The sequence below is a fragment of the Panthera pardus genome, unplaced genomic scaffold (assembly GCF_024362965.1).
Source record: "Panthera pardus isolate Hobbes unplaced genomic scaffold, ASM2436296v1 HiC_scaffold_24, whole genome shotgun sequence".
In the NCBI taxonomy this organism is placed as follows: Eukaryota; Metazoa; Chordata; class Mammalia; order Carnivora; family Felidae; genus Panthera; species Panthera pardus.
Genome location: NW_026526810.1, coordinates 128,850,127 through 128,994,305, shown reverse-complemented (window position 1 = coordinate 128,994,305; position 144,179 = coordinate 128,850,127). Strand labels below are relative to the sequence as shown.

The following is a 144,179-nucleotide window of genomic DNA, read 5'->3' as shown; positions in this document are numbered from 1 at the left end:
TTCCTTATCTTGAGAGACAGAGAGAGAGCATGCGCAGAGGAGGGGAAGTCACAGAATCGGAAGCAGGCTCCAGGCTCTGAGCTGTCGGCACAGAGCCCGACGTGGGGCTCGAACTCACAAGCTAGGAGATCATGACCTAAGCCAAAGTCGGACGCTTAACTGACCGAGCCGCCCAGGCGCCCCTATTACCCATTATCTTTTAAGAAAACATGGAGCGTTTATAAAAATAGAGCACCTACGATTGCAAAAAAAAATCCTAAGTTCCGCACGTTCAGTAACACGTGCAGGCACACCTCGTTTCCTGGGGCTTCACTTTACTGCGCTTCACAGATAATTGTGTTTCTTCAAATGCAAAGTTTCTGGCAACTGTGCATTAAGCAAGTCTGTTGGCACCATTTTTCCAACAGAATCTGCTCATTTCATGTCTCGCTGTCCCCTTTTGGTAATTCTCACAGTATTTCAAACTTTTTCATTACTATTATATTTGCTATGGTCATCTGTGGTCTGTGATTATGACCTGCAGAAAGCTTGGGTGACGGTTGGCATCTTTAGCAATAAAGTATTTTTTGATACTTTTCTTTTTTTCATCATTTTTTTAGTGTTTATTTATCCGGGGGGTGGGAGCATGAGCAGGGAAGGGGTAGAGACAGAGAGGGACAGAGGATCCAAAACGGGCTCCGTGCTGAGAGCAGAGAGCCTGATGCAGGGCTCAGACTCACGAACCTGAGCCAAAGCTGGACGCTTAACCAACTGAGCCACCCAGGCGCCCCCGCAATAAAGTATTTTTTAATTAAGGTATATACATTTTTTTAGACATACAGTGTAACATAAACATAACTTTTATACGCACTGGGAAGCCAAAAAATTCATTTGACTCGCTTTATCATGATATGTACTTTAATGTGGTGGTCTGCAACCAAACCCACAATATTTATTAGGCATGCCTACAGATAACAGTTTTTGACCATGGTGAAATAAAAGCAAATAACAAAGGAGTGGTCTGAGATTCTAAATACGCTAAATGGCATATTACTAAGTTACCCCGGGGCTAAAAATGAAACCATTAAGGGAATTAAGAAACACATCAAAAAATGACAATGATAATAGTAAATATCAAAGCTTTGTTGGACATCCCTAAGTCAGAATTTAGATGAAAACTTTTAACTTTAAATACATTTATATGGAGACTGGAAATGTTAAAAAGTAAGAAAGCTGGCTAGGCATTTCATTCAAGAAATCAGAAAAAGAACAACAGGGGGAAAAAACCAAGGAATTTGAAGAGATGGTAAAAAGTGAAACAAAAGGCAGAAATCAATAAAAAATAGATTTCAAAAAAAAAAAAATGAAGAATTAACAAAACTAAAAGCCGGTCCTTTGAAAGATTAATTAACGAGACAGAACTCCCTAAGAAGACTCATCAAGGGGAAAAAAAAAAAAAATAAGAAAGGAAATATGTAAATAAAATACAGAAACAAAAAAGCCACTTGTATGACAGGCATTTTAAAATAATAAATTCCTAGGTATAAATTCCAAAATTGACTTAATAAATTAAAAAAAGTTTAAAAGACCAAAAGTATTAATAAGATTGAAGCACCCCCAAAACTCTAGAACCCGGCCTGGGTGCAACTTTTCCTCTTTACTCATGGAAACGGCTCTCCTCATTCCCGAAGGGAAGTAATAATGTTATCAACCAGCAGAGGGCACAGGAACCTGCTGGGCTTTCGCAAGGCCCCGTTCTGTGCGCTGTGATAAGGCCAAGGATGAGCAATCAACTCTGGAGTCCTTTGGGGAACTGATATAAACAGTGAGAAAAAAAGTGTCTCTCTCCTTCTGATATCAAAGAACCCAGTGATAACCAAATAACCTGCAGCCGCAGTGGCTACCGGTGCCCCACACTGTACAGGCTAAAGCAGGAAAGCTGGAAAAAGAGCCAAGAAAGAATTTTTTTTAAAAAGAGAGACCAAGAAATGATACCCAACCTGGAAGCCCTGGATCCAGCCAAGCCTGAAGCCCTCCCCACCCCCTCAGAACGCTCATTCATGAGACCCAATATATATTGGTTTTGGGGGTCGTTTGTTTTTTTTTTGTTGTTTTTTTTTTTTTTTTGCTTTAAAATGTTTGTTGTCTGTCACTTCCAATCAAAAGAGAATAAAAATGTGGGAAAGAGGGAAGGTGCTAGACTTTCGAGTTGAGTGGTGTTGGATCAGAATCCCAAGGGAAGCTCTCTCAATCGCCTCATCTAAACAAAAGTGGTAAGAACTGTCCCCACTTCATAAAGTCATTGTGCAGAGCAAGTGAGATCATCTGCGGGAAGCACGCGGCTGCTTTCATTCCATGCCTCTCTCCCACCGGACGGAGGTCCCCTGGAAGCCAGAACCCTTGGAGGACTCATCCCCAGCCCAAGCTTGGCACCTGGTTCTCCACAGGTGTCCGGTGCCATTGTGCTAATTAAGGGCACCTGCGGCTTCCGCGCCAGCTGCCGCCAGGCAACCACAGGCACTGACGCAACCGCGGCCACATTTTGATATTAAAAATAAAATTCAGGGAATTGCCCGCAGAGGAAAGTTAACTTGCAGCGTTGCTGTGTTTGCTCAAATTTCCTGGAAAAGCCTCCCATTGGTTAATGTCGGGGGGGAGGGGACCACCAAATGGTGAAGGCCACTGGCCCCCCTCTAACCATTAACCAGCCGGGAAGCTGGCAAACAAGATTTAGCGGTGGCGCCCCGCCGGCTTACTGTACGCCTCCTGGGGCCCGAGACTAGGCCGGCGGTTGCAGCCTCAGCCCTTTGCAGACCGTGAGTAACACCGAACACCGTCCGTCCCTCCCGCTCCTGCCCCGCCGCCACCAGAACGAAGCCAGGACTGCATCTTCTGTGATTTTTTTTTAACGGGCACCGAGCATTAGGGCAGCCAGCAGTGATACGAGGCTATAGAAGCAGTGACGCTGGGAGGCTTTGGCGGAGTCTGTGGGTCACCCATGCGGCTGTGATTTCCCCCGGCCTCCAGGCTCGCAGGGCTTGACGCCGAGCTGAGAGTCATTCCCATCGGTCCCTTGGCCGAGGCTCCTAAGCCCGGCCGAATAGCACAAGGCTGTGACAGCGGGGCTGGACGGGTGCGAGGCAGCGCCCCCTGCCGGGGGATGCGGGCAGGGACACCGGGCGTGCCGCAGGGTCGCACACGCCTGCCACCCCTGGTTCACCCGGGGCAGGGACCCTGCAGATGGAACAGGACTGTGCGCGACACCACGTGTGCGGAGGGTTAAATGCAGAGGGCCCTGAGACGGCACCTGGCCCACAGGGGCGTTTGTGAAAATAAAGAATGCGGTGGGTGTGTGTTTGGAGCATCACTGCAAACATGAGCGACGAGGGGGACAGACATGAAATGAAAGTCACCACGATTGTGGACACTGCATTGTGACGCGGCCGGGCACTTTTTGGAGAGCTATTTTACCCTCATCACTTAGCTTCCTGTAGAGAAGGGCAGAAGGGCTCGGCCCAGGCTCTGAGGCCAGGCTGCAGGGCTCAGAATGTCAGCTCTGAACAGGTTACTCTACCTCCCTGGGCCTCAATTCTCTCATCTGTAAAGTGGGCCCAGGACGACCCATTGAGTGAGGCCACATACGAAGGCACTAATAACAGCTGTGACTGGTATTCACGACAATCTCACAATCGCACAAGGTGGGTAGAGTTTCAATCCTTACCTTGGAGGATTAACCCAGGAGGGGATGAGGCCTGAAGTCCCAGAAACAACAGGAAGAGGAGGGAAGCAAGAACTCGTAACTGGGGTAAGCCAGCCCCGCTCCCGGCTGCGCCCCGCACCAGGTCCTTGCCCCGGAGGGCTCCAAGCGGGTGTGGAGGGGACGGGGCTAAGGCAGAGACTTCGCTGCAGTGTGATGGGGCCACAACAGGGAGGCATAGAGAGCAGGTCTCCTGGAGGAGGGCTGGGCTCTATGTGCCCAGGGGCAAAAGGAGGTGAGCCAGGCAAGGCAGGGGAAGGATAGGTCTGCAGAGTGGAGCCACACGGGGCAGGACTGGGGCGGGTCCGTCTTTGTCCCTAGCTCCCAGGCCAGAGCCCTGCTCCACAAACAGTGGAACTGTCCCCTGGCAGAGGGCTGAAGGTCTGGTACGTGCTGGAAGGATGGCCGCCGAGATACCCAGCAGTGCTGTGGCTCAGACTTCAAGGGACCAGATCTGAGGCTGAGGCAGGGCTGTCACCAGGCACAGAGTCATGACCACCCCCTTGGGCCACGTTATGGAGGACCAACCCCTCCTGGAAACAGCCGGGAGCCACTCAGCAGGAGAATGGCCAATGGCTTGAATTTTGAAAAGATGCCTCTGGCTGCAGAGGGGAGGGAGGGCTGCGCGGAACAGGGGCAAGGACACCAGGGAGGGGAGGCTGCTAATCCTGGAAGAGGTGACAGGCCCCAGACTTGGACTGTGCTCTGAGACTAGAACAAGGAAGCAAATACCAGAAAATCAGAAGGTCAAAGGGGGAAAGGCCAGTGGTGGGTATTATTACCAACTCTATAATTATACTGAGGAAACTGAGGCAGAGTTTAAACAGTCCACGCATGTCCCCTGGTTCATAAACAGCAATGCTGGGCTCCTAATGCAGCGTGGCCTCCCACAAGACCAGGAAAATGAAAGCCAGGCAGCCGAGAAGGGAGGGGAGGGCAACAGGGCTGTTGTCAAAGCAGGAAAGGAAAGAAGCAGGGAGCACAGGGCAGGGAACTTCAGCAGGACTCGCCCCACCACACGGAGGGGGACACGCAGGAGTGTGGAGGGGCCTGGAAGAGGGGTGGGGGTGGGAGTTGCATCTGTCGCTCACGAGGTGCTGGTTTTGGAGCATGCCAGGGCCTCGGGGTGTTCCAGAACAGACCAGTGGTCCCCAAATCAGAGTGCACCACGTTCTCCTGGGGGTACTGTCTTCACTGTGGGCTCCCGGCCCCCTTCCAGAATGGTGGGTCCCCTAGGCGGGGCAGTGCAGGGGGTCCTGCTCCTTCTTCTTTACTGGGATACAGGTAGCTCCCTAAAGCACAGGGGAGCTGGGGACCAGCAGCCCTGCAGGTAGAACGTTCACTTACTGGTTTTGACCTTGGCTGCATTTTTTTTAATTGCTCTTACCAAACATCTTTGAAAAGGGTCTGTATGTCTTTTTCTCCTTAATTTTCTTTTTTTTTTTCTTTTAGCATTTATTTATTATTTTTTGAGAGACAGAGAAACAGAGTGTGAACGGGGGAGGGGGAGAGGGAGAGAGGGAGACGCAGAATCCCCAGCAGGCTCCAGGCTCTGAACTGTCAGCACGGAGCCCGACGTGGGGCTCGAACTCACGAGCCGTGAGATCATGACCGGAGCCGAAGTCGGACGCTTAACCGACTGAGCCACCCAGGAGCCCCTTCCTTAAGTTTCTTATAGTGATAAAATATACAAAAGATTGATCTTTTAAATTATTTTCAAATGTCCAGTTCAGTGGCATTATGTACCTCCATACTGCTGTGCAGCCGTTTCCAGCATCCATATAACACTGTGAAATAAAAGAAAGAATATATATCGGTCCCTGCCCCCTGGTTGCTGACACCGAGCTCCTAAAATCCTTGTAATTTCCTAAGTGATAAGAGCATCGGGAGCAACTCACGTTCTAATATTTGGTCTCTGCCCCTGGTTCCTGATGCAGAGTTCCTAAATCCCTTGGAACTTCCTGGGCGGTAGCAGTGTCTGTTATTCTAATGAGGTGACTTTTGATAGGGGCCTGGATAGCTTCAGGATGGGGCTGGTCCAGGAAAGAGCAAGCCATGATCAGAAGCTTGGAATTTTCAGTCTCACCGCCCCTCCCCCCCCCCCCCTTTCTCTGGGAGACAGGAGCTCCTGTGCTTGGGACCCTTCTGGACCTCGCCCTATAAATCTCTTTGTCTGGCTGTTGATTCATACTCCTTATTCTGTCCTTTATTATAAACTGTAAGTAAGTGTTTCCCTGAGTTCTGTGAGCCCGGTCTAGCAAATTATCAAACCCGGTGAGATGGTCATGGGAACCTTGATTTACAGCCAGTCAGAAGTACAGGGTGACAAGCTGGGACTTGTGATTGGCATCTGAAGTCAGGGGTGGGCAGTCTTGTGGGAGCTGAGAGCCCTTAACCTGCAGGGGTGGATAGTGTCAGAATTGAGTTACACTGTAGGGCATCCAGCTGGTGGTGGAGAATTGCCCGGGGTGTGGAAAACCCTCATACTTGGCGTCAGAGGGAAGCGTGGCAGTCGGGCGAGAGGAAAGGAGAAACACAGGAGTGTTTTCTTTATACAACCACCTTTTATTTATCTTTTCATCCATTGATGGACATTTGGATTGTATGCATTTTTTGTTGTTGTTGTTACTGTGAATAATGCCGTTGTGAACATCGGAGTGTACAAATATCTGCTCAAATCTCTGCTTCCAATTTTTTTGTGTATATGCTCAGAGGAATCGCTAGGTCATATGGTAACTCTGTGTTTAGTTTTTTGAGGCACTGCTGTTGTCTTTTCCACCCGGCTACACCATTTACCGTCCCCACCAGCAAGGTACAGGGTCTCCAAGTCCTCCATATCCAACACCTGTTTTCTGTTTGGCTGTTGCGGTTCGGTTTGATTTTTGAAATAGCCACGCTAATGGGTCTGAGTTGTATCTCATTGTGGTTTTGATTTGCATTTCCCCAATGACGTCAATGCGAGCATCTCTTCACGTGCCTGTTGGCCATCTGTATACCTTCTTTGAAGAGATGTGTGCTCAACATCTTGGCCCATTTTTTGAATTGGATTTATTTTTATTTTTTTGTACTTGAGTTTTTCTCTATTCTGGATGTTCGTCGTTTATCGGATATGGCATTTGCAAATATTCTCCCCCATTTTGTGGGTTGCCTTTCTACTCTATTGCGTGAACAAGAATTTTTAAAGAATCCAGTATGTCTAATGTTTCTTTTGTTGCTTGTACCTTTAGTGTCATGTCCAAGAAATCATCACAATTCTCAATGGATTTTCCTATTTCTGCACATTGCATCATTGGGATTTTGATAAGGATTGCGTCTAATCAGTAGATGTCTTAGGGTAATGTTGACAACTTTAAGAATATTAAGTCCTCCAATCCATGAACACAGCATGTCTGTTCATTTATTTATCTCTTCTGTAGTTTCTTTCAGCCACGTTTTGCAGTTTTCAGTGCACAAGTCTTACACCTCCTTAGTTAACTCCTAAGTATTTTATTCTTTTTGATACTATTGTAAATGGAATTGTTTTGTTAATTTCCTTTCCAGCTTGTTCGTTGTTAGTATATGGAAACAGAACTGATTAGTGTGTGTGTGTGTGTGTGTGTGTGTGTGTGTGTGTTGATTTTGTAGCCTGTCGCTTTGCTGAATTTATGTATTGGTTCTAGCAGAGCTTTTGTAGAATCTTTAGTGTTTTCCACATGTTTCTGTGATGTTGATCAGGTTGCCTATGAGCAGAGATAATTTCACTTCTTCCTTTCCAATTTGGATGCCTTTTATTTCTTTTTCTTGCCTAATTTCTCTGGCTAGAGCTTCCAGGACTGCGTTAAGTAGAAAAGGCAAAAGCAGGCATCACGCCTCGTTCCAAATCTTAGATGAAAAGTTTTCAATCTTTCACCATGACATTAGCTGTGGGCCTTTCATATATGTTTTTTTTTTTTTTAATTTTATTGAAGTGCTTCCTTTTAGTCCTAGTTTGCTAAATGCTTTTATCTTGAAAGGCTGTGTGGAATAATGCCAAAGTTGATGCTTTTTCTGCATCAACTGAGATGATCGTGGTCTTTTTTTTTCTTCGTCCTGTTAATGTGCTATAGCACACTGGTTGATTTTTACATGTGGAACCATCCTTGCATTCCAGAAATAAATCCCACTTGGTCATAGTGTGTAATCCTGTTAATGTACTGCTGAATTCTAGTTGCTAGGATTTTGCTGATGATTTTTACGTCAATGCTCATAAGCAATATTTATCTGTAGTTTTCTTTCTTTATAGGTTCTCTGTCTGGATTTGGTATGGTTACCATGGAAATTACGTTTAACCCCCTAAAGTTATAACACTCTCACTTGAATTTATGCCAGCTTAATTTCAACAGCATACAAAAACGTTGTTCCTATGCAGCTCCATACCGCCCATCCTTTCAGTTGCTTAAGTCACAAATCACATCTTCATTCGTTGTGTATCCAAAAACATAGACTAATAATTGCTTTTCGTGGATTTGTCTTTTAAATCATATCAAAAATTAAAAGTGGAGTTAGAAAGCAAAATTACAATAATACAAGTTTTTCTAATTGCTCATATATTTACCTTCACGAGAGATTTTATTTCTTCCTATAGATGGTATTTATTTACCCTTTCATTTCAACCAGAAGGGCTCCCTTCAGCATTTCTTACAGGTGAGGTCTAGTGGCAATGAACTCCCCCAGCTTTTGTTCATCTGGGACTGTCTAGATTTCTCCCTCATTGTTAAGGGATGGTTTTACCCAGGCACCTGGGTGGCTCAGTCGGTTAAGCATTCGACTTCGGCTCAGGTCATGATGTCACCGTTCCCAAGTTCGAGCCCCGCATCGGGCTCTGCGCTGATAGCTTAGAGCCTGGAGCCTGTTTCCGATTCTCTCTGTCTCTGCCCCTGCCCCACTCATGCTCTGTCTATCTCTCAAAAATAAATAAACATTAAAAAAATTTTTTTGAAAGGATTGTTTTGCCAGGTACAGGATTCTTAGTTGATAGTTTTCTTCTTTCAGTTCTTTGAACGTATCACTTGGTCAGATATTTAACCTTCCTGGGCCTCCCTTTCTGCCTATGTCAAATCATAATAATAATACCTACTTGATTTGTTTGTCAGTGAGGATTAAATGAGAAATATAGGCAAAACACATAGGTCAGCACTGGGCGCCTGGTAGGTACTTGATAAATCATAGCAGGTATAATCATACTTTCAGATGAGGAAGTTGAGGCCCAGAGTCCTGACTTGCCCCAGGTCACACAGCCAATGGGGAGGAAGGAACAGAGGCTTGAATGGGGCCTTCCATGGGGTCTTCTGCCCACCTTTTCGCCATGCCCCACCGCCTTAGAGGCCCCACATTGTCTAATGAGCGTTCCTGATTTGGCAGGGCTGGACCATCCTGGACAATGCTGCTTTCCCTGTGCACCTGTTTCCTCTGGCTATCCACCAGTGACCTCTGGACCGTCCAGGCTCAGGACCCCGACACCGATGTGAGCACAAGGAGCCCTCACCGGGACTTGGCTCCAAACAACGTTGACTTTGCCTTTACCCTATATAGGCATCTAGTGGCTTCAGCTCCTGGCGAGAATGTCTTCATCTCTCCCTTGAGCATCTCCATGGCCTTAGCTATGTTGTCCCTGGGCGCCCGTGGCTACACACGGGCCCAGCTTCTCCAGGGCCTGGGCTTCAACCTCACCAAGACATCCGAAGCTGAGATCCACCAGGGTTTTCGGCACCTTCACCATTTCCACAAGGAGTCAGACGCCACACTGGAGATGGCTATGGGTAACGCCTTGTTCCTTGACCGCAGCCTGGAGCCCCTGGAGTCGTTCTCAGCAGACAGCAAGCACTACTATGGGTTGGAGGTCTTGGCTACGGATTTCGAGGACTGGGCTGGAGCCAGCAGACAAATCAATGAGTATATCGAAAATAAGACCCATGGGAAAATTGTGAACTTGTTATCGAAGCTGGATAGTTCAGCCACGCTCGTCCTGGTCAACTACATCTTCTTCAAAGGTACCCCCCCCCCCACCGCCCGCCCCACCCATCCCATTGCCAAGAACAGTAAGAGCCATCAAAACCCAGGGTGCATTCTTGGGCAAAATCTTGGATTTTACAAAGCACATTTTCATCTGGGAATCTCTGTCTTCACCACAGTCCTCTTAGGAAAGTAGAATGATACCATCTTACAAATGTTCAAAATGACACCTAGAAGAATTGAGCCACTCACCCAAGCTCCGGTAGGTTCATTCAAGGCCCAAACATGTAATGGTGAACAGTCCGACCGCCCCGTGGTCTACGTATGTTGTCTGAGTGCTGGCCGGGAGTCGGGCACTGGGCCAGGGGCTGGAAGCCCAGCCAGACACAGCCCGTGCCCCCCAGAAACTCCCCCCAGATGGCCCCCAGGCTACACACACCCCCAGAATTCACAGCCAGCTCTGACCAAGTGCCATCTCAGCCAAACTCCAGCCCTTCCTCCCCAGTTTGGAGCAGGGTGTTCCAAAGTTCTTGTTCACAGAAGTCACCATGGGGACTTGTTAAAATTATAGATTCCAGAGCCCATGCTAGACGTACTGAAGCAAAACTGCTGGAAGAAAGTCCCAGAAGTTTGCATTTTTAACAAGGCCCCCTCCCCCAATCGTATTTATGATCAGATAATTTGGGGATACATTATTCTTTTTTTTAATTTTTTTTAATGTTTATTTATTTTTGAGAGAGAGAGAGAGGGAGAGAGACAGAGAGAGTGTGTGTGAGTGGGGGAAGGGCAGAGAGAGAGGGAGACACAGAACCTGAAGCAGGCTCCAGGCTCTGAGCCGTCAGCACAGAGCCCGACGCGGGGCTCGAACTCGTGAACTGCGAGATCATGACCTGAGCCGAAGTCGGACCCTTAACCGACTGAGCCGCCCAGGCGCCCCAAGGGATACCTTATCCTTGAGAATAAAATCTATAATCCTTAGTCTACGGCAGTGGTTCTTAACCCAGGGTAATCTCCACCTCCTCCTTCCACCCTCAGGGACGCTTGGCAGTGTCTGGAGACATTTTGGGTTGTCACAACTGCGGGTACAGTGGGGTGTGCTCCTGGCATCTAGTAAGTAGAGGCCAGAGAGGCCGCTAAGCCTCCTACAATGCACAGGACAGCCCCCACAATGATATCTGCCCCAGAGTGGCTATCATCCCAAAGCTGAGGACCCTGGCCTAGAGACATCTGCTTCTCTGTCCTCTCTAGCCTCGCATCTCAACGTTTTCCCTTTTCCAACTTCCCAACACACAGCACGCTCACACACACACACACACACACACACACACACAGCGTGCACGTGAGCGCACGCGCACACACCTGTACACACACACGTGTGCACACAGAGCAATTACACGCGCAGGCACACCTTAACACACACAGCACGCCCACGCCCACACACACATACACACGTGCACAGTGTCCGACCACACCGAGTTCCTTCCGGTCCGGGAGCACGCCTGTCCTCATGGAAGCCTGAATTAGTTCCCTATGGCTGCTGTAACAAACCACCACAAACACGGTGGCGTAAAACAACGTGGATTTATTATCTTAACAATGCTGGAGGTCAGAAGTCCAAAATGGGTCACGCGGCGGTTAAAGTAAAAGTGTTGGCAGGGCTACGTGCCTTCCGGAGGCTCCAAGGAAGAATCGGTTCCTTGCCCTTCCCAGCTTCTAGAAGCCACCTGCGTTCCTTGGCTGCTGGGCCCTTCGTTTGCTCTTAAAGCCTGTTAGTTAGCACATGACCATGACCTCTCCTCTGCCCCTGCCCCTCCCACCATCCTCTTCCACTCTTAAGCAAACCCTTGTGACGATACTGGGCCCACCTGGATAATCCAGAATGATCTCCTCCTCTCTAGATCGCCGGATTGGCAACCTTAATGTCCTCTTGCCATGTAACAGAACAGAGTCACGGGTTCCATGAATTAGGATGTGGGCATATTTGGGCGGCCATTCTGCCTGCCGCAAAACCCATACTCTTTCTGTCCCCTGAGCCGCCCCCCAACCTGCCTGCGCCAAAAACTTCTTCCCACTCATCAAATCTTGGCTCAAAAGTTACCTCCTCCATGAAGCCTCCCCTGATTCCCTCAGGCAAATCCTTGCTTCTCGCGAGCACCCCCTACAGTCTTCCCACACCTCATTTTTAACAAACATCTTGTTAGACCTTATAAGCCTGCGCTCAGGTGGTTCGGTCTCAGTTAACCAGTCATATTTGAAGAAATGCAAGTGAAACGGGGGGACAAGGTAAAAACCACATTTAATATGTATCTCTCAACAACCTCAAAGCTCATCCAGATCATAGTCTCCAGAAAGAATCCTCACTTGCCCTTTTCTCTTCTCTCCAACTCCTACTCAGTGCCCCCCGTTAGCCAACCGCACCCCCCCCCCCAGCTCTATGCTACCTGGACAGACTTACCGTCATGTTAAGCCCCCCTCCTTCTGTCCTCCATCCTCCACACCAGCCTGGAGGCCCACCTGGCAGCGATGTCCCTCCCGGGAGGGTGTGAGGCTGACCCGGCCAAGGCAGCAATTTTTTCCCTCCACTTTTACTGAGACATAATTAGTTTATAACATTGCCTGCGTTCAAGACCTACAGCATGATGACTTGATATACGCACAAACTGCAAAATGACCCCCAAGATGAGGCAAGCTGACACCCACATCCCCTCACGTGGTAGGAGTTCTAGGTTTTTAGATTCTACATACCTGTGAGATCATACAGTATTTGTCTTCCTGTGTCCGACTCATTTCAGTTAGGATAATGCCTTCAAGATTCATCCATATGGTCACAAATGGCAGGTTTTCCTTCTTTTTTCTGTAGCTGTATAATATCCCTGTGTGTGTGTGTGTGTGTGTGTGTGTGTGTGTGCGCACAGCGTTTTCTTTACCCATCCATCCATCCATCAGTGGACACCTAAGTTGCTTCCGCATCTCGGTTATTGTCAATAACGCTGTGACGGACATAGGAGTAGAGATAATGTCTTTATCTCTTTGAGATGGTGAGTGAATTTCCTTCTGATGTATTCCCAGGAGTGGGATTGTTGGATCATATGGAATTTCCGTTTTTAACTTTTTGAGGAACCTCCCTACCGTTTTCCACGTAAAATCGGCTGCACCGATCTGCGTTCCCGCGCGCAGGGCACGAGGGCTCCTTCTTCTCCACATCCTCACCAACCCTTGTTCTCTCTCGTCTTTTTGCCACTAGCCACACGCACAGGTGGGAGGTGATAGCTCATGTGGCTTTGATTGGATTTCCCTGGCGATGAGGGATGTCGGGCCCCTTTCCACGTACCTGTTGGCCATTCGTACGTCTTCTGTGGGAAAATACCTATTCAAGGCCTCCGTGCATTTTTTAGTTGAATTATTTGCTTTCTGCTATCAAAGTATATGAGCTCCTTATATATGGGGGATAGTAGCCCCTTATCCAATATGCAGTCTGCAAATGTTTTCTTCCATTCTGTAGGCCGCCTCTCGTTGTGTTGATTGTATCTTTGGCTGTGCAGAAGCTTTTTAGTTTGAGGTGTCCCTCTGGTTTATTTCTCCTTTTGTTGTTTGCGATTCTGGAGTCATGTCCAAAAAGTCAGCACCAAAATCAATGTCAGGGAGCTTCTTTTTCCCTATGTTTTCTAGCCTTATGGTTTCAGATTTTTTTTACGTTTATTTATGTATTTTGAGACGGAGGAGGCAGAGAGAGGAGAGAGAGAGAATCCCAAGCAGGCTCTGCACTGTCAGCACGGAGCCTGATGCGGGGCTCAGACTCACGAACTGCGCGATCATGAGCTGAGCCGAAGTCAAGAGTCGGATGCTTAACTGACTGAGCCACCCAGGTGCCCTATGGTTTCCGATCTTTAATTCACCTTGAGTTAACTTTTGCATGTGGTGTAGGATGTGGGTCCAGCTTCATTCTTTTGCATGAATACCCAGTTTTCCTAGCACCAGGTATTGAAGAGACTATCTTTTTCCATTGAGTTATCTCGGCTCCCTTGTCAAATATTAGTTGGCCCTTCAGGGTCTTTGGTGTTTCCATTCGTGTTCTTTACACTCAATCGCGGGAGGGTCAAGGACTCTGGGAATGTTTGCCCAGAAAGGTTTCCGAGTGCTCCCCCAAACTCCACAGGCCATCTCTCCCACAGACTGTGTGCTCCTGCCTGGTATCCTTGTCTCTTTGGAGGCCGCAGTGCCTTTGCACAGTGCTTGGCACATGGCAGGAGCTCAACAGTGGTTGCATAGAGTTTCTGGCAGCACTTCCTTGGAAGCAGAGGGTAGTAAACCCAGGTACGGGGAAAGGGGTGCTCCGGGGCCCACGAGGGGGCTTGTGGGACAGCCGTCATTTGGTGACGTCATTTGGTGACGTCATCTGGCAGTTTCTCAATGTTCTCACGACCACAGTGGGACTGAGCTGATGGAAAAGAGTAGTTCCTGGTGATAAAATCCGAACGGCTTTGGAAATAGAAATCTGAATGCGAGAGCCGACAGGGGCGTGTGCTGCTTTGTTGTATACAGATTTTCCGGAACACAGCCAAACTAAGTGGCAAGCCCCTGTTTAAGCTGGGGCTACCCTAATATGTTTCCAGAAGGCCGGCATAATAAGTAGCAATGAGCAGTGGCATAGCTATCCGTCACTAAACTTAGGGCAGGCAAAGTGTCCCTGGCATGTCCCTTACTTAGTGGACTCTCTCGACAGCTTTTTTTCTTTTTTTTGAGAACACTAAAAATATCGTTAGAAGGTTTTCTGCAGGAATCATCCTTGCTCTCCCCAGTTCGCCCCCATAAATTCTTAAGTTTCCCGACCCCGAGTTCTCATGGCCCAAGAACTTTCAAGGAAAAAAAAATCCCCTAAAATAGAGGTCGGGCCCCATTCTGTATTTTGTTTTGTGCCCAAGGAAAAACCTAACCCTGAAAAAATTCACTTTTTTTTTTTTTTTTTTTTGCTGGAAGTCGGACAGGTAAGTGAACTAAGTGACCACTTAGTAAGTGAACCACTGCCTTCAGTCCAGGGGGTCCCAGGCCTCCTCTGGAGGATGGTTTGAAAGCCCTCAAATGATCCCGCTTGCTGTGAGACAGCCAGGCTGCGACGTCACATTCAGGCACCAGGGAGGGGGCGGGGCATAGGCTCCAGGCCCCACCTCCACCCACCTCTCCCTACTGCCTCCCTTAGGAGCCCTTCACGGAGACTGAGGCTGAACAGAACAAGAGTTCTGGCCTTGTGGTCCGCAGATCCTGCAGGCGGCGGGATGGAGAGAGGCCTGCCTGGACCTCTGCTCTGGCCGCCACCTCCAGGCAGCCTCAGTTGGGACACAGAGACCTCACAAGGGCACCGGGGCTTTCAGGCCGAAGGCATCCAAGACACCGGGGACCCCCAGGAGGCAGGGTCCCCAGTCATCTCCAGGCCTGGAGAGCACCGGAGGCCCTGGCGAGATCTGCCCACGTCTTTAAATATCCAGAGTTCTGTCACCTGGGAGAGGACTCACGGTCGCCTGGAATGAGCCCAGAAGGGTCGAAGGGGCTCAGCAGACAGGCCTCACGATCAGGCGGGCTTTGGCTCTCGAAGCAATTTTCTTCCCTTTAAGAGCTGAGCAGTGGTGGAGAGTCTGGTCCGTGAAGGTAGTGAGCTCCCCATCATGAGGCAGGCAGAGAGGCTACGGGATGCCATCGCGGAACACGGTGGAGGGCTTCGAGTCCGGCCGCTGGTGTGAGCCTGTGACCTCAAGGGCATCTTATCCTGACTTTGCCCGCAGGAAATGGGGTGTGGCCCTCGGGGGAGTGGGCACAGTCCACGGGGGACCAGGGGGCCTGCTGGGCTTCTGTGGCTGACGTCAAGGCGTGGGGACGGGACGGGCGGTCCCTTGCTCCAAACCTCCCCCACTCCTGACCTCGAATTCACAGCCCGAGTTCCATTCGACACGATTTCAGAGCCCTCCAATCTGGGATCCACTCCGGGCTCGGGTGGGAGGCAAAATCTGGTTTCCCGAATCCGACCCCCAAATCCAAGGCCCAGCATTCTCCTCTGTCTCCCTCCTCCTGTTTTTAGCAGCTCAGGAACAGAGTGAACCCTCAGTCCGTGCCAAGAGGTGGAGAATACAACAGGCCCAAAAGTGCCGGGGATTTCATACCTTACCGGGAACCTCCCGCCTCCCTGGTGGGGGCCGCGACCCGGCCTAGAGCTCTCGTGTCACCCACTCTCACGGGCCTGTCTCCTGCCCTCCCCCTCCCTCCTCTCCCAGGCATGTGGGCACACCCCTTCGACCCGGAAAGCACCAGGGAGGAGAACTTCTATGTGAACGAGAGCACCGTGGTGACCGTGCCCATGATGTTCCAGTCAAGCCCCACCAAGTACCTGAAAGACCGGGTGCTCCCCTGCCAGCTGGTACAGCTGGAATACACGGGCAACGGGACCGTCTTCTTCATCCTCCCAGACGAGGGGAAGATGGACACGGTCATCGCCGCGCTGAGCAGGGACACCATTCAGAGGTGGTCTGAGTCGCTGACCATCAGGTAAGCCCTTGCCCTCCCCCTGGACCCGCCCTCCGGGGCTCATCGCTTTCCCGTCCGCTGGGTCCCCAGCGGCCTGAGGTTCTCTGACCGAGAGGTCACACCTGTTCATCCACCTGTCGGTTGACACTGAGATACGCTGGGACAGTCCACAGAGTGAGGTGCCCCGTCCCTGGGAGGCTAACAGCTACCTTCTGCGTGATCACGTTTCTGATTTGTTGGCTTAAACTGTGTTCACCAACTGCCCCCGGCCCCTCGCTTACCCGTTGTTATTATCTTGCTTCCCCTGAAATCAAGCACGGTTACCACTCCTGAGAGACCCCATAAAAAATACACCAAAATGACCGTTTCCTTCATCCCGGAGCCAACACATGGCTCAGTCGGTGAAGTGTCCGACTTCAGCTCAGGTCATGATCTCAGTTCGTGAGTTCGAGCCCCACATCGGGCTCTGTGCTGACAGCTTGGGGCCTGGAACCTGCTTCGGATTCCGTGTCTCCCTCTCTCTCTCTGCCCCTCCCCAGCTCTCTGGCTCTCTCTCTCTCTCTCTCAGTCTCTCTCAAAAATCAATAAATATTTAAAAAATTAAAAAAAAAAAAAAAAGAAGGTAAGGACCTAGGTAGGTAATAAAGGAGTAAGGGAAAAGGGGTGAGGGGTGTATATGCCCACGGGCCAGTGGGGAGGGGGGGGGGGGACAACCAGCCAACGCGTGCCCAACCCGAGGCCCACGCAAGGGGTGCACACTCAGGGAGGGTTGACTGAGCATGGGAGCTGGGAATGAATGATGCATGATGAATGAATGAATGAATGAATGGACGAATGAACTCATTTCCCCCCCCCAGGCACCTCTGAGTTAGACGGCAATCAAAATCACGGTCACCTTGGAGGAGGGGATAGATGTTCTTGAACGTGATCCTCACTCTCGTGAGATTGCAGTTGTGTCTGTGTGCAAGCAATCCGAGCAGCACCATCAGCGTGGGCCCTGGCGGGGCGTGGGGCGGTGCAGACCGTAAGGGCAAAGGGGACGCAGGGGAGGAAGGGGACACTGGGGTCTGGAGTAGTCAGGAATGCTTCCAGAACAGATGCCATTTCTTTCCTTTCCTTTCCTTTCCTTTTTCTTTCTTTCTTTCTTTCTGTCTTTCTTTCTTTCTTTCTTTCTTTCTCTTCCTTCCTTTCTCCTTTCTTTCTTCCTTTATTTCTTTCTTTCCTTCTTCTTTCTTTCTCTTTCTTCCTTCCTTTCTCCTTTCTTTCTCCTTTCTTTCTCTTTCTTCCTTCCTTTCTCCTTTCTTTCTTTCTCTTTCTTCCTTCCTTTCTCCTTTCTTTCTTTCTCCTTTCTTTCTTTCTCTTCCTTCCTTTCTCCTTTCTTTCTTCCTTTATTGCTTTCTTTCTTTCCTTCTCCTTTCTTTCTCTTTCTTCCTTCCTCCTTTCTTTCTTTCTTTCTCCTTTCTTTCTCTTTCTTCCTTCCTTTCTCCTTTCTTTCTCCTTTCTTTCTTTCTCTTTCTTCCTTCCTTTCTCCCTTCTTTCTTTCTCTTTTCTTTCTTTCTCTTCCTTCCTTTCTCCTTTCTTTCTTCTTTCTTTCTTTCAATCTTTCTTTCCTTCTTTCTTTCTTCCTTCCTTCCTTCCTCCTTTCTTTCTGTTTTTTCTTTCTTTCTCTTTCTTCCTTCTTGCCATTTCTTTCTTTTCTTCCTTCCCTTCTCCTTCCTTCCTTTCTTTTCTTTCTCTCTTTCAATACACGTAACTTTTTAAAAAATTTTTTTAATGTTTATTTTTTTTGAGAGAGAGAGAGAGAGACAGACAGAATGTGAGCAGGGGAGGGGCAGAGAGCGGAACACAGAATTTGAAGCAGGCTCCAGGCTCTGAGCTGTCAGCACAGAGCCCGATGCCGGGCTCGAACTCACGAACCGAACCGTGAGATCATGACCTGAGCCGAAGTCACTCGCTTAACCAACTGAGCCACCCAGGCGCCCCTCTTTCAATACACACAAATGGAAGCAGCAGCTTAGACCATGTACTAGGCTAAGCAGAAAGGATAGAAGGTGGATAGGACAAAAGATGGACTTCAAAGACATGCATTCGAGAGTAGAAACACAGATTCTGCTGGAATTAATACTGTACAATGACGTCAGTTCTGTCCTCGCGGGACCAGAAAGGAGCTAAGTAAATGTTCGATGCTGAGGGAAGGGAGGATTGCTTGGCTGCCCCAGGGGACCACAGAAAGGGCTGCGGAGGGAATTGCTTTCCACTTGAACTGTGTGTTAAGCCCGAGGGCAAGTTCAGCCAGCGGAAGGGCCACCCAGAGCGTGCATGGGACAGGAAATGGCACAAACCCCGGCCAGGAGGCCGTGTCCCGGGGCACCCACAGGGCCAGGCAGCAACAGCAGCAAAAACCGAGACAAATTCTAGTTGAATGAAATTTGTAATCCAAGAGCTTCGCTGGCAGAAAATCCAGAAAGAAGTTCTGCTATGTTAATACATGTGCGGGGTTTGGGTTTTATGGTTTCAAGTTATTTTTATTTCGAGTCGTAGCCTCAGAGAGCTGCTCAGGGCCGGGGCTTCTGGAGAGTTTAGTCCTATTCTGCGAGTGGAGACGTGGACGCCTGGGGTCTGACCTCACTCCAGCCGGGAAGAGCCGTGTGGTCAGCTCCGTGGTTCCCGGAGATGCCCTAGCGCTATGTGGGGCCCCAGAGTTGTCCTTAGTCCTGGACCCCTCGCACTTGACCTTTCCCATGGCCACGGGGGGGAGTGGGGTGGGTATGTGCGACCGTGAGCCTGTGTTTGGGCAACGTGAGGGATCCCTCGCTGCCTCCTCGCCCTTTCACTTGCCCCACCCCCACCCTTCCAAGGGAGCCCGGAATTCAGGAACGGCATCCCCGGTGGTGGTTGTGCACCGCGGATCAAGCAAATTCTGGCTCCCTTTCTGTTGAAAATGAGAAGGATAATCTTTCTCTTTACACCAAAAATAAGCTCTTCACTAAAACACTTCAGCTTAAAAAACATTAATCAAAAACACATACTATTTTCTTCTAGATTTTTTTTTTTAAACAAACATCCAAGGCAGAATTTTGATTGGGCAGGAATTCTCTACTCCATCCACATGACACTCTGCTAGTCCTAGAAGTCAGACCCTACGGGTCCTCACCTCCAGGCTTGTGTCACCCACTCTCCCACCTCACCCCTCCAATGATCACCTCCCCCCTCCCTGGAGCAGCACCCCTCAGGGTCCAGCTGTCTCCTACCTCCTAGGGAAGACTCATTGCCCCCACACACAGCTCGTGAGAGCCCTCTCTCCATCTCCCTTCCTTGTCCCTCCTTCCCTCTCCCTCCTCCCTCCCCTTCCTCCCTCCCCCTCCCTCTTTCCTCTGCCCTCCTCCCTCCCTTTCTCTCCCTCCCTCCCCCTTCTTCCTCTGCCCTCCTCCCTCCCTGTCTCTTTCTCTCCCTCCCTCCCTCCCCCTCCTCCCTCCCCCCTTCTCCCTCTGCCCTCCTCCCTCCCTGGCTCTTTCTCTCCCTCCCTCCCTGCCCCTCCTTCCTCCCTCCCCCCTTCCCCCTTCCTCTGCCCTCCTCCTCTCTCTCTCTCTCTCTCTCTCTCTCCCCCTCCTTCCCTCTCTCTCTTCCCATGAGGCAATGGGGCTTTGAGGCAACTAGTCCTGACCTCTTCACAATTCTGCTGCTTCCCAGTGGTGTGACTTTGGGGAAATTCTTCAGCTTCTCTTGAGTTCAGTTCTCTCCATCTGGAAACTGAAGATGTTGGCTCCAACTCCTTGAGGTTGCATGAGTGAGTGTGTGTGTGTGTGTGTGTGTGTGCGCGCACACACACACACACACACACACACACAGGCATTGGATGCGAATACAGAAGCTAGGAGACATCCACCAGGTTGATTCCCCTCTAGGAGAGAAGTGCCCTCATGGCCCTGCCCCTGCGCTGTCTTGCTCTTTAAATGAGGACAAGCAAGGACTTGGCTAAAGCTACACAGCATTAGTGGCAATGCTGGGGCCAGGACCGTGCTCCCAGGTGCTCCCCCCACCCCTCCCTTTCTGCAGGGGTGCCTGGGGGACCACAAGGACTCCTTCAGGGACCCTCTTCTTCAATGTCCAGCTGTACCACAAGTGGAATCCACTCAGAGAAAGAGCCTAGAAGAAAAGATCGAGCAATTCAGAGGCCCAGAGAGGAAGCTCATGCATGTGATGGCGAAAGAGACAAAGCCTGCCTCTTGTTCTGTCCCTTCTCTTTTTCCCCAAAAGTGTGTCCGGCTGGGAGGCAGGGTCCGGAGGGGTCACAGAGGAAACGGAAGTCGCCTGGGAGGGGAAGTCTAACCCCATCTGCTTACCCCCTGCCCCCCGAGCAGCCAGGTGGACCTACACATCCCAAAGGTGTCCATCTCTGGAGACTACGACCTCAGGGCCATCCTGAGGGACATGGGCATTGCAGACTGGGTCAACGGGACGGATTTCTCCGGCATCACCCGAGAGGCCCAGCTGAAGGCGTCGAAGGTAAATGTCCCTAGAGCCGGTCTCCCTAGAGCCCCCCAAATTCACGGTACAAATATAATAAGCAACACGGAGCCCATTCACGAACGGGTCTCTGAGCCCCAGGTTGAGAGCCCCGGGTCTTGTCCACGCCCCTACTTTTATTTACAACAGGGCAAACGGAGGCTCCGCAGGGAAATGCGATGTCTCTAAGGTTACACGGAAGCTAGTGACAAGGGAGGGTCGCAGCCCAGGCGCGTGCCCCTTCCGCCGGGCCACACAGAGGGGGACAGGGTGGGAAACCAAGCCATCATGGCAGGACTGGGGGCGGCCGGTACCAAGAAGGGACCAGGGAAATGGGAAAATTCTGAGTGAAATCACATCGGCCCGTCTACCCGTTACACTCATGACCCTTCATCCGTCAGCTCTGTGTTCTGCTGGTCACTCCAGAACATAAGTATTGAACACCCACTCTGTGCCCCAAACTTCTAGACACTGGGTATGCCTGCGCTATTCTGACGGGGCCCTTCCCCCACGGGACCTCGCAGTCCTGTGGGTGACAAAACCAGACGGGGGACAGGACAGAGTTCCAGAGGCAGCAGCCCCTCCGTCCAGCACGCAGTATGTGCTGGATAAAACGCATACCTTGAAGGATTGAGTCAGCCAGCCCTGAGCCAATCTCTCGGGGGAGGAGCCTCTCTGTCTTGAGAAAGGTAGATGACCCCGCCCCCCCACCCCACCCCCATGGCCACAGAGCTCGTGGATAACGGCGTGACATTTGGCCCTGGGTCTCTTCCACTCGAAGCCTCATCTCCCAGGACAAACCCCAGGGCTTCCCTGGCCCCGCTCGGCTTCCTCCTAGCTACGTGTGCCCATTTACGGAGCTTCTCGGAGCCTCCGGTTCCTCGCTGTCCAGCCGCTGAGAGGCACCGTCCCCTCGGATGTTGTTTATTAGTCAGTTCTGACCCACCCAAGGCTCCTGACGCGAGCCACTCCGGCATTTTGCTGATTTCAGAAATTCTCCCTAATTCTGATCACAACGAGAGACCGTTCAACGGTCCCTTTTCCACCCTGGGCAGGCCCAAGCACTTTGCATAAACTGGACCCTAGTATGTGACTAGTGGGGTGGAGGAGGGAGGTCTCCCTTTGCCCAGGACCCCGGAAGGAGTGCCTGATGTGGACACCGAAGTCCAGTTAGTACCATGAGCCCCCTAAACTCCCCGCGGCCGGCTCCACCTGCCCACTCTCTAGGGAAGAAGCCTAGGTGCCACCTGGGTTCCGGAGGTGGACAGACGTTGGCCCTAATCCTGGGGCTGCCACCTAGGGAGCCAGCAAGCGACCCTCTCTGAGCCTCAGCTTTGCCACCACAAACCGAGGGTGGGAGGGCTCAAAGCGAGGTGTGGAAAGCCCCCAACACACAGCAGGTGCGCAACCCCCACCTTCCGCCCCCCCCTCCCCGACAGGTGGTCCATAAGGCTATGCTGCAGCTGAGTGAGAGCGGCCTGGAGGCGGCTGCCCCCTTCGGGCTCACGCCGAAGGCGGCGTACAAGCGCCTTGCCGTCCACATCAACCGGCCCTTCATTGTCATGATCTTCGACCACTTCACGTGGAGCAGCCTTTTCCTGGGCAAGGTTATGAATCCGACCTAACGGGGAGTCCCCCGGGGAGTCCCAGCACCGGCTGACTCTGCGCATCAGGGACCCCACAGACACGCTCTGGGCAGGGGGAGGGTCCCCCAGTCTTCTCCAGGCTCTTCTGTAGTGGGGCAGGTGACAAACTGGGATTGACCGTAATGAAACAGTGTGCCGCTGTACTTCCCTGGCTTTGATCATTGTGCTCTGGTTATGCGACACATGGAAGCTGGGTGAAGGGCATCTGAAAACACTATTGTTTTTGTAAATTTGTGTAAGTTTGACATTATTTCTAAAAAAGAAGAAATCATGCAGGCCAAAACACAACAGAAAGACATCTTTAAAATACTAATATATATATATATATATACACACACACACACACACACACACACACACACACACACATATCATAACACCTCTAAAAAAGAAAGAGAGGGGTGCCTGGGTGGTTCAATCAGTTAAAGGTCCGACTCTCAATACCAGCTCAGGTCGGGGCGCCTGGGTGGCTCAGTCGGTTGGGCGTCCGACTTCAGCTCAGGTCACGATCTCGCGGTCCGTGAGTTCGAGCCCCGCGTCGGGCTCTGGGCTGATGGCTCGGAGCCTGGAGCCTGCTTCCGATTCTGTGTCTCCCTCTCTCTCTGCCCCTCCCCCGTTCATGCTCTGTCTCTCTCTGTCTCAAAAATAAATAAAACGTTAAAAAAAAAATTTAAAAAAAAAAAAAAAAATACCAGCTCAGGTCATGATCTCACGGTCGTGGGATCAAGCCCTGAATGCCCTGCTTGGGATTCTCTCTCTCCCTCTCCCTCTCTCTCTGCCGCTCCCCGGCTCACGATCTCTCGTCCTCTCTCAAAATAAATAAATAAACTTTAAAAAAGAAGCAAAGCAAAACAGTCTTTCAAAAACGAAGTCAAAAATCAAGATTTTTTTTTTTTATTGTTTAGAGAAACAAAAGCTGAGAAAGTTTGCCACCTTCGCTAAGAAAATTTTTAAGCAGTTCTTTAGGCTGAAACAAGATTCTAAATGGAAATTTGGACCCATACAAAAGGGTAAATATGCAAATATATATAAAATATTGTTTAAACATCTTTAAAATACAATTAACTGTCAAAAGCAAAAATAGTTACCAATTTAATGCTGCAAACTCCAAATGCTCGCTTTGTCGCGGCTCTGCAAAAATGGATCTGGACAGGATATTAAGCTTTGTCAGTAGAGGGCGCTAGAGAAACGTTGCCAGAGGAAGAGGTTTACCCACCTGGTTTGGGGCAAACAACATTAAATGAGATAAAAGATAGATGATAGATGATAGATGATAGATGATAGATAGATACATAAATAGAAGACAGCTGGACAGATGATTGATGATAGATAATGGATGGATAGATAAGTATATATCTTGAGAAATAGGAATATCTTGAAATAGGAATATCTTGAGAAATAGGAATACTTCCTTAAATATGCATATTTATACCTTTCATATGTATATGGAAGGTATATCTAGACCTGAATCCTCAAGCCATCATCTTAATAAGAAACACTAAAGGAGCACCTGGGTGGCTCAGTCGGTTGAGCATCCTACTTTGGCTCAGGTCATGATCTCACAGCTCGTGAGTTCGAGCCCCGTGTCAGGCTCTGTGCTGACAGCTCGGAGCCTGGAGCCTGCCTCTGCTTCTATGTCTCCCTCTCTCTCTGCCCCTAACCCACTCACATTCTGTCTCTGGCTCTCTCAAAAATAAATAAACATTAAAAAAACTATTTTTAAGTAAATAAACATTTTTTTAAAAATTTAAAAAAAGAAAAAACATGCCTACTTGCAGAAGGCATGTAATGTACCTGCATTACCCTAGTAAATCAGGGATAAAAGAAACTCACGTAACAAAAGAATTCAGCAAGCTGTCAGGATATAGAATCAACACGCAAAAACAAGCACCTTCATATACACAAATAACCAGTTAAGCAAATAACAGAGGAGGAAATCCAGTAGCAACCAAAAAAATACAAGACTTAGAAATAAACAAGGGGCGCCTGGGTGGCTCAGTTAAGCGTCCAACTTCGGCACGGGTCATGATCTCAGCGTCCATGAGTTCAAGGCCCGCGTCGGGCTCTGTGCTGACAGCTCAGCCTGCTTTGGATTCCGCGTCTCCCTCCCTCTCTGTGCCTCCCCCGCTCGCCCTCTGTCTGTCTGTCTGTCTCTCTCTCTCTCTCAAAAATAAAAACAAACACAAAAATTTTTTTAAAAAAGAAAGAAAGAAACAAGAAATGTGAAGAATCTACACTGAGAAAATGATAACATTGCTCCTAAAAGATGCAAAATTAGACGTGAACAAATGGAAATAAGATGCCTCGAGATCACCCAGCTACAGTCTTCCCTAAGTTAATGCAACAATTCAATGGTATTCCAAAAAAATAACAGCAAATCTTTTTTTTCCTGGAGATAGACAAGACGACCTTGAAGCCCATAGAGAAAGATAAAATGCGATAGCCAGGAAAACACTAAAAAGGAAAATATATGGGGGAGCAGGGGATGGGGAGGATAGGGGACCAGCTCGAGCAGAGATTACACCAAACCACACGGATTCTCTAATTAAGTCTGTGGCACTGGTACATAAATACGTGGGCAGCCCAATGACGTAGATTGGGAAGGCAGGAAATAGACTCCAGGCCCCGGGAAGGCCTTTTTCTCGTAAGGATGGCTGTCATTGGAGTTAGGGCCTAAATCTGGGATGATCTGATCTGAAGATCTTTGCCTTAATTACAGCTGCAAAGACCCTTTTTCTAAATAAGGTCACCCTCACAGGTACCCGGAGTTAGGACTTGGACGTAGCTTTTTGGGAACCACTATTCAGCCCAGGACATGTAACAAATATACAGATTTGCTTTTGATCCAGAAATTCTAGGGATTTAACCATAAGGCAAACGTCTCACAATTTTTAAAAATAATCTGCACAAGGTTATTGATGGGAGCATTATTTGTAATTGCAAGATACTGGAAACTACTCAAATGCCCAAACATAGGCAGTTGGTTGAATAAACAATAGAGTAAGCGATAAACAATAAACTATGAAGTTGTAAAAACTAAGAATAATGAGGACTTCTAGGAATTGAGTTGGTGAGGAAGAAAAAGAAATAAGGAAACACGTCCCCGTGTCTGCAAGGGATGGGGGCGGGGCACAGAGAGGAAGGAGTCCGAGAGGATGACCCTTCTCTCCGGGGACCTTCTTACATGATTTAGACTACTGGAATAATGTTAATGTTCCATATATTCAAAAACAAAATTAAGTGAGCAACACGAGGAAAGCCCTAAAAGCCAATGAAAAGAAAAACAAATGAATTGAGACGTATCGCAAACAGAGAACATCATCACACTGAAGGTGAGAAAAAAGGATTCGCCCAAGGAACTTCCAAACACAGTACTTGGACAATTTACCCCCGGTTTGAAGAATAAAAGGAACACATCTTGAAGCCTTCTTTCCACGCTTGGTTTTCAAAGTGGAGCGGGGTATAGCAAATATAACATTACGTATATGTTTTGTAGGGTTAAGCAAGAAGAAAGGTGCACATATGGAATGGGGGAAGCAGAAAGAATGCTGTGGGCTAGGGTGTGAATTGGAGGTATAAACTCACGATTTCCAGCACATTTCTAACATCTATGTATACCTGGGACAATTTGAACATCTAACTAAATACACACATGAATACATCTCCATATATAATAAGACCAGTAATGCATTAAAATGCATGGAATAAAATTGAGCTCATGAGTCTATCCTCAGAATGTTAATAAATACGAAAGGAATAGTGGATTTAGACTACCATCCTAAAAAAACCGATTCGGGCAAGAACGTTCAATGGATACACATCTGGGGGCAGGAGGAGTTTGGCGAAAAGCAGGATATTTAAGTGTGTTTCAAAGTATCTCCTCACAAATCACTTATTGCAGAAGGAGACACGGTAGGTAGAGATAGGGAGAAGTGGACATCACCTCAACCAAGTTATAAAAATAAACATGGCCTGGGCGCCTGGGTGGCTCAGTCGCTGAAGCGTCGGGCTTCGGTTCAGGTCAGGATCTCGCGGTTCGTGGGTTTGAGCCCCGCATCGGGCTCTGTGCTGACAACTCAGAGCCTGGAGCCTGCTTCGGATTCTGTGTCTCCCTCTCTGCCCCTCCCCCACTCATGCTCTGTCTCTCTCTCTCTCTGTCAAAAATAAATAAACGTTAAAAAAATTTAATAAAAATAAAAAAATAAACATGGCCAATTAGGGACACACAGACAGCAGGTGCCTCTGGATGTGATATTCTGAGAAGGACCCAACATTTTTTTTATATTCCTGCCCCCAAAAATGTATCATCAGAGGCCGATCGAGGGGCTCCATGAGACCCACCCAAATTGGGAACCGGGAAAACAGCCGAACTGAGCCTTTCAAAATGTCAACATAATGAAAGGCACAGGGAGAGCTGAGGAACACTGTCCCAGATTCAAGGAGACCGAGACCACATGGCACATAAAGCAGACAGCCCTTGATGGGCTCCCGTACTGCAAATAAAAATGTCACAAAGGATGTTGGGGGTCACCCGATGAAACTGGAGTATGGTGGCAGCTTCAGGTACTGTAACAATATTAAATGTTTTGGAGTTGATCATTTTGCTGCCATTTACATTAGACAATATTCTCACTCTCCGGGATAACTAACCATTTCAAATGGTTCAGTATAAGACAGTGGGGGTGGGTCGCATGCAGATATAGACATAGAGCGAGAAGAGAACCGTAAAACGTCCGTGGAAAATGTCTAAAACTCAGTGATTCTGGGTGAGGGGTTACAGAAGGGCCGTGTAGCCATTCTTGCAGTGGGTTTGAAATTACTTACAATAATTGTTTAAGTTAAAAACTGAAATAAATAAGTAACGGCCAGCAACAGAACCGAAAAATATAACCAGACAGGTCACGGTCAAGAACAGGTGCGTGCCCACATACGTGGTATGTGTGCGTGTGCAGGGGTGGGGGGTGGAGAGGGGCCAGAATCACGGTGAGCACCTAGGAGTATCCTACTTTTAGGCAGTCTAGCTCCCGACTCCCCCAGCCCAGAGTCCAGCCCTGTGCCCCCGTGTCCTGGGTGCTGAAGGCTGGACCAGAAGCCATCCCCTGGATGGGGAACTTCCAGCCGCCCTGGGGAGAATGTCTGTGAGGTCCTGAGCCTGCATTTCTACTGAAGCGAGCTCCCTCAAGATCATTCGGTAACTAGGCAACCATTCCTTCCCAACTCCCACCCCCACCTTTGCACGTAGCCCTTGGACTCCTGGACAGGCTATCAGTCCATCCCTCTGCCTGGGGCCGGGCCATAAATCATGCCGACGGCAGTTCCCATGGCCGTGCCAGGCCCTGGGCCAAGGACTTGCACAGACATCCCATTTACTCTTAGAACAACCTGACCGCGAAGCCAGTCCTAGGATTCTCTCCATTCTAAAATGTGTGCCTGTTTGCACAGCTGTTAAGATCCTGTGTTTGACTCCAGTCTGACTCCCAAGTTTGTGTGCTTCGTAACGAAAGCAAAACTCCATTTCCAAGCTGGACCCACCGCTGGGGTTTAGCCAGGACGCCGGGACGGGGTCACCTAGAGCTGACAGGCGTGTGCCCATCTGGGGAAAGAGGCGTGGGCAGGAGGAGGGTGAAGGAGCGTGGGCTATGAGCGTCTGCCTGCCTTCCTGGCACAGGACAGAGGCTCACGGGCAGGGACGGTGGGAGCTGTTCCAAGCACCGGGCGGAGAAGGAGGTTGAGGCTCAAACGACAAATGGCACCGAGTGGGGAGGGTTGTCCCCCCCGCCTCAGCTGGACCTCAGGGTAGCAACATCCCTGTACAGACTCCAGACGCCGGGCTCTGCATGGCACCCGGGGACTGGGAGCTCTGGGAGCACCTACAGATGGCACTTGGGCACCTGCACCCGTTTCCATGGTGGCACAGCAGCTGTGGGGTGCCGGGGCATCTAACACCTGAGACCCCAAACAACGGGAGACCTCACCGAAGGCAGACGGGGTGGTGAACGGGAGAGGGGCCACGGGCAGACATCACAGCACAGAGGATGGTTGACAGACTCACGTGACACATCCCTGGGGAGAGACCTGGGACTGGAGCTGCCCAGGAGCAGGTGGGGGTGGGGCTGGTGAAACGTGGGCGGTGTCTGTCTGTGACCTTGACCAGCAAGGACATATTCCACCCCACCCAGCCATCTGCCCTTCTCCCCTCTCCAACCTTGTTCTGGTCCCTCATCAAAAAACTTCTTTTTATCTCCATTCATAACCTAAAATCCATTATTTCCAACTCAGAAAATAAGTAATAGGGCTTCCAGAATCAGATCACTGAAGCCCACCTCTGATCTTACTTCTCCCCTGCTCTAGAACCTTCAGTGGCTCTCTGGTGCTCCCTGCCCCCAGATCACTGCACTCCAGGAGGAAAAGGATCTTTCTTCCTCTACTTGCCTGTACCCTAGGTCCCGCCTCCACTGGGGGTCCAGTTCAAATCCTACCGCCTGCACACAGTCAGGGAGTAAGTAGCTTGAGTCCTTCCCGGGCAGAAGGACCATTTTCTTAGTTGACATGTGTTGCCACAGCAGGTGGTCTTGCTTCGAGCAAGACCTTGCCTTGGGAGACACAGCACTGCCTTTGGAGCCGGAGGTCGAGGTTCAAATCCCGAGCTCTGTGCCCTTGAACGAGGTTACGGACCTTTCTGAGTATCTGTTTCTTGGTGCCCTATAAGAAAACGTTGTTTCTCTCCTACTCAAAGGTTCTTTTGAGATCGCCAAAGAAAAGGCCCATCTCAAGGAGAGCCTTGTTACTTAGTCTCCCGGGCTGGGGTGACTGCGGGTGCTAACCAAACTCCTAGTTATCCAGAAGTGGCTCCCACCTCGCTGACCACCGGCTTGCAGCGCCGGGCTTCTTGGGGCAACGCTGCGGGCCTTGCCTGAGCCATCAGCTTTGCAGGGCTGGGGACAGAGCAGGTCCCTCTGCAATCTTGTGAGGCGTCGCACAGCTGGGTGAGGCAGGGCAGACGATCTGGAGCAGAAGCAGGACACCAGAAGGCGATGGGGATGAGGGAAAGAAGCAGGTGGATAAGCGGCGGGACCCTTGCCCCGTGCGCTGTGCGCGTCGCAAGGACTGGGGACGCCTTTCCTACATCGTGCTACCCCCGTCCCCAAGCCCTGCTCGTGATCTGATCCACGCACAGCCACTCACTGCAGCCTCTCACTGCGTTCCTGAAGCCTGGTTATGCCAATAACCGGTCTGCCTTGTTTTTCAGACATTTGGCCCCTTGGGTGCCAGGAAGAGTTTGCTTTACAAGCCCCCTTGATCTGGCCCTGCCGGGTGACTTCTTGCCTGAGGGAGCTCAGGAAAGGTGCTACTGTCTCCTCTGAATTTACTCATCACCAGGGGACCAGGTCAGCTCTGGCTCCAGTGCTGGCAGGAAAGGCCTTGGTCGGGGGGGGGGGTGGGGGGGGGTTGCATTTCCTCCTCTGGAAAGTCCAAATCCCGGGGCTGCATGACCTCTTGACGTTTATTCTGGCTCTAACGTCGTCATGCAAGGACTAGCATGTATCAGAATTTCCCACCAGGCATCGAGCTCTTCATCGGCACCCCCTGTGTAATCCTTACCGCGGGGGGCCCGTTTTATAGATCGGAAAACTGAGGCCGAGTGAGGTTGGGGAGCTTGGCGGTCCACAGCTGGGAAGGAAGCCAAGCTAGAGTGGTAGGCACCGAGTTTGGCCTGCTGGGGGCAGCGCAGGACTCCTGTCCTTGCCGGCGACACAGAGCTTCCGAGCCGCACTTCCTGGGGGCCGGAGCTCCCTGTTTCCACCTCCTTGCTGGTTCTGGGTGCTGCTGAGATAGTCACAGGCCAGAGGGCCATTCGGGCCATTTTACTGGGCGGCGGGTGGGGGGGGGGGGGGGAGCAAGCCTGGAGCGGCTGAGTTGCATTCCCCAGTGAATATAGTAGGGGGGCCCTCACGCTCTTCCCAGTCCACCCCGCTGCCTTCCCTTCTAAAGAAGGATCCATCCTGAACTCCTGGCAGGCGTTGTAAGAGCCTCACGGGTGGTCAAGTACAACACGATGACTTCCACCGTGCTTCCGAAGCCTTCCGTGGACACCCTGCTCCAAGCCCGCTGGTTTCTCTCAGACATTTGGCGAAGCTGAACTCCCCACCCCCCCCCTCCCCCGACCGCCAGTCTGCAGGACTTAGCCCCTTCCTCTGCTGCTGCAAGACAAGGCAGATGGGAAGGTCAAGCCCGGCTCCCACAAGCCCATCTGCCCCCCTCACTTTGACCTCAGCAGGCAGTACTTCTCCACAGAGCAGATACCGCCTCAAGGGAATGCTGTGGAATCTTATCAGGGCACTTGGGTTTTCACAAAGATTTGAGGAAGTGCCATTGGCATTTAGTGCATGAGGGTCAGAGACGCCAGACCTACTGGACCACGCAGGACCGTCCCTCGCAATGAAGTGACCCAGGTCCCACATGACAGATGTCCCACCCACTGCCAGTCCCCACGGGTGAATGATGCTCACAGTTCCGGGATGTTTGATTTCGTATAAAAACGCCAGTTTCCCCCCACGGCTTTCATTCCCACCGGGTTTTCCGTGAAGACCACCACCGCGTAAATCAGAGGAAGGTTTATGTTTTGTGATTTGGAACTGGACCAAGTCTGACTCACACTGCAGAAAACCTTAGCGGGGGGGGGGGGGGACCGGCGGGGCAGGTCTTCATCATCTCTGCCCCCGCCTCCCACGTGGTGCCCAGCCCTGGGATGGGGAGCCAGATGGCCTCCGTGGGACCCACCATCGCCTTCCTTCACAGGAGGTGCTCAGCCCCTGGAGCAGCTCCATCCCACAAGGAGCTGGAACCTACTAGAGGGCCACCTTAGGTGGAGAAGAAGATGCTCACGTGGGGGGATTCTGGTCACACCCTGGGTTGGAGAAGGAGCTGGGGAACGTGGGAAGCCTGTCTCTGTGTCTTTGTACTTCCAGAAACACCACCACCTCCGAGCAGGATGGTAATCAGCAACAGTCCACTGGGGGGCGTGCTTTGGAATAGCAAACGTCTGCTGCAAACCTTAGCCTTTTGCGTCTCTTCTCTGAATGAAGGGCCTTCTTAGGCACCATGGGGCCACTCACTGGTAAGAGCCAGTGGGTCAAAGGCCTTCAAAGGTCCAGCCGGTGAGGTATGGGGGAGAGAGATGTTCTCGTTGGCTCTGGGTAGGCTCCACGGTGAGGGGGTGGGTGTCCGGGCAGTGCTGAGCCCTCCCCGCTAGACTGAAAAGGGCAGGGGCGGGTCAGAGTCATGTTACAGACCCAGGAGCCTTCCTTTGCGGGACGGTGGCCAGAAGAAGAGGCTCTCAAGGCTTGAGATTTCATGCCCACAACACTCACTGTGCAAACCACCCTCGAGTCCCTGGCTTTCTTCCCAGGGACCCTGCTGCCCAGGGAGCTAGCCCGCCCCTTCCAGGGCTGGGGGTGGGGGTGCTACTCCAGGCACATTCTGGGCTGAGAAGTGACAGATGAGTGGTTGATTTCTTACCTCTCAGATTCTTGTCTTTTTTTTTTTAATGTCTTTTGAGAGAGAGACAGAGTGTGAGCGGGGTAGGGCAGAGAGAGAGGGAGACACGGAATCCAAGGCAGGCTCCAGGCTCCGAGCTGCCAGCCCAGAGCCCGACGCAGGGCTCGGACTCGTGAACTGTGAGATCGTGACCTGAGACAGAGACACTTAACCCACCGGGCCACCCAGGCGCCCCATCTCTCAGGTTCTATTTAGGCTGATGCCTCCCTTGGTATACTTGAGGCACCCTGGCGCCTGGAGGAGGAAGGTGCCCCCTGCATACATTCTGTTCTGTTCAGTAGGACGACGTGTGTGGAGAGCGTACCGGTGGCCTCCTCCGATTCCGCGGCTCTTTGTCAGCAAGGGACCCCGTGCTCAGAACATCCTAAGCAGCGGGCGGACGGGGGAGGTCGCCCTGGTGCCCCTGTGGTCTCTGCTGACGCAGGGCCGTGCACCAGACCAAGCGGCGGTCAGGGAGACCCCCATGCGGGCAGAGGCGGGGAGAGGCCTCCAGCCCTCTGGAGGGCTGGAGTCCGCCCCAGGCAGCAGGTGTAGAAGGAAGTGGGTTGTTAGGGCAGCAGCTGGTGTGAGAGTGGATCTTGCTCAGGTCCGGAACCTTGAGGGACCGGTGGGAGACCCTCCCTTGCCTCCGTGTGTGATTGCCGTCGGGCCTGTGGGTGGACGCGTGTTTTGCCGGCCGGGAAAAGAGGCCTGGGAAAAGCTGGTCTTCGGGGGACTGATCTCGCCTGCCTGAGCTTGGTCCAAGCCAGCCGGGGAAGGCCAGGACTCCCGTAGTTGGCGCCGGAAGGGGGAGAGAAGCCGGGCCCCCTACTACTTGAGCGGGCCGGCTGCTCTGGAGGTGGGCGGCTTCTGCAGGGAGCTCTTTTCTCACCCGCCCAAGGAAACGGCTCCCCGCTTTTGACGCTCTCTTCACCAAGGTGGACGAGTACAGGCAGTCAAGTCCACGACGTACAGGGCGGGCGAATTTGCCTCTATGTTTGGTAAGAATTTTCTCATCTGCCCTAGGGAGGAAACGCCACCATACTGGTGGGCCTTAGGGGGAAAACGGGTGACCACCTCGCCCTTGAAGGTCGCCTGCCCGCCGCCCCCGTGGACACGTGGCCCGGAAACACGAAAACCAGGGGCCGCTCTGCCCTCGCCCTACAGGCGCTCAGCCTTCCCGTCCTTACAAGTGCTCACAACCCCATGGTCCAGGGCCCGTGTCCCCCGCGGGTGGCGGGCTCCTGGAGGCCAAGGGCTCGTTCGTCCTGTTGTCCGCTCCGACCCCCGGCACTTACTTAAGGTCGTCCTACGTGCCGGGCGCTGTGATGCATGCACGGGCCAGCCCTCAGGGTGCACAGTCTAGTGAAGGGAGGCAAGCAATATGTACATTGTAATAGCGCAGGGAAGGAGAGGGAGGGCAGGGGCCATCAGGGCAGAGCTCACGAAGGCGGGAGCCGTAAGCAAACCCCAGAAGATGAAGCGTGATCCTGGATCTCTTCGGGGAGAGAAGGGTCACAGGCAGAGGTGAAAGTTCTGGGGGAGGAGGGTGCTTGGTGGGTTCGAGGACCCGCAGGGCAGCCGGGGGGCTACAGCGGCGGGAGAGGTCAGGGATGAACCAGGGGCCCAGTCGTCCAGGAGCTACGTCACAGGCCCCGGAAGAGTCTATGGCCTTCCTGAGGAAGATGGGAAGCCACCGGAGGGGTCAAAGCAGAGGACCAACGTGGTGTGACTTGTGTGCAAGGGTCACGCAAGCCGCTGCACTGAGAAAAGACTCGGGGCGGGGGTGGGTGGCGGTGAGGGAGGAAGCAAGAGCAGTCAGGAGGGCACTGTGACACTTGGGCACGCGGGTGGAGCAGGGGGCACGAGGAGCAGTTAGATCCTGGGACCGCCAGGAAGCTAGAGGTGACGGGGTGTGCCATGCAGCGGATGCGGGCGGGGGACAGCGAGAGGGAGGCAGAGAAGATGGCCAAGTTTGGGGCCTTAGCAACGGGAAGGCTGGATTTGCCGTTTCCCGAAATGGAGAGACCGTGGGAGGGACAGGTCTGGGCACACGTTCATAGGTTCAGTGCGAAGCGTGTGGATCTGAACTTCTCTGCATCGGGGCGCCCGGGGGGCTCCGTCGGTTGAGCACCCGACTTCGACTCAGGTCATGATCTCGCGGTTCGTGGGTTCGAGTCCCGCGTCAGGCTCTGTGCTGACAGCTCGGAGCCCGGAGCCTGCTTCGGATTCTGTGTCTCCCTCTCTCTCTCTGCCCCTCCCCGGCTCGCTCTCATCTCTCAAAAATACATAAGCAGTACAAAAACAGTGTTTTGAAGAAAGATCTGTAGATGCCCAGGGGCAGCTGCGGCCGGAGCTGAGGGCCAGGTCCAGGCTGGAGAGGCACTTTTGGGAGTCACCAGCACATAAACTCAATGAGAACGGGGACCCTGGACGGGGTGACCCAGGGAGGGGCTGGGCTGTGTCTCCTGTCTCTGCCCATCCCCCGCTTGTGCTCTGTCTCTAAAGGAATGAATGAATGAATGTATCTTGGGCGCCCGGGTGGCTCAGTCGGTTAAGCGTCTGACTTCGGCTCAGGTCATGATCTCACAGTTGGTGAGTTCAGGCCCCATGTCAGACTCTGTGCTGACAGCTCAGAGCCTGGAGCCTGCTTCAGATTCTGTGTCTCCCTCTCTCTCTCTGCCCCTCCTCTGCTTGTGCTTGGTCTCTCTTTCTCTCTCAAAAATAAACATTAAAAAATAAATAAAAAGTAGGAGATGTATGAACTGCTTGAGCAGATGGTAATTGGAAGAATCTTCCAACTCCAGGCTGACCTATGTGACCTCTCCATTGCTTCCAGAAACTGGAAAGTATCCAAGGTAAGTCAAGATGCTTCATTAGGACCCAGTCCCTAAGTATGAAAGGTGATCAAAACCAACAAATATTTTTGCAGACTGTTTAACATCGATTAAATGCCACGTTGCAGGAGAAAATTAGATTTAAAATTACGCAAAACTCGAAACAGCATTCAAGTTGGATATTTTGGTCATTTTGAGCTACTTTATTAAAACATGTAACTAATTTAATTTCTCTTATGTGGATTTCTCCCTCTTCACACTCCCAACGCTCAAGATTTCCCCCTGAAATGGAAATTGGGTCACAGACTCATTAAAATTGCATGGAGTGACACCACTTTCAAGATGAAAGAATCCCCCAGAGGTCACCTGGCCCAATTTCCCACCCCTTGGGGAAGTGCCCTCTAGAATATCCCTACAAAATAGCTGTCTGGTTTTCATTCTTTCGATGCTTCCAATGACAGAGAACTCACGAATTCTTTGAAAAGCAGCTCAATCCACAAATGGCTAACATTGTTTTTGTTATACCCCCCCACCCCCCCATAACTCCTCCCTAAGTAACTCATGCTCTTTGGCCTCAGTTCTGACTCTGAAGCTACTACGAGCAGGGTTAGTCCTCTTCCACACGGAAGCCCTCCTGGTTTGGAGGCGGGGGGGGGTTGTTGTTCAGAGGGGTTTCGTGCATCACGGGTAACCGGTTAGCATTCCTGGCCGGTGTCACTAATGCCAGCAGTAACCCCCTCTTGTTATCGCAACCAGGAAAACATTCCACCATCTCCCACTATGGTCTTTCTCAGGTCTGGAGTCTGATTCGTACTCTCCCATACAACTGCAGCTTCCAATTCTGCGGGAGATTTTCAAGGGCACCTGGGCGGCTCAGGAGGTTAAGCGTCCGACTCTTGATTTCCGCGCAGGTCATGGTCTCACGGTTTGTGAGATCGAGACCTGTGACGGCCAGAGATCGAGACCCGAGTCAGGCTCTGTGCTGACAGCGCGGGAGCTGCTGGGGATTCTCTCTTTCCTTCTCTCTCTGCCTCCTCCCCCCACCCCACTTGTGCTTTCTCTCCCGCACCCCCACCCCGTCTCTCTCAAAAATAAACTTTTTTTAAAGAAAAAGGTAACCAACCACTTAAGCAGGACCCAGTAGGCTAACCATGGCCTGCAATCAGGCATTACCGTCTCAGGGAAAATAAGACAAATAAACACGACCACCCTGCAGACTAGCACCTCAAAGAACTTCTGCTGTAAACACATAAAAATGAAGACGTGTGCTGTTTTACAGTTTAAATCGCAAGCCATTAAATATTCTCCTCCTGTTTACTCTGGAAAGTAAATTTTCACTCCAAGAAATTAGAGAATCTCTAGGTTAACCACAGATGTCTTCACGATCTTCCCTTATAGAAGTTACGTACGTGCATCATTTCCATCACAGGAGGTTTCTGGACAAAAGGGCCTCCCAAACATGACAGGCAGAGGGAGTACGGGCAACCGGAGGGACCCCAGGGACCGCCTCGGCGCTGCACCAGGTGCTGGGAAGCTTGTACAGAAGAGTAACCACGCCCCTGCCCCCGCTTTGCCTGCCAAAAGGAAGGTCAAAGTATCCCGCGGTCCCAGGCAGCTTGAAAACCTTCTTGAGGGGAGGCATCAGCCGCTCAAGAGTCAGCAGCACAAAGTACATGCTCACCAACTATTTGTGTATTTGATGCATGTGTGCATGAACTGGCTGGGCAGAGTCCCCTGGGCACTCTGCCCAGAGTCCCCTGGGCACACCCACAATGTACCTCACTTTGGGGTCCCTGGGGTGTCCTGGTATTGTTTCAGGCTTCTAGGCCAATCCCTGGTACCACCTCAGACCGTTCCTCTCGGCACAGATGAGCCCTGTACCATTAAACCCCGTGGGTGGGACCGTAGCAAAAAATGTCAAGGGGCTCAACCAGCTCCTTCCCCTCCACTGCCACACAAATGGTCTCCCACATCATTTCCTTTTCCAGGTTTTACAAAGAGCTGGGATTGGAAGTTGATGAAAAGGGAGCTGAGGCAGTGACAGGAACCCTGTTAGAAACGATTGCTGATTCCCTGCCTCCCCATCATCCGAATAGACCAGCCACGTCATCTCATGATCTATGAAGAAACCTCTGGAGTGCTTCTATTTCGGGGCAGGGTGGTGAACCCAGCTCTCCTACGATTTCAGACACGCGTGAGTACACGGTGCTCCAGGAGACGCCGGACCCGAGGTAGCTGAACCCACATGGGTTATTGGCACCTGGCGGCAGAAGAGAGTGTCCCCCTCGTCCTCTGCTGGTCTGAGCCATCCTCAGATAAATCCGACTATTAAATTCACTGATTTTAAGGAGATGTCTGGACAGTCCATCTGGTATTTTAAGCCTGTTTCTCAGAGCCTTTGTTATGGACTCAAGACGGGTTTGGTAGAATATCTTTACCTTCCATTGTGACTCACATATCAGGACTTTGAAAAATGGTAGATCGGAACACTATTTCAAGACGAAGCCTTTGGGAGGAAGACACATTTTCCATGAGTCATGTGCTTCGCTCCCTTTACTTCCCTCTCGAGCCACGTTTTAATCTGTCATAGAATCATTTCTTGGTGACTAAAATGAGAACAAAACAGCTGCAGTCAGTCCTGACCACAGCACTGGCCTCAGCGCGGCCCTGGCTACTCCATGGTGCATCAGATCATTTGACAGAGGCATTCAGTGAGACACAGATCGAGTTCAATACCTTCATTTCACGTAGGGAAGAAATGCGGAACAGAGACACGGGCATGGGCCATGATGACATTCACAAGCCCCAGGCACTTTTGCCTTCGTGGCAAAAATCTCATCTCCAAGGGGCGCCTGGGTGGCTCAGTCGGTTAAGCATCTGACTCTTGGTTTGGGCTCAGGTCATGATCTCACAGCTTGTGGATTCGAGCCCCGGGTGGAGCTCTGCACTGACAGCATAGAACCTGCATGGAATTCTCTCTCTCCCTCTCCCTGCCTCCCACCCCTGCTCACGTGCTCATGCTCTCTCTCACAAACTAGATAATAAACACTAAAAAAAAAAATCTCATCTCCAAGAAAGGAAAGCCCTTGCCCACGGTCACCCCACGTGGTAGGGCACGGCAGCCAGAGCCCTGTCTATGTTGACCCCTAACCCCCTGGCTCATTTCATTCTTTCTGCTTTCTACCTAAATCATCGATCTGAATATTCAACTAAACAGGCAGCATGCATTCATTCCCCGTCGGGACCCATTTTGCTTAAACAGAACATAAGCATGGGCTTTGTCACAAAGTTAAAAGGAAAATAGCAAATACCGCCCCTCCCCCTCCCCCATTTTCTTAGTCATTTTCTGTTGTAGAGACAAGATATTTTAGGAGCAAATTCAGAGAACCATGGATAGATCTAGCGAATCTGGAATATTCAATGTGTCGACTAAATGCCTAATTGGATTTCCATCTGTTTGCTACCCAGTGTTGAAATATACCTAAAATTAATTTATTGTTTAGTCCTCTTGACTATGAATATAAATCAGAGTAACGTGAATTGTACTTAAGGTAATACTATCAAGCAGCAGTCTAAAGACGGACTTTTCGTCGTTCTAAAATCTGCAGGTTACCTCATTCCTACATTTTTTCCAAAAGCACTGGGTGACACTTGGTAAATGGCCAGGCAATTCTAGGACCCAGAATGAGGCAAAAATAGAGGACTAACTCCAACTGATATTCTTAACTGACGCGCTAGTATTCTGTCATTCAAGTGTGTTTGTAGAAAAATAGTGGAAAGAGATATAAAAGGGAGTTAAAATGACTCCCTTTTAAGAGAGGATACCTAGAAAAGAAAGTCCATGAGAACATAATAGCCTCTGAAATAAACAGGGCCAAACCCAGTTACTGAAAGCTTCATTGTTATCGAAGGACTCCTATAACATGCAGCTCAAACTCCCCCCTCCTCTCCCCATATGTGTTGAAAACAGTAACAGCATAATAATTATATCTAACACATTACCCTTCGAAGCAGAAAAATGGCCCTATTCCTTACTCCATAAAAACTTTTTTTTTTTTTTAAATAATCCTGCCACATGTGCTTTAAGAAACTCCTAAGACACTTAGAGGTTTCAGCTTTTCCAAGGATCTATGCCTGGTGAAAAAATGCAGACCAATGAAAAATGCAATAGATCTTACAAAAAAATTTCACGGTTTCAACCGGGGGGGGGGGGGGGGGGGGGGGGCAACGGAAATCTGAACATTGTAACAAGGCTTCACTATATTTGAGTTGTCAGGTTTAAAAACTGTTCCCGCACAGACACATATACACACACACTCACCCACATTCACACGCGCTGTAACAACTGAGAACAGATTACTGAATTGATCCAATTCACTTTATCTTGACTGCAAAACTCCTACTCAAGCTGAAGAGTCTGTTCTCCTTCAGTTTGAGTATTTCGCATACGCCCACGACTGCAGGGCAAACAGATCCATCCTTCCACAGGAAGATGTTTGAACTCAGGCAGTCAAATAATGGAAATGATTTTCAAATGTGTATGAGGTTAAAGAAGAACAACTCTCTGTGTCCTCTCTAATAAGTAAACTCCTTTTCAGCCCAATCTCCATTTCTGCCAGCTAAATCGAGTTCTATGGATCTGTTATTTCACTTGTAATGCTAACTAGTGAAATTTTAGAACCTGTCCTTAAGAATGCAAGTTTCTAGGGGCGCCCGGGTGGCTCAGTCGGTTAAGCGTCCGACTTCGGCTCAGGTCATGATCTCCCAGTTTGTGGGTTCGAGCCCCGCGTCGGGCTCTGTGCTGACAGCTCAGAGCCTGGAGCCTGCTTCGGATTCTGTGTCTCCCTCTCTCTCTGCCCCTTCCCTGTTCACACTCTGTCTCAAGAATAAACATTAAAAAAATTAAAAAAAAAAAAAAAGAATGCAAGTTTCTATAATTAAGAAGACAAGGGGGCCAGCCATCTCTGTATCACTACAGCTCCAGATGTCACACAACTGGTTTAAAAGATCTATTTGATGAATTGTTACCCTGAGAACTTTTACGAAGAGCATCAGTTCTGCTTCTGGTGTAAATCGAGATATACGTGAATATTCGTAACTGTCACCAATTTGTTTTTTCACTCGCTTATTTCTTTTTATTTTTTTTACATATCTGTCCTTGGAAGTATAAGTTTAGCAGATATGTCAGTGGTTTTAGTAATCATGTTCTGTGGGAAAAAAAGAGTACGTCTGAAAGTAATGTTGATTAACCGTCTTAACTGACAGTTTAGTAAGTTGGACCAAGACCGCAGCTGACTTCTGCACACTCATGACATTTACACGCAGTAGTGAGTTTTCTCTGGCAAAACACTTTACTCTTTTCCCGCATGCATGGTGGAAAATAAATCCCCTAACTCTGCTATTATTATTATTAGTCATTATTGAACAAATAAAGTGAAATTCTCCATTTTATTTAAAGCAACAGAGTCAATGCCGAGTATGAATCCAAGTGCAGGAAGAACGTGATTGGACGTCACACACCACACACGTGCTCTCCTAGTCACGTAGTCAGGTTCACGTTAGAGATGCTAACAGAGGTCACGGTCGAAACAGTTACATGAGATCCACAAGGAAGACTGAATTCACTGAGTCGATACTGTCCCGTCACTCAAACCTGGTTTTTACCCGATTTTTAATTCCTGACAAACTGAGGAGTTCAACAACTCCATTTACCTGACTGTCCTTAAGTGAAAGATATTAAGAATCACTAAAACTAGCTCCAAAGAGGCCATATGAAAGGAAAAGGGAAAATAAACGTCTTGGAGAAGACTCACATTGAGTTGCTGCCCCCGGAGTAATTTATACTTGATGCTGGGGTGGTTCTCAGCCATTCCTTCAAAATGAACGGTCTTACTCTACTTAATGGTAGAATAAAAAAAAAAAAACTGCAGGTAAGTACTTAAAACTTTTCTCACAAACACAGGTATCTCATTAACCTATGTTTTATTTTGAGTCAATTCATTATTCATCATTTCACATTATAAAAAGTAACCACACGCGCGTATGCATTCACAAATTAGATCATCTTTATCATACATCAATGTATTTTAAAAAACAAATATTTTCTAATATCAATAGAGTTAGATGCTGATTGCATTTTGAAATAGGGAAGCTGACAATAGCTTCATACAGTAGATCTCAAGAACTGACATTTTAAAATTAAGAACTGTGTGTGTTCCACAGGCAAATTTTGATGGGAATATTAGCATCAGTCCAAATGAATGCTGTTGACGTAGCTTAAGCATGATAGCTTAGAATAACAGCTGATTCAAACTAGGTTCATCATTTGAAATTCAGTAAGGACAAGTACAATCTAAAGTGTAAACAAAGTATTTATAAAATAAATTCTTCTAGGAAATGAAATCATCAATCTATTATTTTTAAGGTAGTTGTACCTAAAGTTTTCAGAAATCTCTGTAGAATTTTCAATGCCAAATGGAAATCTCAGAACGTCCAGGAACAACACCGTCGCCACCACCGTGGGACCGATAAAATCGCGGCCAGCTGCTCATACCCTTTCCAGTGTGACTTTTCAATTGGGCCTGGAGATTTGTGAGAAAATGCAGTGCCTCTCTTACTCCCAAGGCCCCTTCAAGCGATCAGCTAAAGCAATTTCAGTTGGTTTGGCCTTTCATAGAACGTTTGAATGCTAAAACTCTAGAACAATTAAACAGCTGGTTTCCTGCACAGATGAATGCAGACTGGTCTCCTCTCTAGCAGTGCCTAAAGCGGACACCTAAAGTTGCTTTTCGTTGCACTTCACTATGACATTGGAATTCTGTAACCACATTATTACTCAAGAAATACATATTATACCACCTAGGGAATCTAATTTCAAATACGGAAAGTTTATCAACATCAGCTGCCATTATGGGTCTCTTTTCCATTCATCAACCAAAAAAAAAAACAAAAAAACAAAAAAAAAACCAAAAACCCAAAAAAACAAAACCAAAAAAACAAAAAAACGCCCCAGCCATTGCTTTAGCTTTTGTCCATCAATCACATTATCTCCAGTTGTCTTTCTTTTGCCTTCTTCATCAAGCGGATGATTTAAGGATTGGATTTTCTCGATTTTCTTTGTCAAGACAGAAGGAAGGGAGGGAGGGGAAGAGACAGAAAGGGAGGGAAAGAGAGAGTGAAGAGAAAAAGAGAAAACATGAAAAACTGTATCCGTTCAGTGCTTACAAAGTAAATAAGAAATGTAATTCACTTTAAATAAATCTAATATATGAGGATTCTGTGTAAATGAAAAAGAAATTCCACATTAAAGATTACTTGGAACTATCTTTAATTACCAAATCCCATGCACATTCTAACAAAGCATTCAATTCCATTCATACAGCTTTTCCTGCCTTTTTTTTTTTTTTTTTTTTTTTTGGTAGGACAACAGTGGAAATTAACACAGGCCCAAGCATATCAACTATGCGGCTTTAAAGGACATACGATACGATGCATCCCGATACCTCCTTTAAGACACTGGTACTCTGAAATACCAGCTGTATCATCTCTAGGACACTGAAAAGCTGGAGAACGTACCGCATGGAATTTTTTGGAGGAGCAAAACTGAGATAATTAATACCTTCTGAGATCACTTCATAAGCTTATTGTAAGGAAAAAGGGGTATTTTCATCCAGATGCAGCAACGGGCACCGAATTGTGGATAACACTTCACAGAAACAAGCCCAGCGCAGACACCAATCACCTGTTCCAGTCACGCGGCCCGGTGCACTCGTGACAAAATGCAGACTAGAACATTCCACCAAAATACAGTTACGGACTTGATATCCAGCCTCCTGCTAAAAATGCAGCTGAAGGGGCGCCTGGGTGGCTCAGTCGGTTAAGCGGCCGACTTTGGCTCGGGTCACGATCACATGGTTTGTGAGTTCAAGCCCTGCTCCAGGCTCTGACAGCTCGGACCCTGAAGCCTAAGCTTTGGATTCTGTGTCTCCCTCTCTCCCCCACTTGTATTCTGTCTCTCAAAAATGAACAGATGTTAAAAAAAATTTTTTTAATAAATAAATAAAAAAGCAGCTATAATACCAACATTCCTCCTTCTTCAAAACATTCAGAAAAGAGGAAACACATGATGGGATTTCTTAGAGTCTGTCTCCATTTATTTTTTAACCATCAATTATATAATTTGATTATATAATTCTACAAATATAATTATATATATATTGAGCAAGAGAAAATTCAGTCTATAAAAAGTAAAGCCATGTTCAACAACGAAAGAACAGATAAAGACAGTAATCTGAAATAAAGGAGAGCTGGCATAAATATTAGCTTTTAGCCATCTTTACGTTAAAAAATGTCTATGGCATTTAGAAAAATAAGTTGGGAAGAGAATGAATTACATTCTGATCACTAAGTATGTTCTTCGATAGAAGAATTCTAGGGCAAGCTTTTGAGAGGAAGAGGGACTAGGCTGACAGACAGGAAGGATCAGGGCGCAAGGACTGGAAGAAAATACCTTAAGTGATGAAGCATGAGTCCGCCCTCCCATTTCACAGATGGGCACAATGAGGCCCAGAGTGCTAAAATGAACTGTACGTAGTAGTTAGCTGCCACTGGAACCAGGGCACAAGGCTCCAGCTCCATGCTCTCTATAGACCATTACCCTGTCCTGCCTCTATCCTCAGGACTTCTACATGGAATTTCCATAGTATAATCGCTTGAGCAGTAATTGCTGGGGCAAAGAACATTCTCCGTAAATAAAAGTACCCTTTGTATTAGTGCTACTAATCCGTAATATTAGTGGACGCCTGGGCGGCTCAGTCGGTTAAGTGTCTGCCCCTTGGTTTTGGCTCAGGTCATCATCTCACGGTTCAAGTTCGAGCCCCGCATCGGGCGGTGCACTGACAGCACGGAGCCTGCTTGGGATTCTGTCTCCCTCTCTCGGCCCCTCCCCCGCCTGCTCTCTCTTTCTCAAGAATAAACAAAACTAAACTTAAAACAAAAACAAACCCTTTAATATCAGTATTACCTTTTCTATTTGCTATTGCTTTCTTCTATGATACAGTCCTACTCTTTGCTAGAGCTCCATTCAATAAATTTGTTCCTAAGTTTTAAATGAATTTTAAATACATCCATATTTGTATACATACCAGTGGCCAATTAAAATTTAGACTAAATTAAGATATAGTTCAGTTCCTAAATGGGACCAAAGCATGAAGTTTCTGCAAAAAAGATGCATTCGAGCAACTTCGTTAGAGAATATTCATGAATTCAGTGAGATACGCTTAAAAGGAAACCTGAGTCCTGGTTAAGGTCCATTCTACTCAGAAGGTCCAGATGTCCTATAGGAAAGAGTACACCTTAACGATCGTTTGGGCATCTGGGATGAATCCGTTCCACCTTGATGTGATCTCTCACCACAGAGATTTTTTTTTTAATTTTTCTTTAACATTTATTTATTTTTGAGACAGAGAGAGATAGAGCATGAACGGGGGAGGTTCAGAGAGAGAGAGGGAGACACAGAATCTGCAACAGGCTCCAGGCTCCGAGCTGTCGGCACAGAGCCCGACACGGGGCTCGAACCCACGGACCGCGAGATCATGACTGGAGCCGAAGTCGGACGCTCAACCGACTGAGCCCCCCAGGCGCCCCAACCATGGAGATTTTTATAGTCTACTCTCCTAAATGTTTAAACTGGAAGTACCAAAGGCTTCCACAATTCAAACAACGGATATAAACAGCGCACAGAAAGGAATCACAAAGGAGAAGAACAGAGGCCCTTTCTAACCACCACACTGAAGGCCAGGTACAGTCTGTCGAAATGTCCAGTTTGCGGGACCCACAGCCCTGGATCACGGGCTGCAGTAGTATTTCTCCAGTGGCATTCGCTGTACCCACCTTTCGAAGCGCCGGGTGATTAAATACTGTGTACATAAGCTGGCTGCTCGAAAGGGATGTGGTTAACACCCAGTGTCTCCTCAGAGAAAAATCCCCTAAATACAAACACTTCACGGAAAAATAAATGCGTCTCGGATATTAATGGGAGCCGTTTGAAGTTTCTTCCTCATTCCCTAAGGCTACGGTGTCTTTGCCACATATAAGTCATCTTACATAAAGTATCTGAGCCGACAGAGACACACGTGGCAATAACTCCTTTCAATTTATACCATTTCCTCATTGTGGACATTGTCTGTTGTTTGGAAAGCATTTAAGTGGGAAGGGAAGTGCCTGAGAAAAGCCTAGAATGGTACGCTTCGCACAGCACTGGAGTACTTACAAGGTAGCCTTTCGTGGTGGTGTCTCTTTGCTCCCACTGCTCTTTGGATCGACGGAGTTACCTGTCCCACGGGAGGTGCCCGGCAGGGAAGCGTTGGGAGAAAAGGTGGTTGGGGCACTACAGGCATTACGAGTGCGGAATGAATCATCTGAAAGGAATTCGAGTACAGTCAGACGTACTGAATAAGCAAAGAAAGAGGCTAACCTGGGGTTAATGACAGCTGACTTTTTTTCTTTTAAAATCAATTTTATCGGGGCGCCTGGGTGGCTCAGTCGGTTAAGCAGCCGACTTCGGCTCAGGTCATGATCTCGCGGTCCGGTCCGTGAGTTCGAGCCCCGCGTCGGGCTCTGTGCTGACAGCCCAGAGCCTGGAGCCTCTTTCAGATTCTGTGTCTCCCTCTCTCTGACCCTCCCCCCGTTCATGCTCTGTCTCAAAAGTAAAGAAACGTTAAAAAAAAAAAAAAATCAATTTTATCAAGATATAGTTTACGGGCAATAAACCACGCAGATTAAGGTCTGACATACGTACACAGCCATGAAGGCATCGCCACCATCAAGAGGGAACCCTCTTGATCCCTACCTCCCGCACTCTGGTCGCCCCGCCTCACACCGCAGGCAATCGGCCTCCTGTCACTAAAGGTTAGTTTGCATTTTCTAGAAATTTTACGTAAATAGAATCATACAGTATTTCTGCCTTCTTTCACTCGGCACAATTCGTTTGAGATTCATCCTGGTTTTTGCGTGTATCAAGAGTTCATTCCTTTTTATCGGTGACAGATACGCCATTGTATGGATATATCAAAATTGGCTTATACATTCTCCTGCTGATAGACATTTGGATTTTTTCCAGTTTTGACTATTACAAAGAAAGCTGCTATGAACAAGTGTGTACAAGTCTGTGTATGGATATACGTTTTGATTTCTTGCCAAGTAAAAGACTAGGACTGGAACTGCTGGGTCACATACCAAGTACATATTTAACTGCGTAAGAAACCGCCAAACAGTTGCCCAAAGTGGTTGTGCCGTTCTGCATTTCCACCAGCAACGAATAAGCGTTCTGGAGAGTTGCTTTACATCCTCACACACACTTGATATTGTGAGTCTTTCTAATTTTAGACATTTTACTGTCTGTGCAGTGGTTATCTCCTTGTATTTCTCACCCCTCATTGCTTTTTTTAAAAAAATTCAGAACTTTAAAGTTCTTTTTTTTTTTATTTTTTTAACACTTTGTATTTATTTTTGAGAGACAGAGACAGAGCACGAGCAGGGGAGGGGCACAGAGAGAGGGAGACACAGAATCCGAAGCAGGCTCCAGGCTCTGAGCTGTCAGCACAGAGCCCGACGCAGGGCTTGAACCCACAAACCGTGAGATCATGACCTGAGCCGAAGTCGGACGCCTAACCGACTGAGCCACCCAGGTGCCCCTACACTTCAGAACTTTAAAAACATTTTTTTTAAATCAGTATTTTCTTGGTTTAATGTATTTGTCTGGGTCCTCGGTCTACAAAATTTTTAAAAAATGAATAAACAGTAACATATCATCTGACGTCAAGAAATCATTTACAGCATTAGCAATAACACGTTAATTTTTTCGTTACAAGAACCTATAAGCATTTTGAAAAGTGGAGAACACAAAAACAGTATGAAAATAAAACTTATCTATAATACCATAATTCTAGCAACTGAAGCAATAGTCTTTAACCGTCCTAATATAATTTGCTTCAGTCTCTTTTCCCTAAGCAGGCTACGTACGTGCACGCCCATGCATATAACTTACGCAAATAAGGACCTCCTGTGCCTTCTACTTTATACCATACTTTGTGATTTCGTAAGTCTTTAACTATTTTTCTATGTAATCAAGTGGGTTTTTTTTTCTTAAACATTTTAAGGAATGCACAGAATTCTATCCGTAAAACTTTTTTTTTTTTTTTTTTTTTTTATGTACAGTGGACACATAATTAGCTTCCGGGTACAACACGGTGGTTCCTCTATGAGCTGTGCTGTATCCCTGCAAGTGTAACTGCCATCTGTCACCGTGCTACACTACTACAAGGCCGCTGATGATACTTCTGACTCTGTGCCTTGCTCACCCACCCCCCAAAGCCTGCACCTCCCACGCCCCTGCCCTCATCTTGCCCATCCCCCCCACCCCGGGCAAACATCCCATTTCTAGTGATCTGTCATGAAACAGTGAGATAAAATACATAAAATGTGGTAAAACATGTCACAGTGTGTACCTTGGTATGATGTGATGAAAATGGCACTTTACCTCTGTCACCCTTCCTCCAACCCACCACCTTAGTCTAATTGTAAGAAAAACATCAGATAAATTCTAATAGAGGGGCGTCCTGCAAAATATTTGGCCAGTACCTCTCAAAACTGGGAATGTCACCAAAAACAAGGAAAGGCTAAGAAACCGTCACAGCTAAGGAAAGCCTAAGGTGAGCTGACAAGTGAATTTACGTCATGTTGTATGCTGGATGGGATCCTGGGTGGCTCGGTCGGTTGAGTGTCTGACTTCAGCTCAGGTCATGATCTCATGGTTCGGGAGTTCGAACCCCGCATGGGCTCTGTGCTGACAGCTCAGAGCCTGGAGGCTGCTTCAGATTCTGTGTCTCCCTCCCTCTCTGCCCCTCTCCTGTTCATATTCAGTCTCTCTCTCTCTCTCTTGAAAAATAAGTAAACATTAAAAAAATTTTAAATATGCTCATCTGAAGTCATCTCCAATATACATATATTATATGTATATAATATATATATAATAGAAGTTCACAAACCCTTAATGTTCCCTTAGTATCTCCTAAAGAAATCGCTGACTTGCAAAGATAAAAGTAATGAGCAGTTTTATTATTTATGGCCCTCACTTCAAGAAGCTTTGGTAATTTTAGTTCAACAAGTTTCTGTTATCAAATTCTTTCAGGTTTCTTATGCTACTCATAGTCTACTATATATACGGTATATGAATATCAGTGCCTTAACATTGGGACTATTTTCTCTTCTCTTCTCTTCTGATTTTTCTTTAAAAATCACTGCAAAACTTTTAATCTGTGCCTCAGGAGGGCCTCAGACTACGGAAGAACCTACTCGATTATTGCCCTTTCTTTCTTTCAAAAGTATTGAACTCTGGGGCGCCTGGGTGGTTCAGTCAGTTAAGCATCTGACTTTGGCTCAGGCCATGATCTCTCTATCTATGGGTCTGAGCCCAGCATGGGGCTCTGTGCTGACAGCATGGAGCCTGGAGCCTGGTTTGGATTCTGTGTCTCCCTCTCTCTCTGCCCCTCCCCTGTTCATGCTCTGTCTCAAAAATAAACAAACATTTAAAAAAAAAATTTAAAAAAAATAAAGTATTGAACTCTGAGTCTTGACGGTGAAAACAAAATGGCATAGTCAAGAATTTTCTCAGCTGCTAGGGAAAAGTTTAACCATTTAGGCCTTTGATAAAGATACAAGTTTAGGGGGAACACTGTCTCCAGAAATAAAGAGGTCATGTAAAGAAAACAGTAATTCATTAAATTTAGCAATTATTTTTTTAAAGAGCTCAGATTTCTACTTACCAGTTAGTGAAACCACAGAAGTCTTTCCTAACCCTGAGACGGAAGGTGTATATCCTACTGTAGAACTTTTGCTAGAAAAGAATGTGAACTGGTTTAAAATACAAGAACATGGCTTCTCTCACCCTAGTCATTAGGCACTTGGTCTTTCTAAATCTCTTTTAACGCTTTCCTCTACCTCTGGTGGAAGCACAGTTGCTACTTTTACTTCTCAATTTATTGCTTCCCATGCCTCACAACAACTATTCTTTCTTTACCTTAAAAGCATCTCCTGAAACTTGCTACAGCAGAATCAGTTTTTCTTTTGATGCTCAACTACGACAGATAATACGGATACAATTTTCCTGGAAATAATTTCTCTTCAGTTGTAATCTCTTTGTCCATCTCAAGATCACTCTATTGATTAGGAAGTCCAGATAGATCTATTGAGAACGTCCAAAAACGCAGCTGAAAAGCTAGAGTAAGCTATCTCTCACAAAAGAAAGACGTGTCTTTCCCATGCCACGTTATCTTTCTTGACAGATGCCTTTTAAAGACATTTACGTTGATCTAAAGTTACTTTCATTGATGGATACGCAGCTCTTACATACTGTATGTGTACAACATTTATAAAAAGTCAGGGTCACGGAATCTATGCTGACTCTCTCCTCGTCTTGACTGTTGATCATTCAGTGCATGGGGCCAAAGGGGAAGCTAGACACTCATCTATCGTCAGAAGAATTGTTGTGATCACTTTGCCACAAAAACACACTAGTGCTTCTTTACAGAAGGAAACAGTATCAACGGCAAATGGACGTCCACCTCTACTTGGCAAATGGGACACGTCCGCAGCCACGTAGAAGTCGAGTGGTGCATATGACAGACAGAGCACCGCCTCCCTCATAAAACAGCGTATGGATTCCATGATGCTATTATACGGCACCATGGCAGAAAGTCCTCCTAGAATGCCAGAATACCTATTGTCATACAAACTGGCAGCCTACAATTTTTTTCATATAAAATCTTTACAGAAGAACGCTTACAATCTATTGGCCTATTAAAAAAAAAAAAACAAAATTAACCCTCGTTTTATACAATGTAAATATTTCACGTAAGTAAAGATAGGTAACTAGCAAAATCAAATCGGGTTAGAACATGAATAGCTGACATGCCATACCTAGCACACTTGTCTAAGTTGCCGTATTTCGCATGAAAAGCTTGATTATTAAAAGACTGGCTTCGGATCAGTTTGGATTTCTTGATTTCTTTGCCTGGAGTAAAAAGCAGAAGGAAAATGCAGCTGTTCGGTTCGTCCTCGGCTGCCCTACGCCCGCCCATCCCCTGGCCAACTCCCCCCGCCCCCGCCCCCCTTCGTGAGGCACGGATTTGTCCAGCTTCCTTTCCTTGGTTGAGCTAACTGGAGTATCTCTTACCCCAACTGCTCAGCAAGAAGTCCCAAACACTGAATGATAGAAGGTAAAAGGTGTTTTAGAATAATACATCTCCTCTAGTGGCGTGGCTTTCCCGATAACTGATTTTATAGAAGGGGAAAAGGAGACACAAAAAGAGGCCGTTTCCTACTTGTCGACGGGCTGCTGGTTCCGGAGGGTCCGGGAACAGAGATGGGGATGCTCTTGGGCAGAGTCGTCGGTGTCTTGGTGTCTCTACCTAAAACAAACTCTGTTTTCAATGCTGTAATTTCCTCTCAGCTCTTAATCTGCATAAGCACGCAAGACAACACAGAGAGTATGCGTCCTACTAGCTAAGAAGCGCTCTTTCCCAAGTATGCTGCATTTATGTATCTACATATTTCAATCTCAGCTGTCCAGCGACCAATTTCACAACAGCACCGCCGTCGTCAGACTTTAAGCTTCCCTGTGAAGGATCTGAACCTTCACACGGACTCCCAGCATTTATTCATGTATTCCTAAACCGGTGCCACGTGAAACAGCCAATGTTTGAAAACACCTTTTAAAAAATGAGAGAAAGTGGACCAATTTTCTGTCTCAAACTCTGAAAATCGGCGCGGTCTGTCAGCACGCCAGGAAGCGACACCAAGCGTGTAACTTAGCGGTTGAGACATGGGAAAACTACTTACGTTTCTTTTCAAAGCTCTTCTCACTCATGGGCCTCCCATCGCTCTGTTGCTTCTCTTTCTCTAATTGTTCCTGTTATTAAAACAGTGTGTTAGCAGGAAACGGTAAGCATAAGTAGATTTATAAAACTCTTATTTTTTTTAAGGTTTATTTATTTTGAAACAGAGACACAGGAGGGACAGAAAGAGAGGGAGAGAGAGAAGCCCGGGCAGGCTCCACGTTTAGCACAGAGCCCGATGTGGGGCTCGATCCCACAAACCGTGAGATCATGACCTGGGCAGAAATCAAGAGCCGGACGCTTAACCAATGGAGTCACCCAGGTGCCCCAAAAACTCTTCTGAGAAATTACTCCAAGCATTACAGATACAAATACAGTTCACAGAAGTGCCTTAGCAAAGAATTCTCTTTCCAAACTACTGTCTGAAGAAGTCAAGGTTCTTTCAGATTTGAGTTCTTTTAACAGGTACAGAATTGTGCCCTGGGAGGTCTGTCAAGCTAAAACAATGAGTTTAGTACCATTGTTATAATGGGCCTTTCTCTTCTAGAAGGTATGTACCAATTCTCATTGGCAAAATGTTGCTTATTAATGGTCATCTCCATTTCTGATGGGTAAGTGGCAAAGTAATACTTTTCTTTAAAAGATTGAGAGAAAAAGAAATGGTGTGTTGGGATATTTTGTAATGTTTTACTGAAGTATAACATATGTAAAGAAAGTGCAGAGCTCAGTGAATTTTCCCAAAATGAACACATATAACCACCTTCCAGATCCAGAAACAAAATGCTACCAAAACTCAGTTTCTCCCCAAAACAGAACAAGGAGGCAGGAAAATCAATAAACATGCCAAGTTCTGAGCAAACTTAGCATAACCGACATGTATAAAACACTACACCCAGGGTGCCTGGCTGGCTCAGTCAGGGGATCTTGATCTCGGGCTCATGAGTTCAAGCCCCACACTTGGTGTGGAACCTCCTTCAAAGTAAAACAAAAACCAAAAGCCAAAAGACAACACTACGCTCGGCAACTGGAGAACACGCATTCTTTTCGACTGCACGTGTAATGAAAAGCAGGGAGAAACCAGACAACAGATTCAAAAATTTCTACTTAGAACCGGTCTCCATAAAAAAGAACCAAATGGAACTCTCGCGGTGCAAATAAGACGCGTGAAACTGAAAAACAAACGTCATTAAGCGGGTTGCAAGTAGTGTTGGCTCCTTTCCCCACCTTTTCCTCGGTTATCTTGGTCACATTAGTCACAGCTGGCTTCGAGTCCGCTAACTCCGATGCCAGGATCACCTGTGGCTCTTCTATGGCCTGATTCTTGTCTTGGGTTCAGCTCACTGAGTTCTGAAACTTAGCGTTTAGAGCCTGCTTATGCTCTGCAGTTTCTACTGCTGGCCGTCCTGAACTGTAATCTCTGTCTCCGAAGGCTGCTGAAGTCATGCACTTGCTTTTTCAGATCTCCACTGAAGTGTTTAATCTCACAGAACAATTCTCCACAGGGAGAAAATATAAGGAAGAAGTCAATGGGAATTTGAGAACTGAAAAATGCAGCACTGGGAATAAAAACACTGGGTGGGCTCAGCAGCTCAAAGAGGACAGGAAAAGAGTCAGTGGCCTTGAAGACGCATCAACGGAAGTTATTCACTCTGAATAACAAAGTGTAAGGAAAGAAAAAAAAAAAAAAGGAACAAAACCTCATGGACCAGTGGGGCAAGATCAAAAGATCTAACATCTGGGACCGAAGACCCAGAAGTAGAAGAGCGAACACATACTTAAATAATGGCTCAAGCCTTCGCAAATTTGGGAAATGATACACGTTTACAGATTCGGAAAGCTCAGCAAATCCAAAACAGGTAAATTTGAAGTAAATTATGCCTAAACACATCAAAAGCAAACTGCTGAAAACAAAGCATAAGAGGAAAGACATCTTCAAAGTAACCAGAGGAAAGCAACATTACACACAGAACGATAATCCAAAAGAGAGCTAATATTTTATCAGATGCTATGGAGACCAGAACACATCTTTAAAGCACAGTAAGAGAAAGGTTGTCAACCCCGAATGCCATATCCAGTGAAAATGGCCTTCAGGGGCAAAGGCAAAAAACAATACATTTCAGGTAAGGGAAAGCTAAGAAAATATGCCACAAAATACCTGCTCCCCCCCGCCCAAGAACAACCAAAGCCAGTTCTTCAGGCCAAAGGGAAAAAAATAGCAGAGGGAAGTTCAGACGCTTAGCAATGAATGAAGAGTACTAGAACTGGTAAAAAATTAGAAAGTAAACACAGGAGCTTACGCTCTTAAATTCTTCAAAGATACAGATCACAACTTAAAGCAAAGATTATTACACTGACTCGTGGGGCTTTCAATACAAATATAATTCACGTAACAACTGTAACATAAAGGGCAGAGAGCTCTGTATCATCGTTGAATGAATTAGTACACTATTAACACTTAGTAGACCTTAAAGGGTTAAGTGTATCGTAACCTCTCGATGAAACCACCAAAAAACAATTCAAAAAAAAAAGAAAGAAAGAAAAGAGAGAGACAGAGAGAGAAAGAAAGGGGAAGGAGAGACAGAACACCAACCACTAAGGTAAGAATGAAACAGAAGTTATCACCATGGATCCTATACATATATTAAAAGAATAATATAAGAGTATAAACAACTTTATGGGAACAAATTTGACAGCTCAGCTAACAGAATTCTGGGTATGGGAAGCAAATTATCAAGTTTACAAAAGAAGAAATAAAAAACCTGAACAGCTTTGTATCTATTAGTAGTTGAGTCAATTACCAAAATTCTTTTCCAAATTAAAACTTTGGGCCTTGATAATTTCACTAGTGAATTCTATCAAACACCCAAGGAAAAATTAAAACCAATTTTATACAAACTCCATCAGAAAACAGAGGAATTAAGAGGAAGTGGTAATACTACACATTTCATTTTATAAGGCCCACAACTGTAATATGAAACTTAAAAGTCCCAAAAATGACAAAAAAGGAAATTATAGGCCAATTGCACTGTGAATAGAGATGCAAAAGTCCCTTTAAAAACTAGCCAAGAATCCAACAATAGAGAAAAGGATAATATATCATCATCAAGTAGAGTTTATCCCCAAAATACGAGATTGATTTAGCGTTTAAAAACCCAAGGTAATTTGGGGTGCCTGGTTGGCCCGCTTGGCTGAGCATCCGACTTCAGCTCAGGTCATGATCTCTTGGTTCATGAGTTCGAGCCCGCGTCAGGCTCGCCGCATGTCAGCGCAGAGCCTGCTTTGGATCCTCTGTCCCCCTCTCCCGCTGCCCCTCCCCCACTCATGCTTTTTCACTTAAAAATAAACATTAAAAAAAAATAACAATAATTAAAAATAAAAAAAATACAGTGGCTTAACAGGATAAAGAGTAAGCAAACATCATTTCTATATATGAAGAAAGAACATCTGACAAAATTCAATAGTCATTCATAAAAACCCTCAGCGGACTAGATATAGGAGGCAATTTCTGCAATTTGATAAAGGGCACCCACATAAAACCTCTTGGTAACATCATGCCGAATGGTTAAAGATCCAGCTGTTTCCCCCTAAAATCTGTAAAATGACAAGGGTGACTGCTCCCGTCACTTTTATTCAATTGGAAGTGTTTCGTTACACTACAGGTCCTAGACTTTGCAACCAGACGTAAGAAATAAAAGGCATAAACACCGAATAGAAAGAAGTAATCTTGTTGTACCTAAAGAGGATATAATGGCTCATGTAGAAAACCCTATTAAATCGAAAAAACAACTCTAGAACAAATACAAGGTGAATATATAAAAATCAACGGTAATTGACAGCAGTGAAATTCTAGGAAGTAAGATTAAAAATTATAATTCCATTTATAATAATGCCAAAAACCATAATATGCCCAGAAATAAATTGAACATAAGACCTCCTTTAACTCTACACTTAACACTACCAAAATTACATGGAAAAAAGTAAAGATTAAATAAATGGAGTGGTAGACAATGTTCAGAGATCAGAAAATTCATTGTTAGGATAATTAACACAATTCTAACAAAAATTCCAGCGGGCTTAAAAAAAAAAAAAAATTCCAGTGGGCTTTTTATGTAAATGGATAAACTGATTCTAAACTTTATAATCAAAATGCAAAGGGCCTAGATTGGTCAAAGCAATTAAAAAAGAACAAAGTTGAAAAACTTAACCTACCTTATTTCGAAAATTACTATAATGTCACAGTGATAAAGACAGTTTGGAATTGCCAAAAAGATAAACGTGTAAATCAGTGGAACAGAATAGGGAGTCAAGAAATAAACACACACATATATGGACATTTTTTTTTAAGATGCTAAGGCAATTCAATAAGGAAGTTTTCGACGAATAGTGCTGGAATAATTGAATATTCAGATGGGAAAAATCATATAAAACTAATTGAAGTGGACCACAGACCTAACTGTAAAACCTACAACTAAAATTTCCAGAAGAAAACACAGCAAAAAGTCTTTGTAATTTTGGGGTAGACAATGGATTCTTGGAACAAACAAGCATAAACAATAAGAGAAAAAAATGGTAAGTGGAACCTCATCAAGATTTAAAACTGCTCTGCAAAATAAAATAATCTTTCACCATTAAATAAGTGAAAGATAAGCCACAGACTCAAAGAAAACATTTATAAAATGTATATCTGACAAAGGAGTAGTACTGAGCGTATAAAGAACTCTTGCATCTCAATAAGATGACGACAACCACCCATTTAAATATCTGAAAACAGGGGCGCCTGAGTGGCTCAGTCGGTTGGGCATCTGACTTTTGGTTTCAGCTCAAGTCATGATCTCTCAGTTGTGGGATCAAGCCCCGCATCCAGCTCTGCACTGTCAACGCAGTGGATTCTCCCTTGGAATTCTCCCTCCCTCTCTCTCTGCCCCTTCCCTGTTTGCACGGGCACGTGCTCTCTCAAAATGAATACGTAAACTGAAAAAATCTGAAAACAGACTTCATCAAATAAGAGATAAGGATGGGCAGTAAACAGAGAGATGTTCAACATCCCTAGATATCAGGGATATACAATTTGAAATCACAATGAGACACGATTATATACCCGCCCTATCGAGCTGAGAGGATATGGGGTAATTGAAGCTCTCCACCACAGCCGATGGGGACATAAAATGGTACAGCAACCTTGTAAAACTGTGTTTTGTTTTGTTTTTTAAATTAAGCAAGCCCTACCATCCAATCCAGCCATTCCATTCCTAGGTATTTCTGCAAAAGAAGACTTCTTCGTAGGCCCACCCAGAGACGTCTTCATAAATGGTCACAGCAGCTTTATTTCTAATATCCCCAAACTGGAAGTAACCCAAGTACTCATAAGAGGTGGATAAACACGGGGCGCCTGGGTATGTCAGTCAGGTAAGCATCCGATCCTTAATTTCAGCTCAGGTCATAATCTCATGGTTCATGAGATCAAGACCTGTGTTGGGTTCTGCACTGACAACATGGAGCCTGTTTGGGATATATTCATTCTCTCTCTCTCTCTCTCTCTCTCTCTCTGCCCCTCCCCTGCTCACATGCTCGCTCCCTCTCTCTCTCTCTCTCTCAAAAGAAATAAACATTTCTTTTTAAAAGGGGTTTCTAATTTAAAATAAAAAGAGGTGGATAAACAAACTGTGGTAGGTCTGGAATGTGGACTACTACTCAGAGATAAACAGGAATGAACGACTGAGAACATACAGCAGCGCGGATAAATGTCAAAACAATTATGCTGGTAAAAAGAGGCAGGAACAGAAAACATATGTAAACAAACTTCTGTCAATTCTAGCTGCTAGCTATTTATAGATAGAAACTAGATGAACGGTTTTGGGGGAGCGGAGTAGAACGTATGGCTTTCCAAGGGGCCCGGGGAAGCGCCTGAGGGAATGGAAATGGCTGGCATTTTGATTGTGGTGATATTTTCATCAAACTGTACCCTTTCAATATATCCAGTTAATTGTACGTCAATCATACTTCAATAAAGTAGTTGATTTTGAAAGGTTCTCAGATGTAGTTTGCGTTCTAGTTCACAACAGAGATTTCAAAAAATCGGGAAATGATTTATTGGGTTGCATAACAAAGCACAGCTAACACTGGTCAGAAAGAAGTGTGTGTGTGCCCACGTGCAAACAACGTACCATTTCCATAAGTAGTAGTTCTTCTCTTTCTTTCTCTTGATCCAACAAATCTTTTTCATAAAACTTTTTCTGAAACTAAGTTTAAAATGAAGTTACGAAACACTACGATGAGTTCCTGCCAATTTTTATATTCTTTGAGCATAAGGTAAAGCCTGGGCTTACCGCATCCATGGACATTTCCATCCTGTCCAGCTCTAACACGGTCTAAAAGCAAAGTTGTGAAAAATTATTCGACAGTAATTAAATTAAGCCAAACAATCGTCTCTCCAAAAGACTCCTTTTCCAGAGGGAGGTTCAAAGAGGAGACTTCTCCATTCTATGGGAAGGCTACATTAGAAAACCTCTCAGATTCTTCCCAGTTTTACATGGTACTTTTAGCCAACCTCCTAATGCCAGGCTCCATTTACGCTGCTTGGAAAAGACTTTAACCTTAAAGAGAGCAAGTCTAGAGGGACACGTTGGACGCTAAACACACACAAATTAGTGAACTTCTAATAACCCCAGGGCCACTCTTCTCTGAATCTTCAGAAATACAAGATAATTTTTGAATTTTTTAAAAGAACTTTTAGCTAAATATATATGAAGCAAACTGTCGTTTGGGTTAAAATCCTTAGTTCCTTTCTGTAGAAATGTTTGATCATTATGACATTCTAACCATTAAGGAAGACTTCGCCCTGAAAGTATTTCTCAATTTAGCATTTCTCTTTCAGAACACATTAGTCTGAAACAAATCATTTTAATCAAACAGCGGTCCCGCTGACCCAGCATTCTGACTCTGACAGAGGACTGTACTTCTCACTATGATGGTCCAGATAAAAGTCTATTTATACAGACTCATGCCCAAAGCCAGTGTTGCACACAGAATATTTATTTGAAGATTTTTATGCTGAAATTCAGGAAGATATTGTAATTTATGCCATGAAATTATCCCTTTTAAATAAAATTGCTTCCCACCTTAAAAACTGACTAGCATAAGCCATGCCATTTTTATCCCGAAGCTTTGTAGAAGAAGCTTCCTCGGTGGTTCCCTTTCCAAGCCCTCAGTTTGATAAGCAGTATACTATAGAATTTTCATGGGATCGACTGACTTCCTCATGTAACACACACTTACAGTAAGCTCTAGTCTTGTAGATTAGTAATCCATTAATTCAATCATTTTTGTCCCTATTTATGGGGTTAGTTTATCTTTTGAGTTAATAAATTCTGCCAAGAAAGTCACTCATGCTCTTAAGTTTATTATTGTGAAAGTTAACTCTGTTGCCTAAACTTCTGTAATTAAATGGTAAGGACAGAAATATCTGGTAGAAACAAATACATATAATACATACATACACATATATACGTATACTATATATAATATGCTTTTAGATTTAGGTGCACGTCCAGACCCTGGGTATTTCTGGTTAGTTTAGCTGGTAAAAGAGGAACTCACACTTCAGTAAAACAAGAGCATACTAATTAATACTAAATTATCAAATCACTGTATTAAAAAGTTCCTCATGTGACATCTGGCAATGATCTCTAAGAAAAAAAAACAGAAAAAGAAAATCAAAGGATTCTTTTTTTCCCCTCACCATCAATGCTAAGTTAAAAGGCATTAATAAATTAATTCCTCTCAGTATAAAGAAATGCTCAGGAACTATGTATCCTGAAGTTCACACTCAGACTAAGAGTAACCACTTAAATTTGACTTAATCTTACAAAAATATGAGTTATGCGTTCAGCAGAAAGTTTTGAAAGACTACAAAGTATTTTCAGGCATGACTTCACTAACCCCAAATTTTTGCTGTTTTCATTTTGTAACATCGGCAAACAATTCATGTGAGCCCATGCTAAAAACAAAAGAAACAAACAAACCCATAAGACATGATGTCACATTCCTGAAAAAAGAATGCACTCGGGGTAAGAGATCCGTATTCCAGCCCCGGCTCAGCCACTTGCTAATATGATCCCAAGCAGACATTTACTAGCTGAATTTTGCAGAATTCTGCAAAATCAAACAGATCTTGACGGCCCTTCCAGGGCTAAATTTCTATGAAGTGTGACTTTCCCAGTTGGATTATAATCACTTATAAATCAAGTCTGGTGGATGAAGTATTATTAGTTGAACAGTATTTATGAAGCACCTCAAATGGGCCAAGCTCTCTCATGGTGCTTATATTACTAGTAATACAAGTTGAATGTCTAACTGCCCCATGAAAGGAACTTTACCAGCCGTAGCACACATCAGCCAAGTCCGTTACCAACACTACTCTAGCAACGCTATGTTACCATATTGCTATCGTGTCAAGCTAAAACACGGAAGCTACGATGGACACTGTCTTCACGCAAGAAACGCCACTGGCGCGGCAAGAGCGATACTTACTCTTTTTACAATAGCCAGAACATCTTTATCTTTTTCTTGACAGAGGAGTTTCCTCACACACATTTCTAACTGCTGAAGCAGATGCTTATCTGCAGGGATCTTCAGAGTAGATTTCACTTTGGGCAACAAGTAGCAAAGTTTCATTCTGTAATAAATTAAATAGTACTTACGTTTGAATGAGTTCAATAACTAAGAATAACAGTAACGCGAAATGGAAAGAAAATTCAAACTTCGGAGAGCCTGGGAATTTAGCCCGTAGCAAATGCTTACGGGGTGGCTGTTAGGAGTCAAGCATTCGTTATTCTGGGTGCTGAGACACACAGTGAAAAAGACCAACCAAATTCTTTGCTCTCCTGGAGCTCACCCTGTAGTACGGGGTAAGGAAGAAAGAATAAGGAAACAAAGTATCTGTCAGAGAGTGGTAAGTGCCATGGACAAAACTAAAGCAGGAAAAGAAAAGGGAGTATCAGAGGCGGGGCGTTAGTTTTAAATTTTTTTTTTTTTTTCAACGTTTTTTATTTATTTTTGGGACAGAGAGAGACAGACAGAGCATGAACGGGGGAGGGGCAGAGAGAGGGAGACACAGAATCGGAAACAGGCTCCAGGCTCTGAGCCATCAGCCCAGAGCCCGACGCGGGGCTCGAACTCACGGACCGCGAGATCGTGACCTGGCTGAAGTCGGACGCTTAACCGACTGCGCCACCCAGGCGCCCCCGGGGCGTTAGTTTTAAAAGACGAGGTCATAGAGAGTTTCAGCGAAAGTTTCGCTGAAGAGATAATATTTAATCAAAGACTTATTAAAGAAAATTAGGGAGTAAGTAACGTGAACATCCAGAGAAGAGCATGATGGACAGGAGCCTGCCGTATGTGCAAATGACCTATAGGGGGAGCCTGACTTGGGTGTTACCCCAAATTGGCAAATTGACCCAAACTGGCAAATAGGCTATAGTGGGTAGAGCTGAGCAAAGGTGAGATCATCAGGAGACCTCAAAGTGGCAACAGGAGGCCAGCTCGTGCAGGGCCTTGGAGGCCACTGCTCGAAGACTAGCTTTCACTTTGAACACCGTAAGAAGCCGTGGAGAGTTTTACACAGAGGAGGGAAGTGATCGGGCTTAACATGATGGAAGAAGGATCACCTGACTAGTGGTGTGAGAGCAGACCATAGAGGGTCGAGGACAGAAGGGAAACAACAGAGGAGGCTCTAGCAGTCATTCAGGCAGGAGACGGCGGCCGCCTGAACCAGAGTGGTAGCAGTCAGCAGCGAGAAGTGTTTGGATTCAACGTATTTTGCAAGCAGCAGTGTGTGCTGAGGAACTGTGGTGGGGTGGCAGGAAGGAGGTAAGGTTTTGATCCAAGCAGGTGGCAAGAGGAGACGGTTATGTGCACGGATGGAGAAGACCTCAGAAGAAGCAAGGGCAGGCGTGGGTGCGGGACACGGCGGGGATTTACTTTCGGGCAGACCGAGTCTGAGGCGCTTGTTGGGCAAGCCACGGAAATGCTAAGTGGGCAGCTAGCTCAACGCATCTCCTGTACAGGAAGGACACCCGTGCTGGAGACATACAGTCAGGAAACTTCAGCACACAGATGACATGCAAGCCAGGAGACTGGAGAGCTCGCCAAAGCCATTGAGTGCAGTCTGAGAAGAAAAGGCAAAAGGACAGAGCCTAGGCGCCATCCCAGTCTACACCGCGCGGATAAGGCAGCAACACACAGACGGAAGAACGCCAGAGAGGTGAGAGGCGATCCGGGGCAGCACAGAAAACCTTGCCGGGAAGAGGCAGTGCAGAAAGTGCTCTGCTTTGCTAAGCTACTAGTCTAGTGCTCTGCCGGGGCTGCTTTTACAGAGCGATGCCAGGCAGTTGCCTACGTTTGGGCTGCTGTATTCATCCATTCCTCTGAGTGCTCTCCAGATACTATTTTTTTTACTTCTATGCCAAACCCGGGACAACCAAGTCCCATTCCTAGAGTTTCTAGGCCAACCTGTCCGCTGAGCCCGCAGTCGAGGATTCTCCACATACAAAAAGTTTGCTTTCTATTCAGGTGAAAAGGCGAAGGAGGCTCTTCCTCTAGAATATTCAGCTCCATTCATAGCAATAATGGTCTCGAACTCATTTGAGCTCACCATGGATCCTGGTGATGCTTTCTCTCAGTTAAGGGGCCCCAGTTACCCCAAAGAGAATCATTTGCATTTCTGGCAAAGGGGAAGGCTCCGTTGAATACCAACGGTCTTTCCAGCCTCTACATTGTCTAGGCTCCGTGAATGCAAGTTTTAAACATTGACGTAAGGAAAAACAAAAACAATCAACAGTCTATGCACACTTCATTCTTCATAACTCAAGGCAAGTCTCGAAAACATATATTCAACAAAAGCTACAGAAGTGGTGATTTAACTCTGAGAATCCTGGGTCCGTGAGATCATAAAGATTTTATGATTAGGTATCACACGCCCTTCCTGGTAAGCTAAATTCTTCATGTACATTATCTCAGGTATTTACCCCTTGGAACCCCCTATGAATTAGGTGCTAAGGAAATCCACGTGCAGAGAGATTATGTAACTTGCCCAAAGACACACAGGTAGTATAGAGCTGGAAATCAGCTCAGGCAGTGTGGCTCCAGAAACCCGTCCTAAGTGCACGATCCCACCACTCTTGCCTGTGATGGCTTTCGTTCTATCTGCACATCTCTGCAGAGCTGGGCAAATGCTTTCGTCTCCAAAAGCCAATTAGTATATGGTATTGCTGGACCCGTTTGTTTGACTGGTGATTACCCAGGCAGAAGAGTGGAAACCAAAACAAATTGCTATGCAATGATCTCTTACCCCCAAAATAACCAAAATTCACAGAGCAATGTTCAATTAATCTTCATTTGGTTTTTGAATTGACAGGTTGCTTTCTCTTAGGGTCAACTCTATGCTTTCAGTCTCGTTGACCTGGGTTAGAGATGATTTCGTTTCCTTTCAGGTTTGTGTTTTTGTTTTAAAGTTTTTTTATTTATTTGAGAAAGAGAGCGAGAGAGAGAGCAGGAGGGGGCAGAGAGAGGGAGAGACAGAATCCGAAGCAGGCTCCTCGTGAGCACAGAGCACAACGCAAGGCTCAAACTCGTGAACTGTGACATCATGACCTGAGCCAAGATCAAGAGTCAGGGGGTGCCTGGGTGGCTCAGTCAGTTAAATGTCCAACTTCGGCTCAGGTCATGATCTCGCGGTTTGTGGGTTTGAGCCCCGTGTCGGGATCTGTGCTGACAGCGTGGAGTCTGGAGCCTGCTTAGAATTCTGTGTCTCCCTGGGGTGCCTGGGTGGCTCAGTAGGTTAAGCATCCGACTTTGGCTCAGGTCATGATCTCACAGTCCATGAGTTCGAGCCCTGCGTCGGGCTCTGTGCTGACAGCTCAGAGCCTGGAACCTGCTTCACATTCTGGGTCTCCCTCTTTCTCTCTGCCCCTCCCCCACTCACACTCTGTCTCTCTCTCTCCCCCAAGAATAAAAACATTAAAGAAAAAGAATAAAAACATTTAAAAATGTTGGAGAAAAAAAAAAGAGAGAGAGAGAGAGAGAGAGAGAGATGCTTAACTGACTGAGCCACCCAGGTGCCCCTCGTTGCCGTTCAAATAATTTTTGTCAACTGCTTGATAAGTAAGTGACAATTCATCACAGTGGGAGCTGCTTTTCTAGGGCCACAACTTCGATTTGCAACATGTTTGCAACGTAAATAGGTTCATTAGTTACTTAGCACAGATAGGATGCACAAAATACTGAAGCCGACGCAGTGGCATTTTCTGTATTTTCTTACACTAAAAATATAAAACAAAAACCAATCTCTTGATTGCCTCTAAAAATGGACAGATCTTTGCCCAAGCCAACTTGGAATTATTTTTTCTTTAGTCTTAGAAGATCCATAAATTATGAATATCTGCTCAAATCCTGATGCCAATGTGTGTATCCAAGCGGCAGGAGAAGCCTGCCAGGCTGGCTTCGACTGCTGCTCTCTCAACCCAATAAACAAAAGACCTGAGACACTGTGAAAAGCTTCCAAGTCTTACTGAGGCTCATCAACTAAGACTACTAGGAATTTCAAAGTAAGTATACATTATTTACTTGTTTTCTGATTGACTATGAAAAAGATTTTGCATGTTCTTTATAGTTGGTAAGTAGATAAATTATAGTAGATAAATTTAAACATACAATTTTTTCAAGTATTTCCTTGGATTGGTAGCATACCTCACATTTGCCACTGGATCGTGCGTCAGTTCAATAGCAGGTAGAAAGAAGTATTTACAGAAAAATGATTTGGAGAAGATCTCTATAATAAATTCACAGGTATCCAAAAATCGAAGTCTATTCCAATAGCTTTTTCCTTGGCCCAGTTCTAGAAACAACAACAAAAAAAGATAAGTTTAATCTTTCCTACATGAAATTATATGTGACAAAATTAGACACGCAAAACCCGTGACAAGTTTTTTTATATCCACAATTTGCTTAGCAAATACAAGAGATAAGAGAAAAAAAATCATATATACTAAAGATCTGTGGACTCCCAAAAAAAAGGACATCTCAAAACATCTCAAAAACCAGAAAAAATGTATTAAACATTGCATTCTATTCCATAAGCATTTATTTTTTTTTTAAAGAGTTTAGACTCTTTTTTTTTAATTTTTTTTTTTTTTTTTTAACGTTTATTTTTGAGACAGAGAGAGACAGAGCATGAACGGGGGAGGGTCACAGAGAGAAGGAGACACAGAATCCGAAACAGGCTCCAGGCTCTGAGCTGTCAGCACAGAGCCCGACGCGGAGCTTGAACCCACGGACCGTGAGATCATGACCTGAGCTGAAGTCGGACGCTTAACCGACTGAGCCACCCAGGCGCCCCCCATAAGCATTTATTAAGTACTAAATAACTATATCTACTACTTTTTGATCACCCATTACGTGCTAAGTACTCTATACGTATTATCACATTTAATCCCAAAAAACAATCCAATGGGGGAAGTATAGATTTATCCTCCTGAGAGGAGGTTCAGAGGTTAAAGTCACAGAGCTGGTAGGCGTAGTGCTGGAATGCAAATCAAAGTCTGTGTAACTTCGAACTCTGAACTTATATTTGACCAATCAAATTAGTGGTTTTCTTCATTTCCATAGAAATGCTCTGAAGTGGTTAAAGTCATATGTAAACACTGTATTATTGACAATAATTCAGGTAAACATTTAAAGGATTGTTTTCTCCCTTATTCCACAAATGTTCAAAAGCAAAATTCTTAATATTTAAAGCCAAGTGGAATCTCCTTTCAAAATAAAACTGATTCTAAATGTGAGGTCGTACCCCTGAAAAATGAAAATTAAATTAAAACAGAGTCAAAAAGAGAAAGTTTAAAGTATATGGAGCATAATTTTTCTTAAATGGAATTTGATACACTCTTAATTTTTTGAAAAATGGTGATCCAACTTAAAATGGTGAAGTCCAATAACCAGAAAATCCCATTACCTACTACCTACGCTGGATAACAGAGTTCAATAAAAGCATTAAGACACTATGGTCAAAACAAGTATACAATAATTAAAAATTCACTAAGTATATACAAGTATGTGACACTCTTTCTAGAATTAACACATTAACTAAAGGTTTCTGTCTCAATTTAGCCCTTAGCAAATTAAAAAAAAACTTGCATTTGTTAACTGATTTCGTTTTTTAAAACATTATGAACCACATAGGCTTACCAGATTCATAGTCATGTATGCATCAACTCTATTCAAGGGAACTAAAAAAAATCCTCGCATTCTGCTAATATTTAATATAAAAACATAAAATGCTACATTCATGGAGACTCAACTCGTATTTTAGTTCCAAATGCTATTTCATCAGGGTAGAAACTGGACTTTCACCATAAAGAAACATTATTTTAATTTTTCAAGTGTAGAAACTCACTAAAAAAGACCTAGAGTAATTATTACTTTTGTTCATCACAGAATAATCCTATCTTAAAGATTTCTAAAACAACCCCCAAAAATTAACCTAGAAAACTCAAATAGAAACACACTCCAGATACTTACCAACATCAGCCTAACTATTCATGGCAAAATGATACATGCAGTAAGTCAGAACTAACTAAGGCCACGTTGCTTACTTTCCGTTTTTCAAAATGAGAGGCAATGATTACTTACGTTCAATTAATTTTTGAATGACCTCATGTCTCTGTTCTTGTTTACGATTATAACGTAGAAAAATGCATAGCGTTCGTGAAGCTGCCTTTTGGACAGGTAAGACATTCTTAAAGAAATAAGAAAGACAATTAAACCAATATAATAATACACTTTGGCTCCACAAATCAATTTTCAATTGCGGCTAAAAGTAAGAGCAGTGTTGGGGCGCCTGGGTGGCTCAGTCGGTTAAGCATCCGCCTTCAGCTCAGGTCATGATCTTGCGGTTCATGGGTTCAAGCCCCGCATCGGGCGCTGTGCTCACAGCTCGGAGCCTGGAGCCTGCTTTGGATTCTGTGTCTCCCTCTCTCTCTGCCCCTGCCCCCTCGTACTCTGTCTCTCTCTCAAAAATAAAATTAAAAAAAAAAAAAAAAAAAGTAAGAACAGTGTGGTCCACCTCTCAAATCACTGTGGAAGTGCCCTCATAATTTAATGTCAATACCACTCAGGCATATCAACTAATGTATCATATTACAAAGTTAATTCTGTTTGGCACAGTTTCCAAATCATCCAAATCTGCTTTACAGGATGACTCTCATTTCTTTGCCACTTCATCTTAAGTGACATTCTCCCCAAATACCTCTCGGCCACCCATTCTCTTAGCCATTCCCTGGACCTTGTCACTCATTTATTCAGCAAATGCTTGCAAGAACATACCCTGTGTCAGGTACATCATCAAAAATGTGCCACTTCTAAAATATAAATTTAGAGATCCCATGATCAGATATACTTTGCAATCCTTCTGGCTTGCTTCTGACTCTTCGAACTCAATGTCATCACTGAGATCCCTGGTCCACACACAGATGAAACTTAGAATCAAAGGGACACCATGTCCATAACTCTTACTAATGTTCTATACTCCTCTGTCCTTTGAATTTGTCACACCGCTGGGCAGAATTCATTAATTTTAAATGAATTCAATCATCTGTCTTTACTGGGTTTGGGTTCCAACTATGTATTAGAGAAAAATCTCTCAACCAGATCTATTATGCCCAGTATAAAATTCACGTACACCATCTTGGCTTACGTATCAATACTATAATATTTAAATATTAAAGATTCAGACTATTACAGTGGGGATCCTTGAAATTCAAGTAGAATAAAACCGCACACTGCTGCCTTTCTGGATCTTTAAATATTTTTCACGACAAAAGTAGGGGAAAAAAAGCTTATGTCATTGCTCAAAACCTTCCAAAGACTTCCCCCGTTTCAGAGAATACAACCTAGATTCCACATCATGGCCCTCAAAGTGTGCTGTGCTGTGGACCCAGCCACCCCTCTACCTCACGTCTCTACCGCTTTCTACAATGGCTTCCGTCCTCACGCAACCACACTATTCCCTTTGCCTGGACCACTTGTCCTTCAGACATCCCCAGAGTAACTCCAGTACTTTGTTCAAGCCTCTGCATGAAGCACACTTGATCAGAGAGGACTTTTTCCTGACCGCTCTCTCCACAACAGATCCTACTACCCTCGGTCACGTTCCTCGCCCTCTACGCTGCTTTCCCGGTCTTCACTATACCTTTCGTCCCTGACATACTATATACGTATGTTTGTTTACGGCCTGTCTCCAACAGAATCTAAGGTTCCGTGATAATAAGTTCCTTATCTCTTTTGTTTGCTGCTGTATCTTGGTACCCAGAATAGTGCTTGGCACATAGTAAGCTCTCAATTAATTTTGCTGAAGGAATGAATACTATGACCATTAGTATGGAATTAAAAATACAAATTCTTTCTTTTCTCCAGAGAATACTGACACAGAATAACGTGTCCTCTTTGATCATGGAAAACGTGCTATAATAATCACGTATCTCCTTTTAAGTGTGGAGTTACTGTCTTGTAAAAGAAAATAGTAAAACGAATCTCTCAGGCTTCCAAGTAGTTTGTTCATACTCTTTGTTGCAACTCGTCTCTCCTTCCTGATAAGAGAAGCTAAAACTATGGAAGAATTATGTATTCTTGGCTTTGGAAACACAACATGCCTACTGAATAATCAGATTGAGGTCAACAATTAAGATCAAACTTCACAGCACTCATCGGCCCCTGTTAATAGATTTACTCAGCCTGTCTTATTATCCACCTCGCCGCCACCACTGTAGAACGCAGGCTCTGTTAAGAGCAAGACTCTGTCTTATTCACTCCTTTATCCCTAACTCTTGGAACAGGGCCTGACACATAGCAGGCACTCAAATAAGTAATTTCTGAATAAAATAATTGATAAATTCTGCTCAATTTGATGTGAAATTTCCTATGTGGCACACTCACACGTTGTCCTCTGGTAAGGAGTCATTGTTGCCAAAATCATTTCTTAAGACTATTACGTCTATAACATAACCTTCATCTTCTAGGCTTTGCTTTGATGAATGAAATTAACTTGTAGAAGAGGTAGCTCATGAAATGTCTCTTTTTAACACCGACCATGTTATTTTTCTTTTTAATCTTTAAGGCTAAAACGGATTTGGGGTTTCTGAGACGGCTATTAGATTTCATTATCTCCCTTTTATTGAGAACAATGAGAACATAAAGCACTTTTTTTATCAGCTTCTAAAACATATACATTATATGGAAATTTCTTATACTTCAAAAATGGTAGAAAGACATCATATTAAATGTACAGTGAACTGGGGGTCCAGCAGACCTCTCTGGAAATTTTTGTAACAAAGGTCAACAACTTACTCTCTGGGGGATTTGAGTACAAATCTTTTTTTTCCTGCTTTTGACTCTAATTTTAAGGCTATCCATCATAGGCCACCATGTTTTGAATATAAGCTTTATCTGTTGCATAGCCATCTTTCAGAGGTACTTTAAAAGAAAAAGTAACTCCTCTAAGATTGAGAGGCTTACAAGATGCCTTGGCAACACGGCATAGTTGAGGCAGGCTCTGAGGCCATGACACATAAAAGGTATATTATCAGAGCAGACGGTACTTAGCAGTCAAGATCACAGTCTCCTGCCAACCTGCCTCTTGAGAAGAGCTACATCAAGTTTGAAGTGAGTCTGTTCACACTCTCCTTGGCGACATACGGACAAAGGGTAAGTGAAGGTACCACCTGTTCATTCTTCATTCCAGCTATACAGACAATGCTCAAAAACAAGCATGAGCGGAAAAGCACAGAGAAACTTAAGTTCCCCCTTCAGAGACCTGGCAAAAGAACATCCTTCTAGGACAAAATGGAATAAATGAAGTTTGTCGTACTACTTTGAGAATGTGAAGAATCTGGTAACCCCAAAATCAGGTGAGAGTTCAAAAGCATTAGATAAAAGGTACCGGGCTCACATTTGTCATCACGATCGTGAACATTCTTTGCAAGAAACGATAATAAATCTGATCACTGGATATGATGTGTGGCAGACAGGCATATTTCTGCAGTAGCTTCTCATGAGTTCTCCATTTTAAGGAGGCCGCAGCTCGCTGCTCGGCGGCTGTGAGTGCCGGAATCAAGTCAGGCAGAGATGACAACTGAAAAAGAAAGCCCATCAGAGGATGGATGATAATAAATCCACCACAGCATTCCAGCGAATTCTTCAGTCTTACAACACACTGGGGAGAGGGACATTCTCGCTCACTTCACAACTTAGGCTCTCGGTTGTCACAGGGAGACCGTTATCTGGCAAATTCAAGTCAGTATGTTTTAAAAATTCCATGAGTAAAATGAACAGTTACTGGAAACGAAATTCTGAAATAGAGAATGGGACTCACAATCCCTCTGACAAAAGTAAAATTTGTTCTACTTCACTGTTGGAAAATTGTGACCTTCCAAATTCCTTCTCTCCTGTCCTCACCAGATGCTGTTCTTGGAATAATAATTAATGCTAATAAAAACTGAAAATGTGAACGTAACCTCCGAGGGCAGTAAGAATCATGGTAATACAAGAATTGGAGAGGAAATTCAGGCTGTTGAAGCTCCAAGAGACATTTACTAAGCACTTGTTAATATGGGGCAGACACTACTTTAAATATTTTCCATACGTTCTCTCCTTGTTCCCTACAACAACTCTGCGGAGTGAGATCGTATTTATAACATTCAGGAACTTCTTTGATACAGGACGTTTACCTTATTTTCTTGAACACTGCTTTCTCCACCGGTAGACATAAGTTCAAGGATTTCTGGAAGATGATCTATGAGAGCATCTAGTACCTTTTAATAGAGAGATTGGTTACTTTTATGGCAATTACTGTTTTTCTAGTCTTGGATTAGTTTCATACGTCCATCTCTGTATCTGTCTCTCGATACTGTTCAAATAGTCTAGATCGGAGACAGCCACTTCTACACAACCAACATGCTGAAAACCTGCCTCTCGACTTTTAAAAAGCAATTGAAGTTAGAGAACACCCTCTGCAACGACTAAATATTGAGGAGTTGAGCTTTGACAAGCCCGTACTCATTTGAGTGAACAGGATATACTGAATGCATCATCAACATAAAGTACTGCAAAGTTTCCACAAGTATACTCCCCAAACAATGCTGAGAGAAAAAGAGATAACATTGAATGTACGATTCCGATTGTGGAAAATAAAAACCTCTTCACAGAAGAAAGTAGGAAATTTTTAAACTACAACAAAACAGTAACAGCGACTGGAACTAAAGGTATTCTTTTGTCGGTCTACTTTTTGGCATTTCCTAAATTTTCCTTAATAAGCAAATATATGTACGTATTTTAAAAACCTAGTAATTGTTTTTAAAGATCTCAATTTCCAGTCTATGATACAATGGTACGTTGTCTTAACACTTTTGGGGATTGCCAGCTAAAAGAATTCATGCAATTCTTAAGAAGGAGGCAGGGAAAGGGCATGGAAATATTCAGACTTAACATAAAAGAAGTAAAAACCAAGGAGTAAGAAGATATTACCTCCAGTGATTCATCTTGTAATAATGTTATCAGTTCTTTATGTATTAAATATACTCCAGAATTCAGAAGTTTAGAGACCTAAAATGCAGCGATAAAGTCTCTCAGATTTAAAACTACTAGACATCTAAAGGTTATAATAATAATTTTACAAAATACATCCCTGTTAGATACTTCTTCTGAAATGAGACTAGGTTACAACATACATATAAAAATTAGATTTCTAGAAAAATTAATTGCATACAAAACCAGCTTTTTAGTCTCCTTTATGACACTCTGGAGTGTGGACACGTGAGAATCGGCAAGTAAGTGCCCACATGGGCGCAGCAAATGTAGGAAGGATTTATCAGAGTCATAATTTCCGTATCATAAGCAATAAGCCCATGGATGCCTCCAGCTCATATTTTAAAGTCTTACAGCGGCCAACGAGGTCTCCCAGGATAGTGCAGGCACATGAGCATTCGCCCTGGCTCAGCACCTCCTAAAGAGGGCAAGTTCTACGGAAGGTCTGTGTGACGCAGGGACAGAGGGGAGTCCCAAGCAAGCAAGACATCAAAGAGTTTTCCCATCAAAGACTTTGATCAGCACAAAAGGAGCTGGAAGGGTCTAAGCTAAACTCCCCTATGAACAGGTTTGGGTTTTTTTCCTCCTCCAGACAAAAACAGAACTCACAATGATAAATCCACCAGTTTCTACTTTTCTTTCTTTCTTTCTTTCTTTCTATGTATTGGGCTTCTGGGTAAGATTTCAATGGGCAGGAGGGGGTGGGGGAAGTATTTTAAAAACCTCTGCTCTACAGGGTTGTTTCTGACTCGTTCAGAATATTTTCAAAATACTATTTTTCTGAAAAACAAGAATAAAGTTAGGATATAGGAAAGTAATTATCAGAATTCAACAGCAACGCTGTGAGGAAAACTTAAACTCACCAGCGGATTTTCACTGCTCAAAAGGACAAACCCAGACTAACAATTCATTTTTGGAATAGAGTATCGTGAACAGCCTACCTACATGGTATGACTGAGGGAACATGGCAACTAGCCACCCAGCAAATAGCTAGATCAACAACTGCCAGACTCACTCCTACCAGTGAAATATTTTTATGTACCCATTTCAAGATGTTTCTCTCTCTGGCGCTAACATGTGATGTCCACTACAAAACACAAATAACGATGAAATTTTAAAGGGATAAAGATAAAAATAAGTAAAAGCTCTAACATTACATAAACATTGCGTTCTCAGACACGAACCTCATGAAACCGTCTCTGGACCATTAATCTAATAACTACCAGCATGCACGGTAACCAAAACTAAATAAATGCTCACTTAAGGCGCACTGGAGACAGAGATTTCACTCAGCCGGCCAGTGCCCTCTGTCCCGTCCCATCCTCCAAAACATACTGTGCAACACTGGAAGTATTTTAATTAGTTACACCATTGAAAGACAGTATTTCCTAGATTTTGCACAATGAACATTTCGTCACCCCAGAAAAAGTGTTATTCAAAAGAATACTATCACCCAACAATCAAGAGTCTCAAGCAACATAATCATGATGCTACAGATTCCTCGTGTGCTTATAGCTAATCAAACAATGCTCTGATGTAGGAACCCAGTGCAAGGAAGGGGCTGAAATATTCTCACTGAGAGTAAGAATATTTAGATACCTCTTGTGAAGACAGGAAATATTTTATTGTGCCATTTACAAAGAGACATTTATATTTGGAAGTTGACAACTTACAGTTTATACGTGCTTACTGCCACTATGTAAGCATACACGTGCTTCCTGGGATCACCCAAGACACGTATCCAGATTTCAACCTCTAGGGTTAAGAAGTCAATTACATCCATCGGAAATGTTTAAATTCACTTTTGCTTCTTCCACTCAAGAGAGTTATAACAGCTGAACCTAACAGGTATGTTCATAAAACGTGATCCATTTGCACGAAAAGCAATAAATAACCTGTCACTCGATTTTCCGTTTACTCTCAAGTTCTTGAGTTTAGATGCAAAGTTAAATGTTAATATCGTAAGGCATATAAAACCTGGTTTTACTTCCAAACCAAAGATACCCGTATTCACACCACAATGTCTGGCTTAAAGTCGGCACTTAATAGAGGTACGCTGAATGAATGGATCAATAAATGGTAAATGAATATAATGTGCTTATGTAAATGACTTCTGTCAACATACTAAAGAGAGAATTATGGAAATTTTAAAATAACAGTTAGGACTCAAATATGAAAGTGATATGGAGCCCATATCATATAATAAACCTTTATAAACAGAAGCGTACACAATATCCAAAACTCATCTAGCATACATAGGTGGAATTAACAAACGTCAAATGCTAACACTTCTTCACACTTACTTCATAAAAGCAAATGGCAATAGTGTATCTGACTGGTACTTCGGGGTCATGACAAAGGCAGAAGAATGTAGAATAGAGTTCCATGTGGAAGTTTTTAGGATCAACAAAAACAATCATGGCCTGGTGGAGGTGGAAGGGAGAAGATGAGTGGGAAGGAGAGAAAAACGTGCATCAATACCTAATATTACAATCATTTCATTTCAATTGAAATCATGTCCTCTACATAATAATTCAGGTGGAAATCACATTTGGAAGATCCAAATGCATGCAGATGGCTCTACTTTACACACAAAGTTAAATATAAGTTATACTAATATTACTCAGGACCTACTGTCTACACCACACGTAAGGCTAAGCAGCAGGGTCATAAATGGCCATGGTTTTTAATGCTATCTATTCAGATATTTTAAAGTTATCATCAAAACCTTTTGTCAGTACAAATACATAATCTATTACCGGAAAGTTATAAGCACAGTTCTTCCGTACGGAAATATACTTCTTCTCCTGCTCTAGGATTTGGGGTGGAATCTGATTTTCATTGTGTCCGTTTTCTTGTTGCAAACCCAGCGTACACAGTTTCTTATAAAACTCCAAAAATCTCAAGTGTTGATCTGGAGTAAGAATTCCTAAAACAAATGTAAAACCTTTGTTCAACATTTTCACTGAAAACAAAAATAGAGAGAGAAAAGCAAAATACAACACTTACGTAACGGGAACCAAATACTCAAGTAAACCGTTAAAGACCATAAATAAAAGCAGCAGTGAGGAAAGAGTACCTCTTATGGAGAAATTCAATGGGTCTATTGTTTCACCTTATGTTGATTTTAATAACACTTTAATTTTAACAGTATAAACTATGCAATGCAGGAATGACGACTGAATGTCTGCAGCACATATCACACTACAGACCACCGACGAGTCACTACAATAATAATATATAAGGACCATTACTGCAATTTACTTCTGGTAAATATTCTAAAATTGCCTGCAGAAAAGACATGTGTGTGTATCTGCAGAGAAAAGAGTTTAAAAACTCAACCTAGGGGCGCCTGGGTGGCTCGGTCGGTTGGGCGTCCGACTTCCGCTCAGGTCATGATCTCACAGTCCGTGAGTTCGAGCCCCGCATCGGGCTCTGTGCTGACCGCTCAGAGCCTGGAGCTTGTTTCGGATTCTGTGTTTCCCTCTCTCTGTGCCACTCCCCTGTTCATGCTCTGTCTCTCTCTGTCTCAAAAATAAATAAACGTTAAAAAAAAAACTTAAAAAAAAAATAAATAAATAAAGTTTGATGTCGTCCCAAAAAAAAAAAAAAAAAACTCAACCTAAAAGACGGCAAAGTAAATATTTCTGATCCACAGACTCGTTCCACATTAATAAATGATCTTAGAGAGCTAGGAACTCATCATATACTGCAAACCTTATTTTCAACGGCCAATTAAAAGTCTATAATATACCTGCTGAAAAATGTTTTAGTATAGCAGATGGCTATAACTTAATTTATGATTACATTATTATAGGAAGCTAAGAACCGAGTAATATGTTCAAAATGCCAGGTTATGAGTATTATTCTAAATTCTAAGCTGAACTGCTCACATGATATATTAATTACTCAACAAATAGTTAATAAGTGTATACTTGCTATGCACCAATAGTTAATATAACTACATCATATGCCAACCGATACCATATTTTATATGAATATAAAATATTCAGAGATTTAAAGGGCCATGACTACTTCTTTCGGTCACTGTTGTTTCAAATAGGTTCTGTTAGGGGAAAAAGTCATTCTTAAATGTGCTCTAGATTATGCTACCAAAAATCTAAGACTTCTTAAGATTTTACACCCTTAAAGGATAGGTTTCACAACTGAGGAGCTGCAGTCAAGTGGCTGAGGCAGAAGACAAAGGGAAAAAATTATCCACAATCTTGAAATTCTCAGGGTATATCATACCATAGAGTCCATGGCATAGTTTTCCTAAATGGAAAGATAAGGAAATAAGAATGGATTCGTCCGCTTTGAAAGATTTTTCACAAAATGATTTCACTAAGGGAAGGATAGTTTGACTTCTGTCATCTGGAAAACAAAACAAAACAAAACAGACTTTAGATCTAGTTGCCCACGCTGCACATGGAGAAATGCATACATACAGATTCCAGAAAGGAAAGTCGCCGGGTTGGCCACACGGCCACGGAACACGTCGGCAAGCCCTGGTCGCAGAAGTAGCAAGAAGAGGGCTGAGATCGGCAAAACCTTTTCACGCCAGGCTCAGGGGCTCGGACTCGTGGACGGCCACCGGGACCACATGTCAAGAGTGCTTACAGGCTAAAGAGCTTTGAGGACTGAGGCTTGGAGGCCGAATAACTACAGGACCCCAACACCGCGGACGTGAACGGAGGACCAGCAGGCTCAGGCCGCAGGTCTCACGTGTTAGCGCGTAACTCACGCCAGGGGGCAGCTTTTTCTGACTGAAATTGTTAGCTTATAATATGTCCTGTTTATTGAATTTCTCCACTTTTACTTATATGGCACTTCCTTAAGAAGTTCACTGATATTGTGGGGGCGTCTGGGCGACTCAGATGGCTGAGCATCCGACTTCGGCTCAGGTCACGATCTCACGGTTTGTGAGTTCGAGCCCGGCATCAGGCTCTGTGCTGACAGCTCAGAGCCTGGAGCCGGCTTCGGATTCCGTGTCTCCCTCTCTCTCTGCCCCTCCCCTGCTCACGCTCTGTCTCTGTCTCAACAATAAACATTAAAAAAAACCTTTTTTTTAAGAAGTTAATCCATATTTTAAGTGTGTCTGCTTAGATTATAAATTTCTCATATATCCCACCGACATTTACATCTTGATTCTAAATACTCTGAATTTCCCATAATTCTCTTAAACTGTCAGAAAGGAATCGCTATTAAGGGTCTGACAAGACTAAGCAAAATGCTGCAACAGGTTTAATGGTATTATTATGACTGTTACTATCATTACGTTTCAGGACCACATCTACCATTTTAACTAAATGACATTTATTAGACATTCACTGTTTTCCGTACAGAACACGCATTATCCTAAGTAGAAGTAGAGGGATGAGTAATAAACGGTCTGAACTTGAGAAACTCACACCAGCAAAGAAGCCAAACACAAAAACTATCACAAGACGACGTGATCGCTATTCTCATAGTTGGTATAAGGCACGGGTCTGCAATTTTTGTAAACGTTCTAGGCTTCACAGTCTATCTGTCGTAACGACTCTGCCACTAGGGCCCCAAATCAGCTGCAGACAATACAGAGCCACGTGGGCATGGCTAGGTTCCAATAAACTTTATTTACATAAGCAGGCAGCAGCAGGATCTGGCCTGCAAACCACAGTTGGTGTGCCCCAGGCATAAGACATTTACAGAGATAATCAGAGAGGAGACTGTATTTGCAATGAGCACTGAAGGAAGTTGGTTAGGAGGAAAACAGAAGGGAGAAAAAACAGGGAGAAAAATGAATATGCAGAAAGGCTGGAGGTGTGAGCGAATTTCACGTGCTAAGGGAATGACAAGTGGTACTGGAGCGGGAAGGAATGGCAGGGAAAACCGTGAACATAGGTTACGCCCAGATCTGTTCACAACCGGGTGTGGACAGTGAGGGGAGAGAGCAAGGAGGGGGCCAAGGCTCCTAGACTGAATGCCCAGGGGTGCCCCATCATTAGGACAAGGAGATTCACTCACTCATCTATTTTCACGTATTATAGTTCTTACTCCTCTGGCTCATCATATAGGCTGAATGATTATTCTGGAACAATCATACATAATTATTGGCCACACTGCAATAATCTTTAAGAGGCTCTCCTAGTTCAGGGTAAAATGTTGTTAATCCAAGTAAACATAATCCTATAATTTACACAATAGAGTTTCGCACCCAAGTACTTGACATTTACTCCTCCAAATTTTACCACATCAGAATGGTTAATGTTTACTGATAAATTAATCTCCAGCATTTGTCAAAAGTCTAGTCATATACTCACAGAGGAGCTAATTGTCTCTGTGATGTCTTTGTGATTTGACTGGCACAACACGAAGAAATACCTCCTTACCCATTCCCACTCAAACACCTCATCCCAAAGTTTTCCTCCCCACGGCCATGAGATTTCTAGCATTAAAATATTAAGGAAGGAATATTACTGCTTTAGTCAACATCTTTCCTAGAGTCAATTAGTTAAGCAAGTTAAAGGCTAATTACCAAACCAATTCTTATCTCCCCACACAAGGCAGTTAAACATGGATGAGCGAAAAGAGAGAGGCATGGAACATGCAGTAACACAGGATGCCAGGAAGGTAAAAGCAGCCACAGAGAAGGTGCCACAAGAGAAAGAACCAGAAAGAGACACAGAGGAAGGGAGGCTTAATGTTCATCATAAAACAACATAAGGAATTCTATCCCTTATCTTTCTTCACTCCCTATCAGTTACAAAACAGGGGAAAACACTGCTTTCAGAAGCAAAGGTGTGTCCGCGGGAAGATTTACCTGTGTCAAACACGTCAAGCAGATTAACCAAAGTTTCGAAAGCAGCAAGCCGCACACTGCTGCCTTCATCCCTGGAGAGTTCTATTAGCTCAGGGAGCACCACGCTTTTTGTAAGTTCTGTCCTGCACAAGAAGCAATAGAAGAAAATAAATCAATTCAATGAATTATAGCAAGAACTTATGAAGTGAAAGTCACGGGGCCAGGTACTGCAGAGAACAGGAAAAATCATAAAGATCTGGCTCCTGCTCTCCAGAAGCTTGCAATCTGGCTGGAAAGCATGATATAAACATAAGAAACATTAACAGTAATTGTCTAATTACTTAAATCAATTCTACTTCCACCAGGATAATATTATTACCTGCAGAGATCTTAATGACTAGAAGTTTATATTAAACTTTATATATTGTAAAAGTTTTCCATCTTAAGCAACATCAGCAAATGATCTGGACTAGCCAGAAAAACCTAACAGTAGCGACCACAGATACCTTAACAAAATCTTTTTATCTAGATTTCAAGGGCTGCATTATTTTTTCATTCACCTAAAATACAACATTACAGTAACTAATTCCTACATAGAAGAATGATACAGGACACTAGACGCTCTCTCTGAAAGAATGAAACACAATACCCATGCTTTCAGGGCATATACAACATTTATAATACAATCACCAATGGTTCTCATTAGATACTTTAATCAGCCACTGCTCATTCACCAAAATGAGATGCTACTACAATGACCCGTGCTGATAAGGGAGACTTATAATGTGATGCATTATCATGTGTCCTTCCTAGACACGTGATGGAAGATGGCATGAATTATAATTTGATAGAGAATGAGAAAGTCACTGAGAGTTGCAGAAAACCTGAAAAGATTTAGGGCAGAGCACAAAGACTCTAAGACAACGCTGTCAAGCAGAACTTTCTGCTATGAGGGAAATGTTTACAAACTGTATTGTGGCCACACGTGGCTACTGAGCATGTAAAATAAGGTCAGTAGGGGCGCCCGGGTGGCTCAGTCGGTTCAGCGTCCGACTTTGGCTCAGGTCATGATCTCACGGTTTGCAAGTTCGAGCCCCGCGTCGGGCTCTGTGCTGACAGCTCAGAGCCTGGAGCCTGCTTCGGATTCTGTGTCTCCCTCTCTCGCTGCCCCTCCCCCACTCATGCTCTGTCTCTCTCTGTCTCAGAAATAACATTAAAAAAGATTTTTTTTAATAAATAAAATAAGGTCAGCATAACTGAGGAACTGAAGTTTTAACTTCATTTTACTGAATTTAAATAGCCAAACATGGCTAGCGGCTACCTTATTGGAGAGTACCGGCTCTAAGGACTTGCGCGATCAGAGAGCCAAAAACTGTTTCTAAGAAATTAATCTATGAAAGGGGGGAAGGTGGTCAAAAGCACAAACTTCCAGTTATTAAATAAATAAGCCATGGGGATGTGCTGTACAGCATAGTGACTATAGTTAACAATACCGTACTGTATATTTGAAAGTTGCTAAGAGAGTAAATCTTAAAAGTCATAAGAGAAAAAAATTCTGTAACTGCCTAAGGGGACAGGGGTAGCCAGACTTACTCCGATAATCGTTTTGCAATGTATACTGACTCATGTTGTACCCATGAAACTAATATGTTTTATATCAATTCAGAACATATTTGCATGCTGTTAAAAACCTTGAGTTTATTAAGAATGAAAGACGGTAGTTTAAGCTAAAGATCTCATCCCTATTTACAGGCAAAAGTTACTTCCATTCAATCTTTCAAATGATTTTTCCCCCCAAGAGTGGTATACTGATGCAAACCCAACTTAATTATATCTGGGTATTAAAGATAAAAACAATCAGAATCAAAAGGTCTTTAATAGCTGCACAATGATTTCTTAATGCTGAAAAGGCAAAGTGAAAAAATCAAATCTGTGTATCATCAGTGGCAATAAGGACATGTCAGTTTCAACCTACCAACACCAACGGGGATTTCTCATTTTCAACTACGTTAAAGCCACTAAACACTATGGCACTATGTATTAAAAGATCGCTTTTATATGTTATCAAAATTTTAAAAAACATAAGAGCTATATAAAAATAGATAACCTATAACCTTCTACTTAAAGAAACTTTGAAAGTTTCTGATAATGTACGGCCTCCAGGCTTCTATCCTGTTGATGTTATTATATACATCCTCTTTGGGCTTCAGCTTCCTCATCTGTAAAACAGGAACAATTACTATCCATCCAACAGATGATTGTGAGGGTATTAAGCTCACACAAGTGCTTAGAAGAGTGTCTCACACATGGTAAATATTATCTAAGTGTATACTAGTGTTATTCATAAATTTTGATATACACTGATTCTTTATACTTATCTCTAAAAATGGAATAATACAGGTAAAATATCAGCAAAAATTCTGTGTATATAATAGAATTCAAAAAGATTCTAGGTTTATGCTTCTCCCAGTAGGACACGAAGATATTTCCTGTGTCTTTGCTAGCACTAAAGATTTATCATTAACTTTTCTGATTTCATTGGTAAAAGGAGCATTTCACTATTGTTTTGTAAATATCACATATTATTCAGTAACTGTCTGTCTACTTGACTGCATCTCTGGTCAAACTCCAAGCACCTGGACGACAGGACTGTATCTTTTTCATTATTACATCATCCATATGTAATCCATAGCTTATGGTAGGTGCTCAATGCATATTCATTAAATGCATAGATCTCTCGACAACTAAATGAGATTGAGTACATTTATTGGACACTTACATTTCTTCTTTATGAAGTATATTACTTGTTTTCTTTGCCTGTCTGTCACATTATAAAAGTAAAAATAAGGCATCGTGGCAGACCCACACATGTAAGATGCAAATACTCTCTCATTAGTTTCTCTAAACAAGCTGGATTAGGGCTTCTTCAAGAAGCAGATGTGGGCTATACACTGCCTGTGCTGGTATATTTATGAGAATATCCTTTTCTTGACTTCATATGCAAACTCCACTCTGGCTAGGGCAGAACTGTAGGTCATTATCCTTTGTACTAAAAATGCCTTTGGCATATAAGGATTCGGAACAAAAATCTGGGGACGGCCTGATTCTATTATTTGTGTAGGAGTCCAGTCTTATCAGCCAACATGCTAATAATTATAACCTAACCCTTCCATGACATCAGAAGGCAGGGTATGTAAAATACAGGGTGAGGGATAGCACGATGAATGAAATAAGCAAGCTTGCCCAGATAGCCAACCTGGAATTCTGGGGTCTCGCTGTGTGATCCAAATCTACCCAGGTGCTGGCCATGATTTGGTGCCACCTGATGGTAGCAGCCTGATCAAACTAAGTACCGATGAAGGACGATCCTGAGTTCCACGGTTGGCCAGGTCAGCAACAGCAACTCAAGGAAACTTCTCATCTGTTTGTGCCTTTTCCACCGGCCTTTTTAAGGAGCCTAGGCTGAAAGAAATACTGGGGACCCAATCATCTCCATCTCTTTGTTAAGAAGATAAAGTTGCTCAGCCCTCCCCTACATCAACGCCCTTCCAATCTGACAGAAGACAAAACTCATGGGCAGACGACAAGAACCAATCATCAGTCCCATTATATCTGAATTCTACAATCTGCCTCTGACAAAAGCAATCATGGATCTGCTTTTTGTCACTGTAGTTTGTATTTATCATACCGTATATACTCCTTTTGTATCTGGCTCGCTTCCCTTAACATACTGATTCTGAGACATACCCATGCTGTTATAATGCATGTAACAGCATGACATTCCTTTTTCTTGCTAAATAGTACTCCACTGTATGGACATACCGTATTTTATTTTTCCTTTCGTCGATCAGTAGACATCTGGATTGTTCCAGTTTGGGTGTTACAAATAAAGCTACTATAAGCATGTGTATCTAACACAGCTCTTGTTATGGATATATTTTCACTTCTCTTGGGTAAATAATTAAAAGTGAAATGGCTAGGCCATATTAAAGATGTTTAGCTCTGAAGTAAATGCCAACTAGCAGTATTATATCATGGGAGATTGGAAGGTTGTTGATTTGATAATATTCAGGAATGTGATAAGTTTCAAATTAGTTCTTTACGTACAGTGTGAGATAAGAATTAATGTTCATTTTTTTTTCTCTCATGAATATCCAGTTATCCCAGTACTGTGTTTTGAAGAGATTTTCCTCCTTGAACTGCTTTGGCATTCTGTTGAAAGTCAATTGGCCACATATATATGTGTGTCTATTTCTGTACTCTCTTCTGTTCCACTTATCCGTATCTATTTTTGTATGTATCCTGAAACATCTTTAAATCCATTAATTAGTTCTAATAGTTGTTTTGTAAATTACTGAGGATTTTCTATGTAAACAGTGATGTCATCTACAAGTAGAAATCATTGTAAATTACTGAGGATTTTTCTATGTAAACCGTTCTGTCATCTACAAGTAGAAATCATTTGGGGCGCCTGGGTGGCTCAGTCAGTTGGGCGTCCGACTTCGGCTCAGGTCACGATCTCGCGGTCTGTGAGTTCGAGCCCCGCATCGGGCTCTGGGCTGATGGCTCGGAGCCTGGAGCCTGCTTCTGATTCGTGTCTCCCTCTCTCTCTGCCCCTCTCCCATTCATGCTCTGTCTCTCTCGGTCTCAAAAATAAATAAACGTTAAAAAAAAAATTAAAAAAAAAAAAAAAGAAATCATTTTACTTTTTCCTTTCAGATCTTTAGACCTTTAAGATTTTTGTTTTCTTGCCTTATTTCAATAGCTAGGACATCCCATACAGTGTTGAACAGAAGTGATAAAAACTATCCTCGACCTGTTCTTACCTTAAGGAAAAAGCATTCAATATCTACCATTAATTATGACGTTAGCTGTAGGTTTCTCATACATGCCTGTATCAGATTGAGGAAGTCCCCTTCACCCCTAGCTTCCTGAGAGTTTTTATCATGAATGGATGTTGAAATTTTGTCATACGTTAATAATGGGGGAATTTTCAGGTTATCTTACTTGTCATGTCACCAGAGATTTGATCAATTTCTTCAAAAGTATATTCTTCCAGGGCACCTGGGTGGCTCAGTCGGTTAAGCGACTGACTTCGGCTCAGGTCATGATCTTGCAGTTTGTGAGTTCAAGCCCCACGTCGGGCTCTGTGCTGGAGCCCGTTTCGGATTCTGTGCCTCCCTCGCTCTCTGCCCCTTCCCCACTCACTCTCTGTCTCTCAAAAATGAATAAACGTTAAAAAAATTTTAATTCATTTACAAAAGTATATTCTTTATTTCCTATCTGAGCACTGTATGTTCTTCCCTCCAACACTGAAGAATCTTTTTGTAGATTCCACATTTGTTTCTTTCTTCTCTTTAGTCATCCCTGTATAAAGAGAGGTCTATTCCATACGGTTGTTTTCCTGCAAACACATGTGCACGACCTCTTCGTTATACTATTCACTATTCATCTGATTATTCTAAGAACTGTCCTCTTTGATCCCAAGCTAGTGCACAATCCATAGTTAGTTTTCTAGTGTTATGCAGACTTCAGTTCTTATGGATATGCCAGCTGGACAAGAATCTCTTAATTTTTCTTCCTGATCATCTTATTAAATGAAGAACAATTTCTGGTGCTCATTTCTGATTAAACTAAAGTGGTCAGTAATTGCTCCCCTGCCAGCCACAACAAATACAAAACTACAAACCCAAGTCTGTACTGTTCTTGGGCCCTATTCCCAGTACTTCCTATTCCCAAGTGCCTTAGACCACAACTCCCAGCAGAGTAGTGGGCAGCCTCTCTCTTAAATCAGCAGCAGTCTCGGAAATATCTCTTCCCACCTCCTTTCACTCATCTCAGGGCTTCTCCTAGCCTTGTGTGTAGAAAATTCCTGTTGGTGGTTATCAGAGCTTAACAAAAGTCCTAATTTCCAATGCCAAAAGAAAAAAACTGTATACATCTCTTTAGTTTTATATATTGATCAAAGAGAGAATAAAAAATATGAATCAGATCATAGTAGTTTTTAGCCATGATACCATGAAAATCCTATGATTACATTCTAATAGTACATGAGAATTCAAAATTAAATGAATTTAATCAGGCAAATTAATTTTTTGAGTGAATTCTAAGTTAACAAGGTAGGTAGATTCTAGCTTTGCTTTTGTAAATTAATCCTTAAGCAATAATTCTATATTAATTTTCAGAAGGCAAATTTGAACACATCTGACCAGCCTGTTTTTAACAGTGGCAAAATGTCAGATGACAAAACATGGAATACAAAAAGATAGGTTCTGATCGTGATTAAGGCTTGCACAGAACTGGGCAAGACTGAATTATTTATGGTCCACAATGATCCAGAGTCAGCCTAGCCTAAGAAGATCTATCAGAAAGAAGCTAGTTCTGAAATCAAAATTAGAGAAAGGATTACTGTTACATTGTTAAGCTTCTAACACAACACTTAAATCCTCTGATTCAGCAAGGTGGACAGGACACAGGACCTGAATCTGTATGACATTCTGAAGTCATCCAAAAGCCTTAAATACTGGCCCCCATTTTTTTGTTGTTGTTAAGAACTATACAAATGGCAACAACCTGATTGTCCTTGCTTGTGAAACAAAGAACCAGGTGAAAACAGTACAACTTCTACTAAAAAATAAGAGGTCTCAATGTTTTTTCTATCAATTTAGGATCCTTTAAAAAAAAAAAAAAAAAACTATTTCCCGTGATGGTTCTGAGATAAAACTTCCTTTAATATCATACCTTAACATGAGATCAGTTTTTATGGGTGAAGAGGAGACTATCAGCCCTAGGCATCTCCTTCCTGAACCTCACACAACCAAAAGGCAAGAAAAGACAGTGGAAATGCCAAGGTATACAGGAAACAAAGACTTCCACTGAGTAAGCCCATCTGAGAGGACCCAATAATATGTCGCTCGCCCAAAGGAATGCTACTGCAATAGTCCAAGCGTGGTTTATATTGGGACATTTTCCCTTCTCGGATCTAGGTATCTGGATGCTAACTAAAGCCAGTGAAGGTGAGAAAGAAAGAAATTAACATGAAGTAAATGCTAAGCAACTTCACTTTAATCTAATCTCTTTTAATCCAGACACATCAGGAGGTACTTGTTGTTGCAATCATTTTTAAAACTCACATAAATTTTAGCCCTTCAACAAGCATGCTTTCATGGAACACACAGGCACAACATATGCATGTCTGACTATCCGGAAATAAGAATATGACACAAGGAATTGAAATGATACTCACCCAATGCCCTGAGCTATGTTCTCTAATTGCCGACACATACAAGATCGAACTTCATATTCCACATCTTGACAGAGTGATTTTACCAGAGGAAGTATCTCTCTTTTAATGCTTAGAAGGCAAAGAAAGGAACGTGCAAGTGGGTATTTTAGACTAAAATTTTCAAACAGTTATCATCAAAATCTTAGCTTACCCTAATAACAAATATATTTTAATACAAAGCTTTATAGTCTAGAGTGGATTTTCACATGTCATTAAACTTTGGAGGTTATCTCCTGTTACTTGCAAATCATATACATGATTGGATCTTTGTAAAATAATGGCTAATTTTGGATTCACAATTAAACATCTTAAATTAAGGATAAAAGGTTACACAGGCAAGTGGAATATCTAGCAACTATCTACCAAAATACTCTTCAACTTTATATTTTATTCTGTGCCATAATTAATATGACATTCCATTCTTTCCACTTGGTTATTTATCATCTGGGCAGAGAGGAGCATATACACTATAAACATTCCCCATAAAGCCTCAAAATAAGATAAATTATCCAAAATAATGAATTTATAACAATAATGGAAGAAATCAGAAAGTCTTATCTTTATGTACGGTCAGACAGTTTTTGACGTCTATAGAATAATACCATTTTATGCTCAAAACTACACTCAGTGTGTGACAGAGAAGGCTAAGATGAGAAATATAAAAAGTTAACCGTGTTGATTTGAAGAGCCATGAGATCAGAAGAAATGCATCTGAATAGTAGACTAAGTAGACTATAAGAATTCTACAGAGTTAAAACAGCTAAACTTGTATGTAGTATGGAATAACATAATGTAAGCCTAATATAATAGTAAATCACACGACCATCATACATTTTAAATCGAATTTAATTGAATAAAGTAGACAAAAAAAATTATATACAAATACTCACGTATGGGCATCAAATTTGTTGGTCATTTTTCCTAAAATTTTACAACTAACTAAACGAGACTGGACAGTTTGGGAAAGTTGTGCCTTGGAAACAAGTGGGTTCAAAATCTAAAGAGAAAATATTTAGAGAACAAATTCACAAAGTTTTATATATTCTTGCCACTAATGTCAGCTATTTTCCTCAAGGAATATTTTAAGATCCTAAGTGGTTTTAAGAAACCTGAGTTATAATTTGAGGTGTCTCATAACCTGAATCACCTTGTTGACCTTCTGCGTTACTAAAGGGAAGATGATGATAAATTACATAATTAAAAAACAACCAGGCCGGGGGCCGGGGGGGGGGGGGGCGGGGAGGGGTGCCTGGGTGGCTTAGTCAGTCAAGCGTCGGACCTCGGCTCAGGTCATGATCTCATGGTTTGTGGGTTGGAACCCTGCACCGGGCTCTGTACTGACAGCTCAGAGCCTGGAGCCTGCTTCAGATTCTGTTGTCTCCCTCTCTCTCTGCCCCTCATCCGCTCATGCTCTGTCTCTCTCTTTCAAAAATAAATAAAAACGTTAAAATAAAAATTAAAAAAAAAACAACAAGCAGGTACACAAAACCTGAATTAAAGCTTATGATGAATTCTGTAATGATCTGTGTACACATAAAGTGTAATTACTGAAATGCACATCTTCAAAAGAAAAATAAGCAAATTACCAGACAGCCTGAAATTTTTGTTCCATACAGATTAATTTTTATATTTACCCTAAAGGGATACAAAACATTATAGCTTCAAATAGATTCTATTAAGTAATTCTGACATCTGCAATAACCCAAGTGTGATATTGTATTGTGTACACGCCGGGCACCCAAAAACTCAACAGCATGACACATTATAAAGAACTATGAAGATCAGATCCTGATTCTGGCCTCTGCTCTTAATCTGTCCAAGTAATCTTGCTGTTTCTTATTTCTCATCCCAAGATTTCTCATCTACTTAAAATGGAAATTAAACTGTCACCCTAAGGTCCCTCCAAGTTCTGAAACTCTATGACTCTAATAAAAAGGTCAACTGGTTTTTTTCCTCTCCACAAAGAAGCCAGAAATGCTGAATGCATAATGATACATATAATTTAAAACTCAAAGACCTGAAACAAAATAAACTGCAAGCTTAAAATCGTAAACATCACATAAAATAATATATGGCATTCGGGAGTAAAAACTGCATTCTACTACATAGCACTCTTCAAAAAATAGAAGCAACAAATGTCAACATGACGTTCAACATTTAAATATCTGTTAATCACCGAGATGTTTGGCACTAAGTATACAAACATCCTCATAACGGGTAAATCTTCCCATTTTCGAGCTAGTGTTTTGGCACTGAGATAGGACCGCAAATTGTACGAGGGCAAAGGAAGGACGAAAACGCTTCATGAAATACACAGAGGACATTTCCTCAACGGAGAGCTACTTTTTTCAACCAGGACATATTTGAAAAGAATCTACGGACGATGTTCAAAGAGTGAAAAATCATTTCATTACAGAATAAATTTCCTTTCTAACTTTCTTATTCTCCCATTTTAATTTACTAGAACTTTTAGATGAGAGCATATTAAATAATGTTACAAATTAAAAAGCAAACAAACTAGTAACAATATTTGCAGCAAACATAACAAAGGATTGGAAACCTTGAAAAATAGTACATATAAATAGTGATCAAATGATATGACCAGACAATTCCAAAAGAATAGAACTGATATAAACATATGGGAAAATATTTAACAGCGTAATAATCAAAAAAAAAAAAATTAAAATTAAAATATAATCCCATTTTTTGGCTCATCAAATTACACTGGAATGCTATTGGTGAGAACAGTCCAGACACAGGCATTTTCACATATTGCAGTAAGAGCCTTAAGAATCTGAATGCCCTCTGACCCAGTAATTCCACTTTTTTGGAAGCTACAGTTAAGAAAATTATCTGAGGGGCGCCTGGGTGGCTCAGTCGGCTAAGTGTCCTACTTCGGCTCAGGTCACGATCTCACAGCTCGTGAATTTGAGCCCTGCGTTGGGCTCTGTGCTGACAGCTCGGAACCTGGGGCCTGCTTTGGATTCTGTGCCCCCCTCTCTGCCCCTCCCCTGCTCGTGCTCTCTCTCTCAAAAATAAACATAAAAAAAAATTTTTTTAAAGACAATTATCTGAAAAACAGAAAAAGCTCTACAGAGATGTTTACTAATGCCTCATTGTATTAATAAAATACTGAAAACAGGTTTAAATGTTTAACAAGTAAAATATTTTGTAGCTACTACCAAATGAGTTTAACACACATAGGAAAATAATCCTAAGTGAAAAACAATCACATATAAATTCAACATGATTATGAATATGGCAAACAAAAAACATATACAGGGAAAAATCTGAAATGATTTTTCAGATTTTGGCTAAGTACAGAACCACGATTTTTCTTCCTATTATTTTCTGTGCTGCTCATACTTTCTATAATGAACATGTGTTGCTTTCAGAGTGGGAAATGACCTTATTCTTTTTTTTAAATACCACTTTTCAGTAAAAACAAAAACGAAACCCCTGGAGTGACTTACTTAATAGCACTTACCAAAATATGTGTGTGTGTGTGTGTGTGTGTGTGTGTGTTGCATTACCTCATGTTTTAGGGTTTCTTTGGGCAATACTTCTATTACAGAGAGAAGAGTTTCCAACCATGCATTGCTGACACCTGATTGACACAAGGAAAAAGAAAAAAAAAAAGTCTCACAAATTAGTTTTAACTCAGCCATCAAGTGACAGCACTATTTCATAAAACGGGGTATAATTATTTTTATTGCTATTTTAAGAAGTTCCTCTATTTTCTTTTTTGCTTTAGCCAACATCTAGAGAACATTTATATCTTTAAAAATAATATGGGGGAGGGAATACCCTTCAGCCAAAATGTGTCATTTTTGCTGTACAATAATAACACAAACATAAATATTGTAAAATTCAAAAATTCTAAGAGGTAACTACAGATCGTAAGATAAATTAATGCGTCTTCAGCTTTCTAGGATCCTAAACTTTGCGGGGTTTGTAAGGAAACAGCCATGGCTATTTTTAGTCATACTCATGGTCAAATCTTGGGCAGGATAGCCTCATTCACTTATGCTCATCAGGCTAACGAGATCCCAAAGGCCTTACGGCCACCTCCAGGAAGCAGTAAGCACAGAACTAACAAGCCAGGCTGCTGACCTGCATCCCTGTGCTCCAGATGTAGCAGAATGACTTGGAGGAAGGAGTGGGCATATGTATGAATTGACACTGATTCTTCCTGTAGAATGGTCCGGAACGACACCGCAGCCGTTAACTGCATTTCCACTCCCGCCACATGCAGGACTTCCTGTGTAATCAGAAAGAGTTTGCTATTACACAGAGGCGAGATCAGAAACTCTAATTTGTAAAAATCCCAGGTCATGGAAACCAAACACAGTCAGAGTCCACAAAATAACTATATATGACCTTTAAAGATATGCACTTCCTCTTATTACTTTAAGAAAACTATTATCAATCTGCTCCTTACTGTTTAACTCATTAGACCACCAAAAAGCTTAAATGTTGTAGGCACTCACAAAATCACATTCCATTGTTTTTTTTAAATGAAAATTACAAATATATATAAACCTTTTAATAATGGAATAGGGATTTTTGATAGATTTCAATTTCTATTTTTGCATTGCATTGTACAGTTCACCATCATACCTAGAATAGGAATGTCAAAGGTCAAAGGTTTTCATTCCCTGTATTTCTATTTCAAAAAATAAACACTAAACATTCTACTATAAAAAAGGAATACACTTAAGATTGTGTAAATGTGTCTTCCCCTTTAGATAACTGACAAGAATATAAATTACCATGAAGTAAACTGTTTTTAAAAGAAGGAATTTTTTAAATAGAAGAATGTTTCTAAAAATTAATTATATCCATAGCCACTCCTTAAAAAAAAATTGTAACGTATGTTCAAAGTTAAAGACTACATGAGATACTAATTTTCAACACATCAAAAAGTAAAAACAAAAAAAAACAAAAACGAACTTTCATTTAAACCTCATCAAATATACTACCTCTACTTCTCTAGAAGAGAGAGAGAGAGAGAGAGCTCGTGTGTGTGTGTGTGTGTGTGTGTGTGTGTGTGTTAGCTAAAAGCATTACTTTGCTGCTTGATCAGTTATGTCAATTATGGGAATTTCCCTTAAATGCCTACTTTATAACTAACATAGTAAAGTTCGTACAATAACGTGGAACAGATATGAACAACGAGGTTTCCTATCTGTGACCTTAAGAAAATTGATCTTTCCGTATTATTTCCTAATCTAGAAAATGTGAATTCTAGTACCATCTTCCCAGAGATTTAAATCATTTAACCAGAGCTTGCACGACTTACCAACTTGTGCACACTGGGCATTTAAGTAATGACCACTGGCCATCCACGGGGCTCCTCTACACGAGGCCACCTAATAGGAATCTCATCTTGTCCACATCTGAACTGATCTCTCCCCCAAACCTGTTCCTCCTCCCATCTTTACCTCCACAAACAGTGAATGACAACTCCTCCCTTCCGGTTGCCGGCCCCAAAACTCTGGGGCCGGCCCTTGGCCCCTCTCAGCCTCTCACTCACCACAGATGGCCAACCAATCCTGACACAGAGTCTGACCACTTTCCACCATCACCTCCAGCCTGAGTTATCCCAGGAACCTGCTAACTAGTCCCCGATGCCATCATGGCACCTCTACTGTCTAGTGTCTACACAATAACCTGAGAGATTCTTATAAAACACAAGTCCGATCACGTCACTTAGCAGCTCAAACTCCCCAGTGGCTTCCATCCCACTCACAGCAAAAGTCAGTCCTTTCAGTGACTTCCCAGATCTGTTCCCACTGCCCACTTTTCCCAGACTTCCACATGACTGGCTCCCTGATCTCTCTCGAGCCTCTATTCAAGTATCACCTTTCCAAGGAGCTCCTCCCTGAAGACCTGATTTCATACTGAGAGCCACTCCCCCGCTCAAGCTCTCATCACCTCCTTTATATTACAGGTCTATTATCTCCACTGTCCAACACGCTCCTATGCTTGTGGTCCGTCTCCCACACCTGAATACAAGCTGCTGGACTGCAAGAGTTTGTGGCCGTTGCGCTCACCGCTGCACCCCACCTCCTAGCACACAGCAGGCATTCAGGAAGCGACCGCCAGATGACTGAGTATCCCTTACCCTTTCACCTAAAGTTTCTGCTCTTGGCGCTCTGTCCTTTCACACACATTTTCCACATCTCCTAAAGGATGACTTCAAGAGATGCTGAGGTGAGTCCTAAAGATTAGGGATTGGCAGAATTAGACACAAGGCAAAGCAAAACCAGATCACTAGAAATGCATTCTCAACCCTCCATCGTGTCCATAAGGGGACGTTCCTGCCATCTTCTCCCCCAGCATCTGTGCAACCAGGATGCAGACCAAATACCCGGCCTTCTCGATTCACGTGGGGGGACCACGGCCAGTAATCGTTCTGGGAGATAACATGTCATCCTACAGCAGAAGAAACCGACTCAGAGTCGTCAAGTATCCTGCTGAGGGCCAGCAAGCTAGCGATTGGCACCTGTAAGACTTAACCCTTCCTTGTCTGCCTGATGCCAAAGCTAAGTACTCAACTCTTCCTTATGGACTCTGCACTTCCATTCATCATTCCATTCATCGGCTCCAATCAATCCCGAACCTTCACGTGGTAGTGTGGGAAATCTGGCAGCGGCTTCACTGTGGCAAACGTTTAAGCGGTATGGTTAATTCCCAGAAAACCTACAGCACGTTCAAACTTTTGTATCACGTACACAAATGTCATTTTACAAGTTTCCGCGGCCAATAGTCAATTATATATCTTAAGAGTTCTTGGCTAAAAGAATAAGAGAGGGAATGATAAGGCGTAAAGCAAAAACATCGACTGGTCTCTGAAATCAGCCCTCCCATATCCCCTCGTTTTACTGTTTCCAAAACAAACACGTGTTCCACACTAACTATTTTGGATTTGGAAAACACTCTTACAAGATTTGACGTGGCCGGTATACATCACTTACAGGTTTCAGAACGCACGGCTTTTATTTAGCAACAGAAACTACTTTGCAAGGAAATATCAACATATATCGTGAGGGCCACCGTGTTCATTCCGGTTCACATGAGTCTGCTGTTTTAAGTTCCAAGAGATGTCATCCTGCCCCCTCTTAAAGTCATTAGAGTCTTGGGTTTTGTACGCATGCAAACTTTATGCAAAAGAAGAACACGGGAAGCTCTCCAACTTCGTATCTTCTTACTGTATTACTTAGTCTTGACTCCCGCAGCAACATTTGCCCCAACTATTTTGCATTTAATTTTCGAAAACTCCTCAAGTCTTATCAGGATTTGGGTGTTTCTCTTGTTGTGCTGACTTCAACATCTGGGACTGTCCACTGTTAAGAAACCAGCACAGACTAAGAGATTTTATCACTGCTAAAAATCAACGGACTCCTAAGCATATTTTTCTGAAACATAATACAATAAGCATTTGATACTTACCAGTAAGTGTTCTCCTCCACAGAGTCACACCCTCTGGACAAACATAGTGAGATCCATACTCTCTGGGTAAATAAGTGTGCATCCTCATGGACCTTGGAAGACACTGAAAAGTAAATTCCTCTATTGCTTAAGTGCATGCCTTACTGGCAGTTACGTTCCTCTTATATACTACTGTATGGCTGGCATTCCAACTTGAATTCCTCAAAAATGAAATGAGACATTTTATAAACGAGTCAATGGTACATTTCCAAGTTTAAAAAACTATTCCCGCTTAAGGAAGGAAAATGTACTAGACACTTCTCTGCTCAAGTTAGCATGAACTTTAGTCCTCTCTTTGGTTAGCATCAACGGTACGAGAAAGCGTTTTGTACGACATGTTACGGTCCTGGCCTAGAGGGAAACTGCTCTGTCTCCAATAAGCCCACATGGTATACCTCAAAAGATATTGCTCTTTATTATATACAACCCAGAGAAGCATTACACAAATCACTGGCTTATTCCAAAAGAACAGAATATTTTGGATTCACACATTTGGAAACTAAACTTACTGAATTAAACTGGTAAACATATTTACCACAAATGGCGCTGGCTAAAGGTAAAGGAGAACTAAAATTACAAATATCTTTGTAGATTTTTAGAGAGACTATCACTGATCATTTTGAAGTTAAATAATAGGGATTTAAATATTAAAACATTGAAGACCTAGGACACATAAAATATCTGGGGTTCCGAGGGTCACAACCGTGAGAATTTTCAGTGACTAACAGTAACGGTAAGCAGCTCTTTTCACTATAAAAATGGTGACGTTTATAAGACTTTAAAGCTGAATTAAGTGTGAATAACTGAAACATACCAACTCAGATACCTTTAACAATTCACTATACCTCATTTGTTTCCCCTATCGCTGACCGCCAGGCTCTACACTAAAATAAAGGGCGAGGAGAACTAGTTGGGAATCCTGAAAGTCAAAATCCGAGAGGGAAAGGGGGAAAATAAAGTGGAGACAGGAACAGGAACAAAAGGGATGTCTTTTATCCTTCTTTAAATCTGTGTTTCAGTGATTAGCAAGGTTCATGAGGAGGTACACATAACGATATCCCAAAGATCTCTTTCCATAAAGGAAATACCAATGGTAACTATCATACCACTACTGTAGATGTGCAATGAAGTGTCCTTCCATGCAAAATCATGACAACACCGGGGCGCCTGGGTGGCTCAGTCAGTTAAGCGGCCGACTTCGGCTCAGGTCATGATCTCGCGGTCCGTGAGTTCGAGCCCGGCATCGGGCTCTGTGCTGACAGCTCAGAGCCTGGAGCCTGTTTCAGATTCTGTGTCTCCCTCTCTCTGACCCTCCCCCGTTCATGCTCTGTCTCTGTCTCAAAAATTAATAAACGTTAAAAAAAATTTTTTAAAAGAACAAAACAAAATCATGACAACACCAAACAAATAAATACATTTCAAGACAATGGTTTTGAAACTGAGCTTCTAATTAGACTACTCCGCCCAGTCATTTTGACATATAATATGTTAGAGTCATGTAATCTCATGATTTAGGCCGAGAATGTAAATAAAAAGCTATATATATAACACTGCAAAGAAAAGATATGCTTATCAAAGAAACATCTATTTGCTCGATATAGCACTGAAAGTAACCATATCAAACGATCCATTGTAGCCATATTTAATTAGTTGAACACATTTTGATAAAATGATAAACTGTTTTCTTGGAGGGGCAATCAGCGTTGGAAAGCACACCAAATGTCTATAACCAAGTGGAAATTGGGCTTTCTTTCTAGTCAGTCTGTCCTAATCTAGTCCCTTCTAATCTCTGTCTAAAGTAGCCCAATGAAGATCTAATTTTGATAATTTAATTTTGATTTCATTCACAGCTATTTATTAATTAAGCATCATACTAAGTGTACTGGGAAGCTGGAGAAAAGTCAAACATTGTTCCCTACCTTTGAGGGACCCCTGTAGCTTCCATATATTTAAACATTCAATAAATGTTTAGTTACATTCAAGGCTGTGCCAGGTTCTAGAGCCTTAGCAATGAGCAGGACTAGCAGTGCACCTGTTAGTGCCACAGTTAAGACTGTAATAGGAGCCAAGGATGAGAAGCGCAGATGGCATAAGAACACCTGACAGGGGACCTGATCTCTCCCAAGGAGAGAGGATCACGGACAAGTGACACCCAGCCTGCGCAAAGAGAAAGAGATAACAAGACAAAAGCTGGATAAGCACGAAGAGTACGAGGGCAAGCGCTCCTGGCACTGAGAAACAAGAAGGAGCCTGGCGGACTCGGGAACCAAAAGGCCAGTGAGACTAGAGCACACCGCGAGAGGAGGGGCCGAGGCTGGGGAAAACAGAAAGAACCCCAATTACGCAGGGCCTCACATGCACTCAGTAAGAGAACACTCAAATCGTAGTCTTAAATGCTTTGAAACAGCATGCAGACCACTACGATGAAAGTGAATCAGAAAGTAGAGAGGTGGGTGGAACGGGAGGGAGGTAGCGGGAAGGGACCACTTGGAAAACCATGACCCTCATCTGAGCAAACCCTCACGGTAGCCAGGACTAGGGTGAAGGGGGTGTGGCTGGAGAGAGGTGGGTGGATTCAAAACATATTTAAGACATGACACAAACAGGACTGCATAAGCGAGGAGCAAAAGAAGAGATGGGATCAAGGAGAACTCCCCACATCCTGCCTTGGAAACCAAGTGGATGATAGTGCTACACAACAGGACAGGGGGACACTAAAGGAACCTGAGGTGTCGAGGGGAAATAGCAGGACTGAGTTTTGGACTTGTTAACCCTGAGAGGCCTTTGCGGCATCCCAGTGGAGATCACAAACAGAAAACCGCACATACGGATCTGATGCTCTGAGAAGGCATGCTGTAAATAAGAAAACTTACATCGAATACATGCAATTTATATAGATAATATATAAAGACCTGGGTGTAGATGAAATGGCCTACACAGAAAACAGATCAAAAGTGGCAATCTGCCACCGTAAACGTAATTTTACCCCAACAAAATAAGGGGGTTGAAGAACTCGAAGTTTTAAAGGAAGAGAGCTATCACAAATATTTTGGCAGAATATTTAATTTAAAATGCTAAATTATTCCTAATACATGAGTAGAAAACAATCAGTTGTTTTGTGTGGGGATAAGGGTGATGGTAGGCCACGGTGAAGGGGTATATGCATTTTGGGCTAAAATTGTTCCAAGATGAAACCAAGAAGAATAAAATAAAAGGAAAGGGAATTTACCCTCTCGGTAACGGAAGACTAGATAATCCTAATCAGCTCCCCTGATGGGGAGAATTTACAAAACTGGACAAAATATAAAAGTCATCTGTGTAAGAGCATATGGAAACTAACAAGGCTACCCATCCAAAACTAAATAATTACCCGTCCTACATTGTTCATTACTAGATTAATTACCCATCCAAGATCTAAGAGACAAAGGCATTCCAGAAAGGTAAGCATGTAATCTGGGGCCTCTTTTTCCTCTGAGGCCATCTGCTAATTCTAGAAAAGACTCCTGAGAGGCTGACAGCTTAAGTGACTTTTTTTTGACAGTCTTGCAGAGGGTCCCCAGTAAGACCCCTGGGACAGGATAAGGGTGATCCTGAAGCCGACTGGCTTTTGCCCGAGGAGCAGCCCGGCTTCACAACATCCAGTACCTGAAACTGGATTAACTGAGGCTTTACTGCCAATGCAGTTAAGTGGCTCCCAGAAGAAGAGACCACCCTAAGGCTCAATCTATTTCTACAAATAATTTATCAAATACAAGGTCAAACATACGATCAATAATATGCAGGCACACGAAGAGATAAGGAAATACGAGTGAGATCCAACAGAAGCAATATAAAACAGAAATGCACCACGCTCCGGGTATTGGTGCGATCTGATGCATACCTGGTTCAAGGGGACGTGGCAGATTTTCAAAAAAAGATTAGAAATTCCAGACCAGAAAAGTAGGATAATCAAAATCAGATTACGTGGGGAAATAGGTTTAAAAAGCTTAGGGTGGAAAGCCGCCACCACCGGGCAAATGCACCCAAGGTCAGTTAGCAAGACACACTACAATGAGATCACTACAATGAGTAACTTGTTATATCACCTGCAGGAAATTCCTTTCCATCTGGTGCCAATATGCTATTGTGCTTTGATCACAAACTCCACTTGCCTCCCCCCCCCCCCAGACCCTTTGCTTCCTACACAAGTTAACGATTACTGTCTTATTGGTTTCTCCACGTTCACCACGTGTGTAAGATCCTGAGAGCTCAATAAATATGGAGAGGAAACCCCTGTTCAGGGCTCTTGTCTCCTCCGGACATTAGCCTCTCTAGTATTCAATTCTGCATCCACTCTCTTGCTGGACAAGAGAAAACTCCACACTCTTGGTCTGCGACAAGATTAGACATAAATGAATCGGTAAACTGTAATATGATCAGGATAAATCACTCAAAATGAGTCACAAAGAGAAAATAAGGGAAAAGACATAGAAGATTAGACATTAAAAGGTCTAATATATGTGAAATTAGAGTCCTAGAAGAAAAACAGAGGATTAGGAAGAAGCACATTAGAAAAATATCTGAAAAGATAATGGTCAGGGTTTTTTAATGCAAATATTCTGACAAGTGTATAGCCTTATTTGTATGTATCTAGTGACTAATGATACTAAGCATCTTTTCTTATGCATACTGGCCATCCACAAATCTTCTTTAGTGAAGCAGCTGTTCAAATTGTTGCCCATTTCTTAAAATTGTTTTTTTTTTCTCCCTTATTCTTGAGTTTGGAGACCTGTTTACATATTCTGAATGCATGTCCTTCATCATATATGTGATCCACGAGTATTTTTTCCCATTCTAGGTCTTCTCTTTTCATTCTCTAACAGTGTCTTCTGAAGAGCTAAAGCTTAAAATTTTCATGAGGTCAAATACCAATTTTTTTTCTTCTATGGATCATGCCTTGGTGTCATATGTTAGAAACCTCTGGCCCAAGGTCACAAAGATTTTCTCATTTTCTTCTAGAAGTTTTATAATTTTAGTTTTTAACAGGTTTACAATCTATTTTGAGTTAATTTTTGTGTATGGTATGACGTATGGACTTTTTTCCCAATTAACCCAGTACCTTTTGTTGCAAAGACTATCCTCTCTACACAGAACTGCCTTTGCTCTTATGCTGAAATCAACCGGCAATGTATATAAAGGACTTATTTTTCCTCTGTATATGTCCCACTGATTTGTCTTTATATAAATATGACATAGTCTTAATTGCTGCAGCTGTATATTAGGTCTCAAAATCAGGTAGCAAAAAATCCTCCAATTTTGCTTTTCTTTTTCAAAGTTGTTTTGGCTATTTTTGGTCTTTTATATTTTCATATGAATCTGAGAATTAGCTGGTCATTTCCTATCAAAAATAAAGGAATAAAAACAAAAACCTAACATGGTGGAATTTTTATTATTTTACATTAAATATATAGATTGATATGGGAAGAACTGACATCGTAACAGTATAGAGTCTTCTGATCCATGAACATGGTATACCTTTGCATTCACTTAGTTCTCATATTATTTCTCTCAGCAATGTTCTACAGTTTTCAGTATACAGACCTTACATATCATTTATCAGATTGAACCCCAAGAATTACATATTTCAATGCTACTGTGATAGTTTAAGAAAAACTTCAATGTCCAATTGTTTGCTGCTAACATAGAAATACAATTGACTTGTATATTGATCTTATATCCTCCAGCCTTTCTATATTTACTTAGTAGTTCCATTATTTTTCTTATGTAGATTCCAGCATAGATAATAATGTTATCTGACAAAAAAAAAACCCACAATTACTTCTTTCTTTCTCTGCAAGTGAATGCCTTTCGTTAATTTTGTTGCCATACTGCATTGGCTAAAACGTTCAGTATAATGCTGAACAAGGTGGTATTAGTGGACACTCTTGGCTTGTTCCTGAACTTAGGGGAAAGCATTCAGTCTTTCACCTTTAAGTATAATGTTACCTATGTGTTTTTCAAAGGAAGCTCCTCTCTAAGTTTGCTAAGTTTTGCTAAGCTTCGTTTTGTTTTTCAGGAATGACTGTTAAGCTTTTGTCAAATATTTTTCCTAAATCTACGGAGATGATTAAAAGGTAATGTTATTTTTTTTCTTTTTCCTTTTTTTTTAGTTTGTTGATAGGATAACTCACATGGATTCATTTTTAAATGTTTAACAAACCCTAAATTCCTGAAATAAACTCCAACTGGTCATGATGGATTATCCTTTTTTATATGTTGCTTGATTTGATTTACTGGTTTTCAGAAGATGTTTTCATGTAAGCTCATGAGGGATATGCATCTGTAGTTGTTTGTTTTGTAATGTCTGTGTCTCATTTGGGCATCAGGGTGATGCTGGCCTCATAAGATGACTTGTTCTTACTTCCTCTCTTTTCTAAATGAATCTGTGTGGAATTGTTATTTCATTTACATTTACCCTAATTTTTTACCATTTCTGGTACTCTATTTCTTCATGTAAACCCAATGTCCATCTCTTATCACATCATTTCTGCCTCAAATATCTCCCTTAGCATTTCTTGTAAAATAAGTCTGGTACAAAGAATCCTTTCAATCTCTCTTTGCCTAAATAGTATTTTGCTTTCATCCTTGAAAGGTATTTTCACGGGGTACAGATTTCTTATTGACTTTTTTTTTCTTGCTTTTAGTACTTCTAACACTCCATTGTCCCCTAATCTGCACTATTTCTGGCCAGAAGTCTGCTTTACTCTCACCTCTGTTCCTCTGTTTGTAATGTTTCTTTCATCTCTGGCTGCTCCCGAGATTGTTATGTTTTACTTTCAGCAGTTTGATCACAGTGTGCCTGGTGGTGGTGATGGTGGTGGTACAGTGTGTGTTTATCCAGCTTCAGGTTCTCTGGCTTTTGGATCTTTGGTTTGTTGTTTATTAACTTCAGAAAAGTCTTGACTATTATTTCTTCAAATAGTTCTTCTTTTCTCATTCTGAGACTCCAATTGCACATATATTAGACCACCTGACATTGTCTCAAAGCCATGTGATGCTCTCTCCTGTTTTGTTTTTTCTACTTGGTTCTATCTTTGTGTTTCAGTTTGGATAATTTCTACCTTCAAGTTCACTGATTCTTTCCCCATCTGTGTCCAAACTGCTGATGAGCCCATCAAAGGAATGCTTCATCTCTGATGTTATCTTTTTTTAAAAAATAAAGCTTTTAAAGTAATCTCTACACCCAACATGGGGCTCGAACTCACACCCTCGAGATCAGGAGTCACGTGCTCCACGGACTAAGCCAGCCAGGTGCTCCATCATCCTTTTTATTTCTAGCATTTCCAGTTGATCATTTTATAGCTTCCATCTCTGCTGAAATTCTCTGTGTGTCCATGGAGATAGCCTGAGGAAATGGGCAGTGTTGCGTTCCCGTTCCCTTCCCCAAGCAGCAGCCATTCATCACCGCACTGGCATCAGCAAGGGAGAGTCTCTCCAATCTCCTGTCCTGACCCCTAAGGCAAGGAGGCTTGTGGAAAAGAGCCTGCAAGTGGGTGCAAAGTTCCCTTGTGTCTGGAGCTCCAAGTTCTTCTAAACTGATATGCTGCCCACGCTCAACCTTTCAAAACCTGTCACAATTTCAGCTGATTTTTTTTTTCTAACAACCTTATGTGGTGGTCACTTCTTCTATAGTCAGTCAAAAGTCAGTGTCCCTGTGTCCCATCTTTTCTCAGAGGAGCTGCTGCTCTTTCTGAATGTGGTTTTCTTGGTTGCCTTGTGACCACTTTCGACAGGCTCAAAAGAACTGGTGACTGAATGGACTCTGTGACTAAGCTATTGTTGTCGGACAGGAGCGATGCTTTCTTGCACACTTCCACACCCTAAGTACAAGTGGAACTGACGGCTTTTGTGTTTGAGCCCTGAGTAGTCCTTCCTCTCTTACAAGCTTACCTAAATATTTAAATGAATGCTTGCTGTACTTTAGAGTTTCTAGATGTTCTGATTTGAGAAATTTCTAGGATATTTAGTTCATCACTGCCAAAAGGTTACTTAATCCATAAAGCTTTACATCAAAGATGACACACCTTTATTACAGTATAGTATGGAAATACCTGCCTTGTTTTATAATTTTGCAAGGACTGTAAACAAAAATGTCTATAAATGATCCTTCATATCACTCAAATGCCTTATGTCAGAAACAATATCCAAGTAGTAACAGAGGTTGCACTATCACAGAAATAAAGGATCTTCTAATTAAGAATTTCAAAAGTTCTAGCTGATTTTTATGGTAGGGTAAAAATAACAGATGAATGACTAAGAAGCACATGTGAGAACACTGGTCTCCAACAGAATTCACTGAAAGGAAATATCTTCAGGTATTCGGAATATCAGCTAATATAACATTTTATGCATGCCCAGAAAAACTATGTACTCAGTAAATGTTTCCACTGAATTTAATTATTGTAAAATAATTAATGATGTTAATCTGTTTTGTCTGTAAGCATAAGTAGATAAAAAGACATAACATAAATATGATTTTCAAAATGCATATGGGTCAATGTACTTTCATTTTTGAACTACAAACCACAGAAGAAAAAGTAATTTGTATCATGTTCATGTTCCCTAATTCCTTTAGTTAATATTGCCTCTTTTTTTTCCTTTCTTTTTTTTAACGAATTAGAAAAAATATTATATAATTTTATGCTTCCTAGCCCATAAAACCTCCTAGGTAGGTCAATTCTAACCCTTATGGGTTGTTTTTCATCAGCTTCCATTACAGGAATTATTTCATTTTCTTTCTTCACATTAGAGTGTCCCTAAATCCTTAGCCTGTCAATAGAGTACTAACAGTGGGCTTTTTATGACCTGTACAGTATCTGGAACACCATGTTCTGATTATTTATAAACGTGTTGCTTGCACAAAATCCTTTTGCTTTTCTCAGGAGGGAACTTTTAACTTATCTCAGAAAACACGACCTACAGTGAGGAAGACCCGTACTTTTACTTTCGAGCTGCAAATGAAAGAAAAAAGTAACTTGTATCATCTGTTTATCCTCTTTAATACCTTCAGTGAAGACTCTCTCTTTTGCTTGGTGAACTGTACAAATAAGTTATGTAATTTCATGCTTCCTAGAGACCTCCCGACAAAATATTCATAGTCATACGTTGACTCTTTGAAGCCTGCATTTTCTCAACTGTGAAATGAGAATAAATATGTCATGTAGAGTTGTTATAAGACGTTTAAAAGGATGTGTCTGAAGTATTAAGCACAGTGCCTGGCCCACAAAAAGTGTTCCTTCTAATTATCATCGGCTATCCACACATCTGTACCGCCTGAAATAAGACTTGAAAAGGAAGTAAAGCTAAGCTTTTTTTTTTTTTTAATGTTCATTTATTTTTGAAAGAGACAGGGACAGAATGTGAGTGGGTTGGGGGCAGAGAGAGAGGGAGACACAGAATCCGAAGCAGGCTCCAGGCTCTGAGCTGTCAGCACAGAGCCCGATGTGGAGCTCGAACTCACGAGCTGTGAGATCATGACCTGAGCCGAAGTCAGACGCTCAACCGACTGAGCCACCCAGGGACCCCAGTAAAGCTAAGCTTTTTATTCACATACATCTATATTTACACAGAAAAGATTTAAAATTTTGAAAATGAAATCTTTTTTTTTTTTTTTTTTTTTTTTTGTTAGATCTACCTATATTCAGGGGCACCTGGGTGGCTCGGTTGGTTGAGCATCCAACTTCAGCTCTGGTCATGATTTCGCAGTTCCTGAGTTTGAGCCCCACGTCGGGCTCTGTGCTAACAGCTCAGAGCCTGGAGCCTGCTTCAGATTCTGTGTCCCCTCTCTGTCTGCCCCTACCCCACTCGTGCTCTGTCTCTCTCCTTCAAAAACAAATAAACATTAAAACAAAATTTAAATCTACCTATATTCAGTAGATATAAAATAATAATCACATTGGCAGAAACTTGTATTTTTTTCTATTATTTCCATTAATGAAAATAATGTCATGTAAAATAACAGTAAAACTAATAAATCTTTCGAGAATCAGGTTGGTAGACCACATCTGCTAATCTCAAATGACTACATTTCATACTAATTAATTATGTCTTTTTTTATCCTTTCATTACTATGCATCTCTCTCCCACTCCCCCAAAAAAGCTCTCTCCAGGACCACAAAGCAGCATCATACCATTCCACTGACAGTCTGTTTTTACTTCTCATCCAAGAATGCCATCAGTGGATCAGGCCAATATATCATTGGTCTTTCAGGCAGGCACTTACAGTCTCCGAACATGAAGTTCAATCAATGCTCATTTTTAAATCACTGTTGGGTGCCTATTAGTTTGCCAAGCACTGTTGCAGGTTCTGGGGGTACCATGATAAATCAGACTGTCAAAGTGTCCACCCTTAAAGGAAGAAAGAGAAAAGAAAGGCAGGTGATGAGTTCAGAAAGCTAGATGGGATCGGGGCGCCTGGGTGGCTCAGTCAGTTAAGCGTCCGACTTCAGCTCCGGACATGATCTCGCAGTCCGTGAGTTCGAGCCCCGCGTCAGGCTCTGTGCTGACAGCTCAGAGCCTGGAGCCTGCTTCGGATTCTGTGTCTCCCTCTCTCTGACCCTCCCCCGTTCATGCTTTGTCTCTCTCTGTCTCAAAAATAAATAAACGTTAAAAAAACAAAAAAGAAAAGGAAGAAAGAAAAGAAAGCTAGACGGGATCATTTTATGGAATGGTAAGGAGTTTTATTCTGACCTGAAGTGAGAAGTTACTTTTATTAGTTTCTTGTGGCTGCTGTAATAAATTACAACAAACTGGGTGGCTTAAAACAACAGAAATGTATTCTCTCACAGTTCTGAAGGCCAAAGTTCCTAAATCAGTGTTATTTAACCAAAATCAAAATGTTGGCAAGGCCACGCTCCTTCTGGAGGCACTAGGGTAGAATCCATTCCTTGCCTCTTCCAGCTTCCGGTAGTTGCCCATATTCCTTGGCTTGTGGCCACATCACTCCAGTCTCCGCCTCCTTCACATGGCCTTCTGCGTGTCTGGGTCAAATCCACCTCTGCTTTCCTCTTATAAGGATACATGTGACGATTTTTAGGACCTACCCAGATAATCCAGGATAATGTCCCTATCTCAAGATGCTTAACTACATCTGCAAAAACTCTTTTTCCAAATAAGAGAACATTTTTAGGTCCCAGGGATTAGGACCTGATCTCTTTGGGAGGCTATATTCTGCCTCCCACACCACTTAAGCAATTTTCATGCAAGAAGATATGATTGATGCTTTGAAAAGATCTCTCTGAAGGAAAAAAAATAACTATGTGAGATGATGGATGTATTAATTAACTTGACTGTGGTAATCATTTCTCAATGTACACATATATTAAATCATTACGTTGGTACACTGTATATATAATTCTGTTTGTCAAAAAAAAATTGTAGATTGTTCCTAGAATAAATAAATAAATAAATAAATAACCTCTATGGCTGAGTGGGCTGGGGGGGGGGGGCGGGGGGGGGGGGCGGGGGGCAAAGTAGAAACAATAGGTCCAGCGAGGAGGCTGATGTGTAACCAGATGAGAGCGGACTGAGGCTTGAGAAGTAACATTATATATTATATATCTGCTGCAATCATGATCAGCTAATGCGAAGGTTGTGTAATAGTTAAGAGGGGGGACTCAGCAGCCAGACTTCCTGTTCAAACCCAATTATGCCACGTGCTAGCTCTGTGACCTTCGGCAAGTTAGTCAAGTAAGGTGTTTCCTCTTCTATCAAGTGATCCTTATAGAATTGCTAGGAGTCATCAAAAAACTAAAAATGCACAAAGTGTTGACAGAGTACAGTGCCTGACACGCAGTAAGACCTCAGCAAATGTTAGCTATACTTATTTTTATTCGTTCCTGATATTGCACGTTCTCTAATATATAATTTTATGCAGTAGATTTTTGGGTCCCCAAATGAGTGGAAAAACAAAAGAATTCAATAACTCAACAGGCAGAGGCATTTTTTACAATTCATTATAAAAAGAGTCACTAGTAATTAGCCCATGTAATTATTATTATAGGGGGTAATTACATCATTACCACTTTAATTTTATAAAGGACCAGAGCATTTCAGACATGTATCCTAACAATCAAATTCTTTCACTTCTAGCTAACCAGAAGTTTAAGTCAAATATTGAAATCTAACATTTAAATAGATCCCAATTTATTGTGGAAAAGACTTAATCAATAAAGACCACAGACAAAAATTACTGGTTTTCAAAAGATGATACCCTAGGAATTAAGTCGTATAACATGAATATATTGTAACAACTGTATTTAAAAGTGTCTCCAATCTTGGAAATTTAAGTTGGAGATCAAAATACTCTTTCTTTCTGGATTCTTACTTAAATTTAACCTTGAGGGGTGCCTGGGTGGCTCAGTCGGTTAAGCATCTGACTCTTGGTTTTTCAGCTCAGGTCAGGATCCCCCCAGCTTTGTGGGTTCGAGCCCCACTGACAGTGCAGAGCCTGCTTAGGATTCTCTCTCCCCCTCTTTCTGCCCCTCCCCCGCTCACACTGTCTCAGTCTCTCTCAAAATAAACATACATCCCTACATAAATACATACATACATACATAAATTTAACCTTGAGATAAATAACCTCATAGCATTATCATTTGCTGTACGCTTTGGATAAAATTTACAAAGTGAACTGTAAAAATACTACAGATCAGCTCAATTCAAATCTGATTCTATTTCTACCATTTTTAACCTACCTTCATCCCTAAGACAGTGAAAAGAGCAATTATTTTAAAAACTATTTTGCAGTTAATATACTATTGTAAGGATGAAATGCAAATGCAATACAACAAAAAGAAATTAAAATAGCATTGGTAAAATGTTATATTAAATAAGACCAGAGAAATCTTCATTATCACTGTATCTGATGCTCTTTATGGTAAAGATAAGGTAAAGGGGGAGCTCTAAAAGTTTATACTATTGTTGCAAAGGTGCTAACCATCTCAGGAATGATTAGTTTCTTACACAGAATATTTATTGTACTTATCTTTAAATTCTCTAAAAGTAAGTCATTCATAGATTAATATTAGTAAGTATGTAAATGACTCTTCCCTGTGGATTTAATGAACGACCAACCGAGATACGCAAACCCAGCAGAACCATACAGATGCTCAAGCCAGAAATCCGGAAGGTATCTCTCACTTCCCACACCCAACTCATTAGGAAGTTCTGTTCTGTTCATTCTACCTAAATCATTGTGTCTCAGACACAGCCACTACTCTCCTCTGTCCCAGCTAGCTGGCCTAATCCAAGCCACCTTCACCTATCATGAGGACCAGTGCTACACTGTCCTCATTCTCCCGCTCCAAGCCACTCTCCACACGATTATCAAAATGATCACTGTGAAATGTAAATGGGACAAGCCACCGCTCTGCTCAATGGCCTTCCACTGTCCCAAGGAAGAACATGTCTTACGCGCTCGGTCGCTGACCATCTCTCTAACCTCTTTTCAAGTCACACCCCACCATCACCCACTGCGTTCCAACCACACGTGCCTCTTCCGGCCCCAACCAGTTCCTTCCTCTTAGGGCCATCTGCTGCCTCTTCCGCCTGGACCACTCATTCCTGCCTCTTCAAATGGCTGCTTCCTCCGATCCCTTTGGTTTTCAGCTCCTCAAAGAGGCTTTCTTTGACCTCCCAAGGCACAGTAGGTAATCCTGTCCCTTCACCCTGTTTTTCATAGTCACTTACTTGTTTAATGTCTGTTTCCCCCACTCTGGACTGTAACTGCCTTGAGGGCGAGTTCTCTGTTTTGCTCACCTCCATTTTCTCAGGCCTCAGAACAGTGCCTGGCACATGGGAGGGACTCGGGAGATACTCGGGAATGAACGAGTGCCATTATTACTAATTATTAGTAGTAGTAATATTATTACTATTATTATTGCTCTCATAAAGCCCAATATGCTTAATTCTTCACTAGTTTTACATAAAGTCAGCATCACACTATTAAATAGTCTCCTATGATTGTTCTTTAATTGTTCTCCAGAGTCTTTAGGCCCTTCTGACATAGAATCTTATCTGGGACTGTCCACCACCCTTTTGGTATCTTTTTTAGGACAAAACAGGATAAATGAGAGTCCTAAATAAACGGCCACTTGTTGACTAAAGAAATGAGTGAACGGGCGCCTGCGTGGCTCAGTCGGTTAAGCGTACAGCTCTTGATTCCGGCTTGGGTCACGATCTTGCAGTCATGAGACTGAGCCCCACGTTGGGTGCAGAGCCTGCTTGGGATTCTCTCCCTCTCTCTCTCTCTCTCTCTCTCTCTCACTCTCTCTCTCTCTCTCTCTCACATTCTCTCTGCCCTCCCCTCCTCCCTCAAAAAAAATAAACATTTTTTTAAATAAAATCAGCACTAAATAAAGGCTTTCTTATTTCTTAGTACACATTCATTAGTATACATTTTCTTTATACCCATTTATTCAGTTAACCTTCTATATTATGGATTAACTTTAATTACCTTAAAAGCTTATTATAATCTTACCTTCTATAACTCAGTTATATAGTTTTAGCAGATTTGATTCTTTGTATAAATACACTGTATATATGAGCGTGCGATATTTTTTGTGCGGTCCCACGAAATTAAGATTTTTCAGGAGTTACTACTTGACTTTACTGTGAACTCATTAACAAAAGTATTTTTTCAAAATAATTTAGAGACCTCTAAAGGTCACTATTCTCTACCCTTCACCTTTTATTCTTGCTTTATGAAACCATGAATGCTCAGTATGCTGTCCGTGAACCAGATTTAGCATGCTCAACACAGAGTGCATTGGATGCTCGATATTTTTAGCTTTAAATCTAATTGACTTGCCTACAATACTCTCTTAGTCAAGGGGACCTAACCACCCGATCCCTTCTACCATAGTTTAGTTGCCACTTCTAGGTGTCATGCTAAGAAGCTTAGGTAGTTACTGTCACTGAAATTGAATGTGGAATTAAACTGGGATGGTGCAGACTTGATTCCACTGAAATTACAGCATGATGCTGGGGAAAACTGCTATGGAAAAGTCTGATTCATTTTTGAATCACATGCAAAACCAAAATAAGCATTTTCTCAATTCACCACTGTACCCAGAAAAAAAATTCATATTGCCTGCACGGAAATGTGGGCATCTTGTAAAAATAACACGCTATATCCCTGACCTAAATCACAGCAACTAGAACCACGTTATATATGCCTAAGAATAAAATTCAAGAATACACTAATAACTGCAGTATTTTAAATACATATAAAATAATGACAAAACTACAAACAAGTTATAACCAAACAGAAAGCCAAAGAAAGTATACAAAAGTCACTATTAGCAACCATAGTCCCCATTGGTATATAACCTCCCTGACCCCGTGAACAGATAAGCTCCCTGAGGACATACAGGCTGTTGTCTGTTTTGCTCATTCCGGTTCTTACAGATAAGAACAACACTTTGCACACAGCTACAGATAAGCAACAAATACTATGTATCAAATATTTAATATTATATATTAATAATCAATAGATATTAGAGAAAAGAATGTTCTGATCAAAGATTTTTGTTTAAAGCAGGAAAACTTAATTCTGAAGGAATATAGGAAGCAAGAAGCATAAAACTAAAAATGTGATGGCCACAATTCAATCTTTATTTGGTGATTCTGTAGAAGTCACCAGAAGGTAATTATTAGGAATAATAGTTCAATTACATTTTCAGTGTTGTAGAAATACTATTAATATACATTTAAGTCAACAGAATACCAAATAAGACAGCTATGATTTCATAAGACTAATTAAGGTATTTTTGAGCTACTGAAAACCTAACTTTATTAAATAAAATGTCTCTGAGAAAATAACTAAGAAACATTTACAACTTAAGGTCTGTATTCCTCCGTTTTCATCAGTTAATTTCCCTAAATATTGTCATCATAATTCAAAACGTGTATATTAATGCGTCCTCCACTCCGCGATTAGGCACAAAAGATCAGCCACCCAAAGCTCTGAAATTTCCTGACAACGACAACTGTGCTACTGGAAAAACGGTAAATTCGAATCTTATTTTGTACCAACTTACTCTAACTTTCGGCAAGACTCTCCGAAGTGTCTCAGCAGGATTCTGTCGCACCAAAAATGGAAGATTTGCAATCACACTTGTTCCTTGGATATCTTGACCAGCACTTACAAAGAAAACACAGATTTAAAATTTGTAATTACAAGCCAAATGCCTGGGTTACAACCATAAAAGGCAGGGATTAATCTGCTTTTCATGATAAACACTCAGACATTTGACAAAGTTTTAAACTTGAAACAGCATTTAGTTATAAAAGTAAAACCAGACCGAAATTTCATTAAGCAAATCTTATAACAAACGCATGAAGATATTAATCACGCTTATGCTAAAACACGATTCTCTCTCTACATACAGGTCTTAAATCTAAAAGTCTTGAGGCCATTTTTAAATACTTACTTTAAAATTCTACCTCATGTTTCCCTGTGATCTGCCAGTTTACTCTACTTTCTAAAAAAAATACAGAGATGTAAATTTTCACCATGGCTAAGTATTAACCATAACCAGAGCAGGGATAGCAACAAAATAGACTACTGCAGATTCACACAACTTTTTTCTGGCACAGTGAAGTCACTGTTGCACTAGGCTGACACTAAGAGTTGCCAGAAACTTCTGAAAGGTATATTCAGTTTCCTTAAAAGTCAGGGAGATGTATTTATACAGTACCTTTTAGATATAACATTCATTAGGTCACTAAGCCCGTCCCAGAATAATCTCAGTGACACTCTACGGGCCTAACTAGCTTGTTAAGGGTGTTCAGATTCTTCTGAAAAACCATTTCCGTGCAGAAAAGTCTTTGTTGTCAAAGCATTAGCTAAGCAACATGTGCATGTACCTGAAATGTGCATTAAAAAGATACCTAGTAAAAGTGGCATCACCTCATATGGAAATGCTCCTTTTTCTTACCCGATACCACCTGACGTGTTAATTAATTGCTGATGCCATGATATTCATCTTAATTGAAATGACTTTTACTTATCTCTTCAAACGGAACTTTTTTGATTCTCTGTAAGACCTCAACATGGTTTCTTAAAGGACTTCTTACAGTATTACATTTACGGGCTGCCAAGTTTAATAAGTTCTGTTAAGAAGAAGCATATTCTGATTCTACCCGGAGCTGCCCCACTGTGAAGAATAGCTTTCCCCCTGTAGCAATATGGGAGTGAAATATAGGTCAGCACAATCCTCTCACTATCCTTGACGCTCTCGAAGTGCATGCTTTAAAAGACAAAAAACCGAAAAGGAAACGAGTAGCGAGTGAAATGGGGGACGTAGGCCAAGATGAGAAGATCAAAAAAGGGAAATTAAAGTTGCATATACTACGGGTGCCCCTTGAACAACATGAGGGCTAGGAGTGCCCTCCCCCAACACAGTCAAAAATCGGCATATAACTTTGACTCCCCCAAAACAGAACTACTATTGACTGGAAGCCTTACCAATAACATAAATAGTTGATAAACATATATTTTGTATATATATTATATACTATAATCTTATAATAAAGTAAGCTAGAGAAAATAAAATATTCTTCATAAACTCATAAGGAAGAGATAAATACATTCACAGTACTGTAAGGTATGTACTGAAAAAAGTTTGCATATAAGCGGGCCTGTGCAGTTCAAACTCGTGTTGTTCAAGGATCATCTGTACTTCTAGTGGGTCAAGTGGTGGCCTTCCATAAGACATGTCTGCAGCCTAACCCTGGAACCTGTGAATGTTATCTTCATTTGAAAAAGGATCTTGAGACCAAGAGACCATCCTGGATGATCCAACTAGGCCATAACCCCAATAACAATTGCCCTTAAAAGACACGCTCAGAGAAGACAGAACGGGAGAAAGAAATCTGATCACAGAGCAGAGACGGGAACAATGCCACCACAAGTCAGGGGATACCAACAACCCCCAGAAGCCGGAAGAGGCAAACAACAGATTCTCCTTAAAGCCCCACTGACACCCACATTTCAACTTGGTGATACTGATTTCAGACTTCTGGCCTCCAAACCCATGAGAGACTAAATCTCTGTTGGGTTTTTTTTGTTTGTTTGTTTTTTTAATTTTTGTTAACTTTTTTTTCAGATGCAAAAACTTTTTTAAGTTTATTTATTTATTTTGAGAGAGAGAGAGAGAGAGAGAGCGATAGCGCATGAGTGAGGGAAGGGCAGAAAGAGAGGGAAGAGAGAATCCCAAGCATACTCCATGGTCAGCACATAGCCCGATGCAGGGCTTGATCTCACGGGCAGTGAGATCATGACCAGAGCCGACATCAAAGTTGGATGCTTACTATCAACAATCGCCAAATTATGGAAAGAGCTCAAATGTCCATCAACTGATGAATGGATAAAGAAGATGTGGTTTATATATATAAAGGAATCCTACTTGGCAATGAGAAAGAATGAAATCCTGCCCTTTGCAACAAAGTGGATGGAACCGAAGGATATTATGCTAAGTGAAAGAAGTCAGAGAAAGACAGATATCATATGTTTTCATTCACATGTGGAATTCAAGAAACTTAACAGAAGACCATGGGGGAAGGGAAGGGGAAAAAATAGTTTCAAACAGAGAGGGAGGCAAACCATAAGAGACTCTTAAATACAGAGAATAAACTGAGGGTTGGTGGCGGGGGGGTGACATGAAGAGGGTAAAATGGGTGATGAGCATTGAGGAGGGCACTTGTTGGGATGAGCACTAGATTGTTCTATGTGAGCGATGAATCATGGGACTCTACTCCCGAAGACAAGAGCACACTGTATACACTGTATGTTAGCTAACTTGACAATAAATTATACTTAAAAAAAAAAAAGAGTTGGACACTTCACTGACTGAGCCACCCAGGTGCCCCTCAGATTCAAAAATTCCTAACAAAATATTAGCAAACAAAATACAGTAACATGCAAAAGGAGAAATTATAAACCATGATCAAATGGGTTTTACTCCAGGGATGCGAGGCTGGTTCATTATCCAAAATCGGTGTAATCTATTATATTAATGGGTTAAAGAAGAACAATACGCATGATCATATCAATCAATGCAGAAAAAACATTTGACCAAATTCAACACATGAACACTGAAATTATAAATACATTACATTTGGAAAATGGAAAACAAAAGTATGAGTTTAACACAATTTATATCAAAAATCTAAACAAGATTTTTGGGAGACGTAGACAAGATATTTCTAAAATTTATATGGAAAGGCAAAGTAACTTGAATTCTTGAAAAGACAAAAATTATACAAATGGAGAACCAGATTAGTGGTTTCCAGGGTTTGTTAAAGATGGGTATAGGGTAGGAGAGAAATGAACATAACTATACAGTGATAGAAATCTTACCTATCTTGATCATATCAATATCAATATCCCGGTTGTGATATTGTACTATAGTTTTGCAAGATGTTCCTATGGGGGAAACCAGGTAAAGGGTATGTGGGGATCACTGTATTATTTCTTACTACAGTATGTAAACCTGCAATTATCTCAAAATAAAAAGTTCTACTTTAAAAAATCAATCGATACGACAGAATTCTTTAAATACATGAGCATCTCAAAAGATGTAGAAATCTGACAAATCTAGCATTCATTAGTGATTTAAAACTATCAGCAAACCAAAAAATCCTATGAAAGAAAGAATGCCCTTCAGATAAAGGGCATCTATGAAAAACTTACAGCTTACATCATACTTAATGGAAGAATGAATGCTTTCTCCCTAATCGGGAACAAGAGAAAGATGTTCACATTACCACGTTTATTCAACATTGTGTTGGAGGTTTGTGTTGAGCCAGGGCAATAAGCAGTAAAAAGAAATTAAAGGCTTATGGATCGCAAAGAAAAAAGTCAAATTGGCTTTGTTCACAGACAACATGATCGTCTACAGCAAAAATAAAAAATTTATATGGAGATGCAAAGGATCTGAAATAATCAAAGCAAATTTGAATACAAACAAGGTTGTAGCAGAGCTAATACTATCTTATTTCACAACTTATTATAAAGCGACAATAAACAAGATACTATGGCACTGGCATAAAGATAGTCATGTAGATCGATGAAAAAGAAGAGAGTGTCCAGGAAATAGACCCAAATTGAAATAAGTGATTGATTTTTGACAAAGGTGACAAGATGATTCAATGAGGAAACTGATCATCTTTTCAACAAATGATGTTGTCACAAATGGATAACCATATGTACAGCATAATGAAACTCTCCCCAACCTGAAGCAATATATAAAAAAGTAACTCAACGTGGATTACAGGCTTGAATGTGACAGCCAACACTGGGGCGCCTGGGTGGCTCAATGGGTTGAGCGTCCGACTTCGGCTCAGGTCACGATCTCGCGGTCTGTGAGTTCCAGCCCCGCGTCAGGCTCTGTGCTGATAGCTTGGAGCCTGCTTCGGATTCTGTATCTCTCTCTCTCTCTCTCTGCCCCTCCCCTACTCGTGCTCTGTCTCTCTCTCTCTCTCTGTCAAAAATAAACAAACATTTAAAAAAAAAGAGCCAATACTATAAAACTTCTAAAGGAAAACTTAGCAGAAAATCTTAGTGACCTTGGGTTTGACAAATACTTCCTAAATAGGACACAAAAGACATAAATTATAAAAGAAAAAAATTAAAAGAACTTCATCAAAATTAACAACATTTGCTTTTCAAAGGCACTGTCACAAAAACAAAAAGGCAAGCCACAGACTGGCATAAAATATCTGCAAGATGGATCTCCAACCACAACTTCTACCTAGAATATACAAAGCACTCAAACTAAATAATAGTAAGAACATCCAAAACAAAACAAAAAGAACATCCAATAAAAAACAGACAAAAGGTTTCAAAACTTCACCAAAGAAACTCTACAAATGGCAAACGATCACATCAAAAAGGTGCTCAACAAAACTGATCACTAGGTAAATTCAAATTACAACCACAAAAGATACCACTGCACATCCACCAGAATGACTACATTTATAAAGACTGAACGTACCAAACGGTGGCAAGAGTAAGAACTCTCATCTACTACCAATGGAAATGGGAAACGGTACAACTACTTTGGGAAAGTTTGACAATCTCTTAAAAGCTTACACGTACGCCTACCAAACAACCTAGATTTTCCACTCTTAGGTATTTACACTCAAGAGAAACAAACGCATGTATTCACAGAAACACCGGAACACGAATACTTCTCACGGCTTTATTTGTAATAGACAAAAACTGAATGAAACGACCCAAATGCTCACTAAAAGGGCAGGCAGATAACCAAATCCTAACATATCTATACAGCAGAATACTATTAGCAACAAAAAGGAATGAACTATTGATACACACAACATGGATGAATTTCAAAACAATTATGCTGGATGAACGAAGCCGTGTTAAAAACAACACATACTACTGTATGATTCCGTTCATATAAAATTACAGGGATTGCACATTAAACTATAGGGACAGAAAGCAGATCAGCCATTGCTCGGACAATGGGGGAAAAATGAAGTTGGGATTACCAAGGGGCGTGAGAAAAGTTTCAAGGGTGACGGACAGTTTTATTATCTTGATCATGATGAAGATTTCATGGGCACATACCTATGACAAAACTCATCAGATTGCATTTTAAATATGTGCAGTTCTTTGCATGCTAATAATACTTCATTAAATCTGTACAAAATGAAGGATATAAATACAAAAAGACTGATAGAAGGCCACCTAGGAAGACGGCAGCAGTAGACACATAGTTTTTAAAATTTTCCTGAATTCACCATAAAAACAGAGCAACTAGGAGAGTAAAATAAAAAAACTCATGCACAACAACATAACCAAGTGATAAGATTTCCCACATAAACCCAAGACACATGCACATATGGACAGCAGCTAAAACTATGAACGATTTTGAATAGCCAGTACCTAATGAGCTCAATGTGTCCATAATAATACCTGAAAGAGCTCACCCAGTCTTATCCTTATGAGTTCTCAAAACATCTAGAACAAAGGCCCACACTGAAGAAAAATTCTAGGAAATAGAATCTGAACTCAACAGATCACAAAGAGAAGACAAGGTCCAAATAAATGTAGAGACATGGAGCCCAGAAACCTCAGAAAGTAAGGCATCCTATTTTGAACACAAGCTAGAAATATATGAGGGAGCTCTAGAATCCTGAAATCAGAAAAACTACCCTAAGGGGTGCCTGGGTAGTTCAGCAGCTTAAGCATCCAACTCTTGATTTCAGCTCAGGTCATGATCTTGAGGTCTGTGAGCTTGAACCCCGCATCAGTCTCTCTGCTGTCAGCACAGAGCCCGCTTGGGATCCTGTCTCCCTCTCTCTCTGCCCCTCTCCCCTCAACTCTGAAAAATAAACAAACATTAAAAAAAAAGACAGTGAAAGACAGACATGCCCACAAACAGCTAACTATAAACTACTATTTCTCCGCAAGCAAAAAAGAAAAAAAGAAAGAAAGAAAACATGTAAGGTATGGGGGAAAAAAAACATGTCATTCATCATTATGAAAGCTCAAAATCTGGTGACAGAACTCAGGAAAGAAATGAAAGAAAATATTTCAAAAAACACTAAACTAGAAAGAACACAAGGGTGAATGAATACATTAGATAATGCCCTCAGAAAAATACAAGGTAGAAAGCAGAAAAATTTTTAAGTACAAGAAGATGAAAAAGATTTGAGAGAAAGCGATATAAAAGGTAGGCAAAGAAGACCCAACTCCTACTTTTAATAGGAGTCCCCAAAGAAAAAATCCAAAGTAAGGGATGTGTTTCAAAAAGAAAAAATTATAAAACTTCTTTTAAACAAAAAAAAGATTCAAAAGAGCACACCATTTACCTGAGAGAATCAATCTAGCATCACCAACACTGAGATGTACCGGACTTTAAAGCAAAAGAAAATCCTTTGGCAACATCACCAAGTTACTCAGAAATAAAATCAGATTGCCATTACATCTTGAGAGCAGTGAGGTATTAGAAAACCAAATTAACAGCCTACAGGTAACACTGCTTACCGTAAATAGGACGTGAGAAAACATACAAAGAAAGTGACCCCCCATTGTAAGCACCATCATCTCTAACACACATAAAATCTAAATTTAATTTCTACAGATAACTTATGTCTGCCCCTTCTCCCGCTCAAGGAGAAAAATGCGTAAGAAACCCTACTTTACGCAAGGTAACTATTAGCTGAACCGTACGAGGTTGCCAACATTAGATATTACCGACTTCCAACACTGGTGATTTCATGTCTCCAATTTATACAGTGAGCTCAGCAGGAATATATTAAGTCAAACACCTCGAGGAAGTGTGTACGGGTTGGTAACCACAATATGCTAGAGCAGTGGTTCCCAAACTTTGCCGTGTACCAGAATCCCCCTGGGGCACCTGTTAAAACTAGGCCCTACAGTTCAGGGATGAGGATTCAGTAGATCCTGGTGAGGCCTGAGAACCTGATTTCTAACAAGTTCCCAGGTGATGCTGATGCTGCTGCTCTGGAGACAATACCAGGAGAGCTACCATGATAGAGAAAGAATTAAAAATTCAAAAAAATAATAACGATAAAAAGAGGACACTGCAAAATCCTTCACGTTTTTTAGACTCGCTGAGTGAAATAAACCAAGGGCACAGCCGCCGTCTGCCCAAAGGAAGCAGAAGGCCCACCTGATGTGGAGTAATTTGTTCACCGCTGTCAGTCCTGGCACCAGGGCTCCTCTTCACAGTAGGAGTGTTCCAAGTGACGTGGCGGCCACAGTTAGCCGCCGTGGAGTAACATGTAGTCTACTCAAATGCGCATTAGAGACAAGCACGCGGAGAAGTGTGGGACGGGGATGTGGATCAGACACAGGAGACGCAGCCAAGAGTAGACTTGGCCAGATACTAAAGTGAGATACTGAGCTTGCATGCCTGGAAATGTCTTGGGTGCTGTGCACCTGCCACCGTCCCCTGCTGACTTTGGTCACCGGATGAATAAACCACATATGCGTGGATCTATGCGAGCCTCACTGATTGGAACGAGCCCAAAGACAATCAGATCTAAGTCACCAGCATAAAATTCGGTTTATTGATATAGGATATGTAATTTTAAAATAAATGTTTCATCGATGTTATAATTTTTTTTTTTTTTTTTTTTTTTTACAAAGTAAGATTCCTAGACTTCAAAACCTACAACTTTCAACTGAAAGGCACAAGGAACCATCATCCTGGCTACAAAATGAGCTGTTCCTCCTTGCCCCAGTTGTGCTATTCTTTGGCACATGTTCCCTTTCTAGAATACTCACTCCGAAACAAAGAGGACACAAGCCCACTCAGCAAACCATTCCCCTAAAACTAAAAAGAACTGGGTTAATCATCTAATATATACACTAGTGGCTAAAAAGGAAAGAGGAAGGAAAAAAAAGACTAGTTAAATAAATGAATTTAGGACAGCTATCTTCTAAATTCTAAATTAATGTTACTAATTATCGTAGTCCCACTGGGAGATGCGCCTATTATAAAGAGCCATTTATAGTCCCATCTTCAACCAATGAAAAACAAGCCAATCCACTCAAGCATTTTTTGGTGTAATGGTTTCAGTCTTCCTGGTCACCAATGGTCACCATGCCATTGTCATGGATAACCTCAGCATTCAGGGGAATAGCAAACAGCCAGTTCTTGACCCCCTCTAATCCAATGAGGTTCCGCCCAAATTTTACGTTCTCCAATTCTTAGCACAATATCTAGCACGCAGGAAAATCTCCATAAATATTTGTTCATTTAAACTGAATTTGTCTCCACTTCACATCAGCAGCCATGGTCACAGGCTGGATCTTACACCCTTACCTAGAAATGCTCATCTCTAAGAGAGTCTCAAACCCTGGGATCTCACTTGCTGCCCATACACTCTCACTTTTCTATTTCTCTATTGCTAAATCCATTTTTCACCTTCATCCCACTTCTAACTCAGCAATTCCTTCTAATTCTCCAGTTTCCAATATTTCTCCTAGTGTCTCTTTCTTTCTCCCCAGCCTGAACCTGCCTGGCTGTTACTCCAACTACGTACACTCTCACCAATCACCTCCTTCTTCAATTCTCCTCCTCCCTGGAAGCAACAACAACAAACATAGTATCTAATACTCTGCCTGCCCCGCATTATGGTCAATGAGCTCCTCACCCGCAGTCGTATTATTTAACTCTTGCAATCTCATGAGGTCGATTAGGTACTTTTATTAGCTCCATTTTATAGATGAGGTCAGTAGGATTTAGAAAGATTACCGCACAGAGTTACCCAGGCTGTACAACTCCAAAACCCACGCACGACATGGCCTCTCTCTTCCAACCTGTGCCTCCAGCCAATACCAAACTCATCCATCCGTGTTCTCCGTCCCATTCCTGCCCCTAAGCTGTGGAGAATTACTAGAGAAACTGTATAACTAGGTTGTGTAATGCTTTTTAAAACATATGATTTCAAAAAAAGCTGACCCTCGATGATGCTGGAGGGAAACAGAGTGATCATTTGTGGGAAATCAAAAAAAGGACCATGGCAATGCAAGCTGGTGCAGCCACTCTGGAAAACAGTATGGAGATTCCTCAAAAAACTAAAAATAGAACTACCCTACGACCCAGCAATTGCACTACTAGGCATTTATCCACGGGATACAGGTGTGCTGTTTCGAAGGGACACAGGCACCCCCATGTTTACAGCAGCACTATCAACAATAGCCAAAGTATGGAAAGAGCCCAAATGTCCACCGATGGATGAATGGATAAAGAAAATGTGGTGTGTGTGTGTGTGTGTGTGTGTATACACACACACACACACACACACACACACACATATATATACAATGGAGTATTACTTGGCAATCAAAAAGAATGAAATCTTGCCATTTGCAACTACGTGGATGGAACTGAAGGGTAAGGTCAATCAGAGAAAGATAAGTATAATATAAAAACAGGGAGGGGAACACAATAGAAGAGACTCATAAATATGGAAAACAAATTGAGGGTTATGGGAGGGGTTGTGGGAGGGGGGGATGGGCTAAATGGGTAAAGAGCACTAAGGAATCTACTCCTAAAATCACTGTCGCACTATATGCTAACTAATTTGGATGTAAATTTTAAAAAATAAAAAATAAAATTAAAAAAAAAAGAGCAGACATGAGGCAGCACTTCTGTTTATCTTAGCTAGCCTAGAGGATGAGACAGATATGAGGAGTAACCTCAGGGTTGATAAGGCAACTTTTCTTTCATTTACCAGCTCCACTCTGAGCTGCTTTGCCTGCAGCACAGTGGTCCATACTCCAATTCACCAATTTACCTAACCTGGCCCTATTCTCCTGTGAAAGCAGCTTTTCTGCTTTAGTACTAAATTGGGGGTACCTCCATCTTGAATATCTAATCTTGTTTATTTCATATACCTATGTATTGGGCACCTTTGTGCCATTTCTATTTTAGGCCTTTGCCTCTCCCTATTTTAGGGGCTCTGCAACCCCTCTATTTTGGGGTGCCATTGTACCTCCCTAATCCTGGCACCTTTGCACGTCCCTATTCACGGGGTGCCTTTGCACCCCCTATTATTGGAGTGCCAATCTGGTTTACCTAAACTCAGGTGTGAGCATTTTATGACTTTATATTTCTTTATGCCTTATCAACCCACTGGTGTAAACCCAGGGGTTTCCTAAGCTTATCTCCCACAGATTTTATGTTATATAGGAGAAAATAAAGTTTGAAAAAAATGTATTTCCTCACCATTATAGAAAAAAAAAAAAAAAGGACCAGAAATTCTTAATATATTGTATTGCCCAAACCACTTTCACGAACATTATCTTGGGTCCCCAAAAATAATACTATCTGTGCTAGTTTAAGAAACACATGCCCTGGGGCACCTGGGTGGCTCAGTCAGTTAGGTGTCTGACTTCAACTCGGGTCATGATATCACGGTTCGTGGGTTTGAGCCCTGCGTCGGGCTCTGCGCTAACAGCTCAGAGCCTGGAGCCTGCTTCGGATTCTGTGTCTCCCTCTCTCTCTGTCCCTCCGCTGCTTACACTCTGTCTCTGGCTCTCAAAAATGAATAAACGTTTAAAAAAAGAAAAAGAAAGAAAGAAAAAGAAACCCATACCCTTCCACAAAGAATAGAGCCACATGTTTAGAAGAGATCCGGAGACTGACAAAACCACCTTGCCTCAACCTTCTAAGGGCTCAAAATCTAATGAGGAAGACAGATGTACACACTAAGCAGTCTGACAATATAGCAAAAACTCCTATCTCTTTTCCTAGCTGGCCAACCCTCACTGTGTATTTGATCCTAAACCACTGGAGAAAGGGAGAGGGGAAGGAAGGGAAGCTATCCAAAAACTGATGACATAACACGATCAGTCACTACTAGAGGAAATTAATCGGAGAACTCTAGCTTCGCTGCTGTTAAACTTCGTGTAGGATCTTAAATGATTTGTATATACACAGTCTGTGATCCTAACCCTAGCAGCTCTCATTTCAAACTCAAAAATATAACACAGAAGCTGTCGATAATGTGTTTGAATTTATAACAAGGAAGCAGATGCCTTACAGGCCTTGTTTTGAGTTTGCAATGAAAAGTAAACCTCACGTAGTTGACATTTAATTCTTTCTTTACCCAAAGTAAATCATTTAACGATTTGTTTCAAGGAATACAGCAAAATAAATTAAATGATGAGCTCAGGGAATTAAACTTCCAAGAAAGACAAAACCTTCTTAAGGCAAAGATGACTCAGGAATCTAAAGCAGAAGATGCACAATACCAGCCCACAATATCAGTAATCTTCCAAATGTGGCATATTTTCATATGTTAGCACCATAAAATTGAATCCTTAATAATGTTATACCTTCAAAGTATCAATCTAAAAGGTTTATATAGTTAGGGAACCATTCAACCTTGCTTAGACATTATGCTTAGAATCATAGAAGCATATTGTATTTTTTAATAGCACCAAAGAGTAAAAGTAAAATTAACTTTTAAGGATCTACTATGTGCCAGGCAAGACACTTCACATAATCACAATAATCTTCACGATGTAGGAGCAATATATTTCTATCCTTACTTTACAAATGAGGAAAACTGAGGCCGGGGGGGGGGGGGGGGGGGGAGGGAGTGGCCGCGGATGGGAAGCAACCTACCCAAAGTCAACCAACTACTGAAGATTAGAGCCAGGTCGGATTCCAACCTATGACTTCTAAGCCCAAACCTAACCTATGGCTGCTAGACCCAGGATAATGTCACATCATAAGAAGGGGCTAACCCGTCAGCCTAAAAATGTCTCCAAGTTGATAATGCTGCAAGAGAAAAAGTCACGTGATTTACCGAGCAATACTCATGTTACAATAAATTCTTTAACTGACAATTTCCACTCTCTTTTACTATCACAATGTCACATCAACAGAGCCTGCAGAAGGTGCGTGTTCAGTGCGAAGAAGAGACAAACTCCTCTCTTGATTGAACCAAGTCCTACCAGTTCTACAGAGAGTACTTCCTTTTGAGTGGCTCTCCAGCTTCATGTATCAACAGAGTTCCCTTCCCCTTGGTCTACCAACAGAGGGACAAACAGCCGTCTGACTCCCCAGGTATGCATCTTGGGATTACATTCACTTCCCCTTCTCCTTCACACCCCACATCCGATCTCATGCAGTTTACAAGATGAGCATTATCCTTACTTGTCCTGGTGGGGAAAGAACTTATTAAGGGGCAATTACTAACTAGATCGAGACTATATATGACATTAACTTTGATATGTTTTTATTTTATTATACATAAATATTATTAAAATTTAGGTTCAGTTTTATATATATATACACACACGCACACACATATGTGTATATATTAATACATACACACACAAAAACGTGTATACATGCCAGGTCACAAATTTAAAATGTATTTCTTTCTATGGGTCATGTTAAAAAAAAAAAAAAAAAAAAAAAAAAAAAACCAGTAGAAAATGATTGCTCCACAGAGGACAGATTACAAAGGTCTGCCCTAAATAAATAAGCTATAGCAGATGCGTTGAAAGGTATGCAAAATAGGAGTTCAGGAATAACTATACAAACTTGAAAGACTTCTGGGAACAATGTAATCTCACTATTTTTTAATCGGTCTTTCTACTTCTCCATTAACAGAGTAGTAAAAATCTTTTTAAAAATACTTTTAAGGAATATATAAACATAACAGGACAGAGCAGGGGAGAAGGGATAGCGGAGAACCAGCTGGTTTATATAGCTGCCAACCCAGTAAGCAAGAAACCCGAGAGGGAAAACAGAATAGTAAAACGAGACAAAAGCAGGCCAAATCCCTGGCACCTACAGGAAGAAAAGATGATAAGCAGCCATCACAGGAAGGGGAAGAGACCTGATTCCTTAACCTATAGAACACAGGAGGACTGATATGCTCAATAATTCAGGAAGTACTTATAATCAGGACCTGCCGGTTCCGGATTCTCCAACATCACCCAATGACACTTTCTGCCTCGCCACAGACAGCGAACGCTAAGTGCTTATTATACACTGGACAGTGAACAAAGCCCTGACAGGCATATGGTGGGTACAGGAGACACGGCCCTTGCCTTATTAGAGCTTCGCAGTCAGAGAAGACAAGTAGTAAACAACAATCAATTCAATCATCTCAACTGTGTCAAGATCTATGAAGGAACAGTACAGAGTACTACTGAGAACATCACTTAACTTAGAGGCCAAGGGGGAGCTTCCCTGAAGAGCTGAGACCCCAAAAATGGGTAGAAATAGGTAAAAGGGAGAGTAGAGGGAACAGTATATTCAAAGGTTCCCTGCTAGATGGGATTCATTCAATCGTTTATTTATAAAGATGTACTGAACACTTACGATTTGCCAGTCACTGTGCTCTGGAAGTAGAAAGAAAACAATAAAAACCAAGCACTCTGATTCTGTCTAGCTAAATTAGAGTGGAAAAAGAAGAAATGGCTTCTTGCAGAAATAAGATCAACAGGACTTGAGACAAAACCAATTGCTGAGGAAGAGTACAAAATCATTCCCAGGTTTCCCTCCAGTATGATTTAAAAGGATGGTCAGGCTCCAGTAACAAGAGAAGGCACATTCAGATAAAAGGTGATGAATTCAGCTTGGGGCATGCTGAGTTTGAAAAGCCAGCAGGCCATTCTGGAAGAGACATCCTAGTGGACACACTCAGCAAAGAGACCTGGCCTATAGTTCACATGAAAAGCCCAAGGCTACAGCCACAGATTTGGAAATTACGTCATGGAGAGGATCACGGAAATCTAGGGGTGGATAATATGACCTGGAAAGAGAGTCCCTAACAATATACAGGGGTTCCTGTTGGCTCATATTACAGCAAATGAGGCACCAAATTGGAGGAAATGTAACACAAACAAGTCAGTTATAAAATTTAAAAGCTCCTCAGTCCACCCAAAATCAATATGCAAAAGCTGCCTGAAATGGTGCCTTTTCTCTAATGCTAATGATAGGACTGAATGGAGTATGTTGGAGTGAAGAGGGCCTAAAGAAAGCAGTGATCACCCCCAGGAGATAATTTCCAAATCTGTGGAAACATAATTCACCTCCTCACACTGTGACAATCAAGAAAGCAACATCTATAAAGACTATGGAAGACGTTCAAGTCAACCAGGTATCACTGTCAGGGTCAGGACAGTATCTCTATAAAGCAAGAATCTAATTTAAATAAAACAACAATTCTAGCAGTTTTTTGGTGGAATCTTTTGGGTTTCCCATATAGAGCATCATGTCATCTGCAAAGAGTGAAAGTTTGACCTCCTCCTGGCCGATCTGGATGCCTTTTATTTCTTTGTGCTGTCTGACTGCAGAGGCTAAGACTTCCAATACTATGTTGAATTAACAGTGGCGAGAGTGGACATCCCTGTCTTGTTCCTGACCTTAGGGGGAAAGCTGTCAGTTTTTCCCCGTTGAAGATGATATTAGAGTTGGGTCGTTCATATATGGCTTTTATGATCTCAAGGTATGCTCCTCCTATCCCTACTTTCTTGAGGGTTTTTACCAAGAAAGGATGCTAAAATGTCAATACTACCCAAAGCAATCTACATATTCAATGCAATCCCTATCAAAATAACACCAGCATTCTTCACAGAGCTAGAACAAATAATCCTAAAATTTGTATGGAACCAGAAAAGAACCCAGAAAAGAAAATTTGTATGGAACCCGAATAGCCAAAGCAATCTTGAAAAAGAAAACCAAAGCAGGAGGCATCACAATCCCAGACTTCAAGCTATACTACAAAGCTGTAACCATCAAGACAGTATGGTACTGGCACAAGAACAGACACTCAGATCAATGGAACAGAATAGAGAACCCAGAAATGGAGCCACAAACATATGACCAACTAATCTTTGACAAAGCAGGAAAGAATATCCAATGGAATAAAGACAGTCTCTTCAGCAAGTGGTGCTGGGAAAACTGGACAGCGACATGCAGAAGAATGAACCTGGACCACTTTCTTACCCCAGACACAAAAATAAACTCAAAATGGATGAAAGACCTCAATGTAAGACAGGAAGCCATCAAAATCCTTGAGGAGAAAGCAGGCAAAAACCTCTTTGATCTTGGCCACAGCAACTTCTTACTCAACACGTCTCTGGAGGCAAGGGAAACAAAAGCAAAAATGAACTACTGGGACCTCATCAAAATAAAAAGCTTCTGCACAGCGAAGGAAACAATCAGCAAAACTAAAAGGCAACCGACAGCAGAATAGGAGAAGATATTTGCAAATGACATATCAGATAAAGGGTTAGTACCCAAAACCTACAAAGAGCTTATCAAACTCAACATCCAAAAAACAAATAATCCAGTGAAGTGGGCAAAAGACATGAATAGACACTTCTCCAAAGAAGACATCCAGATGGCCAACTGACACTTGAAAAAATGCGCAACATCACTCATCATCAGGGAAATACAAATCAAAACCACAACGAGATACCACCTTACCCCGTCAGAATGGCTCACATTAACAACTCAGGCAACAACAGATATTGGCAAGGAAGTGGAGAAAGAGGATCTCTTTTGCATTGTTGGTGGGAATGCAAGCTGGTGCGGCCACTCTGGAAAACAGTATGGAGGTTCCTCAAAAAGCTAAAAATAGAACTACCCTACGACCCAGCAATTGCACTACTAGGCATTTATCCACGGGACACAGATGTGCTGTTTTGAAGGGACACATGCACCCCCATGTTTACAGCAGCACTTTCAACAATAGCCAAAGTATGGAAAGAGCCCAAACGTCCCTCGATGGATGAATGGATAAAGAAGATGTGGTATATATATACAATGGAGTATTATTTGGCAATCAAAAAGAATGAAATCTTGCCATTTGCAACTACGTGGATGGAACCGGAGGGTATTATGCTAAGTGAAATTAGTCAAAGAAAGACAAATATCATATGACTTCCCTCATATGAGGACTTTAAGAGACAAAACAGATGAACATAAGGGAAGGAAAAGAAAAATAATATAAAAACAGGGAGGGGGACAAAAAAGAAGCGACTCATAAATATGGAGAACAAACGGAGGGTTACGGGAGGGGCTGTGGGAGGGGGGATGGGCTAAATGGGGAAGGGGCATTAAGGAATCTACTCCTGAAATCATTGTTGCACTATACGCTAACTAATTTGGATGTAAATTTTAAAAAATAAAAAATAAAATTAAAATAAATAAATAAAACAAAACCAAAACTATTGCTCCTACAGGATTTCTTATGAGTTCCTCAATAACTATTAATTTAAATTAATTTCATGTATATATTTTCTCCTTTAAGAGAGAGAAACAAAGTCAATTTTCTCCCTGCTGTCCCTTAAAGAATTAATGTAGACATTCCTATCATTCCTTCTAGAAATGTATGAATTACCAGTCCTCTAGGTATTTTAAAAGAAAAATATTGTAGGGGCACCTGGGTGGTTCAGTGGGTTAAGCATCCGACTCCTGGGTTTTCAGCTCAGATCACAATCTCAACGGTTTGTGAGTTAGAGCCCTGAATCGGGCTCTACCCTGACAGCGCAGAGGCCACTTGGGATACTCCCCCCCCCCTCCCCCTCCCCACTCGTACTCTGTATCTCTCAAAATAAATTAATTTTTTAAAAATTAAAAATAAAGGAAAGAAAAATACTGTCTAAGGAAACAGAATTATACCACACGTAATTGAATGAGTAAATATGGATACATGTGAGCCAATTTACTCATATATATGAGTAAATAATGATATAGAGCTTACCTAAAGCATTTTAATATGTTGTCCATAAACTAGGTCCACATGCTAGGTATGTATGTGGGAATCATCAAGACACAAGCAGCATAATGGACTTTTTAAAGCACAGTATGTAATGATTTTTACCACAAAATCACGATCTGATGAAATAACAAGGCAGTGTAATTTATAACCGTCTACCTGCACAAAAGGATTTTAAAGAAGCACACATTTAAGCGTGCCATATTGAACACTCTAATATATTTTCTAAATACAAGTCAAAAGAATCAGAGCTGACTGGTATACCTTGAGCTTTTTTTAAACTAAATATTTTTGAAGGAGTAGAAAAACGGAGGGAAGTTGGTAACTGCAGTGAGCACTAGATGAAGTATAGTCACAGCACAAGAAAGGGTCTTAACAGCATGACTAGTAAGTACATCTCCCTCACTTCACTAAGAGAATAGAAGCTAAATGAGGTTCTCAAGGTCACACAGCTGGCTAGAAGCTGCGCCGTTGCTTAGCAACAAGGATTAAAAGAAAAACACAAGTTTTATAGCTCTCACTGCCTAATAAAAAGACACAAAACTAGTGTTGGCTAATTTTATATATATATACATATATGTATAGAAATATATATATATATATATTTCTATACAATAAATAAGAAACCAGAGCTGAGATAATAAAATATATGCTGTTTTAGAACATTAAGAGAATTTCTCCTGAAGGAGAAGGAGGGGGGAAAAAAAAAAAAAAAAAAAGGCCACATCTATTTACCCACTAATGTACCAAAAGAAATAACGAAAACACTGGAATTCTGACCCTTCGGCAGGTTTCTACTCATCCAGTATTTGAGAACCACCTTGAATAAACAAATGTGGGGCTTTTTTTAATATGTATGTCAGAAAACTACAGAAATCTTGTGAATATTTCTATTTTGTAAGAGAAAGATTAAATCTCTTAAATATCAGAGATGAGGAACAGGAAAAATTGAGGCTATTCCCAGGTTTTTAACCTGTGACATTAAGCAGATGACGGTGCCATGTATCTGAGATAAACAACCAACCCACGTAGGAGTAAAGATGTGAAGGAAATAATAGGCCTAGCAGGGCAGATATCTGAGGAAAACATTTTAAAATCAGAAGGAAAGCAAGTGGAAAATCCCTCAGGTAGGTGTGTACCTGAAGTGTTTAACACACCAAGCAAAGAAGGGAATAGGAAATGAAGTCAGAGCTGTCGTCGGGAAGGAGGAGGTCACAGAAATCAGACAAAGTACATTCACAAACCATAATGAAACTAAATGAGAAGTCGGTAACCAAAAGATACCTGGAAAACCTCCCAATATTTGGAACTCAAACAACACACTTCTTAATGACTCATAAGCCAAAGAAGTCTTGAGAGAATTTCATTATTTCAACTAAATGACAGTGAAGACACAAAATATCAAAATTGTATAGCTAGGCAGCTACAGCAGTGCCTAGAAGGAAATATATAGCATTAAAATCCAAGTATTAAAACAGAAGCAAGGGCGGCTAGGTGGCTCAGTTGGTTGAGCGTCCGACTTCAGCTCAGGTCCTGGTGTCTGAGTTCGAGCCCCTCGTCGGACTCTGTGCTGACAGCTCAGAGCCCGGAGCCTGCTTTGGATTCTGTGTCTCCTTTCTCTGCCCCTTCTCCACTGGTGCTCGTTCTCTCTCTCTCTCTTTCTCTCTCAAAAATAAACATTAAAAACATAATTTTAAAATTAAAAAAAAAAGATGGATCATGGGCATCAGGAAAGACTTAAAAAAATAAATAAAATAAAATAACAAAAATTAAGAAAATAAAACAGAAGATCAGGGCACCTGCGTGTCTCAGTTAAGTGTCCAACTCTTGATTTCAGCTTAGGTCATGATCTCACAGCTCGTGAGTTCGAGCCCCAAGTCGGGCTCTGGGCTGACAGCTCAGAGCCTGGAATCTGCTTCAGACTCTGTGTCTCCCTCTCTCTCTGCCCTCCCCCAACTCACACTCTGTCTCCGTCTCTCTCTCTCTCTTGAAATATAAAGAAACATTAAAAAAAATTTTTTAATATCATTAAAATTGATAAACCTCAAATGTAAACAAGAAAAAAAGTTAGACAAAAGCAAGAAAACACAAATTATCAATATTAGGAATAAAATAAGACATCAGTACAGAGCCCACAAACATTAAAAGAGAATACTAGCATAGCATAATTCAATGCCCATAAATTCAATAATTTAGATAAAATACAGTTAAGAATTTGAAAGACAAAAACTACCAAAACCTACTCAAGAAGAAACAGATAACTCAAATAGCCCTATTATCTATTAAATAACTGCATTTTTAGTTAAAAACCTTTCAAAAGAGAAAATCTCAGGCTCAGATGGGTTTCCCTGGTGAATTCTACCTAACATTTAAGGGCAAAAGATGGGGTAGAGTTTACTTAAAAAAAAAAAAATTTTTTTTAACATTTAAAGGAGAAATAATACCAATTCTATACAATCTCTTCCAGAAAATGGGAAACCACTTCCCAAGTCATTTCATGAGCATTCTCCTAAAACCAAAACTGGGAAAAGATGTTACAAAGAAAGAAAACTGCAGATCAGTATCTCTCATTACATTCTAGAAGCAAAAATCCTCAAAAATATACCAGCAAACAGGGCCCAGAAATATTTACATCATGACCAAGTAGATTTCATCCCAAGAATGCAAGGTTGGTTCATCATTTGAATATTGATCAATGTAATTCAGAATAAAAAAAAAATGTTACAAAAGCCATATGTCATATCAAGAGACTTAGAAAAAATAATATTTGACAAGATTCACCACCTATTCTTAATAAAAACTGTCAGCAAATTAGGAATACTCACATCATACTTAATGGCAAGAGACTGAATGCCTTCCCCCCATGAGATCAAGAACCAGGCTCAGAGGTCCTCTCTCGCCACTCCTACAGGGGAGGGACCTGACAGATACTACTTTAACCCAGCGATCAACACTATCATCACTGGTGATAAATCGTGTTGATAGCATGTACCCCTTGAAATGATGGGATGAGAAAGGTATTTCACCTCTATGGTATTCTTCCCAAGCCCATAACCTCAATCTAATGATGAGGAAAACGTCTGACAAATACAACTTGAAGGACATGCTACAAAATACCTGACCAGCACTCTTCAAACCTATCAAGATCTTGAAAAGAAAAGGAAGACTAGGGTAGTGTCCAAGCCAAGAGGAGACTAAGGACTTATGACAACTACATGCAATGTGGTATCCCAGAGTAAAGGGACATCAGTAAAAGAACTGGTAAAATCCAAATAAGTCTATACTCCCATTAATGGTGATATACCACTGTTAATTTCTTAGTTTTGACAAATGTACTAAGGTTATGTAAGATATTACTTTTACAGGAAACTGGTGAAACGTATGCTGGAATTCTCTGAACTATTTTTGTGACTTTTCTGAAAACCTAAAGTAATTCCCCCAAAGTATATTTTTTTAAAAAACAAAAGGGCAGGAAATGACATACCGTGTAAACACTAACCAAAAGAAAGCTCAAGTACATTAATATCAGATAAAGTACACTTCAAGTTCTATTTCTAGGGATAAAGACAAATACGCCATAACTATAAAGCAGTTAAATCACCAAGAAAACATAACAACCGTAACTGTATATGCACCTAACTGCAGAAATCAAAATAGTTGAACTACTAGTAAAACTGATAGATTTGAAAGAAGAGACAAATCCACCTTTGTGGAGACTTCAGTACTCTACTCTTTGTTATCACTAGAACGAGTGGATAGAAAATAACTTTAGAGATACAGAAGACCTGAAAAATATCACCAAGCAACCTGACCGAATTCACACTTACAGAACGTCACACCCAACAGCAGAACACACATGCTTTTCAAGTGCATATGAAATATTCGCCAAGATCAACCATTTTCTGGGCCATAAAACAAATCTCAGCAAATGTGAAAGAACTGAAGTCAAACATAGTACGTTCTGTGACCACTACAGAATTAAACTAGAAACCCCTAACAGAAAGGTATCTGGTAAAATCCCCCAAATAACTGGAAAATTACGTGAGGTATACATATACACCATCCACACATAAACTACCCCCCTATCCTCCTCCTCCCCACCATTATCCGAGCAGCAAGGAGAGGTGTCCTCTTGCCGACAAGCCCAGGCTGTGGACTTTTGTGAATCCTTTCCCTCTTAAGACTATCCACTTTTCAAGCAAATATAGTTTATAATTTTATTACCAAGAGAATTTCTAAATAAATACAGTTTATAAACTTATTACAAGAGAATTTATAGGACAATTCTAAGTCAGCCAGACTTCTCAGTCTGATTTTTCGTATGTGAACATAGAACTCTCATCCTTCCCAAAACATATTCAAACCAAATCTACAATGTGCAAAACTCTCTAGAGAAAAAATATTTTCTGATATTTTTTAGTCCCGCAAAATGAACAGTATTTTTTAATTGTAATATTATTGCATCCAATCCTTAATGAAACACAGGCACTTTCTGAATTATGGCCATTTACTTTACAAATTACCCTTTTTTTTTGAAAGCTGTGAAAATGGGGTGCCTGGGTGGCTCAGTCGGCTAAGCACCCAGCTCTTGATTTCAGCTCAGGTCATGATCTCCCAGATTGTGAGTTAGAGCCCCGCCTCGGCCCGGTCAGGCTCCATACTGTCAGCCGGAGCCTGCTTGGGATTCTCTCTCCCCCTCTCTGCCCTTCCCCCACTCGTTCTTTCGCTGTCTCCTTCTCAAAATAAATAAACTTTAAAAAAAAAAAAAAAAGCTGTGAAACTGTTCACCTCTTTAAGGAGTTTCTGCCCTACAGGGATGCCCATTAGCACCACCTAGTGGATGAAATAATAAACTGGGATTCAACAACTTCCCTGTATCTAAGAATTGAGGCTACTCGGCTAAAGCAGGATGGAGCCTTCAATTCTATCAGGCCCAACCCATTATATTATATGAAGGGAAGAGGGGGAAGCGGTGCCGAAGAACCTAAGTGACTTGAATACGGCCACACACACAGATGCCACATCCCCTTATTTTTAACAATAGCAAATTGGCTCTTTCTATTGCACGTTATAGCCATGTGCAAACAAATTAACCTCAACCCTTACCTTAACCATCTGGCAAATTTATCTGGAAATAGATCACAGACTTAAAATTAGGAGCTAACACCTTAAAACTGCTTAAAGAAAACAAAAGAAAAAATCTTAATGAGCTAGAACTTGGCAAAGATCCCTTAAACAGAACACAAAAAAATACCAATTATAAAGGGGAAAAAAATCAATAAATTAGACCTCATCAAATTAGGCCACAACAAAGCAAAAAAAAAAAAAAACAAAAAACCTTTCCTCTTTAAAAAATACTTTTTACAAAAATTAAAAAAACCACAGACTAGGAAAAAATGTCTCCAAAACATATATCCAACAAACGGGCAAAAGCTTTGAACGGATACTTTACCAAACAAGACATATGGCTGGCTTATAAGCTCACGTAAAGATGTTCAATGTCCACTGGTCATTTGGGAAATCCAAATCCCAAATTATTGGGAAATCCAATATACAATGAAATATCATCACATTGGACCACTAGAAATACCACTAAATACCTTGGAACTAAAAAGGCTGTCACACTCTGCCTGGAAATGTTAAATTATTGTTTTGGAAACAGGTTAGCAGTTTCTTAAAAACATAAGTATGTACCTATTACATGACCCAGCCATTGCTCTCCTAGCTGTATCCCAGAGGAGGAAAGCACACGTCCACCAAAGATTTGTACGTGAATGTTCACAGCCACTTAAGTCTGTGGTAACCAAAACATGGAAATTACCCAAGTGTCCATCAGTGGATGAACAGAGAACCAAAATAGGTTATATTCTTAAAATGGGAGTAATTATCAGTAATAAACCGAAATAAACTATTGACACATGCAACATTATACATGAACTTCACAGTAATTAAGCTGAGCAAAAGAAGCCAGACCAAAAAAAAAATAGATATTCTGATACATTTCTGTAAAATTCTAAAAACTGCAAACTAAGCCATAATGACACAAAGTCGATCAGTGGTTGCCTAGAGTGGGAGAGAGGATCAGAGGAAAGGGAGAGGGTATTAAAAAGGGACACAAAGTTACTTTCTTTTATACATACATAGTTATATATTTGTCATATATGTGTGTGTATCAAAATTCACTAAATTGTACAGTTAAAATATGTGTAGTTTACTGGCAATCAATTATACCTCAAAAAACTGTAAAAATGGAAATACATGAATTCACCATATAACCCAGCATCCCGTGTTTAGGCATTTATCCAAAAGATATGAAAACATATGTCTACATTGTAAAGCAGATCAATGGCTGGGGCGCCCGGGTGGCTCAGTCGGTTAAGCGTCCCACTTCGGCTCAGGTCATGATCTTACACTCTGTGAGTTCGAGCCCCACGTCGGACTCTGTGCTGACAGCTCGGAGCCTGGAGCCTGCTTCAGATTCTGTGTCTCCCTCTCTCTCTGCCCCTCCCTGCTCACACTCTCTCTCTCTCTCAAAAATAAATATTAAAAACAAATTTTTTAAAAAGAGACCACCAACAACTACCCTTCCCTAAACACCACTCTGTGCCAAGCATTGTGCCTTCTACATACATCTCCTCTAACCTTAACAATCCTACAGCGTAGGTATTATTATTCCCATTTTAGAATAGGAGGCTTGGACTCAGAGAAGCTAAGCAATTTGCCCAAGGTCTCTCAGTAAGTAAATGAGTGAGCCCCAGCTTCCAAGAATAAATCTGGTCTGACACTATAAAGTATTTCTGACATAATGTCCCGCCTTCTCGACACCCAACATACTTATTAACTGGGGATGACCTCTATCTTCTACTGAACTCTAAGAAAAATGCATTTGCTTCCTTAAATGAGTACTTGCCTGAACACAAGTATCTGCTGGTGTAATGTCATTCATTCCCCAGGTGATGCCTAATGTATAACAAGGACTCAATAAATATTCTGTATGTTTTAACTTAAACTCCTAAGACTTATCCTCAAGTAACTATTAGTTACGTTACAAATCTTTTCCATTGTTAGTATCTCGGCGTCTACTTCACAAGATAAACACGGCCCAAATCTTGCATAATCACATCGTGTTAGCCAGTTCCAGATCTTCCCGATGACATGATGTGGGTCACTTTTACATTGATGACAATAGTTTACTTTTTTTAAAGCTTTTTCTACAGTTCCCATGAGAGCCTTCTGCTTTCGACTGATGTCACAGAGAGAGCCTTCTGAAGCTTCAGTAAATAGGAAAAAAAGAAAGAGTAGATGCCACTGTTATTCTCACGACAAAAGACAAGGAAAAGGAGATGGAAATAATCACCAAACCCCTTATATTCAGTGACCCAGTACTTTTCCAAAACAGGGAATTCAAGGTTTGCCAAGGACTAATTTGGCCTAAGCAATAACGTAAGACATATATTTAGCTGGAATCCATTCTATACCTCTCTTGATATGTGAAACACTGATCCCTCTATCCCAAAACGTGGAAGTAAAGATGCTTCCTATTTCTATGCAGAAGTCATTTGAACATCACCTTCACAGAGGATGATTATTTGGGCAATTTTTTTTTTTAATGGGACCTCTTGGAATCACTAAAAGTGCAGCAACTGAAGGTGGTAGTTCTAGAAGACCTTCTAAGCCAACAGTCTAGTAGCAGAAGGACTAACTAGAAAAACTTACAGAAACACTCTTGTAAGGAAAGAAAGATGTTCAATGGCATAAGTAAATCATGCACAGGAAAACAGAAACCTCTTCAGGCTATTAAGCAGGCAGTTCTTAATCAAAATGCTGGAAAATTTACATACTGTCAAGTTTGACACTCTGTTTCCTAAAATATAAGGGTTGGGACCACTCATACACTGCTGACAGTAGTTTAAATTGGCACAATTTAGAAAACTTTTCAGCAGTATCGTTTAAGCTAGACATATGCATATACTGATGACCAATAATTCTACTTCTGTGAAAATAACTGAAAGAAACGTGTACATGAACATTTGTAGCAGCATTAATCAGAATAGCCAAAAACTGAAAACAAGCCAAATGCCCGTCAACAGTGGAATGAATAAAATTGTGGCCTATAATGGAATACTCTACAGCAGTGAAAATGAACAATCTATTTCTCCATGTAATAATACAGACAAATCTCTTTTTGAAAAGGTTCAGCGAAAACTAAGCACAAAACAGTACATTCCATGGTTCCTACCGTACAACATTCAAAATCAGGCAAACTAATCTATGATGTTAAAAGTCTGGATGGTAGGGGCGCCTGGGTGGCTCAATGAGTTAAGCATCCAACTTCAGCTCAGGTCATGATCTCATGGTTCACGGGTTCAAGCCCCACATCAGGCTCTCTGCTGTCAGCACAGAGCCCACTTTGGATCCTCTGTCTCCCTCTCTCTCTCTCTCTCTCTCTCTCTCTCTGCCCCTCCCCTGCTGGTGTTCTCTCTCTCTCTCTCTCTCTCTCTCTCTCTCTCTCAAAATAAATAAAGAAACTTAAAAAAATAAATTCTTTTAAAGGGATGGTAGTTACTCTTTGCAGGAAATATGAGGAAATTGGCAGGCGTACAAGGGAGGTACTAGGCTAATGTGATAGATTATGTTCTATTAATCTGTGTGCTGGTTACATGGGTGTGTTCACTTGTGAAAATTCAACAAGTTACATATTTATGATATGTGCACATTTCTGCAGATGTCCAAAAAGTTTGTTTTAAAAAAACAAGGGGCACATGGGTGGCTTAGTCAGTTAAGGCTCAGACTTCGGCTCAGATCATGATCTCACAGTTCATGGGTTCAAGCTCCACGTCGGGCTCTGTGCTGACAGCTCAGAGCCTGGAGCCTGCTTAGGATTCTGTGTCTCCTTCTCTCTGCCCCTCCCTAGCTCCTGCTTTCTGTCTCTCAAAAAAAAAAAAAAAAAAAAAAATTAAAAAAAATTTTTTTTAATTTTTTAAAAAACAAAAAAATGCCTATGAAAAAGTACTTCTTTAACTGAGATTCCTAGCTCACTATTTTTTTTTTTTTTTGTATACAAAAGTGAAGGAATAACAGACCAGACCATCGGCCAAACTGAATGCAGAAACAAGGGGAATGGCCTGGGTATCCAAGGACAAAACAAGGTGACCACAGTGCCAGCTTTGAAAAAGGATAGTGTCTCTCTCAGCATGGTGTTAAAGATTTTCCCAACTAAACAACACTCTCCACTTCCTTGTCAAAGGCAGGCTGAAAGCTCACGGCTAATAGGCTGCTTTCTAGAATGCTCACAGGCTTCTGCTCGTCTAATTGAGTTGTAACCAAGAGTCACCTTCATTTCATTTGTTCTCAGATCAGTTTATCCCAATTTCACTTGCCATTGTAATTACATAATTTAATTAAATATTGCATAAAAATGCAATGCCGAAAGAGTCATTTCTATGAAAGCTAAATTGTAAGTTTTAGAAACACTCAATAAAGATAAGTTACCAAAGAAAATTGTTATTGAAATAGAAAGAATAAGACACCTTGCAGAAGATGAGTAGAAAATCACAAAAATCTAGGACCATGCTTTCAAAATTCTTCATAAGCCAACTTTTTGAATTCTCACTCAGCTTTAAAGAAACATAAACTTGACATTTTAAGTGCATTATGGGGGTAATCTATACAAAAAAGCAGATCCTGTACAGGTGTGCTGTTTCAGAGGGGCACATGCACCCCCATGTTTATAGCAGCACTATCCACAATAGCCAAAGTATGGAAAGAGCCCAAATGTCCATCGGTGGATGAATGCATAAAGAAGATGTGGTATATATATACAATGGAGTATTACTCAGCAATCAAAAAGAAGGAAATCTTGTCATTTGCAACTACGTGGATGGAACTGGAGGGTATTATGCTAAGTGAAATTAGTCAGAGAAAGACAAAAATCATATGACTTCACTCATATGGGGATTTTAAGAGACAAAACAGATGAACATAAGGGAAGGGAAACAAAATAACATAAAAACAAGGAAGGGGACAAAACATAAGAGACTCTTAAATATAGAGAACAAACAGAGAGTTGCTGGAGGGAGTGTGGGAGGGGGGATGGGCTAAATGGGTAAGGGGAATTAAGAAATCTACCCCGAAATCATTGTTGCACCATATGCTAACTAATTTGGATGGATGGATGGATGGATGGATGGATGGATAGATAGATAGATAGATAGATAAATGTAGACCCTGAACTGTAATCAGACCTATACTCAAAGAAAAGGCAGCAGACATACAACAAAAGACTGGTAAACAAATTCGAATTTTTTTTCCCTAAAAGAAAACGTTGAACGTAGGCACCACATTGATGAGTCCCCAGGTTGACCAATTTTTTTTTTGGATTAGCTAGCCAACAGTCTACTCCAATTGTGAGGTATTAAAAAGGCTCTTCTGTACATCACTCAAGAAAACTGGGCAAGCAAACTAGACATTCAGGTGCCCACCGCACATATACACACACAGTCTCTCTCAATGTACACACACAGCCCTTCAACACCCACCTCACTGAAACAGTACGAAAACGCAGAAAGGCATCCAAAAAAGAAATTAACAGTGAAGATGAAAGAAGTCTGGGGATGTAGAAGATCTTAGAAATAAGGACACACAAAGGAGTTCTTCACACAACTTTTCACATTTGCACAGCAAACAGGATAGGTATTTTGAAAGATAACACAACCAGGGACACTTGGGAGGCTCAGTTGGTTAAGTTTCTGACTTCAGCTCAGGTCATGCTCCTACAGCTCATGGGTTTGAGCCCCGTGTCGGGCTCTGTGCTGACAGCTCAGAGCCTGGAGCCTGCTTCGGATTCTGTGTCTCCCTCTCTCTCTGCCCCTCCCTTGCTCCCACTCTGTCTCTCTTTCTCTTTCTCTCTCTCAAAAATAAATAAACGTTAAAAAAAAATTAAAGATAAAACAACCAAACCCTAGCCATAGCCAAGCTCATCACTGAAGTTCTTCCCCCGCTATCCTACTGCTGTCCTGTTCTGGTCTTGAATGGGAGAGTCCCCAGATGCGGTCAGTGGTAGCCAGAGTTTACAGCACTTTGGTTCTTTTGTTAATTTCCAGATTTGGCGGCAGAAATCTCCTCTATCACTAGGGGGAGCACTTACTCCTTTAAAAAATTTAAAAAGGTGGGGGGTGGTGATTAGGAAGGGGAAAATTTCCTAATTAAAGATGCACACTTTAGGTGACTGTCCCTGGAAGACAAAGTGCAAAATGCTTTAAAACTCACAGTGTAAAGTGACTGGAAAAGCAGCAACATAAAAGTGAGGTTAGGTACATTAACCAATCAATATAATTTATGCATAACGTTAATAGCAAACATTGCTTAAGATAGAGTCATTTGGGGGCGCCTGGGTGGCGCAGTCGGTTAGGCGTCCGACTTCAGCCAGGTCACGATCTCGCGGTCTGTGAGTTCGAGCCCCGCGTCGGGCTCTGGGCTGATGGCTTGGAGCCTGGAGCCTGTTTCCGATTCTGTGTCTCCCTCTCTCTCTGCCCCTCCCCCGTTCATGCTCTGTCTCTCTCTGTCCCCAAAATAAATAAAAAACGTTGAAAAAAAAATTTAAAAAAAAAAAAAAAAAAAAAAGATAGAGTCATTTGGTACAAAAATATAAATCTGTAAAACAGGCTGACCTTATCACTCAGTTTAAAAATGTTTAATTAGAATTCGACCTTATCACTCAGTTTAAAAATGTTTAATTAGAATCTGTGAAGGTCCTGGTTTCTGATAAATCCTATCAGTAAAGGAAGTTAATAGGTATCTATCACAAACTTCAGTCGACATACTTTACTTGCCAGATACTTTACTAAATTACTGGATGGCAAAATTAATATTGTTATCCTTTCTTAAAAGTTTGAAATGTACCTTGAGAACCTAAGTAACGAGGAAGTAAGGACTGGGAAAACAGACAGAAGGAAATTAACATTAAATGGGTACCTATTCTGTATCAGGGCTCCCCACATTACACAACCTTAGGAAACAGGAATTGCCATTTCCAATTTACAGATGAAAAAAAGAGACCGCAAAATGTGTTCCTGGTCAAACAGATAATAAACAGTAGAATAAGCTATAATCTAAATCTGTCTGATTCTACCGTCCACAATACAAAAAAAAAAATCAGAAGTTGTTTAACTCATCTGGCATTTTGGTCAACTTAAAATAAATAAATACACTTTATGAAGAGGTATACGTTTATATCACAACACAGAACCAGAAAGAATGAAACAGCAACAACAGAAAAGACGGCTTGCCCTCTGGGAGCTTACAATTAAAGAAAATGTTCACACACACAGGCTAAGGAATACAATGTAGTGATTAATCACCGCTTGAGGGAAGCCATCAGTAAGTGATAAGGGAGCTCACAGAAGCCTGGGCTCCACTTGGCTTCAGCAGTCAATAAAGGCTCTCCGTTAGATGCAAGATCATAGCTGGATCCTGGGGATGGAAAACGCTGAACCGCTATAATGAAAGGTATCGCAGGACAGGGACAAGCAGAGCTAAGGACGAAGATGATGACTATGAGTAACAGCGAAGAGGCAGGACTGTTTGAAAAAGTAAAGGACTGAGTGGAAACCACCCAAGTGTCCATCAACCAATGAATGAACAAGCAAAAGGTGATACGCCCACACAATACAATACTACTCGGCAACAGAAAGAAAGCAAGCTCTGATATGGATGAACCTTGAAAACATTACGCACGGTCAAAGCGGCTGGTCACAAAAGGCCACATACCGTGTAATTACATGACATGTCCAGAAGAGGCAAATCCATAGAGACAGGAAGTAGGCTAGTGATTCCCAAAGGCGGGAAGGGGGGGTGGTGAGAAGCGGGGAGTGACTGCAAAGAGGTATAGTTGTTTCTTTGGGGGATGATAAAAATGTTCTACGGCTGATTGAGGTGATGGCTGCACAACTCGGTGAAAACACTAAAATCCACTGAACTGCACACTCGACATGGGTGAACTGTAGGGCAAATGAACTGCGTCTCAATCAAGCCATTAAAAAAAAAAAAGTCGAGGGCCTGGTGGAACATCACATTGCACAGCTAAGAGGGAGCCACTTCTGCCAAGTTTAAGGGTCTAGAACTGATCTGGAGGCAATTAGAGGTATTTAAGTAAAGATTTACCAAATGAAAGCACAGTGTACTAACTTAGGGCTCTTCTCTAGCAAAATTATTCACATATTTCAAGTACGTTTCTAAAATATATGCCAAAATCACGAAGAAGACAGAGAACAGGAAAAAGATGATGTGATAGGATTTTGACTAAGCCACAAGCTGTGACAATTAGGAAAGCTGTTTTGCTTCAGCACTAAATGCCACAGATGGATGGATCAGCATCGTATTTATGCAAAACCACAAATTCATCTGTGTCATGTCTTCAAATACCGTAATGTTCTAACCTTAATTACGAAAACTGCATTAACAATTGATCTGCCATATTTTAGGGTAAGATAATGAACAGTGTGATTTGTTTTTCACTGGATGACAGTCCTCTGTATATAATGTTTCAGATATTAGATTCAACCCCAATGCTACCAGAACCTCCACGGATATACAGCTTGTGTGATGCAAACAAACTTGTCTGAATTCTAATGTAACATAATATTCCAAAACAGTTTTAATATACAAAATAAGAGAGCTGAAGAAACAAATCTGATATTCAAAGACAGAGAGGGAGGAAAAAAAATCTGGATATTAAAGATCCAATACAAAGGGTAAAGTACTCAAAAATAAAGCTGAAAATCAAAGAAAAAACAAAAAAAAACAGGTCTCGGTAGGAGGTTCTATACCACCGGAAAGTACGATGAAAAAATAAAAGGCTCAATATAAGCAGATGAGGCTGTAACAGAACTTATCTATAACACAATCCCACACCCTCCCCTGAATCCTAGGGAAGAAAGAAACCTTTCAGGCAGTGTGCTGTTATTCCTTCAGAAGCTGTCCTAAAGGTGAAATCCCACTTTCCCCCAGGGGGTGGTAAGGCCATAGGAATCCAAGAAGAAGTCGGAGGGAGAACCTATACACAACCAAACCTGTGTGCGCCTTCCGAGTCACCTTGCAAACCTCCTTCAAGGTAGATGAGCCACAAGAAACTAAAGGAGACATCAGATCTCTTTTAAAACTTTGTCTAAGAATGAGAGGACCCATCTGTCTCTAAAGGGCTTTGTAAATTCCAGAACTGGATGAAACTTACGTTCTGTGCCTAAGAAATACAGACAACTTAAGACACCCCGGTTCACTAACAAACAATAAAAGCAACATAGAAAACAAGTACAAGTACGTGCTCCTAAAAAAGAAGCCTTGTCATTGATATCTAGAATAAGGTATCTGCTGTCACAAGTAAGTAGAGCAAGGCTGTCCGTTTCTTAATGTAAGCCAGAAGTTATGCGGAAGAGAATTCCGTAGGAGAGAAGTAGGAAATTATTACAAATCATTAACTGCTATATGTTAACAGATACTTATGCAAAGTCTCATCGATTGTCTACCTACTCTAAACAAAAAAACCGCGGGAAAAGGCAGAAGTTTACAACTGTTGTTCACCATATTGGACATGTTAATTACTAAGGAATAAAGTACTTCAACTATAACACAATCAAGTATCAAAAAAAGGTTAAACATGGAATTATTCTGTGTAAACACCAAAAACACATAGTTAACTCATACATAAATGAAAGTTTTCTTTTAAATAAATAGGGAGAAATAATGACAGCATGCTACCAAAGATCACCACAAGAGGGGAAATAACACCAACATAAGGTCTGAAATCCAGAAAGATTTTCAAGTGATAGAATTATTAGAGAGAACGTCTAAATTGTAAGCACGCTACAATTCTGAGTGCAGAAACCCAAGAGGCCATGAAAAGGCTAAAGAAGAATTAAGAGAATGAAAGTCATAGGGAGGGATTTTTTTTTTTTTAAACAGGATCCTCCACTGAGTAACATGGGACCAGACACATGACCTATAAATTAGAAAGGAGAACGGGAAACTTGCCAGCACCTGAAACTGGCAAAGCTGACCTAAGCTAAGGAAACAAGGATGATAAATATCTGGGCAGGTAAATAACACCAGGTTTCAAAATCTGATTCTAGAAAACAGAAGCGAAAACTCACTTGCCAAAGGGGAAAACATGTCACTGCAAGTTAAAGAAAAGTTTTAAAACAAATGGACACAAACTACCTTAGGAAAATTGCTGCTTCTGAAGTATTTTCACAGCTAAATTCGTTAATGTTCACTGCATTAGCTTTTAGGAAGCTAAATCCAAAGCGTTTTAAACGGTTGAAGTTTGGTAAATATTTCTAATAACCATTTGCATTGAGCAATTCTGCAGAGTTTGTGAGATTAAACTTAAATGAGAGTAGGCTCAATTACATTTTAAAATCTTTCAGACAAAATGACGAAGCTTACATAGCAAAAGTAATATAAAACAGGATAGATATCCTGAGCAACCAATTGAACTACCCTATGGGGGGGGAGGGGGGAGGGGGGGGGAGGGGGGAGGGGGGGGGAGGGGGGAAGGGGGGGTTCTATATAGCAAATAGCACATCACAGTCCTACTCTATGGGTAACTTAAAATTAATCACTGGACATTCTTTAAGTCTCATCTAAACTTAGTGGACCTGTGGGAGAACAACCGAAGCCAGAAAATAGGGATGAGATCAAATTCAAACCCTTGGCTGTTCTATTCCTCCTGCTCCAAGGAATATTCTGTAAGTTGGTTGTCTTATTTGATCTCAGTTCTCAAATGCGTTAAGTCCATACCAAACCCGTATAACATAATCGAATGCTCCACATGCCAAAGTACCCTGTTCAAGTAAATCTGAACAGAACCGTAACCTGACATTTCACAACGGCTTTCATCCACGCAGCCGCAGGGAAACCGCAACAATTTCACAGAAAGACTTCGGGAAATACCTGAGCAGATAAACAGCCCTTTCAATATCACTGAGGTCTTCATCGACTGTCAATCTTTCTATTTCTTCGGGTGTCTGTCAAGCGTAAAATACAAATAAAATACAAATTATGCACACAAACATGGATCAGTCTCGCCCCCCCCCCCCCCCGTGACCCTCCGGGAACCCCACACGAGTAGAGACTAACGAAAAAGTTTCACAATTAAACATTATCACTGAAAACTAATCAAGGACTCTACATGCCGACCTCAACCACAGAGGTCTCTAATTTTCTTGAATTGTTGGGTTTGGTTGGTGGAGTTTGAGGTTGTTTTTGTTTTTTCTGTCGTTTTTTCTTTTTTTTAACTCTTCTAGCTTCTAGACTGAAGCTTGAGAATTACATTGTGGCTTTAGAACATTGCTGTTTGAGTTTGATCGAGTTTAGTACTCGATTTTATATGCCTATCTATACATACTTTTAATCTCTAATACCCCAAGGCGGTTTCTCCAGCATTTTCCACCCCACAAAATGCTCAAAGGGGGAATGGATGCAAACTGCAGCCGAGTGAGTATGAAAAAAGACGAAATGTGGAGTGGGGGAAGGGAATAAACTCCGGGGCTGGAAGGAAATCAAAGATTCGCGATATTGCGGCAGGTGGGAGTGAGAGGAGCTAAAGGGAGCTATTGAGAGGACGGCTGGGGGAGGGGGTGGTCCGTAAAGTAGGTCTGCCAGCAGCGAGGGTTGGAGGCTGGGACCAAGATGACTCTGCGGGGTGGGGGAGAAAACTGAAGGCTGACTCCCTAAAGGCAGGTGGGGATCAGGGTCCCAGCTGGAGTCCTGGAGGGGCTGGGAAGAAAGGACGCGCAGTGACTCAGGATGGGGGCCAAGGGTCGAGAGGGCTCTGAAGATCGGTAGCAGGACGACTCCAGCATGGGTGCTGGGTGGGAGGTGAAGGGAGGCCTGGCTGACTTGGGGGCACAGGCGACCGAGCTTGCTCGGATGGAGGAAGGGGCGAGCGGGATCCGGGGTGTCTCAGGGAGGGGGGGCAGGAGCTGTGATGACTGAGGAGTGGGACGGGGACAGGTGGGGGGGCACTCAGGAGGCGGCTGGAGGGGCAGCTCCCTCAGGGCGGCAGGATGAGGGGCCAAGGCTGTCCTAGAGGGGCGGCTCGGGGGACACCGCTGGGCCGGCCGTTCCTGGGGCGGCTTGGGAAAGGGGTCCGGGGCGGGGGGCTGGGGAGCCCAGTGCGTGCGAGGGGCCAGTCCCTCGGGGATTGAGGTCCGAGCTGGGAGAACCGGGGCTGCGTCGAAGCACGGGCGCCGGCAGGGGCCGGTTTAGGGTGACACGGCGACTGGAGGAGGACTGAGGGGCCAGCCCGACTCCGAAAGGGTCCCGGGTCGCTCGGGAAGGAAAAGGGGACGGGACGGGACGGGGTCGGGGCGCGGGCCGGCCGCCAGGCGCCCTGCGGGCACTTCCTCCTCCCCGGTGCGCACCTTGAGGCTCCGGCGGACCGGCCTCTCGATGATGGTGAGCTCCTGCAGGTCCTCCATGTAGCCGAACAGGCTGTTCTGACTGAAATCCATCGCGTCGGCGGCGGGCGGCGGCGGATGCATGGACCGCCGGGCCCCCTCGCCGCCCGGGCCGGAGCGGCCCCGGGATGCCGGACGCTCGCAGCCCCGCGACCGCCCACCAGCAGGACTTTCTCCCGCTCTCGGCCGCGGGAGCCCGGCGGGAGGCAGGCTGGCGGCGGGAGACGGAGCGCGGCCGCCGGGGGCGGGGCGGGCAAAGCGAGGGGGCGGGGCGGGGCGCGCGGGCGGGCTGTGGGGGCGGGGCCAGGGCGGGGGAGGGGCCACAAGCCTGCCTCGGCCCCGCCCCCCCCGGGCGCCGGGCGCTCGCGAGCCGGACGCAACTGCCGCGCCAAGCTGTGGTCGCCCCCACCGCCCTTCTGCGCCCTCCTCTCCCCGCGCCCCGCCCCGTGGCGCGTGCGCAGAGCCTTCCACCTCCTGCAGCCTGCGGAGGTGGGCTGGGGGCGGGGACCCGGAGCGGAGAGGCGGAACTGGTGTCCCGGACCGCGAAAAAGAGGGAGGTGGGCTGCTGTGGTGTTCAACGTGATGGAGTAACTCGAGTGATCACTCGAGTGATCGCCCACTCCAGCAGGCGAACTATGGACTCGGAGACCATCCTAGCTCAGCTGTAGCCCTGGGGGAGGGATGTGTACCCAAAATGAGCAGTTACCACGTGGGGTGTGCCCGGGTGATGGGGTGATGGGGGAATACAGTCCTGGAGAGTCTAACATTTGGGTGGGGCAGCGGCCCAAAAAGGACTCCCGGAGGGGAAACGACCTGAATCTTAAACGTTCAGTAAGACTTTCCTAAAGAAATAACAGTAAGCCCATTTCGGATAGAAGTCTGGGCGTGTTTTGGTTGTGGGAGGTAAAGCTGGGAGTGCAGGGGAAGCGACTGCTTGGCCAAGTGGGTGGAAGAGAGAGGCAGGTCCTTTATGGAGAAAGGCCCTGCTCTGGCCAGGCACGTTTGAGTCGCTTGCATTTGATTCTGTTAAGAATGGGAAGCCATGGGAAAGGGATGGGGTCATTTTTTGGACTTTGGGGGACAAAAGTTGTGTTGATCAGGCTCTTCAGCAGCAAGTCCCCTCTTTTTAATTTTATGTTATTTTCCACCCATGTCCTGTCCACACTCCCACTTCTCTATCCCCCATATGCATCCTCTCTCTCTTTTTTTTTTAATGTTTATTTATTTTAGAGAGAGACAGAGAGCACAAGTAGGAGAGGGGCAGAGAGAGGGAGACACAATCTGAAGCAGACTCCGGGCTCTGAGCTCTCAGCACAGAGCCCAACGTGGGGCTTGAACCCCCTGCAAGATCATGACTTGGGCAGAGTCCTGATGCTTAACTGCCTGAGCCACCCAGGCACCCTGCACCCTCTCTCTTATATTTAAGATATGTTCCCATATATGTATATATCCTCCAAAGATACTGTTTGTTTATGTATTATGAAAGATACTCTAAGAACTCTTTTTTTCTTGTTTTTTTCTCAACATAATGTGTTAGAGATTTATCCATGGGGCTATCTATGTATACTAGGAGTTCATTAGTCCTGACCACTAACAACATTC

At 42.7% G+C, this 144,179-nt stretch overlaps 2 protein-coding genes across 6 annotated transcripts; one reads left to right on the top strand and one right to left on the bottom strand.

The window, feature by feature from the left end:
• The first annotated feature begins 9,010 nt into the window (after positions 1–9,010).
• On the top strand, positions 9,011–22,588 carry LOC109274504 (corticosteroid-binding globulin-like). The gene is made up of 4 exons (XM_019462163.2): positions 9,011–9,744; positions 15,970–16,240; positions 20,581–20,725; positions 22,165–22,588. Exons 1-4 carry the CDS (start codon positions 9,135–9,137, stop codon positions 22,348–22,350), a joined length of 1,212 nt encoding a protein of 403 aa, XP_019317708.2. The 5' UTR covers positions 9,011–9,134; the 3' UTR covers positions 22,351–22,588.
• An 18,122-nt stretch (positions 22,589–40,710) lies between these two features.
• Positions 40,711–142,959, bottom strand: PPP4R4 (protein phosphatase 4 regulatory subunit 4). 5 transcript variants are annotated; one of them, XM_019462158.2, is made up of 25 exons: positions 142,542–142,956; positions 141,070–141,143; positions 107,907–108,009; positions 88,447–88,594; positions 87,867–87,940; positions 85,224–85,330; positions 84,295–84,402; positions 77,070–77,191; positions 74,519–74,641; positions 73,027–73,196; positions 72,571–72,690; positions 70,208–70,285; positions 69,412–69,495; positions 68,634–68,816; positions 65,321–65,426; positions 63,383–63,530; positions 59,168–59,312; positions 56,965–57,006; positions 56,803–56,877; positions 50,643–50,712; positions 50,126–50,212; positions 49,722–49,815; positions 48,569–48,639; positions 45,016–45,163; positions 40,711–41,859 (listed from the first exon to the last, which is right to left on the bottom strand). In XM_019462158.2, the coding sequence occupies exons 1-25, from the start codon at positions 142,659–142,661 to the stop codon at positions 41,835–41,837; spliced, it is 2,625 nt and encodes an 874-aa protein (XP_019317703.1). In that variant the 5' UTR covers positions 142,662–142,956; the 3' UTR covers positions 40,711–41,834. The 5 variants fall into 5 exon arrangements, with proteins under 5 accessions (XP_019317703.1, XP_019317706.1, XP_019317704.1 ...); XM_019462161.2 differs by lacking the exon at positions 107,907–108,009 and adding an exon at positions 91,789–91,891 and having other exon boundaries at positions 142,542–142,580; XM_019462159.2 differs by lacking the exon at positions 56,803–56,877 and having other exon boundaries at positions 142,542–142,959.
• Positions 142,960–144,179: the final 1,220 nt, after the last annotated feature.

Coding starts and splice junctions, on each gene's coding strand:
- LOC109274504 (XM_019462163.2), top strand. CDS start 9,135: ATGCTGCTTTCCCTGTGCACCTGTTTCCTCTGGCTATCCACCAGTGAC. Junction 9,745..15,969: donor CAACTACATCTTCTTCAAAG/GTACCCCCCCCC, acceptor CTCCTCTCCCAG/GCATGTGGGCACACCCCTTC. Junction 16,241..20,580: donor TCTGAGTCGCTGACCATCAG/GTAAGCCCTTGC, acceptor CCCCCCGAGCAG/CCAGGTGGACCTACACATCC.
- PPP4R4 (XM_019462158.2), bottom strand. CDS start 142,661: ATGCATCCGCCGCCGCCCGCCGCCGACGCGATGGATTTCAGTCAGAAC. Junction 65,427..68,633: donor TCACGATCGTGATGACAAAT/GTGAGCCCGGTA, acceptor TATTTCTTTAAG/AATGTCTTACCTGTCCAAAA. Junction 50,213..50,642: donor GAAGAGCTTTGAAAAGAAAC/GTAAGTAGTTTT, acceptor AGTTTGTTTTAG/GTAGAGACACCAAGACACCG.